The 144,179-nt window shown below is 49.3% G+C and overlaps 3 protein-coding genes, 3 non-coding genes and 2 pseudogenes across 6 annotated transcripts; 2 read left to right on the plus strand and 6 right to left on the minus strand.

Moving 5' to 3' along the window:
* Positions 1-10,828: 10,828 nt before the first annotated feature.
* On the minus strand, positions 10,829-10,944 carry LOC143928581 (U5 spliceosomal RNA). Its single transcript, XR_013262426.1, has one exon. It is a non-coding gene; the product is annotated as a U5 spliceosomal RNA (small nuclear RNA).
* A 13,625-nt stretch (positions 10,945-24,569) lies between these two features.
* LOC143928582 (U5 spliceosomal RNA) lies at positions 24,570-24,685 on the minus strand. Its single transcript, XR_013262427.1, has one exon. It is a non-coding gene; the product is annotated as a U5 spliceosomal RNA (small nuclear RNA).
* A 9,043-nt stretch (positions 24,686-33,728) lies between these two features.
* Positions 33,729-62,003, minus strand: ARMH1 (armadillo like helical domain containing 1). Its single transcript, XM_077450742.1, has 12 exons — positions 61,869-62,003; positions 57,566-57,790; positions 56,460-56,528; positions 52,059-52,225; positions 51,322-51,518; positions 47,625-47,709; positions 43,332-43,454; positions 41,395-41,467; positions 37,649-37,778; positions 37,043-37,120; positions 35,189-35,270; positions 33,729-33,926 (listed from the first exon to the last, which is right to left on the minus strand). The coding sequence occupies exons 2-12, from the start codon at positions 57,769-57,771 to the stop codon at positions 33,904-33,906; spliced, it is 1,233 nt and encodes a 410-aa protein (XP_077306868.1). The 5' UTR covers positions 57,772-57,790; positions 61,869-62,003; the 3' UTR covers positions 33,729-33,903.
* On the minus strand, positions 45,336-45,451 carry LOC143928583 (U5 spliceosomal RNA). The gene has a single exon (XR_013262428.1). It is a non-coding gene; the product is annotated as a U5 spliceosomal RNA (small nuclear RNA).
* A 69-nt stretch (positions 62,004-62,072) lies between the features above and the next one.
* TMEM53 (transmembrane protein 53) lies at positions 62,073-75,370 on the plus strand. Its single transcript, XM_077450746.1, has 3 exons — positions 62,073-62,216; positions 68,455-68,558; positions 70,569-75,370. Exons 1-3 carry the CDS (start codon positions 62,162-62,164, stop codon positions 71,262-71,264), a joined length of 855 nt encoding a protein of 284 aa, XP_077306872.1. The 5' UTR covers positions 62,073-62,161; the 3' UTR covers positions 71,265-75,370.
* A 10,640-nt stretch (positions 75,371-86,010) lies between these two features.
* Positions 86,011-87,823, minus strand: LOC143927154 (uncharacterized). Its single transcript, XM_077451104.1, has 2 exons — positions 86,511-87,823; positions 86,011-86,321 (listed from the first exon to the last, which is right to left on the minus strand). The coding sequence occupies exons 1-2, from the start codon at positions 87,454-87,456 to the stop codon at positions 86,011-86,013; spliced, it is 1,257 nt and encodes a 418-aa protein (XP_077307230.1). The 5' UTR covers positions 87,457-87,823.
* Positions 87,678-87,829, minus strand: LOC143928572 (U2 spliceosomal RNA; annotated as a pseudogene).
* Positions 87,830-89,533: 1,704 nt separating this feature from the next.
* On the plus strand, positions 89,534-89,641 carry LOC143928528 (U2 spliceosomal RNA; annotated as a pseudogene).
* The last annotated feature ends 54,538 nt before the right edge of the window (positions 89,642-144,179 follow it).

Here is a 144,179-nt window from a genome sequence, read left to right on the forward strand (position 1 = left end):
AGGCAATGTCCTTGCCTCGATGGACAGGGCGGTCTCATGGACAGGGACGTTACCAGCAGGCATGGACAGGGACGTTACCTGTCTTTCACGGCCCATTGGTTCACTCTTCTGGCAGCTGGGAAGGATGCAGGACAAGGTGCAGTAGTGTTGGAGGTTGTTCCGCCACCACGTCTCCAAAATGCTACTATTGGTTGTGACACACCTCTCTCCTCCACCCCCTCCTCTTCTTCTTCCTCCATGGCCTCTTCCAGTGCTCTGTCCTCAGAACCAGCGGTGTTAAAGGGGCTACTCAAGTATGCAGGCAAAACGATGCCATGCCGTGCTTGCTCTGGTGTGCTTGGGGGACAGGAGCCACACTGGGGCAGATATTTTGTCAGCTCTGCAGGGGCAGGCCGAGAGGTGGTTGATGCTAAGCCAGCTTAAGCCAGGAATGGTGGTTTGCGACAATGGCACTAACCTCCTCTCCGCCCTCCGACAGGGACAACTGACCCATGTGCCCTGTCTGGCTCACGTCCTTAACTTGGTGCTGCAGCGGTTCTTGGGCAGGTACCCGGGCTTACAGGATGTCCTGAGGCAGGCCAGGAAAGTCTGTGTGCATTTCCGCCGGTCATATAATGCCAGTGCTCGGCTGGCTGAGCTCCAAAAGAAATTGAACCTGCCAAAGAATCTGTGACATGCCCACCAGGTGGAACTCAACGTTGGCCATGCTGCAGCAGCTGCACCCCCAGCAGAGGGCCATCAATGAGTACCTGTGCGACTATGGCACCAGGACAGGGTCAAGGGAGCTTGTTTTTTTCTCACCACGCCAGTGGGGCATGATCAGGGATGCATGCACTGTCCTGTCACCATTTGAGGAGGCCACAAGGATGGTGAGCAGTGACAGTGCATGCATCAGTGACACTGTACCTCTTGTCCACCTGTTGAAGTGGATATAGATGTTAAAGAGCACGGGCGATAGGGGTGATCCTTGAGGGACTCTGCATGTAATTTTTCATGCTTCCGAAGTGAACGTTCCTAGTTTTTCTAGAAGCCCAGGTTCTGAATCTGGGGAAGCAACTGTCAGCAGTGAGAAGTCCCTCCATACTAAAGGAGAGCCGGGAACATACACATCAGGTGCCGGCAGGTGCCTAGGCACTAGGAAAGAGTAGATGGGTGACAGGAAGGGTAGAGGGGGAAGTGCCAGGGAGGCTGATCCAGGGCTGGAGCATCCCAATAAGTACGCTCCATTGAGTGACATTGGTGATCCCAGTCAGAGACCAGCACTGCTGGAGGGACTCTCCTAGCTCCCGGGGGAAGAACTCCTCCAGTGAGAGTGGGGGGAAGTTAAGGGAAAGGAAAGACAGATTCTGGTGGTAGGGGACTCAATTCTTAGAAGGACAGAGCAGGGGTGGATCCGGGGGGCAACAGGGCAATTGCCCCCTCCGAGAATGCGGGTGATAGCGTGGGCGGGCGGTTCTGTGGGTGTTGTTCCGGGCAGACGGCTCCGCGGGTGATATCGTGGATGGGCGGTTCCGCGGTTGTCATTCCGGGTGGGCGGCTCCGCGGATGATAGCGCCTACGGGCGGCTCCGCGGGTGTCGTTCCGGGTGGGTGACAGCGCAGGCGGGCGGTTCCGCGGGTGTCGTTCAGGCGCGGGCGGGTGAGGGGGGGCAGCTGGGCGGCTCAGTGTTTGAGTTGGCTGCTGGGCAATCAGAAAGCCGGCAGGCAGGGAAGCAGGGAGATGACATCATCCGCAATGTGTGGCAGGCTATGTGGCAAGTGACAATCTGCAATGTGTGGCAGGCAACATGGCAAGTGACAATCTGCATTTGGTGACAAGTGATGTGGCAAGTGACACCCTCAGGGGTCCCACTGATTCTGCATTATGGTGAGTTGAACCATTTATTTTCATATTACAACGTAATAATAGAAACAACGTGCTTCAATCATCCTGACACCATAACAACCATGGTGCCGTGATGATTGAAGCGCCAATACCAGCCATTTCCCCAAAAAATTGCCCCCAAAAAACATATTTTCTAGCAGTGCCCCTCCCGAGACTAGACTCTGGACCCACCCCTGGGACAGAGAGGACAATCTGTGACTAAGACCTGAAGTGCTGAACTGTATGTTGTCTGCCGGGCGCTCAGGTTTGGCACATCATGGATCTGGTGAACAGATTACTGGGAGGGGGTGGGGAAGACCCGGCTGTCATGGTGCACGTTGGCACCAATGACAAAGTCAGAGGCAGATGGAGTGTCCTAAAGAACGATTTTAGGGACTTGGGAGCTAAATTGAGGAAAAGGACCTCCAAGGTAGTAATCTCAGGAATAGTACCGATACATCGAGCCACACCAAAAAGGCAGAGGGAGACTAGGGAAGTAAACAAGTGGCTGAAGAGCTGGTGTAGTAAGGAGGGGTTTGGAGGACTGGGCCGACTTCTCAGTCAATCACCAGTACTATAGAAGGGATGGACTGCACCTAAATGAGGAGGGTGCAGATCAGCTGGGAATGAAGATGGCCAAAACGTTAGAGGGGTTTTAAACTAGGCGACGGGGGGAGGGCCCAGAGGTAGAGATAGTCAGCATGGAACATATTCCAGAGGGTAGTATCGGGGGCATTAGTGGTAGGTTGACTAAAGCATATAAACCCAAGGTAAGTAACAAGTCCTAGTTGCAATCTCGGAACAACCATTAAGAGGATAATATGCAACCGGTCTAAACTGCGTGGCATGTTCACCAATGCCAGGAGCCTGGTGGACAAGATTTGTAAACTAGAGATGCTGTTGTATGAGGAGGATTTGCATTTTGTGGGAATTTCAGAGACCTGGTTCAACAGCTCTCATGATTGGCAAACATTCAAGGGTATTCCCTTTATCGCAGGGATAGAGAGGGTAAAACAGGGGGAGGGGTACGCCTATATATCAAGAATAATGTACAAGTGAATGTGAAAGATGACATCACTAAGGGAGCTAGGGGGGAGGTGGAATCCTTATTGCTAGATCTCCAAAGGGATCAAGTTAAAGGGAAAATAATACTGGGAGTATGCTATAGACCAGGGATGTCCAAACTTTTTTCAAAGAGGGCCAGATTTGATGAACTGAACATGCGCGAGGGCCGACCATTTTGCCTGACATTCTTTGAACCATTAAAATTCGGTCTAAGCGTGTCCATCCGAGCGCCAATACACGGCCCAACAAGAATTCTCTTGCCTTTGTGGCTGTGTGTGGTGAATAGGTGAACTCAAGTGTATTATTTGGATACACCATATTTATTGACGTATAACACGCACCTTCACTTTAAGAGGGAAGCTTCAGGAAAAAAAAACTTAAAATTTTAAATAAAGAACTGTGAAGCAAAACAAGGGTCAGTGTCTATCTGTAGACCCACAATTGCCAGGAATGCAGCGCTCACCATTGCTAGGAATGCAGCGCCCACCATTGCCAGGGATGCACCCACCATTGCCAGGGAATTCACCCACCATTGCCAGGGAATTCACCCACCATTGCCAGGGAATTCACCCACCATTGCCAGGGAATTCACCCACCATTGCCGGGAATTCACTCACCATTGCCGGGAATGCAGCCACCATTACCAGGGATTCACTCACCATTGCCGGGAATGCAGCCACCATTGCCAGGAATTTCACCCACCATTGCCAGGAATTCACCCGCCATTGCCAGGAATTCACTCACCATTGCTGGGAATGCTGCCACCATTGCCGGGAATGCTGCCACCATTGCTGGGAATGCAGCCACCATTGCCGGGAATGCAGCCACCATTGCCGGGAATGCAGCCACCATTGCCAGGAATGCAGCCACCATTGCCAGGAATTTCACCCACCATTGCCAGGAATTTCACCCACCATTGCTAGGAATTCACTCACCATTGCTAGGAATGCAGCGCCCACCATTGCCAGGGATGCACCCACTATTGCCAGGGAATTCACCCACCATTGCCAGGGAATTCACCCTCCATTGCCAGGGAATTCACCCACCATTGCCAGGGAATTCACCCACCATTGCCGGGAATGCTGCCACCATTGCCGGGAATGCAGCCACCATTGCCGGGAATGCAACCACCATTGCCGGGAATGCAACCACCATTGCCAGGGAATTCACTCACCATTGCCGGGAATGCAGCCACCATTGCCGGGAATGCAGCCACCATTGCCAGGAATGCAGCCACCATTGCCAGGGATTCACCCACCATTGCCAGGAATGCAGCCACCATTGCTGGGAATGCAGCCACCATTGCCAGGAATGCAGCCACCATTGCCAGGAATGCAGCCACCATTGCCGGGAATGCAGCCACCATTGCCGGGAATGCAGCCACCATTGCCAGGAATGCAGCCACCATTGCCAGGTATTTCACCCACCATTGCCAGGAATTTCACCCACCATTGCCAGGAATTCACTCACCATTGCTGGGAATGGAGCCACCATTGCCAGGAATGCACTCACCATTGCCGGGAATGCTGCCACCATTGCCAGGAATGCAGCCACCATTGCCAGGAATGCAGCCACCATTGCCAGGAATGCAGCCACCATTGCCAGGTATTTCACCCACCATTGCCAGGAATTTTACCCACCATTGCCAGGAATTCACTCACCATTGCTGGGAATGGAGCCACCATTGCCAGGAATGCACTCACCATTGCCGGGAATGCTGCCACCATTGCCAGGAATGCAGCCACCATTGCCAGGAATGCAGCCACCATTGCCAGGAATGCAGCCACCATTGCCAGGTATTTCACCCACCATTGCCAGGAATTTCACCCACCATTGCCAGGAATGCAGCCACCATTGCCAGGAATGCAGCCACCATTGCCGGGAATGCAGCCACCATTGCCGGGAATGCTGCCACCATTGCCGGGAATGCTGCCACCATTGCCAGGAATGCAGCCACCATTGCCAGGAATGCAGCCACCATTGCCAGGTATTTCACCCACCATTGCCGGGAATGCAGCCACCATTGCCAGGGATTCACCCGCCATTGCTAGGAATTCACTCACCATTGCTGGGAATGCAGCCACCATTGCCAGGAATGCAGGCACCATTGCCAGGAATGCACCCACCATTGCCAGGAATGCACCCACCAATGCCAGAAATTCACTCACCATTGCCGGGAATGCTGCCACCATTGCCGAGAATGCTGCCACCATTGCCAGGAATGCAGCCACCATTGCCAGGAATTTCACCCACCATTGCCAGGAATTTCACCCACCATTGCCAGGAATGCAGCCACCATTGCTAGGAATTCACTCACCATTGCCAGGAATGCAGCTACCATTACCATCAGTGCAGCCATGGAGGGCAGGACGAGCGCCAAAGACATCTTACAGGAGAATCTCCTGTTTACACAACGGCCTCTTTAAGAGAAAGTCCCGCCTCCTTTGATGGACAGTACAGTCATCCAATGGCAGAGACGGGACTTCCTATTACAGCTGCCGTGTAAACAGGAAATTCTCCTCCTGTGTGCACAGCACTCGTCCCGTCTCCTCCCTCCGAGGCAGCCGGACTATATATCTTTTGTGGCCCCGGCGCTGGGAGATCGCCGAGGGCCACAAAAGATATATGTGTTTAAACAACCAGGCGGGCCGTTCAAAACCAGACCGCGATTGGCCCGCGGGCCGGACTTTGGACATGCCTGCTATAGACCCTCTAACATGAGGGAGGATGGGGAGACAGATTTCCTATCACAATTTGGATTAGCAGCAAGGATGGGAAGTGTTATCATAATGGGGGATTTTAATTATCCAGACATAGACTGGGCGGAGGGAACCGCACATTCATCTAAGGCTCGCCAGTTCCTAAATTTCTTGCAGGACAATTTTATGGATCAGATGGTAGACGCACCAACTAGAAATAAAGTGTTACTGGATCTACTGATTACCAACAATACAGACCTGATCACGGATATGGAAATACGGGGCAATTTAGGGAACAGCGATCACAGGTCAATTGGCTTCAGTATAAATCACACAAATAGGAAACATAAGGGGAATACAAAGACACTGAATTTCAAATGCGCCAACTTCCCTAAACTACAAACCTTGTTAAAAGGCATAAATTGGAATAAAATCTTAGGAACAAAGAACACGGAGAAGAGATGGGTTTACTTTAAGAGCACATTAAATAAGGTCATTAGCCAATGCATCCCATTGGGTAATAAATTTAAAAGAGTGAACAAAAGTCCTGGGTGGCTTAACTCCAATGTAAAAATGCATATAAAAGCAAAGGAGAAGGCCTTCAAAAATACAATGTTGAGGGATCATCATCAGAATTCAGACTTTATAAAGAATGCAACAAGAAATGTAAGGGTGCAATAAGGATGGCTAATATAGAACACGAAAGACACATTGCGGAGGAGAGCAAATAAAAATCCCAAGAAATTCTCTAAGTATGTAAACAGTAAAAAGGGAGGACAGACCATATTGGCCCCGTAAAGAATGAGGAAGGACATCTGGATACAAAGGATGGGGAGATGGTGAAGGTATTGAATGTATTCTTGTCCTCAGTCTTCACAAGGGAATCGGGGGGCTTCAGTAACCAAAACTGCAGTGTTTATCCTCAGGACACATCACAGGAAGGACCTCCATGGTTAACAGAGGACAGAATTAAAAATTAGACTTGGGAAACTTAACAGTAATAAATCACTGGGACCAGATGGCTTGCACCCGAGGGTACTTGGGGAACTCAGTCAAGTAATTGCCAGACCATTGTTCGTAATTTTTGCTGACAGTCTACTGACTGGAATGGTACCAGCTGATTGGAGAAAAGCCAATGTAGCACCAATATTTAATAAGGTCCCAAAATACATCCCTGGGAATTACAGACCAGTTAGCCTAATATCAATAGTATGTAAACTCTTGGAGGGGATGATAAGGGACTATATACAAGATTTTAGTATTGAGAACGATATCATTAGCAGTAATCAGCATGGATTCATGAAGAATCGTTCTTGCTAAACCAATCTACTAACCTTCTATGAGGAGGTGAGTTGCCATCTATAGGAAGACCCGTAGACATGTTGTATCTAGATAAAGGATGGCCCGTAGACGTGGTGTATCTAGATAAAGGAAGGCCCGTAGACGTGGTGTATCTAGATAAAGGAAGGCCCGTAGACGTGGTGTATCTAGATAAAGGAAGGTCTGTAGACGTGGTGTATCTAGATAAAGGAAGGCCCGTAGACGTGGTGTATCTAGATAAAGGATGGCCCGTAGACGTGGTGTATCTGGATTTTACAAAAGCATCTGACACAGTTCCCCATAGACGTTTACTGTACAAAATATGAGGTGAGGGTGAGTACATGGATTGAAAACTGGCTACAAGGGCAAGTTCAGAGGGTGGTGATAAATGGGGAGTACTCGGATTGGTCGGGGTGGGTAGTGGGGTCCCCCAGGGTTCTGTGCTGGGACCAATCCTGTTTAATTTTTCATAAACAACCTGGAGGATGGGGGTGGGGTAAACTGTTCAATCTCTGTATTTGCGGACAATACTAAGCTAAGCAGGGCAATAACTTCTCCGCAGGATGTGGAAACCTTGCAAGAAGATCGGAACAAATGAATGGGGGGAGGGGCAACTACATGATAAATGAGGTTCAATGTAGAAAAATGTGCATTTGGGTGGTAAAAATATGAATGCAATCTATAGACTGGGGGGAGAACCTCTGGGGGGATGTAGGATGGAGGAGGACCTGGGGGGAGGAGAACCTCTGGGGGGGTCTAGGATGGAAAAGGACTTGGGGGTCCTAGTAGATGATGGGCTCAGCAATGCCAAGCTGCTGCTAACAAAGCAAAAAATATCGGCATTAAAAAGGGATCAACTCCAGAGATAAAACAATAATTCTCCCCTCTACAAGACTCTGGTCCGGCCGCACCTGGAGTATACTGTCCAGTTCTGGGCACCAGTCCTCAGGAAGGATGTACTGGAAATGGAGCGACTACAAAGAAGGGCAACAAAGCTAATAAAGGGTCTGGAGGATATTAGTTATGAGGAAAGGTTGTGAGCTCTGAACTTATTCTCTCTGGAGAAGAGACGCCTGAGAGGGGATATGATTTCATTATATAAATACCGGACTGGTGACCCCACAATATATAAATACCGGACTGGTGACCCCACAATATAAATACCGGACTGGTGACCCCACAATAGGGAGAAAACTTTTTTGTGGAAGGGAGTTTAACAAGACTCGTGGCCACTCTTTAAAATTAGAAGAAAAGAGGTTTAACCTTAAACTATGTAGAGGGTTCTTTACTGTAAGAGCGACAAGGATGTGGAATTCCCTTCCGCAGGCGGTGGTCTCAGTGGGGGGCATTGATAGTTTCAATAAACTATTAGATAAGCACCTGAACGACCACAACATATAGGGATATACAATGTAATACTGACATATAATCACACACATGAGTTGGGCTTGATGGACTTGTGTCTTTTTTTAGACCTCACCTACTATGTAACTATAATGTTTATTCAAAGGAAATACATTTATACTGAACCCTTTCACCAAAAGTAACACCAAGGAACTCCAAAACACTCCAAACCCCACTCCACTATTTCCCCGAGATCGGGACCCCAAAACACACCAAACCCCACCCCATGTCCCCCTCTCTGGGATCAGGACTCCAAAACACTCTAAACCTCACCCTTTTTTCTCCTATCCACCATCTTCCTAGGATCAGAACCCCAAAACATATTAAACTCCACCTCGTGTGCCTCTCTACACCATCACTCTGAGATCGGGACCCCTAAATCACCAAAGCTGACCCTATGACCCCTTTCTGTGGGATCAGGACACCAAGCCCACCAAAAGTCCCCCTCTTTGGGATCAGGACCCCGAACTGCACCCCATACCATGTCCGCTTCCCTGGGATCAGGACTCCAAGCCCACCAAACTGCATCCCATGTGCCCTTTCTCCAGGATTAGGACCCCAAAACACTCCAAACCTCATCCTCTGCCCTCCTCTCCAGGATCAGGACCTCAAAACCACCAAACCCTACTCCATGTCCCCCTCTTTAGGATCCCAAACTGCACCCTATGTCCCCTTTCTCTGGGATCAGGACCCCAAACCACACCCAATGCGCCCCCCACACACACAGGATCATAAGGCCACCAAACCTCACCTCACCTCTTTGTGAGATCAAGACCCCCAAACACACCTCATGTCCCCCTTCACTGGGATCAAGACCCCAAACCCCACCCTATTTTGCCCTGTTCACCATCTCCTCATGATCAGCACCCCAAAAACACTTTCAACTGCACCTCATGTACCCCTATCTCTCTGGGATCAGGACCCCAAACACCAAATCTCACTGCATGTCCCCCTTCTCTGGGATCAGAACCCCAAACCCACCCAACCTCACACAATGCCCCCCTTCTGTGGGATCAGAACCCCAAACCTCATGTCCGCCTTCTCTGCGATCAGAACTCCAAACCCACCAATGTCCCCCTTCTATGAGATCAGAACCCCAAACCCACCAATGTCCCCCTTCTATGAGATCAGAACCCCAAACCCACCAATGTCCCCCTTCTATGAGATCAGAACCCCAAACCCACCAATGTCCCCCTTCTATGAGATCAGAACCCCAAACCCACCAATGTCCCCCTTCTATGAGATCAGAACTCCAAACCCACCCCATGTCCCCCTTCTATGAGATCAGAACCCCAAACCCACCAATGTCCCCCTTCTATAAGATCAGAACCCCAAACCCACCCATGTCCCCCTTCTATGAGATCAGAACTCCAAACGCACCCCATGTCCCCCTTCTATGAGATCAGAACTCCAAACCCACCCATGTCCCCCTTCTATGAGATCAGAACCCCAAACCCACCCCATGTCCCCCTTCTATGAGATCAGAACCCCAAACCCACCAATGTCCCCTTTCTATGAGATCAGAACTCCAAACCCACCAATGTCCCCCTTCTATGTGATCAGAACCCCAAATCCATCCATGTCCCCCTTCTATGAGATCAGAACCCCAAACCCACCCCATGTCCCCCTTCTATGGGATCAGAACCCCAAACCCACCCAACCCCATGTCCCCCTTCTCTGGGATCAGAACCCATCATCCCATGTCCCCCTTATCTGGGATCAGAACCCCAAAACTGCCCAACCCCATGTCCTCCTTCTCTGGGGTCAGAACCCCAAACCCATCCCATGTCCCCTTCTCTTGTATTAGAACCCTCGAACCCACCCACCCTCACCCCATGTCCCCCTTCTCTGGGATCAGAACCCCAAACCCTATGCCCCCTTCTCTGGGATCAGAACCCCAAACCCCATGTTCTCCTTTTCTGGGATCAGAACCCTAAACCCACCCAACTTCACCCAATGTCCCCCTTCTCTGGTATTAGAACCCCCAAACCCACCCACCCTCACCCCATGTCCCCCTTCTCTGGGATCATAACCCCAAACTCCATGTTCTCCTTCTCTGGGATCAGAACCCTAAACCCACTCAACCTCACCCCATGTCTCCCTTCTCTGGTATTAGAACCCCCGAACCCACCCACCCTCACCCCATGTCCCCCTTCTCTGGGTTCAGAACCCCAAACCTCATTTCCCCTTTCTCTGGGATCAGAACCCCAAACCACACGCCCCCCTTCTCTGGTATTAGAAACCCCAACCGACCCAAGTCCCCCTTCTCTGATGTCAGAACCCCCAACCCACCCCATGTCCCCCTTCTATGGGATCAGAACCCCAATTCATATCCCTTCATTCCCTAGAAAGGTGTTTTTTTACTAGCCACAAATAACACATCAGTTCATAACATTGTAGCAACTCACTTTAGCAACCAGAGTTTCTTTATCACAATGTATGTTAAATAATCTTCATCTATTTTTCACCATATAATTAGCCGGGTCAGAGACCAGGCCTCAAAAAATTGTTGAAAACTCATAATTGTTCCTCTCCACGGAAATCTTTAGTAAAAGGCGAAAGATTTATTCGATCTGAAGAGAAACCAGAGTATACCGACATGAGAGGAGAGAGAACCGCCCACTGAAGGACGGCCCCCGCCCACCTGATGGAGAGCCCACCCCTCATTATATTTCATATCATTTATAATCCTCCATATCACTTCCATCACACACACCGAGCTACAGAATATGAGGAGAGACAAGAATATCGATTATTATATTCATCAGGCCGATAAATCTCTATAGAAGATGAGCGATCTGTATGCAAATCACCTGGAACAGCGAGAGAGAGGGCTCATGGGAGTGGGCGGAGCCTCATCTCTACCACGCCTCCCCCAGTCTATCAATAGGAGTCCTGATCACCGACACAAATGTAGCGGATCGGAAGGAATGTTTCCATCTACAGGAAGTGTGAGAAACTCCTGAGGACTCATCTCCTCTACAATATAAAAGAGACGTGTATTTGTCACATGGGATTTTAAATAAAGTTTTAAAAAAAACTCAGAGCAATGTCAATGGGTGTCATTTTCCTGCATTTGAAACTTATATTAACGACTTCAGCTCCAGAAGGTGCGTTTTTTGGGCTGTTTTTTTTTTTTGCAATACGGCGCTGCGTTACTGACAATTGCGCGGTTGTGCAGCACAAATAAAATTGATGTCATTTTTTCCCAATAAGCGCATATTGATTGGTCTGTGCAAAACTTATAACACTTATAAACTATGGGATAGTTTTATGGAATTTTATTTATTTTTTGCTAGTAATGGCGGCGATTAGCGACTTTTTGGGAACCAGCGACACTAATACAGTGGTAAGTGCTGAATAATATACACTGTCACTGTACTAAGGTCCCTATCACACTGGGGCGGTGGGTGCGTCAGCGGTAAAGCGCCGCTATTTTTTTTTCATCAGCGCCTTTGTTGTCAATTTAGCGGCGCTATTCAGCTTCTAGCGGGGAGCTTTTACTCCCCCCCGCTAGCGACTGAGAAAGGGTTAAAATTACCCGCAAAGCGCTGCTGCTGGCGATATAGCCGCGCTGCCCATTGATTTCAATGGGCAGGAGCGGTAAAGGAGCGATATACACACCGCTCCTTCACCGCTCCAAAGATGTGGCTAGCAGGACATTTTTTTTAGCATCCTGCCAGTGCACCGCTCCAGTGTGAGAGCCCTCGGGGCGTTCACACTGGGGACAAAGCAGCGGCTCTTTCAGGGCGCTTTGCAGGCGCTATTTTTAGCGATGTAGCGCCTGCAAATCGCCCCAGTGTGAAAGGGGTCTGATAACACTGGCTGGGAAGGGGTTAACCTCCTGGGGGCTCTAATTGGCTTCAAAAAAAGGGTGGGCTCAGGGCGCAGTGCACCCAGCTGTGCGACAACTCTCCTCCTGACACGTCAACTGATTGGCCGAGAGAAGTGATTCTATTGGGCGCCGGGGAGGAAGAGGGAGGAGACACAAGGGGAAGCCGCCAAAGCTGAGGAGACGCAGGGGAAACCGCCGCCCAGAGGAAGCGCTGCCCGCTACCTAGATGGGGTAAGTGCGGGGTTGGTGACCGATTGACCAACTGGGGGGATGTGCCTATGACCCGACCGACTGGGGGTTTGCTGCCCCCCCGCCAAAAATAAATAAATAAATATGAATATATATATATATATCACAAAAGTAAATACACCCTTCACATTTTTGTAATTATTGTATTATATCTTTTCATGTGACAACACTGAAGAAATGACACTTGTCTACAATGTAAAGTAGTGAGTGTACAGCTTGTATAACAGTGTAAATTTCCTGTCCCCTCAAAATAACTCAACACACAGCCATTAATGTCTAAACCGCTGCCAACAAAAGTCAGTACACCCCTAAGGAAAAATCTCCAAATTGGGCCCAAAGTGTCAATATTTTGTGTGGCCGCCATTATTTTCCAGCACTGCCTTCACCTTCTCGGGCATGGAAGTCACCAGAGCTTCCCAGGTCACCACTGGAGTCCTCTTCCCCTCCCCCATGATGACATCACGGAGCTGGTGGATGTTGGAGACCTTCCCCTCCTCCACCTTCCCTCTGAGGATGCCCCACAGATGATCAATAGGGTTTAGGTCTGGAGACATGCTTGGCCAGTCCATTACCTTGTGCATCATCTTTAGAAGAGGCTTCCTTTTGGGATGACAGCCATACAGACCAATTTGATGCAGTGTGCGGCGTATGGTCTGATCACTGACAGACTGACCCCCCCCCCCACCCCTACAACCTCTGCAGCAGTGCTGGCAGCACTCATACGCCTATTTCCCAAAGACAACCTCTGGATATGACGCTGAGCACGTGACCTCAACTTCTTTGGTGAACCATGGTGAGGCCTGTTCTGAGTGAAACCTGTCCTGTTATACCGCTGTATGGACTTGGCCACCGTGCTGCAGCTCAATTTCAGGGTCTTGGCAATCTTATTATAGCCTAGGCCAGAGATATGCAACAATCTTTTCTTTCAGATCCTCAGAGAGTTCTTTGCCATGAGCTGCCATGTTGAACTTCCAGTGACCAGTATGAGAGAGTGAGAGTGATAACACCAAATTTAACACACCTGCTCCCCATTAAGGATGAGCTTCGTGTTCGAGTCAAACCCATGTTCAACTCGAACATCGGCTGTTCGCCCGTTCAGTGAATTCCAAATATATGGGCTGTTCGTGCCAAATTTGAGTAGAACGTCACGGCCTATAATTCACTGCGGCATCACAGTGCATTGCTGACTGATGATTAGCCAAACATGCACTATGACCCGCGTGCTTGGCCAATCACAGCGCTGTCTGTACAGTGAGCTGTAATTGGCCAAAGCCAGGGTGGCTTTGGCCAATTATGGCTCAGGGGGTTTAGTACACGCTCCACACTATATAAAACCGCCTGCACGGCGGCCTTGCGTAGTGTGTTGCGTCGGCGGAGAGAGAGATAGAAGGAGAGACAGTGTCTTTGAATTTCATTTGAAGCTGTTGCAATTACAGTCGGTGTATTGTGCCACCTACACAGTGTACACCTAAAGCTACCCCAATTGCTGGTGTTCTGCTGGTCCTATACTACAGGCAGCTGCAGTAATTACAGTCGGTGTACTGTGTCATCTGCACAGTGTGCACTTAAAGCTACCCCAATTGCTGGTGTTGTTCAGATCCTATACCAGAGGCAGGCAGCTGCAGTAATTACAGTCGCTGTATTGTGTCATCTGCACAGTGTGCACCTAAAGCTACGCCAATTGCTGGTGTTCTGCTGATCCTACACCATAGGCAGGCAGCTGCAGTAATTACAGTTGGCGTATTGTGTCATCTTGTCATCTGCACATTGTACGCCTAAAGCTACCCCAATTGCTGGTGTTCTGCTGACCCTATCCGCAGGCAGCTGTAGCAATTACAGTTGGTGTACTGTGTCATCTGCACAGTGTGCACCTAAAGCTACCCCAATTGCTGGTCTTCTGCTAATCCCATACCACAGGCAGGCAGCTGCAGTAATTACAGTCGGTGTATTGTGTCATCTGCACAGTGTGCACCTAAAGCTACCCCAATTGCTGGTGTTCTTCAGATCCTATACCACAGGCAGGCAGCTGCAGTAATTACAGTCGGTGTATTGTGTCATCTGCACAGTGTACGCCTAAAGCTACCCCAATTGCTGGTGTTCTGCTGATCCTATCCGCAGGCAGCTGTAGCAATTACAGTCGGTGTACTGTGTCATCTGCATAGTGTGCACCTAAAGCTACCCCAATTGCTGGTGTTCTGCTAATCCTATCCGCAGGCAGCTGTAGCAATTACAGTCGGTGTACTGTGTCATCTGCACAGTGTGCACCTAAAGCTACCCCAATTGCTTGTGTTCTGCTGATCCTATCCGCAGGCAGCTGTAGCAATTACAGTCGGTGTATTGTGTCATCTGCACAGTGTACGCCTAAAGCTACCCCCAATTGCTGGCGTTCTTCAGATCCTATACCACAGGCAGGCAGCTGCAGTAATTACAGTCGGTGTATTGTGTCATCTGCACAGTGTACGCCTAAAGCTACCCCAATTTCTGGTGTTCTGCTGATCCTATACATAGGCAGCTGTAGCAATTACAGTCGGTGTACTGTGTCATCTGCACAGTTTGCACCTAAAGCTACCCCAATTGCTGGTGCTCTGCTGATCCTATCCGCAGGTAGCTGTAGCAATTACAGTCGGTGTACTGTGTCATCTGCACAGTGTGCACCTAAAGCTACCCCAATTGCTGGTGTTCTGCTGATCCTATACCACAGGCAGGCAGCTGCGGTAATTACAGTCGGTTTATTGTGTCATCTGCACAGTGTGCACCTAAAGCTACCCCAATTGCTGGTGTTCTTCAGATCCTATACCACAGGCAGGCAGCTGCAGTAATTACAGTCGGTGTATTGTGTCATCTGCACAGTGTACGCCTAAAGCTACCCCAATTGCTGGTGTTCTGCTGATCCTATCCGCAGGCAGCTGTAGCAATTACAGTCGGTGTACTGTGTCATCTGCACAGTGTGCACCTAAAGCTACCCCAATTGCTGGTGTTCTGCTGATCCTATCCGCAGGCAGCTGTAGCAATTACAGTCGGTGTACTGTGTCATCTGCACAGTGTGCACCTAAAGCTACCCCAATTGCTTGTGTTCTGCTGATCCTATCCGCAGGCAGCTGTAGCAATTACAGTCGGTGTATTGTGTCATCTGCACAGTGTACGCCTAAAGCTACCCCCAATTGCTGGCGTTCTTCAGATCCTATACCACAGGCAGGCAGCTGCAGTAATTACAGTCGGTGTATTGTGTCATCTGCACAGTGTACGCCTAAAGCTACCCCAATTTCTGGTGTTCTGCTGATCCTATACGTAGGCAGCTGTAGCAATTACAGTCGGTGTACTGTGTCATCTGCACAGTTTGCACCTAAAGCTACCCCAATTGCTGGTGCTCTGCTGATCCTATCCGCAGGCAGCTGTAGCAATTACAGTCGGTGTACTGTGTCATCTGCACAGTGTGCACCTAAAGCTACCCCAATTGCTGGTGTTCTGCTGATCCTATACCACAGGCAGGCAGCTGCAGTAATTACAGTTGGTGTATTGTGTCATCTTGTCATCTGCACAGTTTGCACCTAAAGCTACCCCAATTGCTGGTGTTCTGCTGATCCTATCCGCAGGCAGCTGTAGCAATTACAGTCGGTGTACTGTGTCAGCTGCACAGTTTGCACCTAAAGCTACCCCAATTGTTGGTGTTCTGCTGATCCTATCCACAGGCACAGGCAGGCAGCTGCAGTAATTACAGTCGGTGTATTATGTCATCTGCACAGTGTGCACTTAAAGCTACCCCAATTGCTGGTGTTCGGCTGATCCTATACCGCAGGCAGTTGCAGTAATTACAGTTGGTGTACTGTGTCATCTGCACAGTGTGCACTTAAAGCTACCCCAATTGCTGGTGTTCTCATAGTAATAATACTACAGGCAGGCAGTTGATTCTGCTAGCTGCAGTATAATCAGTATATACATCCCAGCTTTGTGCAGCTACATCTCCCTGCAGGCCATTAATATGTCTGGAAGGCCAGCAAGGAGAGGCAGACAGTCACAAGCCAATAAAAGAGGGCAAGCAGGCTCTGTGTCTAGAGGCAAAAGTGCTGGCCATGGGACACGCTTGTCCTTATTTTCGGCAGCTGGACGTGTTGAGCTGCAACATGCCGAAGACTTGGTAGAGTGGATGACCAAGCCAGCCTCATCCTTCTCATCCTCTCTCACCCAGGCTCAGGGTACTGGCAAAGCAGCTGCCAATGCGCCCTCTTCCATCGGCTCAATGGCATCAGTCACTCCTTCCCTAGCCCCACCATGTCCTCCTGAGGAGTCCCCCAAACTGTTTGAGCACAGTGTTGGGTACATGCTCCACAAGGATGCCCAGCATTTTGAAGGCTCTAAAGATGATGATAACCAGCTAGAGGAAGGCAGTAACGTGAGCCCAGAGAGAGGGGATGCTCAAGAAGGACAGCAATCTGGCAGTCATGTTCCCCCAGCTGCAGCATACTGCCAGGTTTGCTCCAGTGATGAGGAGCGAGGGGATGTTGAGGTCACTGACTCCACGTGGATGCCGGGTAGGAGAGAGGAGGAGGAGGCACATCTCCAACGAGGCAGGATGCCCTCCAGGGGCCAGCTTAAGGGCAGCACACCAACTACATTACACCGCAGAGCTCCACATGTGCATCAGATCGCACCGCTGCTATCTGCAACATATGTCTCAAGCGTATCTCGCGTGGCCAAAACATCAGCCACTTGGGCACCACATGCTTGACCAGACATATGTCGACCTGCCATGCAGTTAGTTGGCAAGCGTACCTCAAAGACCCACACCAAAGAACAAAACGGACCTCTTCTTGCTCCTCATCAGCTGTGATCTCCAACCCCACTAGACCTTTAGTCCTCTCTGAAACCTGCACTGAGAGGAATGAAGGTGTAGAATTAGGTGTGTCACAGCCAAGTACTTGCGGGAACTCTGCTATCCGTACATCGACGTCCGATTGTACCAGGCAAATTTCCCTGCCCCAGTTGCTGCACTGTTGAAAGAAGGTCACTCCCAGCCATCCACATGCCCAGCGGTTGAATGCTAGCTTGGCTAAATTGCTAGCACTTCAACTGCTGCCTTTTCAGTTGGTAGACTCGGCCCCCTTCCGTGAGTTTATGCAATGTGCGGTTCCTCAGTGGCAGGTTCCCAAACGCCACTTTTTCTGACGGAAGGCGATTCCAGCTCTCTACCGGCATGTGGAAGCCAATGTCCTTGCCTCGCTGGACAGGGCGGTCAGCGGTAAGGTGCATATTACCGCTGACTCATGGTCCAGCAGGCATGGACAGGGACGTTACCTATCTTTGACTGCGCATTGGGTGACTCTTCTGGCAGCTGGGAAGGATGCAGGACAAGGTGCAGTAGTGTTTGAGGTTGTTCCGCCACCACGCCTCCAAAATGCTACTACTGGTGATTGTGACACACCTCTCTCCTCCACCCCCTCCTCTTCTTCTTCCTCCATGGCCTCTTCCTGTGCTTTGTCCTCGGAACCAGTGGTGCTCCGTAGGCATTTCATGCTTCCAAAGTGAATGTTCCTGTTTTTCTAGAAGCCCAGGTTCTGAATCTGGGGAAGCAAATGTCAGCAGTGAGAAATCCCTCCATACTAAAGGAGAGCCAGAAACGTACACGTCAGGTGCCGGCAGGTGCCTAGGCACTAGGAAAGAGTAGATGGGTGACAGGAAGGGTAGAGGGGAAGTGCCAGGGATGCTGATCCAGGGCTGGAGCATCCCAATAAGTACGCTCCATTGAGTGACATTCGTGAAACCAGTCAGGGACCAGCACTGCTGGAGCTGAGGGACTCTCCTAGTTCCTGATGGAAGAACTCCAGTGAGAGTGGGGGGGGGGGGGGAAGCGAAGGGAAAGGAAAGACAGATTCTGGTGGTAGGGGACTCAATTCTTAGAAGGACAGAGAGGACAATCTGTAACAAAGACCTGAAAGGCTGAACTGTATGTTGTCTGCCGGGCGCTCGGGTTTGGCACATCAAGGATCTGGTGGACAGATTACTGGGAGGGGGTGGGGAAGACCCGGCTGTCATGGTGCACGTTGGCACCAATAACAAAGTCAGAGGCAGATGGAGTGTCCTAAAGAACGATTTTAGGGACTTGGGAGCTAAATTGAGGAAAAGGACCTCCAAGATAGTATTCTCAGGAATACTACCAGTACATCGAGCCACACCAGAAAGGGCAGAGGGAGACTAGGGAAGTAAAGAAGTGGCTGACGAGCTGGTGTAGTAAGGAGGGGTTTGGGTTCCTGGAGGACTGGGCCAACTTCTCAGTCAATCACCAGTACTATAGAAGAGGCACCTAAATGAGGAGGGTGCAGATTAGCTGGGAGTAAAGATGGCCAAAAAGTTAGAGGGGTTTTTAAACTTGGCGACAGGGGGGTCCAAAAGTAGAGATAGTCAGCGTGGAACATATTACAGAGGGTAGTATTGGGGGCATTAGTGGTAGGTTGACCAAAGCACATAAACCCAAGGTAAGTACAGTAACAAGTCCTAGTTGCAATCTCGGAACACCCAATAAGAGGATAATATGCAACCGGTCTAAACTGCGTGGCATGTTCACCAATGCCAGGAGCCTGGCGGACAAGATTTGTAAACTAGAGATACTGTTGTAGGAGGAGGATTTGGATTTTGTGGGAATTTCAGAGACCTGATTCAACAGCTCTCATGATTGGCTGGCAAACATTCAAGGGTATTCCCTTTATCACAGGGATAGAGAGGGCAAAAAAAGGGGGATGGGGATGCCTATATATCAAGAATAATGTACAAGTGAATGTGAGAGGTGACATCACTAAGGGAGCTAGGGAGGAGGTGGAATCCTTATGGGTAGAGCTCCAAAGGGATCAAGTTAAGGGTAAAATAATACTGAGAGTATGCTATAGGCCCCCTAACCTGAGGGAGGAGGGGGAGGTGGACCTCCTATCACAATTTGGATTAGCAGCAAGGATGAGAAGTGTTATCATAATGGGGGATTTTAATTTTCCAGACATGGAGTGGGTGGAGGGAACCGCGCATTCATCTAAGGCTCGCCAGTTCCTAAATGTCTTGCAGGACAATTTTATGGGTCAGATGGTAGACGCACCAACTAGAAATGAAGTGTTACTGGATCTACTGATTACCAACAATACAGACCTGATCACGGATGTGGAAATACGGGGCAATTTAGGGAACAGCGATCACAGGTCAATTGGCTTCAGTATAAATCACACAAATAGGAAACATAAGGGGAATACAAGGACACTGAAGATGGTGAAGGTATTGAATATATTCTTCTCCTCAGTCTTCATGAGGGAATCGGGGGGCTTCAGTAATCAAAACTGCAGTGTTTATCCTCATGACACATCACAGGAAGCACCTCCATGGTTAACAGAGGACAGAATTAAAATTAGACTTGGGAAACTTAACATTAATCAATCACTGGGGACAGGTAGCTTGTACCCAAAGGTAAAGGTAAAACTCAGTCAAGTAATTGCCAGACCATTGTTCCTAATTTTTACTGAGAATCTACTGACTGTAATGGTACAAGCTGATTGGAGAAAAGCCAATGTAGCACCAATATTTAAAAACGTCCCAAAATACATCCCTGGGAATTACAGACTAGTTAGCCTAACATCAATAGTATGTAAACTCTTGGAAGGGATGATAAGGGACCATATACAAGATTTTAGTAATGAGAATAGTATCATTAGCAGTAATCAGCATGGGTTCATGAAGAATCGTTCTTGCCAAACCAATCTACTAACCTTTTATGAGGATGAGTTGCCAGCTAGATAAAGGAAGGCCCGTAGACGTGGTGTATCTAGATAAAGGAAGGCCCGTAGATGTGGTGTATCTAGATAAAGGAAGGCCCGTAGACGTGGTGTATCTAAATAAAGGAAGGCCAGTAGACATGGTGTATCTAGATAAAGGAAGGCCCGTAGACGTGGTATATCTGGATAAAGGAAGGCCCGTAGACGTGGTGTATCTATATAAAGGAAGGACCCTAGACGTGGTGTATCTATATAAAGGAAGGCCCGTAGACGTGGTGTATCTGGATAAAGGAAGGCCCGTAGATGTGGTGTATCTGGATAAAGGAAGGCCCGTAGACGTGGTGTATCTAAATAAAGGAAGGCCCGTAGACGTGGTGTATCTAAATAAAGGAAGGCCAGTAGACATGGTGTATCTAGATGAAGGAAGGCCCGTAGACGTGGTGTATCTGGATAAAGGAAGGCCAGTAAGTAGACGTGGTGTATCTAGATAAAGGAAGGCCAGTAAGTAGACGTGGTGTATCTAGATAAAGGAAGGCCCGTAGACGTGGTGTATCTAGATAAAGGAAGGCCCGTAGACGTGGTGTATCTGGATAAAGGAAGGCCCGTAGAGGTGGTGTATCTGGATAAAGGAAGGTCCGTAGACATGGTGTATCTATATAAAGGAAGGCCCGTAGACGTGGTGTATCTAGATAAAGGAAGGCCCGTAGACGTGGTGTATCTGGATAAAGGAAGGCCCGTAGACGTGGTGTATCTGGATAAAGGAAGGTCCGTAGACATGGTGTATCTAAATAAAGGAAGGCCCATAGACGTGGTGTATCTAAATAAAGGAAGGCCAGTAGACATGGTGTATCTAGATGAAGGAAGGCCCGTAGACGTGGTGTATCTGGATAAAGGAAGGCCAGTAAGTAGACGTGGTGTATCTAGATAAAGGAAGGCCCGTAGACGTGGTGTATCTAGATAAAGGAAGGCCAGTAAGTAGACGTGGTGTATCTAGATAAAGGAAGGCCCATAGACGTGGTGTATCTAAATAAAGGAAGGCCCGTAGACGTGGTGTATCTAAATAAAGGAAGGCCAGTAGACATGGTGTATCTAGATGAAGGAAGGCCCGTAGACGTGGTGTATCTGGATAAAGGAAGGCCCGTAGACGTGGTGTATCTAGATAAAGGAAGGCCCATAGACGTGGTGTATCTAAATAAAGGAAGGCCCGTAGACGTGGTGTATCTGGATAAAGGAAGGCCCGTAGACGTGGTGTATCTGGATAAAGGAAGGCCTGTAGATGTGGTGTATCTGGATAAAGGAAGGCCCGTAGATGTGGTGTATCTGGATAAAGGAAGGCCCATAGACGTGGTGTATCTGGATAAAGGAAGGCCCGTAGACGTGGTGTATCTAGATAAAGGAAGGCCCGTAGATGTGGTGTATCTGGATAAAGGAAGGCCCATAGAAGTGGTGTATCTAGATAAAGGAAGGTCCGTAGACGTGGTGTATCTGGATAAAGGAAGGCCCGTAGACGTGGTGTATCTGGATAAAGGAAGGCCAGTAAGTAGACGTGGTGTATCTAGATAAAGGAAGGCCCGTAGACGTGGTGTATCTGGATAAAGGAAGGCCAGTAAGTAGACGTGGTGTATCTAGATAAAGGAAGGCCCGTAGACGTGGTGTATCTAGATAAAGGAAGGCCTGTAGATGGGGTGTATCTGGATAAAGGAAGGTCCGTAGACGTGGTGTATCTAGATAAAGGAAGGCCCGTAGATGTGGTGTATCTAAATAAAGGAAGGCCCATAGACGTGGTGTATCTAAATAAAGGAAGGCCAGTAGACATGGTGTATCTAGATGAAGGAAGGCCCGTAGACGTGGTGTATCTAGATAAAGGAAGGCCTGTAGATGTGGTGTATCTGGATAAAGGAAGGCCCATAGAAGTGGTGTATCTAGATAAAGGAAGGTCCGTAGACGTGGTGTATCTGGATAAAGGAAGGCCCGTAGACGTGGTGTATCTAGATAAAGGAAGGCCAGTAAGTAGACGTGGTGTATCTAGATAAAGGAAGGCCCGTAGACGTGGTGTATCTAGATAAAGGAAGGCCTGTAGATGGGGTGTATCTGGATAAAGGAAGGTCCGTAGACGTGGTGTATCTAGATAAAGGAAGGCCCGTAGATGTGGTGTATCTAAATAAAGGAAGGCCCATAGACGTGGTGTATCTAAATAAAGGAAGGCCAGTAGACATGGTGTATCTAGATAAAGGAAGGCCCGTAAGTAGACGTGGTGTATCTAGATAAAGGAAGGCCAGTAAGTAGACGTGGTGTATCTAGATAAAGGAAGGCCCGTAGACGTGGTGTATCTAAATAAAGGAAGGCCCATAGACGTGGTGTATCTAAATAAAGGAAGGCCAGTAGACATGGTGTATCTAGATGAAGGAAGGCCCGTAGACGTGGTGTATCTGGATAAAGGAAGGCCCGTAGACGTGGTGTATCTAGATAAAGGAAGGCCCGTAGACGTGGTGTATCTGGATAAAGGAAGGCCCGTAGACGTGGTGTATCTAGATAAAGGAATGCCCGTAGATGTGGTGTATCTGGATAAAGGAAGGCCCATAGACGTGGTGTATCTGGATAAAGGAAGGCCCATAGACGTGGTGTATCTGGATAAAGGAAGGCCCGTAGACGTGGTGTATCTGGATAAAGGAAGGCCCATAGACGTGGTGTATCTGGATAAAGGAAGACCCGTAGACGTGGTGTATCTAGATAAAGGAAGGCCAGTAAGTAGACGTGGTGTATCTAGATAAAGGAAGGCCAGTAAGTAGACGTGGTGTATCTAGATAAAGGAAGGCCCGTAGACGTGGTGTATCTAGATAAAGGAAGGCCCGTAGACGTGGTGTATCTGGATAAAGGAAGGCCCGTAGACGTGGTGTATCTGGATAAAGGAAGGCCCGTAGACATGGTGTATCTGGATAAAGGATGGCCCATAGACGTGGTGTATCTGGATAAAGGAAGACCCGTAGACGTGGTGTATCTGGATAAAGGAAGGCCCATAGACGTGGTGTATCTGGATAAAGGAAGGCCCGTAGACGTGGTGTATCTGGATAAAGGAAGGCCCGTAGACGTGGTGTATCTGGATAAAGGAAGACCCGTAGACGTGGTGTATCTAGATAAAGGAAGGCCAGTAAGTAGACGTGGTGTATCTAGATAAAGGAAGACCAGTAAGTAGACGTGGTGTATCTAGATAAAGGAAGACCAGTAAGTAGACGTGGTGTATCTGGATAAAGGAAGGCCCGTAGACGTGGTGTATCTGGATAAAGGAAGGCCCGTAGACGTGGTGTATCTGGATAAAGGAAGGCCCATAGACGTGGTGTATCTAGATAAAGGAAGGCCAGTAGACGTGGTGTATCTGGATAAAGGAAGGCCCGTAGACGTGGTGTATCTGGATAAAGGAAGGCCCGTAGACGTGGTGTATCTGGATAAAGGAAGGCCCGTAGACGTGGTGTATCTAGATAAAGGAAGGCCAGTAGATGTGGTGTATCTAGATAAAGGAAGGCCAGTAAGTAGACGTGGTGTATCTGGATAAAGTATGGCCCAGAGACATTGTGTATCTGGATTTTGCAAAAGCATTTGACACTGTTCCCTATAAACGTTTACTGTACAAAATAAGGTTGGTTGGCATGGACCATAGGGTGAGTACATGGATAGAAAACTGGCTACAAAGGTGAGTTCAGAGGGTGGTGATAAGTGGGGAGTACTCGGAATGGTCAGGGGTGGAATGTATCAGAACCCCCAACCCACCCACGTCCCCCCTTCTTTGGGATCAGAACCACTAAACCCCATGTCCTCTCTCTCTGGTATCAGAACTCCAAACCCACCCAACCCCACCCTATGTCCCCCTTCTATGGGATCAAAACCCCAATTCATATCCCCGGATTTGAGGGTATTTTTAACTATCCAGTGTTACACTCTCATCTTATAACATTGTAGCAATCTATATTTATGTTCAGAATTTATTCCTTACAAACCACATCATGTGATCTTTATCTATTTTTCACCATTGGGATCAGAACCCCAAAACCCACCCCATGCCCCCTTCTCTGGGATCAGAACCCCAAATCCACCCATATCCCCCTTCTCTGGAATCAGAACCCCAAACCCACCCAACCTCACCCTGTGTCCCCCTTCTGTGGGATAAGAACCCCAAATTCACCCATATCCCCCTTCTCTGGGATCAGAACCCCAAATCCACCCAACCTCACCCCATACCCCCCTTCTCTGGGATAAGAACACCAAACCCACCCCACTTCATGTCCCTCCTATCACCAAGATGAAGAGAGTTTTGCAGCAATTGACGTTCATAATCAGAGTTTCTTCTCACTCTCAGAAATAATAAAATCTTCATCTATTTGTCACCATATAATTAGCCGGGTCAGAGACCAGGCCTCAAAAAATTGTTGAAAACTCATAATTGTTCCTCTCCACGGAAATCTTTAGTAAAAGGCGAAAGATTTATTCGATCTGAAGAGAAACCAGAGTATACCGACATGAGAGGAGAGAGAACCGCCCACTGAAGGACGGCCCCCGCCCACCTGATGGAGAGCCCACCCCTCATTATATTTCATATCATTTATAATCCTCCATATCACTTCCATCACACACACCGAGCTAGAGAATATGAGGAGAGACAAGAATATCGATTATTATATTCATCAGGCCGATAAATCTCTATAGAAGATGAGCGATCTGTATGCAAATCACCTGGAACACTGAGAGAGAGGGATCATGGGAGTGGGCGAAGCCTCATCTCCACCACGCCTCCCCCCAGTCCACCAATAGGAGTCCTGATCACCGACACAAATGTAGAGGATCGGAAGGAATGTTTCCATCTACAGGAAGTGTGAGAAACCATTAACCCCATAAATGCCAGACAACACATCGCCACTGGAGTCTCCGCCCCCTGCAGGTTTCCAGCCTATCTCCTGCAGGCTGCTGCTTGAGTGGGCGGGATGGGGGTGTGGCCTGGAAGAGGGAGGAGTTCCCGGAGGTGCATTACTTTCCAGGCTCCTCTATGCTGACTAATGGGGTGCCATCTCCTTCTCATGTATCCTGTGTGTCATGTATGTAATCTCTGACCGTTCCCGTGTGTCATGTATGTAATCTCTGACCGTCCGGTGTGACATGTATGTAATCTCTGACCGTCTCGTGTGTCACGTATATAATCTCTGACCGTAGCATGTGTCATGTATGTAATATCTGACCGCAGGTGTGTTATGTATGTAATCTGACCATTTTGTGTGTCCTGTATATAATCTCTGACCGTTCCGTGTGTCATGTATGTAATCTCTGACCATCCCATGTGTCATGAATGTAATCTCTGACCGCCCAGTGCGTCATGTATGTAATTTCTGACCATCCTGTGTGTCATGTATATAATCTCTGATCGTCCCCTGTGTCATGTATGTAATCTGACCATCTCATGTATCATGTATGTAATCTCTGACTGTCCCGTGTGTCATGTATGTAATCTCTGACCATCCCATGTGCCATGTATGTAATCTCTAAATGTCCTGTGCACTGTATATGTAATCTCTGACTGTCCTTTGTGTCATGTATGCAATTGGTGACTGTCCCGTGTGTCATGTATGTAATCTCTGACCGTCCCGTGTTTGTAATCTGTGACTGCCCCATGTATCATGTATGTAATCTCTGACTGTCCCATATGTCATCTATGTCTATGTAATATGTGACCAGCCCGTGTATCATGTATGTAATCTCTGACTGTCCTTTGTGTCATGTATGCAATTGGTGACTGTCCCGTGTGTCATGTATGTAATCTCTGACCGTCCCGTGTTTGTAATCTGTGACTGCCCCATGTATCATGTATGTAATCTCTGACTGTCCCATATGTCATCTATGTCTATGTAATATGTGACCAGCCCGTGTATCATGTATGTAATCTCTGACTGTCCCGTGTGTCATGTATGCAATCTGTGACTCTTGTGTGTCATGTATGTAATCTCAGGCTCTGACTGTCCCATGGGTATCTCCTGGGGGGTATTCCTCTCCTCTGATCATACAGAATGGAATCAGGGGGGCCCCAGCAGAACCCCCCCTAAAATGTCTGATAGATCCCCCATCAGGGGGCGCCCTGGGTTCCTCCGGGGTCCCCCCTTTGGTGTCATAATGAGTGGCGGCAGAATCGCCTCCTGAAGCGCACACATGTGACTTTCCCTGACAATGGCGCGGTCATGTGACGCCGTACACAAATCTAATTTCTATCGTTTTATCTCACAAATAAAGCTTTCTATTGGTGGGATTTCATCACTTCTGCTTTTTTAAAAAAAATTTTGCACCATAAACAAGAAAAGAACGACAATTAAAAAAAAATATATATTTTTTTACTTCTGCTATAAAACATTTCCAATAAAAAAATGTAAAAAATCTAATTTCTTCATCAATTTAAGCGACTTGTTTTTGGTTAAAAATACCCCAATAAGTGTAAATTGATTGGTTTACAGAAACGTTATCACGTCTACAAACTATGCGATATATATTGGAAATGATATTTATACTAGTAGTGGCGGCGATCAGCGACTTATAGCGGGACCGCAGCGCATTGGTGACAAAGCAGCCTTAGGCCTCATTCATACGATCGGTCCAATCGGGTCCGCCTGTCTGTTTTTCAGACCCAATCGGACCCTCCATGGACCACCTCTAAAGAGCAGCAGATGTACAGATTTGTGGCCTTTTACACCCGCCTACCTCCAATCCGATTCGTTTAAAGAAACAGGAATGGATCCTCCCCCCTCCGTCTGATCTGATCAAATTGGAGGGCCCATAGAGTACATCGGGCTGTGTCCGTGTCTGCTCTGCATGTACAGAATGGACACAGACCCGTCATCTGCCCGCACCGCTCATTGTGGCCCCCGCCACCAAGCCGCTAAAGTAGCCCTCGCTCTTCAAAAGTTTGGGCACCCCTGCCATGCACTGTCACTGTACTAATGACACCGGCTGGGAAGGGGTTAACCACATCCATACAGGGGCTAATTCTGGCATTCCTCTCCTACATCTAAAAATCATATTTTTTTTTTGCTAGAAAATTACTCAGAACTCCCAAACATTATATACCTTTTTATTTTTTTTTTAGCAGAGACCCTAGGGAATAAAATGGAGATTGTTGCAATTGTTTTTGTCACATGGTTTTTGTGCAGCAATTTTTCAAACGCAATTTTTTTTCGGAAAAGAAAACACTTTCCACATTTTATTGTATATTGTGAATGATGATGTTACGCCAAGTAAATAGATACCCAACACGTCGTGCTTTAAAATTGCGCCCGCTCGTGGAATTGCACCAAACTTCGGTAGTTAAAAATCTCCGTAGGCAACAATTTTTAATTTTTTTTTACAGGTTACCAGTTTACATTTCCCGCGCATGTGCGGTTTGAACGCCGTTTACATATGCAGGAGGGACCCAGGTATGCGTTTTCACTTCTGTGTGCGACCATGGTTGGGGGGCGCTATAAAAATGTTTTTTATTGTTTATTTTATTTTTAAAGAGAGATAAAATGTAATTGTGGCGCTCCTCCAATTTTAGTTAAATAAATGGTAAACGACGACACTGTGTTATACCCTCTACAAAGTACAATATTTGGGGATAGAACACAGAACAGGATGGTGTTGGCTGGTAGTCTAAAATAACAGAGTGTAACAACCCTATTAGTAAACCATGTATATAGCTCCAGTATACTATATTCCTACACAATGTGTTACACCCTCTGCCTGGTGTCTACACTCCTCCAAACGGAATAGAAAAAAAAATGTTACAGATATATATAAAACTCAATGTTAAGCTAAGATTATAGAGGCTTCAGTATGTTAGTAAAAACTCTCAGAGGAACCATGGAAATGAACGCTAGTGTGTTAGACCCTCAGTGTAGTGGTAATTAGACCCACAGTTCTCTAATAAATGTGTGCAATTAATGTTTTTTTATACCTTATAAAATGTGATTTTCCAAGATATAAATATTCCTTAACAGTAAGTTATCCGCTATTTCCAAATAATAATTGTGTTACGCACTCTTAAAAAAGTGAAAAAATACAAGTAAGATGTGTATACCGTATTTATCGGCGTATAACACGCACTTTTTTCCCCTTAAAATCAGGGGTGCGTGTTATACACCGATCCCCCGCTGATTGTGAGCCTCTTGTCGGCTTTCGGCCGTTCTTGGCTGCTTTTGGTCGCTCTCTGTGGCTTTTGGCTTCCTGAACAGCCGAGTGCGGCCGAAAGCCACCCAAAATTGCCGAAAGCCGCAGAGAACGGCGGAGAGCTACCGAGCGCTGCCGTGATACACAGGACATCTTCTCTGTATCTCGGCTGCGCCCTTTTTAAAAGGCAAGCCTGCAACGACACTGACAAGGCTGCAAATGAGACTGACAAGGCTGCATTGATGGGCTTTTAAATCTAAGTTTTTTTTCCCTAAACTTCCCTCCTAAAAGTTTTTTTCCTTAAAATTCCCTCCTAAACTTAGGGTGCGTGTTATACGCCGGCACGTGATACGCTGATAAATACGGTAAGTAAAAATATAATAATGCCAATAAAGTATGAGTGAATTTGTGTGTATACTTAGTGAAACACTCATAAAAGTGTTAAGAAAACCCCAAAATGTGTTATTCCCTCTGGCGGGTGTAATCACAAAATTAGATATTCAAGTGCAATAGCCTGCAAAACCTTAAAGCGGGAGTCGGCCGTTTTTTTTTTTTTAAAAGCCAGCAGCTACAAATACTGCAGCTGCTGACTTTTAAAATAATGACACCCGCCCAGCGCGTCCGCGATGTCGGCACCCGAAGCCGATCTCTCGGGTGCTGCCGCCGCCATCTTGGTTATGGGAATCAGGAAGTGGAGCCTTGTGGCTTCATTTCCCGGTTCCCTACTGCGCATGCGCGAGTCGCGCTGCGCAATAAGGACGGTCCCCGCTGCCTCTGGGATCTGTGTGTTTCCCAGCAGGCAGCGGGGCACTTGCGGAAAGGGGCGGGCACTTGCGGAAAGGGGCGTAATCTACGCCCCTTTCTGCAGAGAGCTATCCCGGAAGTGGGTGCAGATACCTGTACTGTACAGGTATCTGCACCCCCCTCCCCCCTGAAAGGTGCCAATTGTGGCGCCGGAGGGGGGGAGGGTTCCGATGAGCGGAAGGTCCACTTTAGGGTGGACCTCCGCTTTAAGTGCAGCAGAAATGTTTCTGTAACCTTGGCCAGATCTGTGCCTTGCCACAATTCTGTCTCGGAGCTCTTCAGGCAGTTCCTTTGACCTCATGATTCTCATTTGCTCTGACATGCACTGTGAGCTGTACGGTTTTATATATAGATAGGTGTGCGGCTTTCCTAATCAAGTCCAATCAGTATAATCAACACACAGCTGGACTCACATGAAGGTGTAGAACCATCTCAAGGATGATCAGAAGAAATGGACAGCGCCTGAGTTATATATATATATATATATATATATATATATATATATATATATATATATGTGTCACAGCCAGGGTCTGAATACTTAGGACCATGTGATATTTCAGTTTTTCTTTTTTAACCAGTTCCCGAACGACGATGTGCGTCGGCAGAATGGCACGGGCACAGGTACATCCAGTTGAATTTGCTGCCCTGCCATCGCGTGTGCTGGTCGGGACCCCCGTGAGTCCAGTCGCAGCTCTCGCGGACTCGATCGTCGCGGGGATACCCGCGATCGTCTCACGGGGAGGTGCCGTTGTAAACAGCATCTCCCCGTTCTGCCTAGCAACAAGTGACACTTATCTCTGCTTCCTGTGATTGGAGCAGAGACCAGTGTTCACTATCACACAGCCCAGCCTCCCCACAGTTAGTAACACGCCCCTAGGACACACTTAACCCCCTACACTGCCACCCCCTGGTTAACCCCTTCACTGCCAGTGTCATTTACACAGGAATCACTGCATTTTTATAGCACTGATTGCTGTATAAATGACAATGGTGTCAAAAATGTCCGATGTGTCCGCCATAATGTTGCAGTCACAATAAAAAAAAAATCGCTGATTGCCGCCATTACTAGTAAAAAAAAAAAAATATTAATAAAAATGCCATAAAACTATCCCCTATTTTGTAAACGCTATACATTTTGCGCAAACCAATCAATAATCGCTTATTGCGATTTTTTTATTTATTTTTTACCAAAAATATGTAGAAGAATACGTATCGGCCTAAACTGAGGGAAAAAGGTGTTTTTTTTATATATTTTTGGGGGATATTTATTATAGCAAAAAGTAAAAAATAATGCGTTTTTTTCAAACTTGACGCTCTATTTTTGTTTATAGCGCAAAAAATAAAAACCGCAGAGGTGATCAAATACCACCAAAAGAAATCTCTATTTGTGGGTAAAAAAGGACGTCAATTTTGTTTGGGAGCCATGTCGCACGACCGCGCAATTGTCAGTTAAAACGACGTAGTGCCGAATCGCAAAAAGGGGCCTGGTCCTTTGGCTGCAAATTGGTCCGGGGCTATATGTGGTTAATAAATCTGCAACAATTCAACAATTCTGTGTTTTTCTGTCACTATGGGGTGCTGTGTGTACAAGGGGGTCTGAATACTTTCGGTCGCCACTGTATATACCACCAGCCACCACTGGTTAAATGTGTTCCCGGCGATCTGCCTTGTTTACATAGGCAGACCGCCATTCTGTCTGCCTCGGGATCAATCGGTGGACATTGGGTCCACCGGACCCGCTGATTGGCTCCCGCTGTGTCCAATCACATAGGGAGCTGATTGTTGGCAGTGCGCCCAATACCCAGGAAACAAAATCACGCACAGGTATGCGATTTCACGCTGAACGGCCGCCCTGCCGCAGTATCTGTGCGCGGGGCGGTCTGGAAGCAGATAAACACAGGAAAGCAAAGTCATACTGGCAGAGCCCCACCCCCCATCAAAAAATGAAAAGTCAGTATTTGTAGCTGCTGACTTTTATTATTAGGACACTTACCTGGCCAGGGATCCCGTGATGTCGGCACCCCGGCCAATTTTTCAATCGGCTCTCAGGTGCTGCCGTTGCCACCATTCCTTGTAAGGGAAACCGGCAGTGAAGCCTTGCAGCTCCACAGGCGGCTCCCTACTGAGCATGCGCGACGTGCGCTGTGCTTTGTGAATGGCCCAGCAGAAGAGGGGAAGGAGGAGCGGGGCCACGGAAGAAGTCCCTCAATATTCGCTGAGGTAACACTGATTCTCCTCCCGGCCAATCAGGAAGTGGGTTTTGACACCAGTCACATGAATGCCTGAAAGTACATGCAATACTATTGGACACCTAGGAGGAGGAGCTGGAAGCCGCCATAGAGGAGAGGACTTGGAGCTGAGTCGCTGCACCACCCGCCACAATTAAGTAAGTGCCAGACCAACCAACAAACTGGGGGGGGGGGGTGGGAGATGGGTGGTTGTTTGCCGCCCCCTCCCCCCCAAAAAAACGCCACTGAGATACTCATGTACTATTTTGACTGACAAGCTTTGAGTGAAAGTACGCTCAAGGTGTGAATGGGCACCAGGAAAACAGAATCATGCTCACTTTCGGTCCAGCGATTCGGCATCCCAAAGCTCCCTGCTGGCCAACTGTCACTGACTTCAAACAGTCTGCCTGTATGGACCTTCACGGCACACCTCAACGCCCCATGTAGGTGAAGACGGCCCTTTCGCACGGGGATACGGAGCAGTAGTTACTTGTATTTCACATCAAGTCACATTTAGAATGGACCAACCATCAAAGGTCTATGGGGCATCCGGATCTCATCGGTCACACCTATAGAGCGGCCTCCCTGTGGGTGTGACTGAGAAATAAGTGCACCACGACCTATAAAGTGGGAGAACCGGAGCCGCCTGGAGCCCGGTTACCGCCGGTCACCCCTGGTCGGTTTCTGGAGGGTCTTGGGTGCGGTGGTCCAGGGGCGGCCGCCGCGAGCCTGTCGGACTTCCCCCGGGAAATTATCTTGTACATAAAACATACCAGGCATAAACTTGAGCCCATGTGGTTTCTTGTTGGGTTGGTCTGGTTGGTACTGCTGTAGAACATCTGCACAGGTGAGGGGGCTAAGGCGACAGGATACAACTCTTTGGTGTTCTTTGTTTTGGGGCAGAAAATGCCAAACAAGATCTCCTCAGCAATGAGAGTCTTCTGGCGATTTTGCTCCTCCACCTCAACCCGGATGACGTTCTTCCACTTTTGCCTCTCCAGACAGGAAGTAAGCAAAGGGCATTCTGAGAATTAATGTCATTCAGGTAACGCTCGCTCGGCCATTCGGCTTTTATCTAATAATAGTTCCTAAATTTCTTTTTGACATTGGACCACCGAGTAGTAGTAAGACCTGCAGATGGCTTAATAGCACTGGTGTCAACTTAGACGTCTCTAATTAGGATATCTTAGCCGGAGGACCTAACTCCATCAGAAATCGGATTTTTCAAGCCTGTGGTGAGGTGCACAAAAAAAAAAGTGGGTCACTGGTCCCCTCCCAAAGTGGTAGGACGTTCATCAACACCCCAGGGTGTGAGGCTGACAAAGGCAAGGCACTCTGGTCCACCTAGCCAAAAGGTCCATGCCCCAGAAGACGTTAGTTGTGACGAAACACGTAGGCTGGAGCCTGTTGTGACATCATCACTGTTTTACTGGAAGTAAGCCAGAAATTGTAATGTCTGCTGGAGTTTGGTATTTTTAACAGTTCTGATTCCATTTAATTCACTGTGAGTATAATTTTAACCACTTTTATTAAAAAATCTTGTGGGTTTCACACTATGTGGAGCATGTGGTTCTCTATTTCTGGGTACTTACCTGCATGCACTGACCCTTGAGCTGGTGGGAGTTGGGGTGGTATTTCTCAGTGGAGATCATTTTCTACAGAGAGGATTGCTTGCAGACCGATGAAGTTGCCCAATATGGAGTTTTTATAAAGCACGGTGTGGTTCTTCACGATATGAGAGTCCTATCCAATCGGTAAGCAGATTTAAGTCTTTCTTGGGTGAAGAGCGATTCATCCTTTTTTCACCATTTTATTAGTTTTGCACCTTTGGGAGATTTCATATTTTTATAGGTTTATTTTTGGAACATTTTGTACTAATAAACCGCCTAGCAACATACGTGCTCAACCTGTGGCCCTCCATCAGCAGAAATACAATTCCCATCATGTCTCTGCCATTGAGATTCATGCTTGTTACTGTCAGCCTTGCAATGCCTCGTGGGACTTGTAGTTCTGCCACAGGTTGACCACCCATGCAAGTAGCCAAAAGGCCTGCTGGACCCCTCACCTAGTGGCTAGCTGAAGCCAATTGCAGAGTACTAGGCTAGGAGTTCTCCACCCTGACCCATGTCCTTGTACCCCAGCTAATGTCCTCAAACCCTGACCCATGTCCTTGTACCCCAGCTAATGTCCTCAAACCCTGACCCATGTCCTTGTACCCCAGCTAATGTCCTCAAACCTTGACACAAGTTCTCATAAACCACCCCATGTCCTCCAACCCTAGCAGATCCCTCACCGGCCTTCAGAAATTGTCCGCATGTGAAATGATCAGCACTGGACAAAGCAGTTTGGAAGCTTTTTTATTTAAAAAAACAAAACAAAAACAAACAAAAATGCACCGATAACAAGGCAGAAAACGTTCGTTGATTCTCTGGCACAAGCACGGTCCGGCCTTTCCTTCGATGGGCCGAGTTTGTGTTGTCCAGGTGTCAATCATCTGTCCCAGTGATGGCTCACGTTCAGTGCCGGGACTCTTCCTTTACTACAGAAGGAAACAGAATTGAATTGTGGGTATAGGATTGGGTATAGGGGATTGTATGATATATATTTATTTATTTTTTATTTTTATGGTTGAACTAGATGGACTTAACTATATAACATGAACACAACATGTACCACCAGCAGGGCCGGGACAAGGGGTGGGCAGGAGGGGCGGCTGCCCTGGGAACTGTGGTATCATGTGAAGTCGGGGGATAGGTCTTGGGAAGGGGCAGCAAGGGGTAAGAATTGTTCTAGGACAGGGCATTTGGGGGCGGGGGTGGGCATGTTAGCCCTTGCACACACAGTTGGAGATTCCGACGGAATGTGTCCTATCGGAACGTTTTGTCGGATAATCCGACTGTGTGTGGTCTCCATCGGACTGTTTCCGTCGGAGTATCCGACGGACCAAGTTTTCCAACTTGTCCGTAAAACTTTCCGACAAAATTCTCCGATCGGACATACTCCGATCATGTGTAGCCTTCTCCGACGGACAAAGTGCCACGCATGCTCAGATCAAATTCCTAGACCAAAGCTATTGGCTACTAGCCTGAATGTAGTCCCGTCCTAACGAAATAACGTCATCACGTTCTGAAAAATCGGATTTTCCCACAACTTTGTCCGACCGTGTATATGCAACAGTTTCGGACTAAATCCGTCGGACAAAATCCAACGGATTTGGTTGTCAGAATGTCCGACCCGTGTGTACAAGGGCTTAGGAGTGATGATTTAGGGGGATTTGCATTGGCAAGGCGTATTTTGGGGGTCTGTGCTAGAAGAGGTGATATGGTAGAAGGGGGAGGGGAATTGTGCTAGGAGGGGTAATTTTTTTGGAGAGAGATTTGTGCTGGGAGAGGAGTTTTAAAGTGAGGGGGGGGGGATATTGAGGGTAGAGAATTTTTGCTAGAGATGGTTATTTTTTTGTTTTTGTTGGGGGGGGATATTGAGGGCTTTGAAGGTCAAAGAATTTGTGCTAGAGGTGATTTGTTTTTTTGGTTTTGGGGGGTGTGAACATTTGTTCTGGGGGGGGGGGGGGATTTCAGCGGGGGAAGCAGATTTGCAGTTCTGGGAGAATTTATGCAGATTAGTGCTCAATTTAAAAAAAAAATCTTTTTTGGGGGGGTTGGAAGTTTTTTTTCTGGCACACAGTGCTCATATATCTTGGGGGGGGGGGGGGGGTGCAGTTTGGCATGTTTGCCCGGGGCTCTAGAAGACCTTGTCCCAGTGCTGACCACCGGAGCTGGAATATGGGGGGCCGGGACTTACCTCTGGGGACGTTTGCTTGGTTGGAGATTAGGATGTCAATGTGAACTCTGTCCAGCTTCATGTACAATAGCTCAGCATTCTCCTGTGAAGAACAGGCGTGGTCAGATAATATGATGTAAAAACGGGGGGTGGGGGGGTGAGAGCGACATCAGACCCCCCGACTCTCCTAATCACAGCTTAGTGATCCCAAAACCAAGAGCGCATAGCTAACCCAGAGGAGAGCCCAAGACTTAATAATCAATTAATTGGAAATAATTCAAATGTCCATGAAAATCTGATATTTGGGTTACAGGTAGAAGCTGATTGGTTGAGGGACCCGCAGATGTCACCTGAGGTTCTTGATAGGTTCACCATAAAATCTGACTGAGGCGACAACAGGGGGTGTTCCGGGTCCTCTCCTTGCTGCTCTTCATAAACAAAATCCAGCAGAGACGGTGAGGGGACATTTGAAGGATAAATGCTGCCATCTATATTGGGGACAGCTATATCCTCCATCTGTACCCCCCCCCTCCCGAGTCACAGCTCCTCCCCACCCCCACCCCTACTCCTTCCATGCTCTACGGACGGCAGCCATACTGTCCCAGCATCCAATCACTACCCTTCCCAACATGGCCCATGGAGTCTGTAGAAAGTGGTTTGTACTGTCACTATGGTGGTCTATATTCCTTCACAGTGGTGTCTGCAGGTTACTACAGGGAGGGGGCTGAAAACTTCCACTTCAGTTACAGTGTCGCTAAACCCCCATCATAGAAAACGATGAATAATGGCGTATTCCTGGTTGATCCTGCTGCTCTCTATCGCCCCCTTCTGTCCATTCAGCTATAGATTTTACAGCTGTGGTGGCAGCTCTGCACATGCTCAGTTTTCAGTGAGTTTCTATGCGGAGCATTTCCTCCCTATCACATCTGAGCAGCCCATGCGACTACAGAGTCACACATGTGGGCAAATACACAGTGCTAAATGACAGCCCACTCCCTCCCTCCCTTCTGCTCCACACCCACCAACCAGCTAAACACAATGGGAGCAGGATATTTAACATGTAGATTGATGGAGGCTTCACCTCCCTCTTATTTGAATACACAGGCTGGAGGGGGGCGTGACACAGCCTGTGACTGGCAGAAATCTGCCCACACCGTGTTATTGCCAAAAAATTATAAAGATTTGATTTCAAATATATGTGACCAGTAGCAGAGGACTAGACAGGCTGGGAGAGAGCTGGGTCATGTGACAGGTGGATATCCATTCAGAAAAAGGGAATTTAATTTTTCTTTTATTAAAATAATTACAGAGCCGTCATCCCGTCAGAAATAGAAGGTAGAATGTACATTACACAGCGTGTGTTTAGTATCACGTTAACCAAAGTTTATCACTAGTTTACCAGCCGCTGTCATTATACTGCAGCAGGTCGGCTCGTTCCCGCTAATCTCTGTAAATACAGGTCGGCTCCTTTAAGAGCCATAGCAGGCATGCGAGCGCCGGTCACACGGTGGAGAACCCGATGCGCATGGCCGGCGGCCACCCGCGATCGTGGGCACGAGAGCCCCATTCTGGCAGGAGAGGAAAGACAGATCATCTGTTCCTAGTAATAAGGAACAGGGATCGGTCTCCTCCTCCACTCAGTCTCATCCCCACCCACAGTTAGAAACACACATGAGGGGAAAACATTTAACCCCTTGATTGCCCCCCTTTCCTACCAGTGACATTTACACAGTAATCAGTGCATTTTTATAGCATTGATCACTGTATAATTGTCAATGGTCCCAGAAATGTGTCAAAAGTGTCCGATCTATCCGCAATGTCGCAGTTCCACTAAAAAAAACTTCACAGGGAAATCCCCATGACAGATAATCCTACCATCAGCATGCGGAATAACTTCTCTCCAATTGCTGTCCGCACGTCTTCCTCCACCGCAGGAAATGATGACACGAAATACTGCAACAAGAATTGGAGATATCTGTCAGCTCACATACACACCATCCAATCAGCGCACAGGTGGAATCCCACAATAACCAATAGGAGTCGCCTTAAAGTCTATCTAAAGCCATCTATAACCAATATACATATATGACCAATATCCATTTATAACTGATACACATAGAGTATATGACTAATAATCTGCTGGAGTCCTCACTCACAGACCAGCTTTCTATGCAGGCACTATAAGACTGGTCTCTAGACCGTCCCCTCATGCAGGTACCGCCCCCCTGCACCACCCCACATTTTACCCTCCCAGTGACAATGGTCACCAGAACAGACAGAGAAGGTGACAAGCATAGGATGAGTCTCCCCAGCAGGGTCAGACAAGAATAAAAACATGACTGGGGTTGCAACCCTTCCACACTCAATTGAAAACAGAAGAAACCATTATTGCGAAAAGATCTGTAACAGCTGTTCCTGTAAGTCCTGACCCCCCCCCCCCCCACGTGCCCCTACCCAGCAATACACTTAGTGACCCCTCACCTCCAAGGTCAGGCTGGCCTGTCTCTGGCTGTCCGTGTGCTCCGTGTTCCCCATGGCGTACAGCAGGTGATGGATGACACTCAGATTGATCAGATCCTCACACAGTTGGGGGGACTCCCGAGCCAACATCCTGGAAACATTCAATATAATTATTCCTCACCTGTGTCAGCTGGGGAGGGACAGCAGGTGTTGCACAGCAGGGGGTGGGGCAAAAGGTTTAGCACAGCAGGGGAGGAACAGCAGGTATAGCACAGTAGGTATAGCTTAGAAGGGGAGGGACAGCGGGTATAGCAAAGCAGGGGAGGGACAGCAGGAATAGCACAGGAGGGGAGGGACAACAGGTGAGCGACAGCAGGTATGGCACAGTGGGAGAGGGACAGCAGGTGTAGCACAGCAGGGGAGGGAAAGCAGGTGTAGCACAGCAGGGGAGGGACAGCAGGTATAGCACAGCAGGGGAGGGACAGCGGGTGTAGCACAGCAGGGGAGGGACAGCGGGTGTAGCACAGCAGGGGAGGGACAGCGGGTGTAGCACAGCAGGGGAGGGACAGCGGGTGTAGCACAGCAGGGGAGGGACAGCAGGTGTAGCACAGCAGGGGAGGGACAGCGGGTGTAGCACAGCAGGGGAGGGACAGCGGGTGTAGCACAGGAGGTATAGCACAGCAGGGGAGGGACAACAGGTATAGCACACCAGGTATAGCCCAGCAGGGGAGGGACAGCAGGTATAGCACAGCAGGGGAAGGACAGCAGGGGAAGGACAGCAGGGGATGGACAGCAGGTATAGCCCAGGAGGGTAGGGACAGCGGGTATAGCACAGCAGGTGTAGCACAGCAGGGGAGGGACAGCAGGGGAGGCACAACAGTATAGCACAGCAGGGATGGGACAGCAGGTATAGCACAGCAGGGGAGGCACAACAGTATAGCACAGCAGGGATGGGACAGCAGGTATAGCACAGCAGGGGAGGGACAGCAGGTATAGCACAGCAGGGGAGGGAAAGCAGGTATAGCACAGCAGGGGAGGGACAGCAGCTGTAGCACAGCAGGGGAGGGACAGCAGCTGTAGCACAGCAGGGGAGGGACAGCAGCTGTAGCACAGCAGAGGAGGGACAGCAGGGGAGGGACAACAGTATAGCACAGCAGGGGAGGGACAACAGTATAGCACAGCAGGTATAGCCCGGCAGGGGAGGAACACCGGGTATAGCACAGCAGGGGATGGAAAGCAGTTATAGCACAGCAGGTATAGCACAGCAGGGGAGGGACAGCAGGTATGGCACAGTGGGAGAGGGAAAGCAGGTGTAGCACAGCAGGGGAGGGACAGCAGCTGTAACACAGCAGGGGAGGGACAGCAGGTGTAGCACAGCAGGTATAGCCCAGCAGGGGAGGGACAGCAGGTGTAGCACAGCAGGTATAGCACAGCAGGGATGGGACAGCAGGTATAGCACAGCAGGGGAGGGACAGCGGGTGTAGCACAGCAGGGGAGGGACAGCGGGTGTAGCACAGCAGGGGAGGGACAGCGGGTGTAGCACAGCAGGGGAGGGACAGCGGGTGTAGCACAGCAGGGGAGGGACAGCGGGTGTAGCACAGCAGGGGAGGGACAGCAGGTGTAGCACAGCAGAGGAGGGACAGCAGGGGAGGGACAACAGTATAGCACAGCAGGGGAGGGACAACAGTATAGCACAGCAGGTATAGCCCGGCAGGGGAGAAACACCGGGTATAGCACAGCAGGGGATGGAAAGCAGTTATAGCACAGCAGGTATAGCACAGCAGGGGAGGGACAGCAGGTATGGCACAGTGGGAGAGGGAAAGCAGGTGTAGCACAGCAGGGGAGGGACAGCAGCTGTAGCACAGCAGGGGAGGGACAGCAGGTGTAGCACAGCAGGTATAGCCCAGCAGGGGAGGGACAGCAGGTGTAGCACAGCAGGTATAGCACAGCAGGGATGGGACAGCGGGTGTAGCACAGCAGGGGAGGGACAGCGGGTGTAGCACAGCAGGGGAGGGACAGCGGGTGTAGCACAGCAGGGGAGGGACAGCGGGTGTAGCACAGCAGGGGAGGGACAGCGGGTGTAGCACAGCAGGGGGAGGGACAACAGGTGTAGCACACCAGGTATAGCCCAGCAGGGGAGGGACAGCAGGGGATGGACAACAGGTATAGCCCGGCAGGGGAGGGACAGCAGGTATAGCACACCAGGTAGAGCCCAGCAGGGAAGGGACAGCAGGTATAGCCCAGAAGGGAAGGGACAGCGGGTATAGCACAGCAGGTGTAGCACAGCAGGGGAGGGACAGCAGGTGTAGCACAGCAGGGGAGGGACAGCAGGTGTAGCCCAGCAGGGGAGGGACAGCGGGCATAGCACAGCAGGGGAGGGAAAGCAGGTATAGCACAGCAGGGGAGGGAAAGCGGGTATAGCACAGCAGGGGAGGGAAAGCGGGTGTAGCACAGCAGGGGAGGGAAAGCGGGTGTAGCACAGCAGGGGAGGGAAAGCGGGTGTAGCACAGCAGGGGAGGGACAGCGGGTGTAGCACAGCAGGGGAGGGACAGCGGGTGTAGCACAGCAGGGGAGGGACAGCGGGTGTAGCACAGCAGGGGAGGGACAGCGGGTGTAGCACAGCAGGGGAGGGACAGCGGGTGTAGCACAGCAGGGGAGGGACAGCGGGTGTAGCACAGCAGGGGAGGGACAGCGGGTGTAGCAGAGCAGGGGAGGGACAGCGGGTGTAGCAGAGCAGGGGAGGGACAGCGGGTATAGCACAGCAGGGGAGGGATAGCAGGTATAGCACAGCAGGGGAGGGATAGCAGGTATAGCACAGCAGGGGAGGGATAGCAGGTATAGCACAGCAGGGGAGGGATAGCAGGTATAGCACAGCAGGGGAGGGACAACAGGTATAGCACAGCAGGTGTGCCACAGATGGGACAGCGGGTGTAGCAGAGCAGGGGAGGGACAGCGGGTGTAGCAGAGCAGGGGAGGGACAGCGGGTGTAGCAGAGCAGGGGAGGGACAGCGGGTATAGCACAGCAGGGGAGGGATAGCAGGTATAGCACAGCAGGGGAGGGATAGCAGGTATAACACAGCAGGGGAGGGACAACAGGTTTAGCACAGCAGGGGAGGGACAACAGTATAGCGCAGCAGGGGAGGGACAGCAGGTATAACTCAGCAGGGGAGGGACAGCAGGTATAACTCAGCAGGGGAGGGACAGCAGGTGTATCACAGCAGGTATAGCACAGCAGGGGAGGGGCAACAGGTATAGCACAGCAGGGGAGGGACAACAGGTGGGGGGCATCAGGTATGGCACAGTGGGAGAGGGACAGCAGGTGTAGCACAGCAGGGGAGGGACAACAGGTATAGCACACCAGGTATAGCCCAGCAGGGGAGGGACAGCAGGTATAGCACAGCAGGGGAAGGACAGCAGGTATAGCCCGGCAGGGGAGGGACAGCAGGTATAGCCCGGCAGGGGAGGGACAGCAGGTATAGCCCGGCAGGGGAGGGACAGCAGGTATAGCCCGGCAGGGGAGGGACAGCAGGTATAGCCCGGCAGGGGAGGGACAGCAGGTATAGCCCGGCAGGGGAGGGACAGCAGGTATAGCACGGCAGGTACAGCACAGCGGGGGAGGGACAGCAGATATAGCACAGCAGGGGAAGGACAACAGTATAGCGCAGCAGGTATAGCACAGCAAGGGAGGGACAGCCCTTTCCTCATTGGACTCTGTTAATGAATGAGCTTATTGGTTTGACCCATTCCGGCCCGTCTCTCATACATACCCGATGGCTTTAGCGGAAGCGGCTTGTTGAATAAACGTCGGCAAAGGTTCAGAAATTTGGGGCGCTGTCGGGTCTAAACAAAAAGCAGACAAATAAAGCTTTGCGTTAGAACATGGGCGGAGCAACCTGCTGCATTGTGGGAGAAGGAGACAGATCAATGCCGGAGTTGGGCGCACTTTCTGCTAACATTGTATTCTGTATTTTCTGACTTCCTGTCCCAGGAACACAACAGGAAGTGAGAGGAAATCTCTCTATGGTGAGGAGAAATCACTCCCTGCTAACATTGGATTTCATTATGTGCCCCTCGGCCTTCCTGGCAGCCCAACAGCAGCGCTATCGGTTTGGTTCACATCTCTGCGATCATTTTTAGGCATTTTATTGCATTTTAGATTGTGTCTGTACGCAACATATACAGGAGAGAAACTAGAGAGGGGTTGTTCCTGCAAATCTTAACACGGAAAACAGTCATTTTTGCATTTTTCAATCTATTAAATCTTCTGCTCTTTTTGTTATTTTATCTTTGGATAGTAAAACATTTTTTTCTGTCAGTAAATCCCTAATACAGCCCACTTCCTGTTTCTTGTCTGGTCATTAGCCTAGGCTTATGACATCATGCACAACCCTCTCTCTCACTCTCGTGAGAGTTTGCCAGGAAGGGGAGTCATGAGAGGGCCAATGAGAGCTGCAGAGCTGGAGGTGTGCCTCTGTGTAAATCCAGGAAGTAAGTGGGTATCTGCTTCAGCTGCCCACAGTTAAAATGGCTGCAGCCAGACTCAGTGGAGGGAGATTTCTGCAGCATATTTGGCAAGTACAGAATCACAGTATATATAAAATAATATGCAAAGTGGTTACAAATTATGTGAGCAGACTGCAGTTCCTCTTTAACACTGCCCTTCAGTCTTGCACAGTTGTACCGGTGTAAAGACATATTCTGCACCTCATTGCAGTTTGCTACGGAAGTGACATTCCGTCGTCGCCATCTTGCTACACCTCACACTTGTCCACAGTAAGGAGGGGGAAAGCGGACATCTTGCTACACCCACCGGAGTTTTGCATTTTACACGTATTTATAACAGTAAAGTGAGTTTCTATAGTGAAATACAAGACTTACAACTCCGTCTGACTGGTTGGATGTTGAATTTTAAAAGCAGCGACATCCCTGATCATCTCACAGGTTTGCTAATATGACAGAAGTTTGCTGCTTTTAAAATTCAACATTGAAGCAGTCACACGGAGTTGTAAGTCCTGTATTTCACTATAGAAACTGACTTTACTGTTATAAATACGTGTAAAATGCAAAACTCCGGTGGGTGTAGCAAGATGTCCACTTTCCCCCTTCTTAGTGTATCCTTACTGTGGACAAGTGTCGGGTGTAGCAAGATGGTGGCGACGGAACGTCACTTCCGTAGCAAACTGCGATGGGTCGCCGAATATGTCGATACACCAGCTCCTCCCCTAGACTGAAACGGCTTCCTCTGATTTCACCGCACACTGTGAGCTTCTAACCATGTGCATTAGAAGCTGCAGCAAGTCACATAAAGCCCCGTCTCATTTCCTGACATCATCAGCACTTTCCTCCCCAGCCTAAATGCCCCTTTCATTCATTGGTTTTCCGTTCTTTCAATGATTAAAGCATCACATGTCCCATATATTGACACTTGTGTCCCTGCTGGGAAACTTCAGGTCACTTCCTGTATGGGTGACCACACAGGAAGAGAGAAGAAATCTCTCCAACAGAGATAATGACAGCATTAAAAACCCAACACAAATTCCATCCCTTTCCCACCCCGTATAAATAAAATAGGATGTCTGGATTTTCTGTTTGGGTTCAGATTCTATATGAGAACCTGAGAGTACACGGGTGTGATTGGCTCCCTGTAGTCACATGACTCGGCTTCCTACAGGTCAGGTGTACATTGCTGTCCTGCCATACATACCATCCAGGATCTGCGGGCGGCTCTTTGTCTTCTCTCTCTGTGATGGCTTCAGGAGGGATACAAGTCCTTTTAGCAGCGCCGGACGCACATCAGTGTTCATAAGCTCCCAAATCAGCTGCAGAGCTGCAACCAATCAAAAGCAACAGTGAGCAAAACCTTCTAGCACTTGTGAAGCTGCACTACAAGTCCCAGCAGGGTGTGCTGGGCCTTGTGACAAGCAACTCCAGACAACAGGTAAATCAGTGCAGTGCTAACACTATGCAGCAGACACCGCAGTCATGGTAAAGTTGGAACATTTGTTTCATGTACATTAATGTCCTCAGGCCGTACTACACTTCTAGTGGGGCAGCTGCAGCCATGAGCTTATTTTTTCATGTTGGCGATTGGCTGTTCAGTAAGATTGATCTGGGCAGCCTGATCACTTGTACAGTAGTGAGAAGAGACAAATTCCAGCCCGCCGGCCAGTGACGTCACCTGGCGGCACCACCCCTCTGTGACATCAGCGGCCCAGCATGCACCGGTCGATGGCAACACAGAGGGGGCGGAGGCCCCACGAGCCAGAGCAACCCCCCATGTTAAGGGCATGTGGCCTGGTATGGTTCGGGAGGGGGGGAGCGCTCGCTATCCCCCCCCTTCCTGGCTTGCATACTTGGATAAGGGTCTGGTATGGATTTTGGGGGGACCACACACCTTTTTTTGTTAAATTTTGGTGTGGGGTCCCCCTAAAAACCCCATACCAGACCCGAAGGGCCCACGCTGCTTTTTTTCAGAATTTTTAATTGCCGGAATTTTTTTGTTTACATTTCAGCTGTCAGTGGGGAACGCCGTTGACAGCTGGGTCATGGGTTGTTAAGGATGCGGCGGCCGGCTTCCCACCCACTCCTTAGCAACCAGCTATATACAGGGTTTTTTTTAAAGGGAAAAAAGAAATGCAAAGCGCAAAATACATGAAAACTGCATGAAAAAACGCATAAAAAACACCAGTATAAAAACGCAAAACGTGCCTGAAAAATGCATCAACCGCATAGAAGTGAACCTAGACTAAAGGATTTTAAAGTATCACCGATGAAAAATATTATTAGGCACTATCATTTTTCGCCATTTCTCGGGGGCACGCAATTTTGAGCTTTGACATGTTTGGTATCTATTTACTTAACACAAACCCATCTCTTGAGTTTTACCAAAACATTGGGTAGAATATTTTGCTTGTGTGCACTTTAGTGTTATTTTTTTTCCTAAAAATACTGTATGCGTTTTGCAAATATCGGCACAAACATGACATGAGAAAAATTGCAAACGTTTATAAGGCGCTTCGGAAGCGCTGCCCATTCATTTCAATAGGCAGGGTGTTTTGGGAGCGATTTTAAGGCGCTGCAAACCCGCCCCAAAGATGCTGCGTGCAGGACTTTTTCTAACGTTCTGCAAGCGCACCGCCGCAGTGTGAAAGCGCTCATTGCAAATGAACGGTGGGCAGTTTTCAGGCGTTATTTCTAGCACTAAAACGCCTGAAAACTGCCTCAGTGTGAAAGGGGTCTTAATGGCACTCCAATCGCGCTTCAATTTTTCAGCAGTCGTAGCGTGATAAATGACGCAATAATCGCAATGTGCGATGCTGTCACCCAAAAGAAACTTCTCCTTTTTTGAGCTGCGCATGTTGCGATTTATTGCTCTACAATTGCGCTGTCAGTTTCACACTTACCCCCCCCCCCCCCCCCAGAACAGGGTAACTCTCAAATGTATGTATTCTTCCAGCCCCTCCCCCAGGAAACTAGTGATGTCCGGAACTGATTGAATCGATTCATCCGAATGAACTGATCACTATACACTCAATACTAGCAGACTGGTATTATGACCCTAGAGAGAGAGAGCTCCGCCCCTTCCTACAAGCGATACATTTCATTGCTCTGATCTTCCAGCTCACACACTGATCTGTTACATTGTATCATTGGAGACTAAATTCATCCACCATATTAAGAAACTTTTTCTATTTTTCACCATATAATTAGCCGGGTCAGAGACCAGGCCTCAAAAAATTGTTGAAAACTCATAATTGTTCCTCTCCACGGAAATCTTTAGTAAAAGGCGAAAGATTTATTCGATCTGAAGAGAAACCAGAGTATACCGATCACCGCCACCGGCTCCTCCCCGCCTCTGCCCGATCTCTACTCATCTCATGGCGATCTTCCTCTGTCATCAAATCTCACTGCAGCTTCTGTCCTCCCAGCGGCGCTCTGTCCTCCCCTCCCCTCCTAATACTTCTATTACCTCCATCAATAGATAATATACAAAATTATTATACTAAGAGAACACAATACACGGGATATGCTGCAGTGCATGATGGGTATGCAAATGAGAACAGCCAGCGCTCCGCCCCTTCTTCTCTGCTGTCTATAAACGTGAGGTTGAATTCATAAAAAAGCTGAAGACACACCCACCATGTACTACACAGGCCAATCAGATCCTGAGATCCCAGCAGACTACAGGCTGTGGAACTAGAAGTGTCAGCATTCCCAGAGCAGAACTCGACATCTCACTTCAATCCACAGAATACTGAGCAACATTGTATAATACAGAAAGTACTTACCTCTGTACCGTACCTACCTCCATACTACACCTCCCTCTATACCGCACCCCCTTCTAAACTGCACCCCTCTCTATACTACCCCTCCCTCCATACTACACCCCCCTCCATACTACACCTCCCTCTATACCGCACCCCCTTCTATACTGCACCACCCCCATACTGCACCCCTCTCTATACGACCCCTCCCTCCATACTACACCTCCCTCTTTACTGCACCACCCCCATACTGCCCCATCTCTATACTACACCTCCCTCTATACCACACCCCCTTCTATACTGCACCACCCCCATTCTGCACCCCTCTCTATACTACACCTCCCTCTATACCGCACCCCCTCATACTGCACCCTATCTATACTACACCCCCCTCCATACCGCACCCCCTCCATACTACACCTCCCTCTTTACTGCACCACCCCCATACTGCCCCATCTCTATACTACACCTCCCTCTATACCACACCCCCTTCTATACTGCACCACCCCCATTCTGCACCCCTCTCTATACTACACCTCCCTCTATACCGCACCCCCTCATACTGCACCCTATCTATACTACACCCCCCTCCATACCGCACCCCCTCCATACTACACCCCCCTCCATACCGCACCCCCTCCATACTACACCCCCCCCATACTGCACCCCCTCCATACTACACCCCCCATACTACACCCCTCTCTATACTACATTCCCCTCCATACTGCACCCCTCTCTATACTACACCTCCCTCTATACCGCACCCCATCTATACTACACCCCCCTCCATACCGCACCCCCTCCATACTACACCCCCCCATACTGCACCCCCTCCATACTGCATCCCTCTCTATACTACACCCCCTCCATACCGCACCCCCTCCATACTACACCTCCCCCATACTGCACCCCCTCCATACTACACCCCTCTCTATACTACATCCCCCTCCATACCGGAACCCCCGCCATACTGCACAACTCTCTATACTACACCCCCCTCCATACTACACCCCCCCATACTGCACCCCTCTCTATACTACACCCCCCCCATACTGTACCCCTCTCTATACTAGACCCCCCTCCATACTACACCGCCCCCATACTGCACCCCCTCCATACTACACCCCTCTCTATACTACATCCCCCTCCATACTGCACCCCTCTCTATACTACACCCCCCCCCATACTGCATCCCTCTCTATACTACATCCCCCTCCATACCGCACCCCTCTCTATACTACACCCCCCTCCATACTACACCCCCCATACTGTACCCCTCTCTATACTACACCCCCCTCCATACCGCACCCCCTCCATACTACACCCTCCATACTGCACCCCCTCCATACTACACCCCTCTCTATATTACATCCCCCTCCATACTGCACCCCTCTCTATACTACACCCCCCACACTACACCCCCCCATACTGCACCCCTCTCTATACTACACCCCCCTCCATACCGCACCCCTCTCTATACTACACCCCCCTCCATACCGTACCCCCTTCTATACTGTACCCCTCTCCATATCACACCCCCTCCACACCCTACCTCCCTCTATATTGTACCTCCCTCCATACTGCACTCCCTTCTAAATTGCACCCCTTCTCCATACCGCACCCCCTTCCATACCACAACCCCCCCTTTATACTAAACCTCCTTCTCCACACCTCACCTCCCTCCATACCACACCCCTTTTCATACTTCACACCTACCTCCATACTGCACCTACCTTCATTCTGCACCTCCAGGTGCATGGACTGCAGCACTGCCAGCAGCGGCTCTGTAATAGACGGGTGAGCTGTCTGTACAATTCCCTGCAGGAGAACACAGACATCCCAATCACATCGATTCCTCCCTTCAGCAGGACATCTGGATTTCACTGCCTAAGCACACAGTCACTTACCTGCTCCACTTTAAACAGACAATAATTAAAAATAAATTCTCCCGTTTCTCCCCGCCTACCATGTTTGAAATAGTAATCTCATCAGGTACGGCACAGAAGGGGATGATATCGGATATTTATAAAATAATTAACGCCTTTCCTATGGGTCCTAACGGCAAACATGCATATATGCTTAAATGGGAGGAGGCTCTGGGTGAAGTGTTCACGGAGGAGCAATGGCGGGTGATTTGGTCGCAGGCATCCAAGAGCTCCATGTGTACGCTCTACCGGGAGAACGCATACAAAATATTGTTCTTCTGGTACATGACCCCGGATGTCCTGCACGCTATTTACCCTTCTACAACAGACCGGTGCTGGCGCTGTGTGGGGCATAAGGGCACCCTCTTGCATATATACTGGCAATGCCCTCGTATAGTCCCTTTCTGGACGGAAGTCCGTACGCTCTTGGCCAGTATCCTGGACCAACCCCTGGACTTACACCCAAAGCACTTTTTACTGGGAGTCCCTTTCCCCAAATTGTCCAAATCCCTACAGAAATTATCCCGCCATATCCTGACCGCAGCGAGGTGTCTGGTTGCTCTCCACTGGAAAAAAACACACCCCCCTACCCCGGACGCATTATACGCCCGCATCAGAGATGTGGAGCTTATGGAGAAGATGACCGCCAGGATACGGGACCGGCTGGAAGCGCATGACGTAGTCTGGAACCCCTGGAATCTTAAGGACGATCGACCCTGACAGGCAAGCGGAAGTTTTCGGATGACTACCCACCCCTACCCCCTCCCTTTCCTCTCTACCTTTCTTTCTATCCTTAGGTATCCCTTTCCTCTCTCTTTTTATCTATCTTCTTTCTTTTTCCCTTCTTCCTTTCTCTTATGCCTATCATTCTTCCAGACCCCCCCCCCCCCCTGAGGGGGGGTGTTTGTTTGGGTTAAAGTGTATTATAAGTGTCTTACATTATTCGTTGCCACACGTATCCTCGGATTGCAACTCTGGTTTGGCGGTTAAGTCTTGAGGATAGGTCTATTACTGGTTGGACTGTATCCCTGTTTTACATGTGTTGCAGAACATGCTGTCTGTGAATAGCTCTATCTGGCCTGGCTTGTACCTGCTCCAGGTGGCTGTATTACGTAGGCCAATATGCTTTTATGGTATGTTCTCCCCTGTAATTTTTCTGATCCCTTTCTTCCGCTCCCCCAATGCTGAACTGAAGTGTTTGACGTGTAATGTTTCACTTTAAAATAATAAAAAGTTATTTGACAAAAAAAAAAAAAAAAAAAATTCTCAATTCATCACAGTGTTCATTAGAAACTCTGTGTGTACATATACTGTATATTTCTCCTTTATATTCTCTGTACATCATTGATCATCTGCAGAGACAGCATGGCGATTAGATTGGTGGGCGTGGCTTTTAGAATGGGGAGGGGACATTTATATCAGTTAGTGGGGGGGGGGGGGGGGGAAGAGACACAAACTACTGCAGGAAATCTCACCATTGTGGGAGGGGCAGAGACACAAATTACTGCAGGAAACCTCATCATTGTGGGAGGGGCAGAGACACAAACTACTGCAGGAAAACGCATCATTGTGGGAGGGGCAGAGACACAAACTACTGCAGGAAATCTCCCCATTGTGGGAGGGGCAGAGACACAAACTACTGCAGGAAATCTCACCATTGTGGGAGGGGCAGAGACACAAACTACTGCAGGAAATCTCACCATTGTGGGAGGGGCAGAGACACAAACTAATGGGGGAAACCTCACCATTGTGGGAGGGGCAGAGACACAAACTACTGCAGGAAATCTCACCATTGTGGGAGGGGCAGAGTCACAAACTACTGCAGGAAATCTTCCCATTGTGGGAGGGGCAGAGACACAAACTAATGGGGGAAACCTCACCATTGTGGGAGGGGCAGAGACACAAACTACTGCAGGAAACCTCATCATTGTGGGAGGGGCAGAGACACAAACTACTGCAGGAAAACGCATCATTGTGGGAGGGGCAGAGACACAAACTACTGCAGGAAACCTCATCATTGTGGGAGGGGCAGAGACACAAACTACTGCAGGAAAACGCATCATTGTGGGAGGGGCAGAGACACAAACTACTGCAGGAAATCTCACCATTGTGGGAGGGGCAGAGTCACAAACTACTGCAGGAAATCTTCCCATTGTGGGAGGGGCAGAGACACAAACTAATGGGGGAAACCTCACCATTGTGGGAGGGGCAGAGACACAAACTACTGCAGGAAACCTCATCATTGTGGGAGGGGCAGAGACACAAACTACTGCAGGAAAACGCATCATTTTGGGAGGGGCAGAGACACAAACTACTGCAGGAAATCTCACCATTGTGGGAGGGGCAGAGTCACAAACTACTGCAGGAAATCTCACCATTGTGGGTGGGGCAGAGACACAAACTACTGCAGGAAACCTCACCATTGTGGGAGGGGCAGAGACACAAACTACTGCAGGAAATCTTCCCATTGTGGGAGGGGCAGAGTCACAAACTACTGCAGGAAATCTTCCCATTGTGGGAGGGGCAGAGACACAAACTAATGGTGGAAACCTCACCATTGTGGGAGGGGCAGAGACACAAACTACTACAGGAAACCTCATCATTGTGGGAGGGGCAGAGACACAAACTACTACAGGAAAACGCATCATTGTGGGAGGGGCAGAGACACAAACTACTGCAGGAAATCTCACCATTGTGGGTGGGGCAGAGACACAAACTACTGCAGGAAACCTCACCATTGTGGGAGGGGCAGAGACACAAACTACTGCAGGAAATCTCACCATTGTGGGAGGGGCAGAGTCACAAACTACTGCAGGAAATCTCACCATTGTGGGAGGGGCAGAGACACAAACTACTGCAGGAAAACGCATCATTGTGGGAGGGGCAGAGTCACAAACTACTGCAGGAAATCTTCCCATTGTGGGAGGGGCAGAGACACAAACTAATGGGGGAAACCTCACCATTGTGGGAGGGGCAGAGACACAAACTACTGCAGGAAACCTCATCATTGTGGGAGGGGCAGAGACACAAACTACTACAGGAAACCTCATCATTGTGGGAGGGGCAGAGACACAAACTACTGCAGGAAAACGCATCATTGTGGGAGGGGCAGAGACACAAACTACTGCAGGAAATCTCACCATTGTGGGAGGGGAAGAGTCACAAACTACTGCAGGAAATCTCACCATTGTGGGTGGGGCAGAGACACAAACTACTGCAGGAAACCTCACCATTGTGGGAGGGGCAGAGACACAAACTACTGCAGGAAATCTCACCATTGTGGGAGGGGCAGAGTCACAAACTACTGCAGGAAATCTCACCATTGTGGGAGGGGCAGAGACACAAACTACTGCAGGAAAACGCATCATTGTGGGAGGGGCAGAGTCACAAACTACAGCAGGAAATCTTCCCATTGTGGGAGGGGCAGAGACACAAACTAATGGGGGAAATCTCACCAATGTAGGAGGGGCAGAGACACAAACTACTGTGGCTAAATGTCACTTACCTGCACAGTGCGCAGTGTTTGCAGGGTCAGGTGTTGGGCTTTGGGGGAGTCGCAGGCCAGGAGGGCGATCAGCCCCTTATACACTTGTGTTTGGTATTTGGGGTTCCCATGAGCCAAGAGCTCCAGCAGCACCCGGGCCTGTTCCTGAGTCTCTTCTAACTTAGACTTGGCCAGACATTCAGCGACCGAACGTACTCCTGTATGGGGAAGCATGCTGTGAGTGCAAACATTACACAGAGCTCAATGACCGCCGCTCTCAATTGGCTGGATTTTCATCATCCAATTTCAACAAAACAATTTCTCATTTCGGTGGTTCTGCCTTGTATTGGTGATTTGTGCTACTCTTGTATTTGTGATGCCTTTAGAAAATCTCCTTTACATTTACCAAAACTAAGTAACCCGAGGTCCTGCCTTTGGTCCATCCCATTCATCCAAAACCACCATCAGAAATCATGGGGTCCGGTCAGCCTACCTACCTACCTTCACAGCACGTACCTCCCTCTCCTCCATCAAGGGATGGAGGAGGAAAGAGAAGAATACTCTGAGCTCGGCCCCAGCCACCCTGTAGCCCCATGGGGCTCTGGTACAGGAGAACTGCCTGTACCCCGCTATTGGCAGTTGTTGCATAAAAGGTAAATCTGAAGGAGATTGTACAATCAGGGTGTAATATGTGTGGCCAGCATTATGCACATGGATCTCAGATCTTCATATACACAGTGATGCTCCTCGGTACTCACCGTAGCTCTCACAGATCAGCTCTTTATATGTCCGTCCCGATCGGCCCAGGATCTGCAGAATTTTTAGAGCCTCCGTCTTGTTTTGATCAGATATCTGATTCAAGCCCAGAATCTCCAGCAATGTCAGGATGCCTCCAACCTCCACAAACTCCACCTTATAACGACTGCTGCTCAGCACAGAAAATAAGAGACAAATGAGATACAGGTAAGTTGGTCAAGATACGTCCCTCAGAGGAAATGAGATACAAACTGGATGGCCAGGATACGTTACTCAGAGGAAAAGAGATACAAACTGGATGGCCAGGATACGTTACTCAGAGGAAAAGAGATACAAACTGGATGGCCAGGATACGTTACTCAGAGGAAAAGAGATACAAACTGGATGGCCAGGATACGTCCCTCAGAGGAAAAGAGATACAAACTGGATGGCCAGGATACGTTACTCTGTGGAAAAGAGATACAAACTGGATGGCCAGGATACGTTACTCAGAGGAAAAGAGATACAAACTGGATGGCCAGGATACGTCCCTCAGAGGAAAAGAGATACAAACTGGATGGCCAGGATACGTCCCTCAGAGGAAAAGAGATACAAACTGGATGGCCAGGATACGTTACTCAGAGGAAAAGAGATACAAACTGGATGGCCAGGATACGTTACTCAGAGGAAAAGAGATACAAACTGGATGGCCAGGATACGTTACTCAGAGGAAAAGAGATACAAACTGGATGGCCAGGATACGTTACTCAGAGGAAAAGAGATACAAACTGGATGGCCAGGATACGTTACTCTGTGGAAAAGAGATACAAACTGGATGGCCAGGATACGTCCCTCAGAGGAAAAGAGATACAAACTGGATGGCCAGGATACGTTCCCCAGAGGAAATGGGATACAAGCTGACAGCCAAGATACGTCCCTCAGAGAAAATGGGATACAAGCAGGACAGCCAAGATACGTCCCTCAGAGGAAATGAGATACAAGCAGGACAGCCAAGATACGTCCCTCAGAGGAAATGAGGTACAAGCAGGACAGCCAAGATACGTCCCTCAGAGGAAATGAGGTACAAGCAGGACAGCCAAGATACGTCCCTCAGAGGAAATGAGGTACAAGCAGGACAGCCAAGATACGTCCCTCAGAGGAAATGAGATACAAGCAGGACAGCCAGGATACGTCCCTCAGAGGAAATGAGATACAAGCAGGACAGCCAGGATACGTCCCTCAGAGGAAATGAGGTACAAGCAGGACAGCCAAGATACGTCCCTCAGAGGAAATGAGATACAGGCAGGACAGCCAGGATACGTCCCTCAGAGGAAATGAGATACAAGCAAGACAGCCAGGATACGTCCCTCAGAGGAAATGGGATACAAGCAGGACAGACAAGATACGTCCCTCAGAGGAAATGAGGTACAAGCAGGACAGCCAGGATATGTCCCTCAGAGGAAATGAGGTACAAGCAGGACAGCCAGGATACGTCCCTCAGAGGAAATGAGGTACAAGCAGGACAGCCAAGATACGTCCCTCAGAGGAAATGAGATACAAGCAGGACAGCCAGGATACGTCCCTCAGAGGAAATGAGGTACAAGCAGGACAGCCAAGATACGTCCCTCAGAGGAAATGAGGTACAAGCAGGACAGCCAAGATACGTCCCTCAGAGGAAATGAGGTACAAGCAGGACAGCCAGGATACGTCCCTCAGAGGAAATGAGGTACAAGCAGGACAGCCAAGATACGTCCCTCAGAGGAAATGAGGTACAAGCAGGACAGCCAAGATACGTCCCTCAGAGGAAATGAGGTACAAGCAGGACAGCCAAGATACGTCCCTCAGAGGAAATGAGATACAAGCAGGACAGCCAGGATACGTCCCTCAGAGGAAATGAGATACAAGCAGGACAGCCAGGATACGTCCCTCAGAGGAAATGAGGTACAAGCAGGACAGCCAAGATACGTCCCTCAGAGGAAATGAGATACAAGCAGGACAGCCAGGATACGTCCCTCAGAGGAAATGAGATACAAGCAAGACAGCCAGGATACGTCCCTCAGAGGAAATGAGATACAAGCAAGACAGCCAGGATACGTCCCTCAGAGGAAATGAGGTACAAGCAGGACAGCCAGGATATGTCCCTCAGAGGAAATGAGGTACAAGCAAGACAGCCAGGATACGTCCCTCAGAGGAAATGAGATACAAGCAAGACAGCCAGGATACGTCCCTCAGAGGAAATGAGATACAAGCAGGACAGCCAGGATATGTCCCTCAGAGGAAATGAGATACAAGCAAGAAAGCCAGGATACGTCCCTCAGAGGAAATTAGATACAAGCAGGACAGCCAAGATACGTCCCTCAGAGGAAATGGGATACAAGCAGGACAGCCATGATACGTCCCTCAGAGGAAATGAAGTACAAGCAGGAATGGCCAGAATAAGTCCCTCAGAGGAAATGAATGGAGGCCAGTGGAGGGATTGGTAGAGAGGGGTGGGGGAAACTGAATGAAGGTTAGTGGACGGGGTGGTAGCAGGGTGAAGGACCTTGAATGGAAGCCAGTGGAGGGATTGGCAGAGAGGGGTGGAGGACACTGAATGGAGACCAGTGGAGGGATTGGCAGAGAGGGGTGGATTTCACTAAATGGAAGCCAGTGGAGGGATTGGCAGAGAGGGGTTGCGATCACTGAATGGAGACCAGTGGAGGGATTGGTAGAGAGGGGTGGAGGACACTGAATTGAGGTCAGTGGAGGGATTGGCAGAGCAAGATGGAGGACACTGAATGGAGACCAGTGGGGGGATTGGCAGAGAGGTTTGGAGGACACAGAATGGAGGCCAGTGGAGGCATTGGCAGAAAGGGGTGGAGGACACTGAATGGAGCTCAGTGGGGAAATTGGCAGAGAGGGATCGCAGACACTGAGCAGTTGGTAAGGTGGATGACCCCGGCAGCAGCATTCATGATGGACTGAAGAGGGGATAGCCTATGTAAAGGTAAGCCAATGAGGAGGAAGTTGCAGTAGTCAAGGCGAGAGATGACCGTGGAGTGAATTAGGAGCTTTGTGGTGTCATTGGTTAGGAAGGGGCATATTCTGGAGATGTTTTTGAGGTTGAGGCGGTAAGCTTTGGACAATGATTGGATGTCGGGCTGAAAGGAGAGTTCAGAGTCCAGGATTACACCTACCACCTTGGCATGTGGGGACAGGCTAAAAGTAGTGCTATCGATATTGACAGACAACTTAGGGGAAGAGGCACATAGGGGAGGAAATATTATGAGCTCTGTTTTGGATAGATTGAGTTTGAGGAAGTGGTGTGACATCCAGGCTGATATGTCTGTTAGTAAATTAGTGATGTGCGATGAAACTGAAGGAGTGAGCTAAGGAGAAGAGAGAAATATTTGGGTGTCGTCAGCATAGAGATGGTATTGGAAGCCATGGGAGGCCATCAGCTGACCCATGGAGGAGGCATAGGTGGAGATTAGGAGAGGTCCAAGAGCAGAACCCTGAGGGACCCCGACAGAGAAGGGTAGAGGAGAGGACCCCAGAGGAAATGAAGACTAAGCAGAATGCCCAATATAAAGTCCTCAGAGAAAATAAAATACATATAGGGCGCCAAAGCTAAAGCCCTGTGAGGAAATAAGATAGAAAATATAGGTAAGGAAGCCAAGATATGTCCCTCAGAGGAAACGAGATAAGGCAGGATGGCCAATATACAGTATGGTCCTCAGAGGAAACAAAATACAGGCAGGAGGGCAAAGCTATGTCCCTCAGAGAAAATGAAAACTGGGCAGGATGGTCAATAAATGGTTCTCAGTGGAAACAAGATACAGGCAGGAGGGCTTGTATATGGCCCTCAGAAGAACTGAGATATAAGCAGGATGGACCAAGATATGTCATTCATAGGAAATGAGATACAGGCAGGATGACCAAAATGCAGCCCTAAGAGGAAATACCATATAAGTAGGGTGGCCAAGATACGTCCCTCAGAGAAAATGAACGACCAGGCAGGACGGACAATAAATGGACCTTATATTAAATTAGATACAGGCAGGATGACCAAGATACATCCCTAGGAGAAAGGAAGATATAAGCAGGGCAGCCAAGATATGTCCCTCATAGTAAAGGAGAACCAGGCAGGATAGCAAAGATAAAGTGACCTAGTGGTGAGAACCTGAGATTCCAGGACAATTGTGTGAAGTCGATACAATGACAATTTATACTTTGTGTCAGTTTCACATAACTGTCCCAACTGAAGGATGAAGGGGTCCTTAATGGCCCTGAAATGTCCTGCTTTAGACCGTACCCAGAATACGAGAGACGCGAGTAGTGCTCCGCCCTCTGCGCTACATTGTGACACTCCAGGTATATGTGATACAATTACCAAATTCAGCACATTGGATACAATATAACATTCACAGCACAGGAACACTTACCTGCCGGTGGATGAGAGGAAAATGGAGATAGACTGCAAAATTTCCTTAAGACACGTCCCGAACATATATCTGAGTATAGGCTGAGGAGAATCACCAGATACCGATAACAGATACCGAGAATTACACCCAGCATACAGGACAAGAGAAGTGGTACTGTGCAGAGTCCATACATACAGAATAAGAAGAGATACCGAGAATTACACCCGACATACAGGACAAGAGAAGTGGTACTGTGCAGAGTCCATACATACAGAATAAGGACAGATACCGAGAATTACACCCGACATACAGGACAAGAGAAGTGGTACTGTGCAGAGTCCATACATACAGAATAAGGACAGATACCGAGAATTACACCCGACATACAGGACAAGAGAAGTAGTACTGTGCAGAGTCCATACATACAGAATAAGAACAGATACCGAGAATTACACCCGACATACAGGACAAGAGAAGTAGTACTGTGCACAGTCCATACATACAGAATAAGAACAGATACCGAGAATTACACCCGACATACAGGACAAGAGAAGTGGTACTGTGCAGAGTCCATACATACAGAATAAGAACAGATACCGAGAATTACACCCGGCATACAGGACAAGAGAAGTAGTACTGTGCAGAGTCCATACATACAGAATAAGAACAGATACCGAGAATTACACCCGACATACAGGACAAGAGAAGTGGTACTGTGCAGAGTCCATACATACAGAATAAGAACAGATACCGAGAATTACACCCGACATACAGGACAAGAGAAGTAGTACTGTGCAGAGTCCATACATACAGAATAAGAACAGATACCGAGAATTACACCCGACATACAGAACAAGAGAAGTGGTACTGTGCAGAGTCCATACATACAGAATAAGAACAGATACCGAGAATTACACCCGACATACAGGACAAGAGAAGTGGTACTGTGCAGAGTCCATACAGACAGAATAAGAACAGATACCGAGAATTACACCCGACATACAGGACAAGAGAAGTGGTACTGTGCAGAGTCCATAAAGACAGAATAAGAACAGATAAAGGGAATTACACCCGACATACAGGACAAGGGAAGTAGTACGGTGCAGAGTCTGGGAATGTCAGGATACGAGAGTCTCAGCCATGTGGTGATCCGGGCCAGGAACAAGCTGCCCCCCTGGGAGAACTCCTCCTCCAGTTCCAGTGCGGTCCTCCCCTGATTGGAGGTGATGAAGTTGTTGAGAATTCGGCAGCGGGTGACTTTGCCACTGTTGTCCCAATCCTTGAAGAACTCCATGAGCTGGCTGATGGCCTCCTGCTCCTTCACAGAGATCATGATGGCAGCTCAGAGTGATCTGGAGGAGACACACATGAACTGATGACATCATCACATGACACACAAGAACTGATGACATCATCATACGACACACAAACTAAACCCTACAATTCCCACATACACTATGGGACAGATTGGATCTGTGAAGCGCAGGTTCATTGAGAAAGTTCTTTTTCCTCATTGTGTGTACACAGCACCGGCCATGACTGCTGGAGGTTGGGACAGACCCAGACATCAACAGGGATCTGTCCACTCCGCCATTACTAGAGGGGCGGGGTGAGGGTCCAGTAATGGTGGAGATTACATGAGCTTAATAATTTTTACAATAATAATATGGGAGGTCAGAGGTCACCTGGAACTTGTGTGTGTGTGTGTGTGTGTGTGTGGGGGGGGTGTCAGCTGTCTGTCTTCTAGGAGGTCAGAGGTCACCGGGAGTCTGGAGGTCAGGGGTCACCCGGAATTAGTGTTAATTTTGTCGATGAAAACTATGATTATGATTATGATTGGAAAAAAACACTTTGCCCTCCCTCCCCCTCCTTTTTTTGTTCACGAGGGAGTAATGAAATGTTGGTAGAGAGCTGCAGCTCTTTCCTCTTCAAATTAAACAATATGATTGGGAAGAATATCAGTATGGGATAAAGGATAAAAATGACTGGGAATATGTAATAGGGGGGGGGGGGGGGGTCACTAAAGTTAAGGGGACAGGGTATAGGGACACAAATATATTATAAAGTATGGAACTTTTTTTTTTTTCTCTTACATGGGGGAGGGAAGAAGGGGAGATTATAGAATATCCTAAAATTTTTCTATGTTAGGACGGTATTATGTGATTGGTCCATGGACTATGTTGGTTGTGTGATTATGTGTTGTGTTTTATATATATATATATATATCTATGTTAAGCATGTTTACCTATAAGGTTTTGTAATGAAATTATGTGGAATGTTTTTATTTGAAAAATATCTTAATAAAAGTAATTGAAACACAGAGGTCATCTAGAATCTGGGGGTCAGAGGTCACCTAGAACCTGAGAGGTCAGAGGTCACCTAGAATCTGGGGATCAGAGATCATCTGGAATTTGGGGATCAAACGTCACATGGAATCTGAGGTCAGAGGTCACCTAGAATATTAGAGATCACCTAGAACCTGAGAGGTCAGAGGTCACCTAGAATCCGAGGGGTCAGAGGTCACCTGGAATCCGGGAGGTCAGAGGTCACCTGGAATCCGGGGGGTCAGAGGTCACCTGGAGTTGCTCCCCTGTCAGCTCCTCTCTGACTCTTCTCACTGGAGTCAAGCCATCAGACAGTTGCAAATCAGTGGTCTTGCAATCAGACAAATTTTTTTGGTTGCATATAAAACACAGAAAAACTAAATATAACATAATGTATGTGTGACAGCTCTGTGTAATCATTATTTTATATATTACATCACCCTCTTTAACATTTACTATATGGTATGATTTTACTGTGGAAATGTAAAGATATAGAGCCCAAAATATCAACCCATTGGCTAAAAACTGACATTTCCGCAATACCTCAAAATGAGTCAGAAACAAAATCTCCCATTGGACCAATACGTTTACAATGCAGATGTGTCATACACACCCCCCTCTATGATATCTTACAATACGGTATGATTTTACAGTGGAGATTTAAAGATATAGAGCCCCAAATATCAACCCTTTGGCTACAAAGTGACGTTTTGGCACTACTTCTAAATGGGTTCAAAAACAAAATCTCCCATTGGACCAAAACTTTTACAATGCAGATGTGTCAGACACACCCCCCTCTATGATATCTTACAATACGGCATGATTTTTACTGTGGAAATTTTAAGATATAGAGCCCCAAATACCAACTGACAAACTGACATTTTAGCAATACTTCAAAATGAGTCAGAAACCAAATCTCCCATTGGACCAATACGTTTACAATGTAGATGTGTCATACACACCCCCCTCTATGATATCTTACAATACGGTATGATTTTTACTGTGGAAATTTAAAGATATAGAGCCCCAAATACCAACCCATTGGTTACAAACTGAAATCTTCCCATTCGACCAATAAATTCTCCCATTCGACCAATACGTTTACAATGCAGATGTGTCATACACACCCCCTCTATGTTATCTTACATTACGATATGATTTTACTGTGGAAATTTAAAGATACAAGGCTCCAAATATCAAGCCATTGGCTACAAAGTGACATTATGGCACTACTTCTAAATGGGTTCAAAAACAAATCTCCCATTGGACCAATACGTTTACAATGTAGATGTGTCATACACACCCCCCTCTATGATATCTTACAATACGGTTTTTAAGTTCTCGTAGTTTGTAGAATGTTGTGAATCCAAAGCTATAAAAGTATTAAAACAGCAATTTGGAGTTATCTCACAGCAATCAAAATCTCCATTAAGTAATTTCTGTAAAAATAAAGATAAGCATTTTGAATCCAGAAAATTTACTGAATTTACTGTATTTATTTATCTTTTTCTTTGTTTTGCCATGGATTTTTTAAAATATGAAAGCAAACCTTAAAAATGTATTTGTATTAATTTTGTGTTTTGAGTCTTAAATGATCAAAGAGATACATTTATTAATCATTCACAATGAGAATTAAATGGATTTAAGATGAAACAAGGAGGGATCAGATTTATGCATCAACAGTGGCCATGCTGGTGTTGTATACGAATAGGTTTTATTGTTACAATATTTCCAATGTAAGTACCAACCAGAAACTAGTTCAAGACACATTGCCCGAAAAAGGAAAATATGTATGGTAAACCTATGTTTTTAAAAAGATATATCTCTGTAAATTCTTAGATTTAATCTAACATATTTTTTGCATACAGGGCTGGACTGGGACAAAAATTTGGCCCTGGACTTCATCCAGACCGGCCCACTTTAATTTTGAAAACACGCAAAAAACAGCATATAAACTGTACGCAATTGGGCAAAAAAAGCCCCTAGGTAGCCCCCCTCACATCAGGGTCCCCAGAGAGCCCCTCACTTACATCAGGATCCCCAGAGAGCCTCCCCTTACATCAGGGTCCCCATATAGCCTTCCCCTTACATCAGGGTCCCCAGAGAGCCCCTCTTACATTAGAGTCCCCAGAGATCATCTGCCTTACATCAGGGTCCCTAGAGAGCCAACCTCTTACATCCGGGTCCCCACAGAGCCCCCCCTTACATCCGGGTCCCCACAGAGCCTCTCTCTTACATCAGGTTCCCCAGAGAGCCTCCGGCTTACATCAGGGTCCCCAGAGAGCCCCTCCTTACATCAGGGTCACCAGAAAGAGGGCAGGTAGTGGGCCAGGACCCTGTGGTTGGGGACTCCTGGACAGACTCAGGGCTATGGGCCCCAGATTCAGGGCTATAGCCCCAAAAGTCCCCCCCAGCAATGCCACTGGCTGTCACTGAAACCAGCCCACTGAGCCATCGGCCCACCGGGAAACTCCCTATAGTCCCTATGGCCAGTACATGCCTGTTTGCATATATATATATATATAATTATGAAAACATCAATTTTGATGAATGGGCTAATATTTGGGGCATATATTTATTGTAACTAGCCAATGTACTGATATTTGGGTGTTTATATCTTTAAATTTCAACAGTAAAATCATACCGTATTGTAAGATATCATAGAGGGGGGTGTGTGTGACACATCTACATTGTAAACATATTGGTCCAATGGGAGATTTTGTTTCTGATCCACTTTGAAGTATTGGAAAAAATGTCAGTTTGTAGCCAAAGGGTTGATATTTGGGGCTCTGTTTTCACAGTAAAATCATACCGTATTGTAAATGTTAGAGAGGGTGATGTAATATATAAAATAATGATGACACAGAGCTGTCACACATACATTATGTTATATTTAGTTTTTCTGTGTTGAATATCCAACCAAAAAAAAAACTTGTCTGATAGCAAGACCACTGATTTGCAACTGTCTGATGACTTGACTCCAGTACGCTTCTCTATGTAATCATCAACCGAATGATTCAGACGGGTCACTCCGCCTAACCCCAGAAGAGACGGATATGGCAGCACAGGTCTCTCACACTCCCCTCATCACCCCAAAAACACTCACCTGCACCCCAGGACACCGTCAGACATCGAGAAACACGGCCAGCCAATGAGAGCTCCGGGCTACAGGCTGTCAGCCAATGAAATCCCCGATGTAAGATCATCCATCCAATGAGGTGCGCCATTGGGGGGCGGGACATGGTGCTTCTATGGGTGAAGCGCCGGTCACGTTGCTAGGAGACGGTATCCAGGGACTCAAAGGGCTGTGCGGATCAGGTGATCAGATCCCGGGCCGCTGATTGGCGGGGAGGCGGAGGGGAAGTCGGCGGTCGGTCCCGGGTCAGAGTCGAGGGTGCAATGGGGGACACCGACCTGGAATACAGTATCCTCTTCCCGGAGCCCGGCCTGGCAGGTGAGAACCCCCCCCCCCCCCCCGGGTGCGTGTGTGACGTCACTTCTCCCCGGTACACCGACATTGGGGGAGATCAGATTACAAGGACTGTGCAGAGCTGAGTACACTGAGAGTGTCCCCGGGGGAAGACTTCACCTCACTTCCTGTCCGGGAGAGACATACCAGGAAGTCAGGAGAAGTTCCTGGAACTGGTGACCCCATAGGAGGCTTACTACTCACTTCCTGTCCGGGAGACACAACAGGAAGTGAGAGGAATCCCTATCAGCCGTACAGGGAGTCCCCGTGGTAGGAATTCACCTCACTTCCTGCCCAGGGCTCACAACAGGAGGTGAGAGGAGATCCCTCCATAGTGAGGAGAAGTCCCTGGAACTTGTGTCCCCACAGGAGGTTCACTACTCACTTCCTGTCCAGGAGACACAACAGGAAGTGAGAGGAGATCCCTCCATAGTGAGGAGAAGTCCTTGGAACTTGTGTCCCCATAGGAGGTTCACTACTCACTTCCTGTGCAGGAAACACAACAGGAAGTGAGAGGAGATCCCTCCATAGTGAGGAGAAGTCCCTGGAACCAGTGTCCCCATAGGAGGGTTACTACCCACTTCCTGTCTGGGAGACACAACAGGAAATCAGAGGAGATCTAGAGTGATGGGGAAGTCACCAGAACAGAAGAATTCCCCTCACTTCCCGTCTTGGTTACACAACAGGAAGTGAGATTTGATCCCTCCACAGGGACGTTGCCAGAACCGGTGTCCCCATGGGAACAATTGCCCTCACTTCCTGTGTTCCGGTGACAGCTCGAACCCTTCGTATTTTCACCACTTTCTGTCTCAGTGACACTGGGGGACAAATATTGGGGGTTCCGTCTGACCAAAACACTGTACACGGGGGGGCCCACAAAGACCTGAACGGGGGTCCCTCTCTGTGATGAAGTAATTTCTGGCGGCGAGGGTTGCTATGGAAACGCTCTATCCCGCCTTGTTGTGCTGCCAGACTGTCCACCATTTGCTGGCTGGCACTTGTAGTCCTCCTATTGGGGTGTCGTAGGGATCTGATCTGCTGTACAGTACGTGTTTGACGGTCTGCATTATGGGGGGGGGCTCTGTTTGTGAAACATTGGTTGGATGAGGGTGCGAATGTCCCCCGAGTTCTCTATCATTTAGTTCCCAGGATCCTCAGCTCCATCTAGTGGCCACAATGGGGTGTTGTTTTCTGAAATCCCTCCATTAGCCACTTTCCGACCAATCGCCTAACTGGGAATGACTGCCATGATTGTTTGGCGTTTATATAATTCTGGGGTGACGGCTGCAGCTAGACGCCATAACCTCCTTTTCTGGGGTGCTCCTTGTTCCTCTTCAGCAACTGCCCCCCCCCCCCCCCCCCGAAGAGCCACTTTCCATGGGGGCACCCATGTGGGCTCACTCCCGAGTCCCCCTGCAGCGTCCATTGACACAGACAGCAGGACTTGGCCCCGCCCCCCCAGGCACTGGATTTGATTGGACGCGGTTTTGCACCATGTGATGAGTGGGGTTGCAGGTCCTGAAAGTCTGGGGAGGGGGATGGATATGGCCTTTTGGCTTGGTTCTCCCCCTCTCTCTCTCTTCTGGGGTCTCCCTTTGGGGGAGCCCCACTGAGTACTGGGGTGGGTCTGTTTCGGCAGATCCTCCAGAGGAAGGGGTCTGTCTGCTCTCAGCCAGATGGACCGAGTGTAAGAACCCCAGTCCCCGTCAGGAGCCCCTTTGTGCACATTTTTTTGGCACCGGGGGGGGGGGGGGAGTTTTTGAGGGCTTTCAAAAAAGAAAAAAAATGGATTTGATTGACAGCAGCGGGAGCCAATGGCTCGTGCTGCTATCAGTCTATCCAATGAGGACCCGAGACAGCAGCTGGGCTCGTGCTCGTCGCTGGAACGATCGGGTTCAGGTAAGAAAAAGGGGGTGCTGAGGGGGGCAGCTGCATCGCAGGAGGTTTTCACCTTAATGCATTGAATGTAGGATGGCACCGATACCACTTTTTTTTAAGACTGAGAACAGATACCTTTTTTCAAGTATTCGCCGATAACGATATATATATTTTAATGTCATGTGACGGTGGCATTGATGAGGCATGGACTGTGTCAGCAGTTTTTTTTTATTACATTTTTTTTTTTTTTAAATAATTCAATTTTTTACAAATTACTTTTTTTTTTTTTTTTTTTTTTTTTTACAACTGTTCTATTGTTTTTACAATTTAACATTGAAATATTTATTAATATTTATATATTTTATCAGCCCTGTTGGGGGGGCTTTGATAGGATGTCAGGGGGAAAAACAGACCCCTGACATCTCCTCCCTTTTGAGAGGGACTGAGGACACAGATTCCCCAGGCCGTTTCTCTGTGGCCTCAGCTGCACTGAAGATGAATAGACAGAAGAGAGAGGCTCCTCTTCATTCATAAACTGAAGCAACGTAAATGCAGTTTACTATGTAAAGTTACGAACAGACAGTCAGTGATCACTGATTGTGCATTCGGAAAAGGAAGGAGCCAGTAAATTACATATTTTCCTGCTCCTTCTTCCACTCTCCATCCTGAAACATCTGGAGAGCCGGGGAGGACACTGAGAGCCGGGGAGGACACTGAGAGCCGGGGAGGACACTGGGACTGGAGGAGGACATAGAGACCTGGGAAGGACACAGGGGGACCGGAGGAGGACTGAGAGCCGGGGAGGACACAGGGGGACTGGCGGAGGACATAGAGAACTGGGGAGGACACAGGGGGACCGGGGGAGGACACAGGGGGACCGGAGGAGGACACAGGGGGACCAGAGGAGGACACAGGGGGACCGGAGGAGGACACAGGGGGACCGGAGGAGGACACAGAGAGCCGGGGAGGACACAGGGGGACTGGGGGAGGACACAGAGAGCCGGGGAGGACACAGGGGGACTGGGGGAGGACACAGAGAGCCGGGGAGGACACAGGGGGACTGAGGGAGGACACAGAGAGCCGGGGAGGACACAGGGGGACTGGGGGAGGACATAGGGGGACTGGGGGAGGACATAGAGAGTCGAGGAGGACACAGGGGGACCGGAGGAGGACACAGAGAGCCGGGGTGGACACAGGGGGACTGGAGGAGGACATAGAGAGCCGGGGAGGACACAGGGGGACTGGAGGAGGACATAGAGAGCCGAGGAGGACACTGAGAGACTGGAGGAGGACACAGCAGAGAGCCAGGGAGGACACAGAGAGCCGGGGAGGACACGGGGACTGGGGGAGGACACAGGGGGACTGGGGGAGGACACAGGGGGACTGGGGGAGGACACAGGGGGACTGGGGGAGGACACAGAGAGCCGGGGAGGACACAGGGGGACCGGAGGAGGACACAGAGAGCCGGGGAGGACACAGGGGGACCGGAGGAGGACACAGGGGGACTGGAGGAGGACACAGGGGGACCGGAGGAGGACACAGAGAGCCGGGGAGGACACAGGGGGACTGGGGGAGGACACAGAGAGCCGGGGAGGACACAGGGGGACTGGGGGAGGACACAGGGGGACTGGGGGAGGACATAGGGGGACTGGGGGAGGACATAGAGAGTCGAGGAGGACACAGGGGGACTGGAGGAGGACACAGGGGGACTGGAGGAGGACACAGGGGGACTGGGGGAGGACATAGGGGGACTGGAGGAGGACATAGAGAGCCGGGGAGGACACAGGGGGACTGGGGGAGGACACAGGGGGACTGGAGGAGGACATAGAGAGCCGAGGAGGACACAGGGGGACCGGAGGAGGACACAGAGAGCCGGGGTGGACACAGGGGGACTGGGGAAGGACACAGGGGGACTGGAGGAGGACATAGAGAGCCGGGGAGGACATAGAGAGCCGGGGAGGACACTGAGAGACCGGAGGAGGACACAGAGAGCCGGGGAGGACACAGGGGGACTGGGGGAGGACACAGAGAGCCGGGGAGGACACAGGGGGACTGGGGGAGGACATAGGGGGACTGGAGGAGGACATAGAGAGCCGAGGAGGACACAGGGGGACTGGAGGAGGACATAGAGAGTCGAGGAGGACACAGGGGGACCGGAGGAGGACACAGAGAGCCGGGGGAGGACACAGGGGGACTGGAGGAGGACACAGGGGGACTGGGGGAGGACATAGAGAGCCGGGGAGGACACAGGGGGACTGGAGGAGGACATAGAGAGCCGGGGAGGACACAGGGGGACTGGGGGAGGACACAGAGAGCCGGGGAGGACACAGGGGGACTGGAGGAGGACATAGAGAGCCGGGGAGGACACAGGGGGACTGGGGGAGGACATAGAGAGCCGAGGAGGACACAGGGGGACTGGAGGAGGACACAGAGAGCCGGGGAGGACACAGGGGGACTGGAGGAGGACATAGAGAGCCGGGGAGGACACAGGGGGACTGGAGGAGGACACAGGGGACTGGAGGAGGACACAGGGGAAAAAAAATTATTGCTCTCGCTCTAACCATTATGGTGCTACCTCACGTGTGTTTTGAACGGCGTTTTCATATGCAGGCGCTGCTCACGTATGCGTTTGCTTCTGCACGCGTGCTCGGTGGGACGGGTGCGTTTAAAATTTTTCCTTTATATTACTTTTTATTTTTACACTGTTCTTTAAAAAAAAAAAAAAAAAATGGGTCACTTTTATTCCTATTATAAGGAATGTAAACATCCCTTGTAATAGAAAAAAAGCATGACAGGACCTCGTAAATATGAGATCTGGGGGGTCAAAAAGACCTCAAATTTCATATTTACACTAAAACGCAATTGAAAAAAATAAATAAAAATGAACGTCATTTAGAAAAAAATAAACATAAATGTCCCTTTGATGTCACTTCCGCCCTGCAATGATATGGAGACGGGTGGGGGCCATCTTCCCCTCACTCATCTCCATGTCAGGCTAGGCAGCAGTGTTTCTCAAATCCAGTCCTCAGGCCCCCCCAACAGGTCATGTTTTCAGGATTTCCCTCAGATGAAACGGCTGTGGTAATTGCTAAGGCAGTGAAACTGATCAAATCACCTGTGAAAAATAATGGAAAACCTGAAAACATGACCTGTTGGGGGGGGCTGAGGACTGGATTTGAGAAACACTGGGCTAGGGAGAGGGTCCGATCCCCTCCGCCACTATTGACGGCTTCTGTAAGCGGCGGAGGGCACCGGAGAGCGACGGGAGGGGTGAGGGCCCTCTCCCGCTGCCGATAAAAGTGATATTGCGGCGAATCTGCTGCAAGACCACATTTAGCTTGAAGCGGACCGCCTGCTGAAGAAGAGGATACCAGGGTTATGATAGCTAGCTGCTACCATAACAACGGTATTCCTCTTCAAAGTAGCGACGTAAAACAATGGCGGGTGGTCCGTAAGTGGTTAATGCATGTTATATGACACAGTGCTTGTCCGGTGTCATTTGGCCCCCTGTAACACCTAAAAAACCTGTCTGATCCTGCCAGTTTCTACCCTCCCCTCTGAAAACTGACAACGGTGTATCATGGCTGCTGAGCCTGTCAGTTTACGTGCCTCCGTCATCTGCAACCTGCTATCTTCTGCTCTCCTTTTTGCTCCTGTGTCCTCCTTCCCCCTCCCCTCTCTGTCTATCTGCTTGCGACAGTGCTGCCCCTCCCCCCCTGCTCTGATAACACTAACCTGTATACACCATCAGCACTGCCTCCCTTCGCAGTGTCCCCCTCTGTGAATGATTTATAAATGCTGTAAATACCTCATTTTAAGAGCTGAGATTGCGATCACATGACCAGCCAGCTCTCTCCTCCTCCCCTCCAGGCTGACATCAGCAGGGGAATCTCAGCCCCGCCCGCTGCACCTCTCAGAGGAGGAAAGGAGAAAGCTGGCCGGTCATGTGATCGCAATCTCGGCTGTGAAATCAGGTATTCGCAGCATTTATTTATATAAATCGCACACAGAGGGGGGCACTACAATAGGAAGCAGTGCTGATGGTGCATACAGGTTGGAGTGGCTTAACAGTCACTTTAATTCATTACAGAGAATGGATGCAGGTGAAATAGACCCCTAAATGTGGGGACCGGCGTATTTCTACACACAACACAGATTACCGCTATGTGACCCGTTCACAATGCAGCAGTGATGTGCTTGTGCAGTGCTGAGTTTTTTCGGCAGAGCATCTCACCGCACCGCTTGTCCCCGCACTGTTGCGCCACCATAGTGCAGAAACTTTAATGAGAAAATGGGGCTTTTCATTTTTTTTTTTATCTATAGCCCCCTTCCTGTGTCTCTGCAGGTTCTCAGTGGGACCACCAGAGGGAGCCAGTGGTGATTCTTCTTGGCTGGGCAGGCTGCAAGGAACAGCACCTGGCTAAATACAGCTCCTTCTACCATAAGCAGGTGAGTGCCTACTGGACCAGCCACGGCGGGGGGATTAGCTGCTTTAAGCTCATTTGGCAAAAGTGCAGGACCTGTGATATAAACTCTGTTGAAGTAATTCATAAGGCAATGGGAGGACGGGGGAGGGGGGGTTGGGCTTTGAATGCTAATAAACCTTATCCTGGCACTGCCAGTCAGACAACCTATAAACAAACCCCACCAGGGAAGGCACACACAATGCATTGTGGGAAGGAGAGGAGCATGCACATTTATTCTATACTCAGAATTTTAATAGAATGGAGGGAGGAGTGATAAAGATACACTATGGTAGGGTCCCTGCTGGGCATCTGGGAGGGGATACCCTGCTCTGTGGGACTCTACAATACATGTACTTTAAAGTTACACTGACTCATTACTCGGCTTTCTGCACTTCACATATATATCTAATGACAGGTCCACTTTACGGTGTCCTTGATGAACACAGGCCATATACACCAGTCCGCCATCCCCCAGCCAGGCAGACATTGCAGCCAGCAGATGGCGCTGTTATGAGTGGAGTGCGTATACACCAGCCTTTCTCAACCTTTTCAACACAGAGGAACCCTTCAAATTGTTCTCCAGTCTCGGGGAACCCTCTGCTAAAAATGAGAAATCTACAACTCATGATACATTAGTGTGATGGTCGGTGAGAAGAACAGTCCTTACACTTGTGGTCATTGGGAAGAATTACCCCCTTACAGATAGCTAAAAAGATCAATGGTGTGAGTGGGAACTTATCTCTGGAGGCAGAAATGGCCCAATGCTGAAGGAACCCCTACAACCTCTGGAGGAACCCTAGGGTTCCACAGAACCCTGGTTGAGAATCACTGGTATACACTGTCCACAGATGGCGCTGTTATGAATGGGGTGTGTATACACTCTCAGCCTGTAGATGGCACTGTTATGGAGTGTGTATACACTGTCTGTCCATAAATGGCGCTGTTACGAATGGGGTTTGTATACACTGTCAGCCTACAGATGGCGCTGTTATGAATGGGGTGTGTATACACTGTCTTTCCACAGATGGCGCTGTTATGAATGGAGTGTGTATACACTGTCTGTCCACAGATGGCGCTGTTATGAATGGCGTGTGTATACACTGTCAGCCTGTAGATGGCGCTGTTATGAATGGAGTGTGTATACACGGTCTGTCCACAGATGGCGCTGTTATGAATGGCGTGTGTATACACTGTCAGCCTGTAGATGGCGCTGTTATGAATGGAGTGTGTATACACGGTCTGTCCACAGATGGCGCTGTTATGAATGGCGTGTGTATACACTGTCAGCCTGTAGATGGCGCTGTTATGAATGGCGTGTGTATACACTGTCAGCCTGTAGATGGCGCTGTTATGAATGGCGTGTATATACACTGTCCACAGATGGCGCTGTTACGAATGGGGTGTGTATACACTGTCTTTCCACAGATGGCGCTGTTATGAATGGAGTGTGTATACACTGTCTGTCCACAGATGGCGCTGTTATGAATGGCGTGTGTATACACTGTCAGCCTGTAGATGGCGCTGTTATGAATGGAGTGTGTATACACGGTCTGTCCACAGATGGCGCTGTTATGAATGGCGTGTGTATACACTGTCAGCCTGTAGATGGCGCTGTTATGAATGGCGTGTATATACACTGTCCACAGATGGCGCTGTTACGAATGGGGTGTGTATACACTGTCTGTCCACAGATGGCGCTGTTACGAATGGGGTGTGTATACACTGTCCACAGATGGCGCTGTTATGAATGGGGTGTGTATACACTGTCAGCCTGTAGATGGCGCTGTTACGAATGGGGTGTGTATACACTGTCAGCCTGTAGATGGCGCTGTTACGAATGGGGTGTGTATACACTGTCTGTCCACAGATGGAGCTGTTATGAATGGGGTGTTTATACACTGTCTGTCCACAGATGGCGCTGTTAAGAATGGGGTGTGTATACATGGTCAGCCTGTAGATGGCGCTCTTGTGACTCCGCCTTCTCTCTTTGCAGGGCTGCATTGTCATCAGTCACACAGCGGCATGGAGGACGGTCTTCTTCGCGGAGTCGTTCGGCTTGCGCCACCTGCAGGAGGAAGCGCAGAAGCTCCTCAATCTCCTCTATGATTACGAGGTGGAGGTGAACCCCATCTTGTTTCACGTCTTCAGCAATGGCGGCTTCATGCTGTACCGCTACGTCACCGAGCTGCTGCACTCCGACCCGCGGATGATGGAGCTCCGCGTGGTGGGAACGACCTTCGACAGCGCGCCGGGAAACCGCAACATCTACGGCTCAATACAGGCGCTCAACACCATCCTCCGACCCGGCATCGGCTGGCCCCTGCGGTACCTGCTCCTGGCGGCCTTCGCCGTCACCATCTTCATCCTCCGCATCGTCCTCTACCCGATGACGCGCTTCCTGCACGAGAATCACTACGACGCCATGAAGAGAGACCCCTCCCTCTGGCCACAGCTCTACCTCTACTCCCGCGCCGACCGCATCATTTCCTACCGAGACGTGGAGGGCGCGGTGAGCGCGCGCCGCCGGCGCCATCTGCCCACCGAGAGCGTGGACTTCAAGCAGTCCGAACACGTCAGCCATTTCCGCCGTTACCCGGAGAAGTATTCCGGCGCCTGCGTCAACTTCCTGAGGGACTGCGTCAACCGCGCGGCCAAGTCCGCCTTCATGAGTGAGCACCCCACGTTTTAGGAACGGGCTCACCTCATTGGCTGGAGGCAGATCCTGCGGAAGCACACATCACTTCCTGTCTCCGCCTCCTCTGTTCTATGCACTAGACTGGTTCCTTTTATCAGTTGCCCCCCCCCCCCCAGTTCCTTCATTCAATTCCGCTCCATGTTTTGCAGTTTATTTCTATACCAAAGAACTCCGCCCCCCTCCGCCTCACACATTATGATGAAATATGAAAAGTAACTTTATCGACCAATAACCAGAATAGCATGTAAAAGTCCTAGTGATGTCATCTGCTGGTCTTTGGTGGGAGGGGCCAGCAGACTCCTGTAAACATCACAGCACCTTTGCCTCAAGTGTTAGTTGAAAGAACACATCCCCGACATCCCTTTAGACAGGCATCCATTCCCTTCTGCTGGGTGCTGGAGACTTTAGCTGTGCAATCTGAGGATCAATTGCTTGATTACGCTGCAACAGAGTGATCAGCAGATTGCACGGCTAAAGCCTGTAGTAGCCAGCAGAGGGGGGATCATGCACATGTAAAGGGATGCCAGGGATGTGTTCTTTTCATATAATTCTCAAGAAATGAAATGAATGTTGGTGGAGAATGCCAGTAGCAGGCTGAATTGTCGGTAATTATCGGATCTGGTGTCTGCCATCTTGTATATATTGTACATATAGGGGGCACAATGCGCTATATGCAATATATGTTATACGCGGCGGGGGACACAACATTGCCGACAGCCTGCGGGGAGCTCTCCTTTCCTGCCGTCCCCGTGTGCCTCTGTAATAAATAGCCACGAGGCAGGCACAGACCAGTGTCATCGATCTCTGACTGTCTCGTCACCCGTGTGTGGAGGCGGAGTCTCTGGATCGGGGGACTGCGGGGATTATTATGTTCTGCGGTCATTCATATTATATCTCGTTGTATGTACCGGGAAGAGCCCGGGGGAGTTTTTGGGGTCTATGTATATAAATTTGGCATGTGGACATCTCTAGCATTCACAAATGATCGCTGTATTCTCCTATGACTGTCAGCTCCATCTACTGGCCAGAAAGCTGTATAACAATAATAATAAAAAAAAAAACACATTATGGCCACTAGATGGCGCTGAAGATGATTATCATATTGCAGGGAATACAGCAATCAGTCAATGACGTGCAGGGTGAATGTTTTATACGAGGACCCCAAAATATCCCCCAGGGGCCCCGGCACATACACCGAGAGATAAGACGCAGTGAATGTTTTATACCCCTCCCCCTCCCCGTGTTATTTAGGTTATGGATCGGATTTGATAAGATTATCCATTACAGATTTGGGTCTGATTGACGATATGAAGTGCCTTATTGTACCTTCACCCCGCGGGGGCGGGGCTTACCAAATATCAGCTAAAGATTCCTCCCCCGACCTGCAGATAAATATCCGAAATGTGAGCCGGAGGTCCCAAATCCCCTCCAATGTCTCCTTTTATTGAGACATTGCTGAATAAAACCCATTTTTTTTCTATAGGTCGGATCCTGGGGGGGGCGATCTCCACCCACATTCCACGGGGGTCACCCCCTCCCCACAGCAAATAAATAAACACCCCCACCAGGTTTCCAGGGAGGGGATTGTGTGTGTGTGTGTGTGTGTGTGTGTGTGTGTGTGTGTGTGTGTGTGTGTGGCGTGCAGGGGGTCTCCCTCCCTGTCAGGCACACACAGGATGCAGCCAAGGGAGTGAGACTGCAGGGTAGCTGGAGGGGGTCTGCAGAGCAAGAAGCTCATTGGTTATAATTTATGATCTGTAATAGAAACTGATAACAATTAGGTGCGTTCAGGGTTACTGCCTGTGTATTTGATGCATGGAGTGTGTATTGGATGCATGGGGTGTGTATTGGATGCATGGGGTGTGTATTTGATGCATGGAGTGTGTATTGGATGCATGGGGTGTGTATTGGATGCATGGGGTGTGTATTGGATGCATGGGGTGTGTATTGGATGCATGGGGTGTGTATTGATGCATGGGGTGTGTATTTTATGCATGGAGTGTGTATTGGATGCATGGGGTGTGTATTGGATGCATGGGGTGTGTATTGGATGCATGGGGTGTGTATTGGAGGCATGGGGTGTGTATTGGATGCATGGGGTGTGTATTGGAGGCATGAGGTGTGTATTGGAGGCATGGGGTGTGTATTGGAGGCATGGGGTGTGTATTGGAGGCATGGGGTGTGTATTGGAGGCATGGGGTGTGTATTGGAGGCATGGGGTGTGTATTGGATGCATGGGGTGTGTATTGGATGCATGGGGTGTGTATGGATGCATGGGGTGTGTATGGATGCATGGGGTGTGTATTGGATGCATGGGGTGTGTATTGGGTGCATGGGGTGTGTATTGGGTACATTGAGTGTGTATTGGCTGCATGGAGCATGTATTGGCTGCATGGAGCGTATTGGGTGCATGAAAAGTGTATTGGATGTATGGAGTCTGTATTGGGTACATGGAGCGTGTATTGGGTGCACGGTGGCTGCATGTGGTGCATGGTGGCTGCATGGGGTGTGTATTGGGTGCATGGAGTCTGTATTGGGTGTATGGAATCTGTATTAGCTGCATGGAGTGTGTATTGTGTACATGGGGCGTGTATTGGGTGCATGGTGGCTGCATGGGGTGTGTATTGGGTGCATGGAGTCTGTATTGGGTGTATGGAGTCTTTATTAGCTGCATGGAGTGTGTATTATGTACATGGGGCGTGTATTGGGTGCATGGAGTCTGTATTGGGTGCATGGGGTGTGTATGGAGTCTCTCCTGGCTGAGAACCTTTCCTGGTATGAGTAGCAGGAAGCTGGCGCTTTGACATGTTATCTGTAACTAAGAGAGGATGCTGAGACTTGTAGTCCCTCTGCAGGAGTTCTGACATTGTTTACCGCCTGCAGCAGCTTTTCCATTCATTTCAAAGTAGAGCTGTGTACACAGCGCCACCTGTTGGCTGTAGTTGGCGAAGTTAGTAACTAATAGGCGCCCTCTGTTGGCGGTAGCCAAATCAGACAGTGATGTACGAGCGCCATCTATTGGTTATATGTGCACAGGTCAACATTTACCTGGCGTGTCTTTAGTGTCACGTAAGCGCCATCTATTGGTTGTAAATCTCTATTGAAGCTTCTTTCCATTTTGTCAGTGCTACACGGGTGCCATCTATTGGTTGTAAATTGGTATTAAAGGTCCTTGCAGTATTTCTAGCGCTACACAAACGTCCTCTATCGGTTGCAAATTGGTATTACAGGTCCCTGCAGTATTTATAGTACTACAGGAGAGCCCTCTATTGGTTTTAAGTTTGTATTACAGATCTCTAGTATTTTCAGTGCTACACGAACGCCCTCTGGTTGTAAGTTGGTTATACAGGTCCCTGCAGTATTTCCAGTACTACATGAGCGCCCTCTATCGGTTGTAAGTCGGTAATTTTTCTGTTCTGATGGTTTCCTATGTGTAATAAACCTCTACAATCTACATGTAGCTGATGAATAAAATCTAGAATTGTATCCAGTAGGATGGTTGTGTATACACCGCTGTTTGTAATGTTATATAAATAAATATATATTTTTTTCTCTTGAACAAACAAAGGTGGAATTCGGAACCACTTTCTGGTTTTGAAGCCTGGGGCCTCATTCTCAGGAGCAGCCATTGGCTGTAGCCGGAGGCGGTCCCTGTGCCAGATTTTATTCTGATTGGACCCTGTCCTGCTTCTTCAGGGTCAAGTGACAGATTCTCTTGCTGACAGTCCACTTTATACTCCCCGCTCCATTCCTCTGTCAATGTTGGGAGTCAAACCCCATTAGATGGTTGTTCCTAATCACGTGACAACGTTTGGAGCTGCTGATTGGGCACTCAGGCCCGAGTACGGCATCCAGGGGAAAGGATATTCTCTCCCTGTTTGTTGGGTATCTGTAAAGCCTTTGTCAAAGGGGGCGGGGCAGTGTGGGTATAAGCTGATTGGGGGGATCCTGAATAGTCAGTGACAGGGTCTCTTTACTGTATACAGGAAGTGTACATGGAGATGTCAGAGGGGGGGCGCTGTACGCCCATTTTGGATCGGGAGGTTTGCACTGTTCAATGTCAGATGTTTTATTTTAATAAAAACAGTTTGTGAGTGAAACTTTGTATTTGTTTGTTTGTTTTTTCTTTCTGTAATTACTATTTGGCAATGAAGGGGGGAGGGGGGGTTAGCGCCCCCGTCTGGTCTGTGCCCCCCAAGGGGGAAATTCCCACGCTCTTTGTCCTGGTGTCACAGAGACAGGAAGTGACTGCCTAGGAGGAGGTTTGCCTCACTTTGGGGACACGGCAAATGAAAGGAAACTTCCCCAGGGGGGGACACAGCAAGAAGACCCGCCAGGGGCCTCTCACCATTTCATTCTCTATGGATTTAGATTAAACTTCAAACCGATTGTAAAACCTCAGGGGGCTCCTGGGGCTGTGGGCAGAAGCCGTTATAATCTTGATTAAGACCCCCAGCCTGGAAAGGGGGGATGGTCTGGCTTCAATTATTTTTTTTTATATTAAGCGGTATTAAACCCAGAAGCAAACATTTATTACAGCTTCTCAATTCCTAGATGTGACGGCTGCATTCCTTTCCTGCCAGCAAGTCAGTTGTTTTTCACAGCACAAGCTCTCCAGCAGAATGCATCAGTTACAGGGATGAGACAAACCATTTACCCCTGACAGGGATGCTTATAATGATCAGCTTTGATTTATTTATGTAAAACTTTTTATCCCAAATTGAACATAATTGTTACTGATTATAAAGTGAGAGCTACTACTGTTAAACTCCAGCTCACACTGTATTATTATTTTTATCTGTGCTCCTAGACAGGAAGGCTGCCTACTAGGGATGAGCTGGGGGTTCGACTCGAACACCGGCTGTTCGCCCATTTGGCAAAGCCAGAACATTGTGGGCCGTTCGCGCCATATTCGTGTGGCGCTCATGGCCCACAATGCACTGCGCCATCGCAGTGCATTTCTGGCTCATGATTGGCCAAGCATGCGGGGGCACAGTGCCGGCAGCGAGAAGAGCCGTAATTATAGCTCAGGGGGTTTAGTACACGCCCCACACTATATAAGGCCGCCTGCGCGACGGCCTTGTGTAGTGTGTTGCAGCGTTCAGAGAGATAGGATAGGCAGGGACAGTGTCTTGTTTTCTTGTGATTGAACCTAGTGCAGTTAGAGTTGGTGTATTGTGCCCCCTGCACAGTGTACATCTGAAGCTACCCCCAATTGCTGGTGTTCTCATCTCCCTGCAGGCCATTACTATGCTTGGAAGGCCAACAAGGAGAGGCAGACAGTCACCAGCCAATAAAAGAGGGCAAGCAGGCTCTGTGTCTAGAGGCAACAGTGCTGGTCGTGGACGCGGTGCATCGTCATCAGCACGTGGCCATGGGACACGCTTGTCCTTATTTTCGACAGCTGGACGGGTTGAGCTGCATCATGCCGAAGACTTGGTAGAGTGGATGACCAAGCCCTCTTCATCCTCCTCATCCTCTCTCACCCAGGCTCAGGGTACTAGCAAAGCAGCTGCCAACGCATCGTCTTCCCTCCTCTCAATGTCATCATCAGTGACTCCTTCTCTAGGCCCACCACGTCCTCCTGAGGAGTCCCCTGAACTTTTTGAGCACAGTGTTGGGTACATGCTCCAGGAGGATGCCCAGTGTTTTGTAGGCTCTGATGATGATATTCAGCTAGAGGAAGGCAGTAGCGTGCGCGCAGAGAGAGGGGATGCTCAAGAAGGACAGCAATCTGGCAGTCATGTTCCACAAGCTTCAGCATACTGCCAGGTTTGCTCCAGCGATGAAGAGGGAGGGGATGATGAGGGCACTGACTCCATGTGGGTGCCTGGTAGGAGAGAGGAGGAGGAGGAGGAGGCACATCTCCAACGAGGCAGGATGCCCTCCGGGGGCTAGCTTAAGGGTAGCACACCGACTGAATCGCACCGCAGAGCTCCGCCTGTGCAGGGCTCTGCCTCTGTGCGTTATTCTAAAAGTTCTTTGGTGTGGGCCTTTTTTGAGACGAGTGCATCAGATCGCACCGCTGCTATTTGCAACATATGTCTCAAGCGTATCTCGGGGGTAAAAACATCAGCCGCTTGGGCACCACATGCTTGACCAGACATATGTTGACCTGCCATGCACCTCGTTGGCAAGCGTACCTCAAAGACCCACACCAAAGAACAAAGCGGACCTCTCCTTGCTCCTCATCAGCTGGGATCTCCAACCCCACTAGACCTTCAGTCCTCTCTGAAACCTGCTCTGAGAGGAATGAAGGTGTAGAATTAGGTGTGTCACAGCCAAGTGCTTGTGGGCAATCTGCTAGCAGTACACCCACGTCTAATTATAGCAGGCAAATTTCCCTGCCCCAGCTGCTGGACCGTCGAAAGAAGTTCACTCCCAGCCATCCACATGCCCAGCGGTTGAATGCTAGCTCGGCTAAATTGCTAGCACTTCAACTGCTGCCTTTTCAGTTGGTAGACTCGGCCCCCTTCCGTGAGTTTGTACAATGTGTGGTTCCTCAGTGGCAGGTCCCCAAACGCCACTTTTTCTCACGGAAGGTGATTCCGGCTCTCTACCGGCATGTGGAAGGCAATGTCCTTGCCTCGCTGGACAGGGCGGTCAGCGGTAAGGTGCATATTACTGCTGACTCATGGTCCAGCAGGCATGGACAGGGACGTTACCTGTCTTTCACGGCACATTGGGTCACTCTTCTGGCAGCTGGGAAGGATGCAGGACAAGGTGCAGTAGTGTTGGAGGTTGTTCCGCCACCACGCCTCCAAATGCTACTACTGGTTGTGATACACCTCTCTCCTCCACCCCCTCCTCTTCTTCTTCCTCCATGACCTCTTCCTGTGCTTTGTCCTTAGAACCAGCGGTGCTCCGTAGGCGTTCAAGGGGCTACGCAAATACGCAGGCAAAACAATGCCATGCCGTGCTTGCGCTGGTGTGTTTGGGGGACAGGAGCCACACTGGGGCAGATATTTTGTTAGCTCTGCAGGGGCAGGCCGAGAGGTGGTTGACGCCACGCCTGCTTAAGCCAGAAATGGTGGTTTGTGACAATGGCACCAACCTCCTCTCCGCCTCCGACAGGGACAACTGACCCATGTGCCCTGTGTGGCTCACATCCTTAACCTGATTCTTAGGTAGGTACCCGGGCTTACAGGATCTCCTGAAGCAGGCCAGGAAAGTCTGTGTGCATTTCCGCCGATCATTTAATGCCTGTGCTCGGCTGACAGAGCTCCAAAAGGAGTTGAACCTGCCCAAGAACCGCCTTATATGTGATATGCCCACCAGGTGGAACTCAACATTGGCCATGCTGCAGCGGCTTCACATGCAGCAGTGGGCCATCAATGAGTACCTGTGCGACTACGGCACCAGGACAGGGTCAGGGGAGCTCGTTTTTTTTCCCACGCCAGTGGAGCATGATCAGGGATGCATGCACTGTCCTGTCACCATTTGAGGATGCCACGAGGATGGTGAGCAGTGACAGTGCATGCATCAGTGACACTGTACCTCTCGTCCACCTCTTGGAGCACACGCTGTGTGGAATAATGGACAGGGCACTTGAGGCAGAACAGAGGCAGGAAGACTAGGACTTCCTTGCCTCTCAAGGCCCCCTTTATCCAGACAGTGTTCCTGCTGGCCTGCCGATCACACAGGAAGAGGACGAGGCAGAGGAGGAGGATTGTGTCAGCATAGAGGTGGAGGCTGGCACTCAGCAGCAGCAGTCTTTTAGGGATGATTTACAGTCCCAAGAAACCCGTGGACTTGTACGTGGCTGGGAGGAGGTGGCTGCGGTTCATGTCGTCCTTAGTGACCCAAAGGACTCCGGACCAAATGCCTCAGCTAACCTACGCTGTGTGGCCACCCTGATCCTGCAAAGCCTCCGGAAGGATCCTCGTATTCTTCAGATCAAGGAGAGGGACCATTACTGGCTGGTAACTCTCCTTGATCCACGGTACAAGGGTAAGGTTGCGGACCTTATCTTGCCATCGTAGAGGATGAGACATCTCCGGGAGGCCTTGTAAAAAGGTCTGGGCAACGTGTTGCCAGAGACTGGGAGGTTACAATTTCCTGGTCCTGGACAACGTGTTGCTGAGGCTTCTGACTGATGCGTTCAGATAATTTTTTAGTCCACAGCCCCAAGGTATGATCGGTTCCAGCAACCATCGGCGGCGTCTGATTTACATGGTGCAGTAATGCCTAGGGGCAAGGTCAGACTTGGACACCTTTCCCACCGAAAATCCTCTGGGTTACTGGGTCTTGAGGATGGATCACTGGCCAGAGCTTGCACAGTATGCAATTGAGCTACTGGCCTGTCCTGCATCCAGCGTTCTTTCGGAACGCACATTCATTGCTGCTGGAGGCTTTGTAACCGATCACAGGGTGCGCCTGTCCACCGATTCAGTTGATCGACTGACCTTCACAAAGATTAATCAGTCTTGGATCACCACCAGCTACCAAGCACCTGAAGCTGATGTAACCGAATAATTTTTTTTTTTTAAATGTCACATCCCTTCAAGACTACCTATGCTGATGCTGAGTGACTGTCCTGTTATGTTGACTGACTATCCTCTTCCTCCTCAATGATCCTGCTGATAGCTTGGAAGAACATTTTTGGTTTTGGGCACCACCACCAGTGCCTAAGGTCCAATTTTTCAGCCCCTGTGTAACAGGGGCTTGTAATTACAATTTTTGATGCAATGCTTTGCAGCAGGGCTCATTCCTGCACTCCAACTAGAGTTTCTGTGAGGTGTTGCAGTGTTGTGGCACCAGTGCCTAAGGCTCAATTTTTCAGCCCCCGTTTAACAGGGACATGTAATTACAATTCTTGATATAATGTTTCACAGCAGGGCCCGTTGCTGCACCCACTGAGAGAAACTGTGAGGACTTCTAGTGTTGTGGCACCAGCACCACAACCACCAAAGGCCCAATTTTTCTACCACTGTTCAACAATGGCATGTAATTACAATTCTTGATATAATCGTTCACAGCAGGGCGCTCCAGCGCCCACCAAGAGTCACTTTGAGGGCTTACAATGTTGTGGCAAAACCAACACCTTGTTCCGCCATTTCTGCAGAGCATATAGGGCAGGCCCCTACTTTCAAACATCCAACTTGCAAACATCTCCTACTTGCAAACGGAAGGAGACAGCAGCGAGTGAGATGAAAAAAGATGGACAGCAAAACAAATTATACAGGGGTGATAACCCTTCCCCATGTTTTCCAAAAAGCTTAAAAATAAATTTTTTGACTGGAGCTACACTTTAAAAATGTACCAGTTGAAAATTACAAACAGATTCCACTTAACACAACAAACCTACACAGTCCCTGTCTTGTTTGCACCGCCTGTATACTGCTGTTCTGAGTATATAGGGCCTGGGGGCCACACGCATTTCCTTTTTTTAATATGGGTACGGGGTTCCCCTTAATATCCATACAAGACCCAAAGGGGCTGGTAATGGGGGGGGGGGGGTACCCATGCCATTTTTCTCACTGATTTTCATCCGTATTGCTGGAACCAGACTTTACATTAAAACAGCAAGCAGCTTTAACCACTTCCCGACCAGCGCACGACGATGTACGTCGACAGCATGGCACGGGCAGGCATATTGGCGTACAGGTACGTCCAATATTCGTTGCCGCCGTGCCATCGGGAGCGCGCCACCGGCGGCGCGCTCCCGCGCTGGTCGGGACCCCCGTGAGTCCGGTCGCGGGACCCGCGGACTCGATCGCCGCGGGCATCCCCGCGATCGTCTCACGGAGCGGCCGAATGGAGGAAATGCTGTATAAACAACATTTCTCCATTCTGCCTAGCAACTAGTGACGCTGATCTCTGCTCCATGTGATTGGAGCAGAGGTCAGTGTACACTAAATGAAAGCCCAACCCCCCCACAGTTAGTAACACACCCCTAGGAACACTTAACCCCTACACTGCCACCCACTGGTTAACCCTTTCACTGCCAGTGTCATTTACACAGGAATCACTGCATTTATATAGCAGTGATTACTGTATAAATGACAATGGTCCCAAAAATGTGTCAAAAATGTCCGATGGGTCCCCCACAATGTTGCAGTCACAATAAAAATCGCTGATCGCCGCCATTACTAGTAAAAAAAAAAAATAATTAAAAATTATTAATAAAAATGCTATAAAACTATCCCTATTTTGTAAACGCTATAACTTTTGCGCAAACCAATCAATAACCGCTTATTGCGATTTTTTTTACCAAAAATATGTAGAAGAATACGTATCGGCATAAATTGAGGGAAAAAAATGTTTTTTTATATATTTTTGGGGGATATTTATTATAACAAAAAGTAAAAAATAATGCGTTTTTTTCAAAATTGTCGCTCTATTTTTGTTTATAGCGCAAAAAATAAAAACCGCAGAGGTGATCAAATCCCATCAAAAGAAAGCTCTATTTGTGGGAAAAAAAGGACGTCAATTTTGTTTGGGAGCCACGTCGCACGACCGCGCAATTGTTAGTTAAAGCGACGCAGTGCCGAATCGCAAAAAGTGGTCTGGTCTTTGACCAGCAAATTGGTCCGGTCTGAAAGTGGTTAAATGACTTTTTTTCTGTTAAATATCATTTTGTGCAGGGACTGTTCTAAACACGGGAAACACGTGGCACTTCACAGGCATACTACAGACACCCCCCAGGCACCATATTTAAAGGAATATTTCACTTTTTTTTTCACTTTAAGTGTCAATAAAATCAGTGCTCCCGGAAAAAACTGCGTTTTAAAAAAAAAATTTGCATTGATCCATGTCCCCTGGGGCAGGAGCCGAGTCCCCAAACCCTTTTTATTTTTATTGTCCATATGTTGCATATTAGCCTTTAAAATTGGAACTTTTGATTTTGAACGTTCAAGTCCCATAGACTTTAATTTTGATTGAAAATGTATACTTTATTTTGCAAGAAAATATACAAAAAACAAAATACTTTTAACAGGGTACATTCCACACTGTACTGCGACGCAGCGCATAAAATACACTACATAACAATACAGTTCCAAACATACAAATAAATTACATTCATCCTGCGGTATGATGCCTGATGTGTTGTGCAGAGTAATGATACCCCGAAACATCACATCATGCATGACGCCGCATTACCCTGAAAGCATTACCAAAAACCATTACTAAATACATATCACGTCATACTGTCAAAGTCAAAATCTAAATGGTATTTCAAAGAGCAACAGGTGTGATGGGGGGGGTTGGAGAAGGTGGGGAGGGGGGGAGAAAGAGTTCACAGGCCCGAAGCTTTATTGAACTGCCAAAAAGGGTACATAGTGGTGGGGGGAGGGGGGGGGGGAAGGGGAAATCTTCAGACCTCCTCTTCCTCCATGTTGTCCATCAGGTGATAGTCTCTGAGCAGACTGTGAATCAGTCTGCGGCAGTCCTGGATGGACATCCTCTCCCTCTGGTGGATGAGGCGCTTTCTGGCGCACCAAACGGCGTCCTTAAAACAACACAGCACCCGCCAGGCACTATCAATGTCCTCTTGTGAGTGAGTCCCACAAAAGAGTCCGTTTAACACCCCAAAGTGTGTTATAGCAGTCTGTGGAACAAAGTCTTTGAGATCAGGTTCCAGAGCCCTCAACAGGCCCTGTGCAAAGGGACACTCCCAGAAAACATGCAGAGCAGTTTCCTCCTGGATGATGCAGAAGGGGCAGTGTCTGTATCTGCACAGGTTTCTGGCATGCATGAATGTCCTGAGTGGCAACCCCCCTTGGATTGCCATCCATGCCAGATCTTTGTGCCTGTTGGTAAGTCTCTTTGAAGAAACATTCCTCCAGACCACTTTGCAAGTGGCTGAAGGGAGGCCTGGAACAGTCTCAACAATGTCTGATGCTCTGATCAACTTGTGGATAGTTTTTGGTTTCCACAAGTCGGGCTTCACTCCATGTAGCCCCTGCTCCTTAATAAACTTGAAAGTGTCCAAGTAATACCAAGGAGTGTCCCAGTTGTAGGGGATGGAGCTGTCCCATTTGTCCCATCCAAGAGACCTCCAGAGAGGCAGGAGGAAAAAACGGGACATGGAGTTACCGCCAGAGTCTATAGTTCTGTCCACCAAAGTTCTGCGGATGCAGTTACAGGCAAAGAAGACCCTCAGTAGGATGGCGATGTCGGGCACGCCCTTACCGCCCTTGAGGGGTTCCTTGAACATAACCGCCCGCTTTACTCTGTCCATTTTGGAGCTCCAGATGAAGTGAAACGCTGCCCTGGTGATGGCCTTGCAGGTGTTAACCCGGGGGGGCCAGGCCTGGGCGAGGTACTGCAACACAGGGAGAATCTCGCTGCGGAGTACCAGTGTTTTACCTTCGATGGTGAGTTCTCGGAGGCTCCAAAGTCCAAACTTCTGTCGCATCTTTGCCAGTCGTTCTTCCCAGGACTTCAGGGCTGCGCCCTCTGCTCCAAACCAGACCCCAAGGATTTTGATGAAGTCTGCTTTGACGCTGAAGGGCATAGGTGCAGAAGAAGGCAGGAACCACTTTCCGAAGAGCATGACTTCCGACTTCCCGCAGTTGACTTTTGCCCCTGAAGCTTGGCCGAAGTCCTCACACGTCTGGGCGAGTGTGTCGATGGAGTGCCGGTCGGCACAGAACACCGTCACATCATCCATGTAGAGCGAGCACTTGACCTCCCGTCTGTCTGGTCCTGGTGCGGTGATCCCTCTGATCTCTGGGTTCCGTCTGATGCTTCGGGCGAAGAGCTCTATACAACAGACAAAAAGCAGAGGTGAGAGAGGGCAGCCTTGTCTGACCCCAGACAACACTGGAAAGGGGTCAGTTTTCCAACCGTTCACCAACACCACACTACAAATTTCATTGTACATTACATTTACATATGAACAGAACATTTCCCCAAGACCAAACCTGCGCAGAGCGCTGCACATAAACTCATGGGAGACACGGTCAAAGGCCTTCTCCTGGTCAAGGCTGACCAGGGCCGCGTGCACACGGCGGCCATGAATGTACTGGACCGTGTCCCGGACAAGCGCGAGGCTGTCCGCAATCCTGCGACCAGGAATGCCACAAGTCTGATCCGGGTGGATGATCTGTCCGATGACAGATTTCAGCCTGTTGGCCAAAACCTTGGCGAGGATTTTGTAGTCCACGTTCAGAAGAGAGATCGGACGCCAGTTTTTCAGGTCCGATCTCTCCCCCTTGCGCTTATACAAAATCGTGATCATCCCCTCCCTTAGGGTCGGAGGCATTCTGCCCTCCACCACCATCTCCTCGTACAGCTCGAGCAGGTCCGGGCCTACGAGATCCCACAGCGTTACATAAAGTTCAACTGGGAGACCATCGCAGCCCGGGGTCCTGCCTTGCCTAAAGGATTTAGCGGCAGAGTGCAGCTCCTCCAACACCAAGGGGGCGTTGACGTCCGACGAACCTGCAGGATCAATTTGGTTAGAGATACCTGACAGGAACCTGTCGGCTGCCTGTGAATCTGTTGTTTTCGGGGAGTAGAGGTTGGTGTAGTAGTCGCTGACCACTTGCATCACAGCCTCCTTTCCCTTCTGGAGTGTTCCGGTCTCGTCACGCAGCTCAGACAAGGGTGTGTGTCCTGAGTGGAGTTTCCTGAAAAAGAAAGAATTACACTTCTCACCTTTCTCAAGGTTCTCCACCTTGGCACGGAAGACAATGTGCCTGGATTCTTCCTCAAAGTGCCCTTTCAGGCTCTTCTTGGTGTCCTCCAGGTCCTGCCTAACGTCCCAGCCACAGTGGTGAAGGTCCTGCAGGGACTGCAACTGACGTTGCAGTCTCCTGAGTTCCTTCTTCCTGGCACACACTTGCTGTCGTCCCCTTGCCTGAAAGAAGCTGCGTAGCTTGACTTTCACAAACTCCCACCAGTCACTTACCCTTCCGAAGAATCGCTTTTCCTCCTTCCAGGTGGCATAGGCCTCCCGGAGTTCCCCCATCAATTCCTCATTTTCCAGCAGGGTACTATTCAGCTTCCAGGAGCCTGGTCCGCGGGCAAAGCCCTCGCCCAGGTCACCCCGAAAGTGAATAGCCCTGTGGTCAGAGAAAAAGCAGGGGATCATGGAGAAATCGCGATTCTTGACTGCTCTTGAAGTGAGCACGAAGTCGATCCTGGAACGCACTGATCCATCGGGACGGCACCATGAGTAGTTCACGGTACCTCTCCCTATGGATCCCACGGCGTCCTGCAGGGAAGCCTCCGAGATCATCTCCTTGAGCAGCCTGGATGTAGCATCGAGTTTTGCGTACATGCTGGAGCTGCGCCCATCCTCCTCTATCGGGCAGTTAAAATCACCGCCGATTACTACTGCCCTGGTGGTGACGAGTTGGGTCCGCAGGGTCTGGAAAAGTTCCAGCCGCTCATTCTTATCTGGGGGGGCGTACACGTTGATGAGCCTAATTGGCTCTCCCACCCATGAGCCGTCTATGACCAGAAGACGGCCACAGACCAGCTCATGGATGGAGTCAACCGCGAAGCGCCCACCCCTGACAAGAATGGCTACACCTGCAGACTTACAATCGCCACCCCCGGACCAGTAGGAGGGACCGAGGGTCCACTGGGAGTTCAGATGTGTGTACCTCCTCAGAGGAGGGAGTGCGCACTCCTGGAGCATGTAGACATCACTCTGCTGAGTGGCTAAAAATGTCAGTGCCGCTTGCCTTCTAGATGTATCCTTGATACTCCTCACATTAATGGAAAAGATTGAGATCTCTGCCATAATGAAAAAGGGGTATGAGGTCTAGTCGGCAAGGGACCGAACTTACCTCCCCGGAGGGGGGTCTTCCGCTGCCTCTTCTGCTTGTCCTGTGTTCTCGGACAGGCCGAGCTCCTGCAGGACAGCATCCATCATTTTCTGGGTGATGGGGACGTGGATGTCGGAGGGGAGGTCAGGCTCAGGGATGGCCATGACCTCCTCCTCCCCCTCCACGTCCTCATCCTCCTCCCCCGCTGACTCGAGGTCCTCCACTATTGGCTCTGGTCCCTCGCTTTCGCGCTGGTCGCCAGTGGGCCTTTTAGTGGAGGAAGCGGGTTCCTCTGCTGTTGGACTCCTAGGCTTCCGTTTCCGGCTTCCTGAGAGTCCACTGGTGGGGGTGGAAGGGAGGGTGGGGAAGTCCTCCAGGGAGGACAGGTCTGGGGTGGGTGGGGGGAGGGTGGGGGGGGTCACCTCCAGCACGGAGGGGGTGGGTGGGGGTGTGCTGGAGGCAGGGGCTGGGGCAGGGGTCTGGGCTGGGGGCTGGACAGGGGTGGGGGTGGACTTACCAGTCTTCGTCCGTGGTTCTTTTTCTGGCTGCTTCTTCTTCCCGGTGCTGGGGGATGGTTTGCCCTGGATCAGGACGCCAGCATAGGACCGGGACCGCTGGGGGCAGTGTTTAAACACGTGCTCAGCCGCTCCGCAGAGGTTGCAGGTTTTGGACCTCGGACAATCCTTGGTCTCGTGGCCTGCAACCCTACAGAACCTGCAAGCAGGCTCTTTGCAGTCCTTCCCCATGTGTCCGGTACTGCTGCACCTGTTGCAGGTGAAGGGTATACCGGGGTAGAAAAGGATGCCTGCGGAGTTGCCCAGGGAGAAGCATGGCTGCAGGTGCAGGATGTCCCCCGAAGGGTCCTTCCTTAACTTGCAGAGTACTGACCACTTACCTATCCAGAAGCCGTTGGCATCGAGGATTCGGACGGGGTCCTTCACGACGGTGCAGAACCTCTGTAGGTAAGTGGCTATATCCTTACCTGAGGTATGGGGGTTCCTCATAGCCACCGTTACCCACTTCTCGTCCCGTGTTATGGGGCAGTTCGCAGTGAACTTACGGAAGGGGGATTCAGGGCCACTCGCCTTGACCATATCCCAGTATCTTCTGCAGGCCTGGAAAGACACAAAAGTTATAAAAAATATACCTCTTGTGAAGGCCTGCACCGAAAGCGTTTCCGCTTTGCTGAACCCCTGTTCCAGGATCATCTTCTTGCCGAAGATCTCCGGGGTCATGTCGGGGACTCTTCCGTCCACCTCCTTCAGTTGCAGCACGACCGTCTGCTTCATCCAGGACTCCAAGGTAGGGAGCCCGTCTGCAGGGGGGGAAGGCTTGGCTGGTCCCGGCTGGCTGGTGCTGGCCGGGGTAGAGGTGGGGGTTGAGGCAGCAACATCCCCGGGGACCTCGGTGGAAGTGGCTGGAGCGGGGTTCTTCTTGCTGGTCTTTCTCTCGCTCTTCCCCATCGTCTTGGAGAGAGAGAAGTCGCTTCAGGTGTTCTTTCGGCGGCTTCCTTCTGGATTCCTCGACGTCTTCGCTCTGAAGCCTTTATAAAGGCTCTTGCATCTACTGCCCGAAGGTAGTAATGCGGAGGGGGGGGAGGAGGGAAGACCGCAATCTCGTTCCTTGTGGGGGCTAAGCCTCTGGCCCAATAGCAGCAAGTAGGTGAAGCTGAATTTAATCAACGATCCTACAAGGCCGAGCAGAGGGTACCCCACAAGGACCTAATGGCTTGGATAGATACAAGTGGTTCTCAACGTCCTAGCTGTGAAGCAGAGACACCCCTAAGGGCTATAGTCGATACTACACTTGATCTTAGCCAAAAGGCCGAGAAGCGATCCCATAGACTTTAATGGGGGTCTAAAGTTTGTACGAATTTTCGGTCCGTTCGAAGGTTCTGGTGCAAACCGAACCGGGGGGGGGGGTGTTCGGCTCATCGCTACTACCTACTGTGAAGCCAAGAGGACCAAGCTCCATAGGGACCTACCAAAGCCAGTGCCATGGAAAAAAATTAGTCTTCCCCACCCCTGCAATCTACCATGTCCATACCCCTAAGAGGTCCATATATCTAAAGTCCATACCCTTAAGGGGTCCATATCCCTGCCATCCATACCATGTCCATATCCCTAAGGTCCATACCATGTCCAAACCCCTAAGGAGTCCATAGCCCTACGGTCCATAGTATGTCCATACCTTTAAGAGGTCCATATCATCATGTCCATACCCCTGAAGGGTCCATATCCCTAAGAGGTCCATATATCTAAAGTCCATACCCTTAAGGGGTCCATATCCCTGCCGTCCATACCATGTTCATATCCCTAAGGTCCATAGCCCCTGAGGTCTATACGATGTCCAAACCCCTAAAGGGTCCATAGCCCTGAGGTCCATACCATCTCCAAACCCCTAATGCCGCGTACACGCGACTGTACTTTCCGGCAGACTAGGTCCGACGGACTTTCGGGAGAGGTCCGACAGACCTTCCGAACGAACGACTTGGCCACACACGAACGGACTAAGCCGTTCGAAAGTCCGTTCGTCTTGAACGTGATGACGTAAACAGGACTAAACAGGAAGTTCAATAGCCAGTAGCCAATAGCTGTCCTTGCATTGTATTTGGTCCATCAGACAAGCACACAGATGAAGGGTTTTCACGATTTTTAGTCTGTCAGAATTGAGTCAGTCGGATAGATTTGAAACATGTTCTATTTCTAGGTCCATCTGAATTTTTTCCGAAAAACGATCAGACTAGCCCACATGCATTCGGATTGTCCGACGGACTGATCCCGTCGGACCTTGTCTGCTGGAAAGTCCGGTCGTGTGTACATGGCATAAGGGATCCATATCCCTGAGGTCCATCCATACCATGTCCATATCCCTAAGGTCCATACCATGTCCATATCCCTAAGGTCCATATCATGTCCATATCCCTAAGGTCCATATCGTGTCCATACCCCCTAAAGGGTCCATATCCTTAAGGTCTTTACCATGTCCATATACCTGAGGTCCATACCCCTAAGGGGTCCATATCCCTGAGGTCCATACCACCACATACCCCCGAGGTTCATACCATGTCCAAACCTCTAAGGGTTCCATGTCCCTAAGGTTTCAGCAATGTCCACATCCTTGAGATCCATACCATGTTCATATCCCTGAGATCAATCCATACATTGTCCAAACCTCTACCTTGAAGGGGTCCATATCCTTAAGGTCTATACCATGTCCATATCCCTGAAGTCCATACCATGTCCAAACCCCTAAGGGGTCCTTATCCCTAAGGTTCATACCATATCCATACCCCTATGGTGTCCATATCCCTAAGGTTCACCCCACATCCATATCCCTGAGGTCCATACCATGTTCAAACCTCTAAGAGGTCCATATCCCTAAGGTACATACTATGCCCATATACCATGTCTATACCCCTATGGGGTCCTTATCCCTAAGGTCCATACCATGTCCATAGCCCTAAAGTCCATACCTTGTCCAAACCTCTAAGTCAGAGGTGTCAAACTCAATCTCATCATGGGCTGCATCAGCAGTATGGTTGCTTCTCGGCCTTTTGGCTAAGATCAAGTGTAGTATCTGTTCTTATCAGTTGCCAAAGGAGGCGCTGGTCCATCCCTATTTGAGAGGGTTTGGGCGGCGCTCTCCGATGGTGTAATTTGCATCCCGAAGGATGGTTTCGGTAGGGGCCACGTCGTGCCGCCCGACAGTAAACTGGGGGCCGATGCATGGTCGAGTCTGAGCCATCTGGAAGGATGCACCTGGTGAGGGCAGAGAACCACTGGTCGGCGCCAGGGGAGGGGACCCTGGCAGACCGGCTTGGATTGTGGCAGCTTTAGCCCCAGTCAGTTTTTTCGGGATTGGAACGCTTGTTCCCCTTTAGCCTGGAGGGGGGAACGGTCAGTACGTCCTGGATGTAATTAGGTGGGAGTGACGGGAGTGAGGGTGGGACCTGATGGTAAAGGGTCTCACTAAGCTCCTTGATCTCCATGCCTTCCTGATAGGGGTGGGGGCTGTTGTGGTCTGGGCTGGGCTGTCGGGGATGCTTTTGTTGGAAAGCCCATGGTGATGTGCCCCTGGAGTGGCAGTCCAGGGGTGCCTTCTTTCACTGTGCGTCAGCACTTTGATTTAGGCACCTAGGTCACGTCACCATTACACGCTTTTTTTTACACCTGCCTCTAGGGCCCGGCCTTTTGGCTAGGACCAGAGGAATTTTTGATTCCTGGCCGGAGGGCCGGCCATTGTATCTCACAATGGTCACTTTTCACTCTCCTCTTCACTATCCCTTCCCCACTTTTTATTTATTTTATCTTTGTGTGTTTGTCACTGTGTGTCACTTCACGTTTGATTAGTAGGGTGTCGGTCCTCGGACCAATCCTGAACGTCTTGTGGGAGAGCGGACATAGGCCTTCTGGCTTGGTCCAATCTCCATGAGGGGGGGCCTACCTTCGGGGAAGCCCCCACAGTACCAAGTACCTAGGAGGTTCTGTTTCGGCAGTCCTCCCGGGGAAAGGAGGGATTCCGGTTTCGTCCGGGTCCCACTCGTTGAGTCTGGTACCTCAGTCCCCGTCTGGAGCCTAACGCCCCGGGGGATCAGGGTATGGTCCTTCTTTTGGAGGACATCAGGCACCCGTCTGCACTTTTTAGTGTGTCACTCTTTATGTGTGTGCACTTTTTTTATGCACCGGGTGGAAGTTTTTTGGGTGTGTTTGCACGCCATGGGCTTTTTCAAAAAAAAAAAAAAAAAAAAAAAAGCAGTATGGTTGCCCTCAAAGAGTCGGTTGTATCTGGGGAGCTCTACATACAGATGTAGCACTGACCCCCGAAGGAGCTACTGATTTGAATTAGGCCTGTACTCTACTGAGAAACCCCCCTTCTGAATGACTCTGTCCCCTTGGCACAGCTGTGGTGCAATAATAATACAATACAGTGTAAACAATATAATGTACCTGTGTCTATCCCTCAGAATCCTCTGGCTCCACCTGGTGGGGGAAGACAGTAAACCACACACACTTGTACTCTTAAACAGGAATACTTTACTGAAAATATAGCAAATAGGTGGTTACAGAGTTTGTACTGTCGTTCCAACATAGAACGTCAGCACAACATAAGTCAACAGGCAAATACAATAAACAACATGCAAGTATGTTACTATCTAGACCTGGGAGCTCCCCTTATTTAAAGTCTAACGTGAGGCCTCACTTAATGTATTTCCTCCTTTATCTTCTTTCTTCGCTACCTTAAATAGTTTCTCAAATAACTAATCCAAAGGGGTAAGTAGAGAAAGTTAACTTGGAACACTCCAGGTGTAACTCCAGAACTTGTAATCACACTTAGGTATCAAAGTGTAACGGGCCTTGGGCCTACTAAGTGTCAGTTGCTCAGTTGCACTTCCGTGGAACAACAGGTTCCAGCAAAGCCTATTAGTAAGTCTAAGTACGTGTAATAGATTAAACGGTGAGCCGCAACCCGCTCACCAATCGGATCAGAGTTCTGAGTGATGCCTTGAGTCCTGCAGCTGCAGATTGCTTCTGCTGACTAGGCCAGATGCTCCGTGTCACTCCACCGACTAGATCCGGCTCTCCGCTGCTCCAACAAGCGCCTCCGATCCCCATCGGTCTGATCACCAGCTCTTGGCTCCATCAAGTCACCCAGCAAACAGTCCGGTTTGCACTCTGCGGTGACTATCGATGTGTCCGGGAACCTCACACACAGTTCTGCACAGGCAGGCAACGTGGTTCCAAGAGATCAAATATGGCCACTGCAGTCCCTTTTATACCCTACCCAGCATGCACTGCATATCAAAGAGTTCATGGGTAGGTCACACAGACTCCTGGGTAAATTAGGTCAGATGACCAAAGTAAACACAGTCACTTCCTGTTATCTTTCCAACACCATAGAAAGGAAAATAGCTAAAGTCCATTTCCAGTTTTGGTCACTAGATGGCATCCAATACTAGTGAATAACATTGTCCATAGATTTGCATTGTACTTCACATTAATTGCATTAATACACAATTATATCCCCGCTACACGGAGTACAAGGTTAAGGAATGTGCTACGTAGAGAGGGAAGTTTCAGTGGAGCCCTATGCACAGAGTGCAGGGTTCAGGAGTATGTTACATAAAGAGGGAAGTTCCAGGGGAGCCCTAGGCACAGAATGCAGTGTTCTGGGATGTGCGGTGTACAGAGTGCAGAGGGCTGAGATTAGGAGTGCGCTTCAGGGGAGCCCTATGCACAGAGTATAGGGTTCGGAAGTGTGTTAAGTAAAGAGTGCTGTGTACAGAATCCAGAGTTCAGGGGTGTGCTGTGTACAGAGTGCCATATTTATGGCCACACTATGCACAGTGTGCAAACCCAATAGAATTTCGCCACATTCCAGCTTCAAAACTGGGTGCGAGGGCCACATAGAAAGGATTTGGCCCAAGGGCCTTTTGTTTGACATATGTGTTCTAAGTGGTCCATACCCCCTGAGGTCCATACCATGTCCAATACATGTCTATACCCCTAATGGGTCCATATCCCTAAGTTTCCTACCATGTCCATACCCCTAAGTGGTCAATATCCCTAAGGTCCATACCATATCCATACCCCTAAGGGGTCCATACCATGTCTATATCCCTAAGGGGTCCATATCATCTTAGGGCCCATATCCCTAAGGTCCATACCATGTTCAAACCCCTAAGAGGACCTTATCCCTGAGGTCCATACCATGTCTATACCCTTAAGGTGTCCATATCCCTAAGGTCCATACCATGTGCGAACCTCTAAGGGGTCCATATCCCTAAGGTCTATACCATGTCCATATCCCTAAGGGTTTCATATTCCTAAGGTCCATACCATGTCCAAACCCCTAAGGGGTCCATATCCCTGAGGTCTATACCATGTCCATATCCCTGACGTCCATACTATGTCCAACCCCCTAAGGGGTCCATATCCCTGAGATCCATACCATGTCTATACCCCAAGGCGTCCAAATCCCTAAGGTCCATACCATGTGCAAACCTCTAAGGGGTCCATATCCCTAAGGTCTATACCATGTCCATATCCCTGAGGTCCATACTAAGTCCAAACCTCTAAGCGGGCCATATCCCTGAGATCCATACCATGTCTATACCCCTAAGGGGTCCATATCCCTAGGGTCCATACCATGTCCAAACCCCTAAGGGGTCCATATCCCTGAGGTCCATACCACCACATACCCCTGAGGTCCATACCATGTCCAAACCCCTAAGGGTTCCATGTTCCTAAGGTTCATACAATGTCCACATCCCTGAGATCCATACCATGTCCAAACCTCTAAGGGCTTCATATCCCTAAGATCAAGCCATACATTGTCCAAACCCCTAAGGGGTCCATATCATGTCCAAACTATTAAGGGGTTCATATCCCTGAGATCCGTACATTGTTCAAACCCCTAAGGGGTCCATATCCCTGAGGTCCACACCATGTCCAAACCCCTAAGGGGTCCATATCTCTTAGGTCCATACCATGTCCATACCCTAAGGGGTCCATATCCTTAAGATCAATACCAGGTCCATACCCCTAAGCGGTCCATATCCATGAGGTCCATACCATATCCAAACCCCTAAGAGGTCCAAATCCCTGAGGTTCACACCATGTCGAAACCCCTAAGGGCTCCAAATCCCTGAGGTCCACACCATGTCCAAACCCCTAAGGGGTCCATATTCCTGAGGTCAATACCATGTCCATACCCATACCCCCTAAGGGTCTATAACAGGGGTCTCAAACTGGTGGCCCTCCAGCTGTTACAGAACTACAATTCCCATGAGGCATTGCAAGCCTGAGGGTTACAAGCATGACTCCCCATAGACAGAGGCATGAAGGGACTTATAGTTCTGCAACAGCTGGAGGGCCGCCAGTTTGAAACCCCTGGTCTATAACATGTCCATACCCCTAAGAGGCAATACCATGTCCGGTATAAATAAAAACAACGACCCCACCTGGAGTCCAAGGAGGAACCAAATGGAGAGGTAAAAGAGGTAAAAACAGAAGCGTGGGCTGCCGGTCCTGGAATCTGGGTGTAAAGTCAGGATCTTTCCCGAACCTGGAGCGGCTCTGTGACGTCATCGTACAGCGGGCTAACGCCGGGTCACAGGGGTGCAGAACTGACTGAAGGAGAAGTCCGGCCAGAACAGCTCTGGCTATACTTCTCCTTTAACCACTTACCCAGCGGAATGTTTTACCCCCCTTCATGAGCAGACCATATTTTTCTATTCTGCACTGCGCTATATTAACTGGCAATTGCCCACTTGTGGAACACTGTACACAAATGACATTTATAGAATTGTTTTCCACACAAATAGAGCTTTCTTTTGGTGGTATTTGATTGCCACTGTTTTTTTTTTTTTTTTTTTTTTATATAAACAAAAAAAAAAAATGAAAAAAAAAAATCCCAGTATTTACTTTCTGCTATAAAACATATCCAAGAAAAAATGTAAAAAATTTAATTTCTTCATAAATTTAGGCCAATATGTATTTCCTACATCTCTTTGATAAAACAAAATTCCAATATATTGGTATAGCGTATATTGATTGGTTTGTGTGACATTTATGGCGTCTACAAACTATGGGCTATATACTGGAATTTGTACTTATTTATTTTTTCATACCAGTAATGGCGGCGATCAGCGACTTATAATGGGGCTGCGATAGTGCGGCGGACAATCTGACACTAACTGCCACTGTGGATGAACTGCCTAACTGGCTCTGAAATCACCAATACAGTGATCAGTGCTAAAACTATACACTGTCACTGTACTAATGACACTGGCTGGGAAGGGGTTAAAGTGTTTGTTACCTCAACATTTTCCTATTCCTGATATGTGGCTGCTGTCCCATGTACTGGTATGAGAAAGTATTCTGTTCTCTTTCCATTGCTTCCTTTACGTGAAATCCCCGTTGTTCCTGCCGGCTGCCTTGCTTTCCTATTAAAAGCTGACCACGCTAAAAAAGGAGAGCACGGCATGGTCAGTTCTCTAGCTGTGCTGGAAACTCAGCCTGCTCTCCTCCAATGATCAGACTTGTCCTGACACGCCCCCACTGCACAGCCATCCCCTGGGAACCTCAGTGTGCTGCTGCTTCTCCTCCCCCCAGCTCTTATGCAGCTGAGAACAGAGGGAACGGGATCGCTTAAAAAAAAAGGAAAAAAGGGGTATTTATAATGTTTTTTTTATATATCTATACAAAAATGTGTTGCCTTTCATGACATTTGTATTGTCTGACACTTCCACCCCTCCCTTCCTCCAAACCCTTTCCCCCCATTAAACCAGACCAGACTGTGTTTGGAGTAAATGGCCAAAGGCCTTGATTTATTAACCAAAATATATAAATAAAAAATATAAACTTTTATAAATAACTTTTAATAATAATAACTTGTAAACTTTTCCTTTAACACTGGAACATGGGTCATTAGCATATCCAAGACCCTACTGGTCACTGCACCATCTATTTTACCTCTTGACCTCCAGACGGCACCCCCCTGTCTCGGAGGCTAAACCCAAACCAATGCAGTGACCTACCCCTTTTCTCCTCCGGTTACCCCCTTGTAACCAGGAAGTACATCAACAACCATCCCCATCCCCATGGATGGGTACAACCTAATTACCACCTGCACCACTTACCCTTCTAAACTGACCCCCCAAACAACCAGCCACAGCTCGAAAGGTGGTAAAGCCTTACCCTTTCGAGCACCGCCACACGCACAGTCCCCTCTGGATCCCCTCCTGCAGGCCTAACGCCCACAAGTCCGTCCCCACCTCATTTAAATGAACCCCGTCACTTCTCAAGTATCGCCAGGTCTCAAACTCCAATTCCCGATGCCTAATTGCCAATCCCCCATTCCTACCAAAAAACCTGCTAACCTCCTTGTTGACCTTGACCCGGGCCCTGTCCACCTTCTTGTCAGACTGCGCCCACCTCCATGACATCCTGCCCACCATATCCGACCATATCAAGACCATGCCCGGGTAGGCAGCCTTCAACCGAAGGCTGTCGCACTTAATATCACGTATGAGGTCCCTCATGGACCTGACCCCCATGTCATTGCCCCCCACATGTAGGATCAATACATCAGGCGGCCTGTCCAGGCGAGCAAACCTATGGACCTCACCCAGCACCCTATTCCATCGCATGCCAGGGACCCCTATCCATCGAACCTGGGCTTCATGTCTGGGAATCCCAAGCTGTCTCCCGTTTGGACGAACATCAGCTCTCTTCGAACCCCAGAACACATATGAATGGCCCAGAATCCAGACCAAAGCCACTTCCGAACCTGTAAATAAAAACCAGTAAATACATAAAAACCAACAACAGGTGTCCCATACCAATGCATGTCCCCCCCCCCCCCCCCCCCCCACTCAGGCCTAACCCAACAAATGAGGCCGAACGTACAGTTTAAACCTCCCCGATTCCCACCGTCCGATTCTCTTCACCGCCTCCGCACTTAGCCCGGCCCTGGACGCTTCAGTAGCCGCCCCTATACGAAAAGAGTGCGACGAAAAACAGCCCCGGTCAAACCCCGCTGCCGCGACGCACTTCTGAAAAATGGCATTGAACTGAAACTTAGACAAAAAGGAACCATCCTCATGTATAAAAAAGGGGCCCGCCACCCGTGGCCGTACGCCCAGGAAAGCCGCCACCGCCCACACCGGACATATGTCCCTCTCCGCAATGGGGGCCACTTCCACCAATACCCCACTCCCCCCTGATCCGTCTTAGACTTGCGCAACCAAATTCTAACCCCATCCTGACCCCATTCCACATCGCACGCCTCCAACCCCCCGACCCGATACTTGGCCGGGCAGAACAGCTCCCCAATCCGGAAAGCCCCAAAAAACGTCAAAGAAAAAGCCACCCTAAAGAGGCACTGTTCGTAAGAGGACCCGCACACTGCCTCCACCGCCGTGCACAGACCCCGGAGCATCTGAAAGGAAACCGGACGCCGCCCATCCCTCTGTCTATGCGCCCTCCGATACCCTTTCACCGCTTGTCGCAGCCAAAACTCCTTGGTAAAATCCGGACTCCCTTCCCATTTAAACAAGAAGGCCAACCCAGCCAGCTTCCTGTCTATGGAGGCCGCCGAAACCCCCCTGTCCATATCCCTGCAAAGAAAGTAAAATACAGCCTGAGCCATGCCCGCCTCACCCGGGGCCATGCCGATCGCCGCAAGACATTCCGACCACTCCTGCCAGACCTTTGAATATGCCCTCCATGTTGCCTTACACACCGACATCTCAATCAACCGCGCTGCAACTCCACCGCTATGTTCCACATCCAAGCCGGACATGCGACCCCGTGACGCTCTGCCTCCGGTGCCAGCCCCCGAAACCTGTCCCACTGAAAACGAGACAGAGCGTCAGCCAAATTGTTCTCCACCCCCGGCAGATGCACAGCATAGATGAACGCATTAACCTGCAAACAACGCAACACCAAGTGGCGTACTAGCCTGACCACCGGCCCAGAGGCCGCCGTCAGCCGATTAACCACGTGCACCACCCCCAAGTTGTCGCAATTAAAGCGTACCTTCAAATTCCTAAAAGACTCCCCCCAAATCTCCAAGGCCACCACAATGGGAAACAGTTCAAGCAACACCAGGTTCTTCAGGAGCCCGGCATCGGCCCACTCCGCAGGCCACGGTGCTGCGCACCACTGGCCCTTAAAGTAAGCGCCGAAACCCGACGACCCAGCCGCGTCAGTGAACAACTCCAGATCCCAATTGCTAATGGGACCCGACATCCACAGTGCGCGCCCGTTGAAGGAGGCCAAAAAGGCCTGCCACACCACAAGATCGTCCTTGTGCTCCTGTTTTAGAGTCACGAAATGAGTAGGTGACCGGACCCCCGCCGTGGCCGAGGCCAACCGGCGGCTAAAAACACGCCCCATTGGAATAATCCGACACGCGAAGTTGAGCTTGCCCAATAAAGATTGCAACTGCCGCAATTGCAGCTTGCGAACCCCAATTGTCGCCCGCACTTCCTCCTGCAAAGACTCCAATTTGTCCTGGGGCAACCTGCATTCCATCCTTTCGGAGTCGATCACGATCCCTAAAAACGTAATGCAGACTGTGGGCCCTTCCGTCTTCCCCGGCGCTAGCGGGACCCCAAAGCGGCCCGCCAAGTGCTGTAACGTCCCCAAGAGGACTGCGCAAACATTCGAGCCGGCCGGGCCTACACACAAGAAATCATCTAAATAGTGAATGACCGAGTTGATGCCCGACACGTCCCGCACGGCCCACTCTAAGAAAGAACTGAACTGTTCGAACAAGGCGCATGAAATGGAGCAACCCATGGGCAGGCAACGGTCGACGTAGAACCCCCCCTTCCAACAGCACCCGAGAAGCCAAAAGCTATCAGGATGCACTGGCAAGAGCCGGAAAGCCGATTCGACATCCGACTTAGCCATTAAGGCCCCCCGTCCATACCTCCTCACCCAGGACACCGCCGCGTCAAAGGATGTGTACGTCACCGCACAATCCTCCGGCGAGATGGCGTCGTTAACAGAGCCCCCTTTCGGAAAGGACAGGTGATGAATCAAACGAAACTTGTTGGGCTCCTTCTTGGGGACTACCCCCAGCGGCGAAACCACTAAATGGGGGAGGGGCGAATCCGGAAATGGGCCGGCCATGCGGCCCAATGCCACTTCTTTGCTCAACTTGTCCGTCACCACCTCCGGGTGTTGCATCGCGGACTTCAAATTGTTGGCCACGGGAGGAGGGGCAGCCAACGAACTGGGGATCCGAAAACCAACCGTAAAACCCTCCTCCAGCACCCGCGCCCCCTCCCGATCCGGATATCTATTGAGGAAAGGCCGCATCCTTTCCACTCGCACCGGGGTCGTCCCTCTTCGGGACAGCATCTCCCGCGCGCCCCTTTCCTTTTTTAAAACATCTGGTGAGGGGGTGGGACCCGCCGCAACCCGAGCACAAATGCTTGAAGCGGCAGGTGGGTCCGAATTTACAGGTGCCCTCGTTGAACTGCCAGCAATAACCCCAGCGCTTCTCGGTCGGCTGTCCGGGGGTAGCTGAACCTCCGACCCCGTGCTGAAAAAACTGGTTGGGAGCCCTCGCAGCCGTCATCAACTTCATCCACAGGCTGATGTCCTTATGGTCCCAGCGAAGCGAGGGTCTAACCGCCATCCGTTGTCGAAACTGTTCGTCATACCTGAGCCACGCTACCCCGCCGTACGTCCTATGCGCCTCACTGATGGCCTCCAGGTACACGAACAACGCGGAGCAATGTTCCGGTGCCTTCTCCCCTACCACGCTCGCCAGAATGGCAAACGCCTGGAGCCAATTCGAAAAAGTACGCGGAATCAACCTATACCTCCGCTTCTCCTCGTCCTCCTTCTTCCGTTCCTCAGGCTTCAACCGGTCCAGGTTGAACTTTTCCAGCGGAAGCAGGGTAAAGATCTCGATGTACTCACCCTTCCAAATCTTCTCCTTCACCTCCTGCTTCAAGTGCGCCCCCAAGGGTCCCTCGAAGCAAACGTACACCTCACTCTTAGCCGCGTCCGCCAGCCTGACCAGGTCTGCGCTCTGTTCCCCCGACTTCGTCGAACCCCCGTCAGCCGCGGGGGCCGCCAAGCCCGCCGGCGCTGCCCCCCCAGCTGCTGGGACCCCCAGGGCCACCGCCGGAGCGGACTCCACGCCAGACGGGACCGCTCCGGCGGTCGCCGAGGCGGCCGCCGGCGCCCACGCCTGGGCCGGCCCGCCCGCCAAGCCCCCCTCAAATTTCTGAACCAGCTCCTTCAGGCCCGCCAACAACCCCCCTAGGCCCTCCTGCCTCCCACCCGCTGCCGGCTCCGCAGGTTTGGACGCGCCCGCCAATCCCGCAGACCCACCGCCGGCCGCCGGCGCACCCCGTACGCTACCCTGCCCCAACAAGTCAAGCAACAGTGTAGATATGGAAAAAGAAGTGTCACACTCACCGGGCTGCCCAGGACTGGGCCTTGCAGCCGCCGCACAGGGACCCATCGCCGACTCCGCGTCACGGACATCACCGCCATCAGACTCCGACAGCTCACCTTCCGATCGGTCGCTGGCCACGGCCGTCACCGGTCCGGAAGAAGGACGCCCCGACGGGCCCGCTCCGCCATCCGGGGTTCTGCGATGAACCTCTCTGGGGGCCCGGCCCACCCGACCGCCCGCTCCTCCCACATTGCTAGGTGAAGGGCTCCTGCACCTCACAGCTCGCCGGCTCCTCGTCCCCCGCCCCACGGCCAGGCTGCGTCCATTGTCCAGGCTGCCACCGGAAACCCCGCCATCTCCCCTGGGACTAGGGGCCGCCACGCCGGGCCGTGCCCCCACCCGCTTTCCAGCTGACCGCTGCGGACCGACCTCTCCATCCCCCCCGGCCTGGCCCATGCATCTGCGCCGAGCAGGGGGCGCTGAATCCAGGGGCGATCCCCCTTGCCTCCCAGCCACGCTCCCCAGTCCCCTCCTCCTGGCCCTGCTCCTGGCCGAGTACCTGCTACTCCCTTCCCCCGATGGGGTGGAGGTCGGTGGCCCAGTCCTCCGCTGTGGATCCCGCTCGATGTCGCCCTCGCTCGCTGCAGGCGTGGGCGCCCCCCGCGGGGGCCCCACGCGGCCCGCTCCCGGACTTTACCGCTCGGGCGGCCTGGAACGCCGCGCCCGAGGTGTCACCGGCGTCCCCCCGTCCGTCGCCGCCTCCCGTTCTGCCGCCAAGGCCGCCACTTGCCCCTGTAGCCATGCGGCGCCCTCCTGTGCGATAACGGCCCTGAGCTGAGCCAGCAAGTCCGCGGACGCCATCTTGGATAGACGGAGGAGCGGCGAGGGTACGTCCAATCTCTTCCTCCTCCGCTCTCCGAGTGACCTGGCTTCCGCTCGGCTTCCCGCCGAACGTGTTAGTTCCGCCCCCCCTTTTGCCCCGCCTCCCGGCTTCTTAAAGCGGCCCATGCAATACTCGTTAAAACGGCGACAGTGCATGCAAACAATTGTCATGCTGTCCCTCCGCTTAGCAGCCTTCGGCTGCTGCTCCGTGGCCTCTCTTTCTATTTTAAACTAGATATGTTGTTTTAGAAGGTTTACAATCACTTTAATATCTAGGGGAGTGTAAGGGATTAGCTGTGCCTGTGTACAGTTGTGTTATGTGGTGCTTTTATTAACCTCCTCGCGCCCGCCCTATGGCCGAATGACGGCCGTAGAGCAGGCGCCTTCGTCCGGGCGGTCGTCCCTGGACGGCCCGATGTTTACTTCCGCAATGCGCGCCCCCGCGGGCGCGCATCGCGGAAGTTCTGTGTTCGCCGTGTCCCCCGGGGACAGGCAAACACAGATCGCTGTAAACGGCCAATCACAGCGGCCGTTTACAGCGTGATCGGTGTGTCCAATGGGAGATGATCTCATATGTAAACATATGAGATCATCTCTCAGCGCCGCTCTCCTTCCTCGCACAGACAGTGCGAGGAGGGGAGAGGGGAGAGATGAACGGCTGCAGCGGCAGCCGTTCTGCCTGTGGGAAAAAAAAAAAAGTAAAAAAATAAAATTAAAGTGCCATCCTCCCCCAGCAGTGCCATCCGCCCCCAGCAGTGTCATCCGCCCCAATGCCATTCTGCCCCAGTGCCATCTTCCCCAGTGCCATCCACCCCAGTGCCATCCACCCCAGTGCTACCTGCCCCCAGTGCCATCCACCCCAGTGCTACCTGCCCCCAGTGCCATCCACCCCAGTGCTACCTGCCCCCAGTGCTACCTGCCCCCAGTGCCACCTGCCCCCAGTGCCATGTGTCGTCAGTGCCACGTGCCATCAGTGCCACATAGTGCCATCTGTCATCAGTGCCACGTATCAGTGCCATTTGTCATCAGTGCCACCTGTCAGTGTCCCGTGCCATCTGTTGTCAGTGTCACGTGTCATCAATGCCACTTATCAGTGCCATCTGTCATCAGTGTCACGCGTCATCGGTGCCATGTATTAGTGCCATCTGTCATCGGTGGCACATATTAGTGCCATGTATTAGTGCCATCTGTCATCAGTGCCACGTTTCAGTGCCACATGTCTTCAGTGCCACGTATTAGTGCCACGTGTCATCAGTGCCACGTATTAGTGCCACGCGTCATCAGTGCCACATATTAGTGCCATCTGTCATCAGTGCCACATATTAGTGCCATCTGTCATCAGTGCCACGTATAAGTGTCATCATTGCCACGTATCAGTGCCATCTGTCATCAGTGTCACGTGTCATTGTCCTGGTGCTTCAAAAGTGTAATAAATAGTCAACAAGTTAGATGTGTAATTTATGTTCCTAGAACACATGATGGCGCTACCTGCATGTTGGGCCTCTCTATGTGGCCAGGCTGTGAAAAAGTCACACATATGTGGTATTGTAATACTCAGGAGGAGTAGCAGAATTTTTTGGGGGGTGTCATTTGTGGTATACACATGCCACGTGAGAAAAATAACCCATTACAATGACAATTTTGTGGAGAAAAAAAAAAAATGAAAAATCTTAATTTTGCAAAGAATTGTGGGAAAAAAATGACAACATCAAAAAGCTCACCATGCCTCTTACTAAATACCTTGGAATGTCTACTTTCCAAAAAGGGGTGATTTGGGGGGTATTTGCACTTTCCTGACTTGTTCGGGTCACAAGAAGCGAGATAGTCCACCAGTACATCAGATGTGATCAATTTTGTGCGATTCGCACCACAGCTTGTAGACTCTCTAACTTTCACAAAGACCAAATAATATCCACTAATTTGGGTTATTTTTACCAAAGACATGTAGCAGTATAAATTGTGACCAAAATTTATGAAGAAAAATTAATAATTTGCATAATTCTGTCACAGAAACAAAGAAATATGCGTTTTTTTTCAAAATTTTCGGTCTTTTTTCATTTATAGTGCAAAAAATAAAAACCCCAGAGGTGATAAAATACCACCAAAAGAAAGCTCTATTTGTGGGAAAAAAAGGACAAAAAATTCATTTGGGTACAGTGTTGCATGACTGAGTAATTGTCATTCAAATTGTGAGAGCACCGAAAGCTGAAAATTGGTCTGGGCAGAATGGTGTTTAAGTGCCCAGTAAGCAAGTGGTTAAAGCGGTAGTAAACCCGCATTTTTTTTTTTTTTTTTTTTAAACCTGCAAAGCAAAAGGCATAATGAGCTAGTATGCACCGCATACTAGCTCATTATGAAATACTTACCTTAGAACGAGGCCCCGACATCTCGCCCGATCCACGCCGAGGAAGCCGACATGCTCCCTCGGCGTCTCTTCCGGGTATCGCGGCTCCGGCGCTGTGAGTGGCCGGAGCCGCGATATCGTCACTCCCGCGCATGCGCGCGGGAGATTTAAATCCGGCCGGACGAGCGCTGCCGGATTTTCGCGGAGAGAACCCCCTTGTGCGCATGCGCCGCTGCAGTCAGCGGCGCATACCGAGGGGAATATCTCCTAAACCGTACAGGTTTAGGAGATATTTTTTTTACCTACAGGTAAGCCTTATTATAGGCTTTCCTGTAGGTAAAAGTTAAAAAATTGACCATACTACCACTTTAAGCAATCTTGTTGTTGCTTTGCGGGGAATAAAAAACCCAGCAAGATCGCCTGTCAGGGTACAGAGCTGTGTGTTGATTATAACACAGCGCTCTCTTCAGTGAATGACAGAGTCAGCGGGTCCCTGTGATCAATCATTAGCCAGGGCCAATCCTGGGCGGGTGCGCGGGGGGCACTGCACCTAGGTGCCTCAGAGGAGGGGCGCCGAAGTGCCAGGGAAACGTCAGTTCCGTGTGTGCACCTCCACCGCCCACTCAGCGGCCCACAGTGTGCCCCCTGCAGTGTGTACATTCCCCTTCTCGCCTGCTCCACAATTTGCCGGCTGCAGTGAGCACATCCTACGCCCGCTGTATAGCCCGTTCGAGAAGGCAGGAGGAGGTAGGCAAAACGCAACTTTGCCTATGTAGTCAAAAATTCTTGTACCGGCTCAGCATTTGGTGGGCACTGGTAGGCTGCATTTGATGGGCACTGGTAGGCTGCATTTGGTGGGCGTTGATGAGACTGCACTCTGTGGGCACTGATAAGCTGCATTTGGTGGGAACTGATGAGGCTGCATTTGGTGGGCCCTGGTGAGGCTGCATTTGATCAGCACTTATAAGCGGCATTTGGTGGGCATTGGTAGGCTGCATTTGGTGGATACTGGTGGGTATCACTTCCGCAGTTTCTGACCATCTCCTGTACTGTGTCTGCAGTCTCTGATCATCTCCTGTACTATGTCTGCAGTCTCTGATCATCTCCTGTACTATGTCTGCAGTCTCTGATCATCTCCTGTACTATGTCTGCAGTCTCTGACCATCTCCTGTATTATGTCTGCAGTCTCTGATCATCTCCTGTACTATGTCTGCAGTCTCTGATCGTCTCCTGTATTATGTCTGCAGTCTCTGATCGTCTCCTGTACTATGTCTGCAGTCTCTGATCGTCTCCTGTATTATGTCTGCAGTCTCTGATCATCTCCTGTACTATGTCTGCAGTCTCTGACCATCTCCTGTATTATGTCTGCAGTCTCTGATCATCTCCTGTACTATGTCTGCAGTCTCTGATCGTCTCCTGTATTATGTCTGCAGTCTCTGATCATCTCCTGTACTATGTCTGAAGTCTCTGACCATCTCCTGTATTATGTCTGCAGTCTCTGATCATCTCCTGTACTATGTCTGCAGTCTCTGATCGTCTCCTGTATTATGTCTGCAGTCTCTGATCATCTCCTGTACTATGTCTGAAGTCTCTGGCCATCTCCTGTATTATGTCTGCAGTCTCTGACCATCTCCTGTATTATGTCTGCAGTCTCTGATCATCTCCTGTACTATGTCTGCAGTCTCTGATCGTCTCCTGTACTATGTCTGCAGTCTCTGATCGTCTCCTGTATTATGTCTGCAGTCTCTGATCATCTCCTGTATTATGTCTGCAGTCTCTGATCATCTCCTGTACTATGTCTGAAGTCTCTGACCATCTCCTGTACTATGTCTGAAGTCTCTGGCCATCTCCTGTATTATGTCTGCAGTCTCTGACCATCTCCTGTACTATGTCTGCAGTCTCTGATCGTCTCCTGTACTATGTCTGAAGTCTCTGATCATCTCCTGTATTATGTCTGCAGTCTCTGGCCATCTCCTGTATTATGTCTGCAGTCTCTGATCATCTCCTGTACTATGTCTGCAGTCTCTGATCATCTCCTGTATTATGTCTGCAGTCTCTGATCATCTCCTGTACTATGTCTGAAGTCTCTGACCATCTCCTGTATTATGTCTGCAGTCTCTGGCCATCTCCTGTATTATGTCTGCAGTCTCTGACCATCTCCTGTACTATGTCTGCAGTCTCTGATCGTCTCCTGTATTATGTCTGCAGTCTCTGATCATCTCCTGTACTCAGGGGCATAACTAGAAATCACAGGGCCCCATAGCAAAATGTTGTATGCCCCCCCCCCCACCCAGGGGCGGATCCAGATTCTAGTCTCGGGAGGGGCACTGATAGATAATACTTTTATGGGGTTCAATTTATTGGGGCAATGGCTGATGTTGGCACTTCAATTATCATGGCACCATTTGTGTTATGGTGTCAGGATGATTGAAACACATTATTTCTATTATTACATTGTTATAGAAAATTAAATAGTTCAACTCACCATAATGCAGAATCAGTGGGAGCCCCGAGTGTGTCACCTGCCACCAGATGCAGAATGTCACTTGTCACAAGTTGCGGATTGTCCACCTGCCACACATTGCGGATTGTCCACTTGCCACGTCACCTGCCACCCATTGCGGATTGTCCACTTGTCACGTCACCTGTCACCCATTGTGGATTGTCCACTTGCCACGTGACCTGCCACACATTGCAAATCGTCCACTTTCCACGTCACCTGCCACCCATTGCGGATTGTCCACTTGTCACGTGACCTGCCACACATTGCGGATTGTCCACTTGTCACGTGACCTGCCACACATTGCAAATCGTCCACTTTTCACGTCACCTGCCACCCATTGTGGATTTCCACTTGCCACGTCACCTGCCACCCATTGCGGATTGTCCACTTGCCACGTGACCTGCCACACATTGCGGATTGTCCACTTGCCACGTGACCTGCCACCCATTGTGGATTGTCCACTTGCCACATCACCTGCCACTCATTTCAGATTGTCCACTTGCCACAAGTTGTAGATTGTCACTTGCCACACATTGCAAATTGTCCACTTGCCATGTCACCTGCCACCCATTGTGGATTGTCCACTTGCCACGCCACCTGCCACACATTGTGGATTGTCCATTTGCCACGTCACCTGCTACACATTGCGGTTTGTCCATTTGCCACGTCACCTGCCACACATTGCGGATTGTCCACTTGCCACGTGACCTGCCACCCATTGTGGATTGTCCACTTGCCACATCACCTGCCACTCATTTCAGATTGTCCACTTGCCACAAGTTGTAGATTGTCACTTGCCACACATTGCAAATTGTCCACTTGCCATGTCACCTGCCACCCATTGTGGATTGTCCACTTGCCACGCCACCTGCCACACATTGTGGATTGTCCATTTGCCACGTCACCTGCTACACATTGTGGTTTGTCCATTTGCCACATTACCTGCCACCCACTGCAGATTGTCCATTTGCCACATTACCTGCCACCCACTGCGGTTTGTCCACTTGCCACGTGACCTGCCACACATTGCGGATCGTCCACTTGCCACGTGACCTGTCACACATTGCGGATTGTCCACTTGCCACATCACCTGCCATCCATTGCGGATTGTCCATTTGCCACGTCACCTGCTACACATTGCAGATTGTCCACTTGCCACGTCACCTGCTACACATTGCGGATTGTCCACTTGCCACGTCACCTGCCACACATTGCGGATTGTCCACTTGCCACGTCACCTGCCACACATTGCGGATTGTCAACTTGCCACGTCACCTGCCACACATTGCAGATTGTCCACTTGCCACGTCACCTGCTACACATTGCGGATTGTCCAGTTGCCACGTCACCTGCTACACATTGCGGATTGTCCACTTGCCACGTCACCTGACGCACATTGCAGATTGTCCACTTGCGATGTCACCTGCCACAAATTGCGGATTGTCACTTTCCTGCTAAGGTGGGGAATGGGATTGTCACTCTGTTTGCCAGTCTGAGTCAGGCAGCAGAGAGATGATGTAATCTCTCTGCTGCCTGCACAGTGAGTGAGGGCGGAGCTGGCATTTTGCAGGGCGGGGCGCCAGGCGGTGAGAGATGATGTCATCTCTCTGCCCCGCCACCCGCTGATTGGCCACCCACTAAGCCTCCCCGCTGGCAGCTTCCCCGACAACCCCCCGCCGCCGCCGAGTCACCTGACTGTGTCCGCCCGTACAGTCAGTGTGACTGTACGAGCGCCGAGCGGACAGGCAGCTTGGCGGCTCACCCGCCGCCCGCTCACGGGGCCCTCCTCAACTGCGGGCCCCATAGCGACCGCACGGGTCGCTATAGCGGTAGTTCCGCCACTGCCTGTACTATATCTGCAGTCTCTGATCATCTCCTGTACTATGTCTGCAGCCTCTGATCATTTCCTGTATTATGTCTGCAGTCTCTGATCATCTCCTGTACTATATCTGCAGTCTCTGATCATCTTCTGTACTATGTCTGCAGCCTCTGATCATTTCCTGTACTATGTCTGCAGTCTCTGATCATCTCCTGTACTATATCTGCAGTCTCTGATCATCTCCTGTATTATGTCTGCAGTCTCTGATCATCTCCTGTATTATGTCTGCAGTCTCTGACCATCTCCTGTATTATGTCTGCAGTCTCTGATCATCTCCTGTATTATGCCTGCAGTCTCTGACCATCTCCTGTACCATGTCTGCAGTCTCTGATCATCTCCTGTATTATGTCTGCAGTCTCTGATCATCTCCTGTATTATGCCTGCAGTCTCTGATCATCTCCTGTACTATGTCTGCAGCCTCTGATCGTTTCCTGTATTATGCCTGCAGTCTCTGACCATCTCCTGTACTATATCTGCAGTCTCTGATCATCTCCTGTACTATGTCTGCAGTCTCTGATCATCTCCTGTACTATGTCTGCAGCCTCTGATCGTCTCCTGTATTATGTCTGCAGTCTCTGATCATCTCCTGTACTATATCTGCAGTCTCTGATCATCTCCTGTATTATGTCTGCAGTCTCTGATCATCTCCTGTATTATGTCTGCAGTCTCTGACCATCTCCTGTATTATGTCTGCAGTCTCTGATCATCTCCTGTATTATGCCTGCAGTCTCTGACCATCTCCTGTATTATGTCCGCAGGCTCTGATCATCTCCTGTACTATGTCTGCAGTCTCTGATCATCTCCTGTATTATGTCCGCAGGCTCTGATCATCTCCTGTACTATGTCTGCAGTCTCTGATCATCTCCTGTACCATGTCTGCAGTCTCTGATCATCTCCTGTATTATGTCCGCAGGCTCTGATCATCTCCTGTACTATGTCTGCAGTCTCTGATCATCTCCTGTACTATGTCTGTAGTCTCTGATCATCTTCTGTAGTAGGTCTGCAGTCTCTGATCATCTCCTGTAGTATGTCTGCAGTCTCTGATCATCTCCTGTAGTATGTCTGCAGTGTCTCTGATCATCTCTTGTACTATGTCTGCAGTCTCTGATCATCTCCTGTACTTTGTCTGCAGTCTCTGATCATCTCCTGTACTTTATCTGCAGTCTCTGATCATCTCCTGTACTTTGTCTGCAGTCTCTGATCATCTCCTGTACTATGTCTGCAGTCCCTGATCATCTCCTGTACTATGTCCGCAGTCTCTGATCATCTCCTGTAGTATGTCTGCAGTCTCTGATCATCTCCTGTAGTATGTCTGCAGTCTCTGACCATCTCCTGTAGTATGTCTGCAGTCTCTGATCATCTCCTGTACTATGTCCGCAGTCTCTGATCATCTCCTGTAGTATGTCTGCAGTCTCTGATCATCTCCTGTAGTATGTCTGCAGTCTCTGACCATCTCCTGTAGTATGTCTGCAGTCTCTGATCATCTCCTGTAGTGTGTCCGCAGTCTCTGATCATCTCCTGTAGTATGTCTGCAGTCTCTGATCATCTCCTGTAGTGTGTCCGCAGTCTCTGATCATCTCCTGTAGTATGTCTGGGGGCTCTTTCTAACAGACTCTCTAACAGAAGCCCTCTCTGTGTCCATTAGAGAGACCCCCCTCCAGGTCCCATTAGAGTCCTCTGCTTCTCTTCCTGTATTTTGTTTATTGTTAAGAGATCTTAGGAGGATCCCGGGGTAACGAAGACTCCTTAGGGGAGCATCTCTGTGTTTGAGTTGTTGTCATAGAAACATTTGTAAAGGGGAGGTGTTAGCAGGATGACCACGCCCATGTGGGTGTGCCAGAAACATTTCTGCACCCAGGTGTCTGTGACCCCAGGACTGGCCCTGGCCGGGACCCGCTGATCAGCTTCTGCTATAACAAATCACAGCACAGCCAGGGCGGCGTGTCGGCACGCGTGCGCCTTACTCGGAAGCGCCAATCACGTACCAGATATGTGATCCAGCGCACAGCGGCCGCCCTGTTGCAGTAGATGTACATGGGGAGGTCGCTAGGCGCATAAAGAAAACATGTAAAGCTGAGCTCTGGGCACAAAAACGTTCATTTAAATACATTCCTCTGTGCACTAAATGCCAATGCAAACTTAGATATTATCTTGTAAATATCAGAGTGACATTGTGAGAAGCTCACAGTGTGCAGTGAAATCAGAGGAAGCCGTTTCAGTCCAGGAGAGGAGTCGGGACACCTGTGCAAGACTGAAGCAGAGGAGCTGGTACACTTGTGCTATACTGAAGGGGAGGAGCCGCTACACCTGTGCAAGACTGAAGGGGAGGAGCCGATACACCTTTGCAAGACTGAAGGGGAGGAGCCGCTACACCTTTGCAAGACTGAAGGGGAGGAGCCGGTACACCTGTGCAAGACTGAAGGGGAGGAGCTGGTACACCTGTGCAAGACTGAAGGGGAGGAGCCACTACACCTGTGCAAGACTGAAGGGGAGGAGCCACTACATCTGTGCAAGACTGAAGGGGAGGAGCCGCTACAGCTGTACAAGACTAGAGGGGAGGAGCCGGTACACCTGTGCATGACTGAAGGGGAGGAGCCGCTACACCTGTACAAGACTGGAGGGGAGGAGCCGGTACACCTGTGCATGACTGAAGGGGAGGAGCCACTACACCTTTGCAAGACTTAAGGGGAGGAGCCAGTACACCTGTGCAAGACTGAAGGGGAGGAGCCGGTTCACCTGTGCAAGACTGAAGGAGAGGAGCCGGTTCACCTGTGCAAGACTAAAGGGGAGGAGCCGGTACACCTGTGCAAGACTGAAGGGGAGGAGCCGGTACACCTGTGCAAGACTGAAGGGGAGGAGCCGGTACACCTGTGCAAGACTGAAGGGGAGGAGCCGGTACACCTGTGCAAGACTGAAGGGGAGGAGCCGGTACACCTGTAGAGGACTGAAGGGGGGGGTTGGAGGGAGGATACCACAGCGCAGGCTCATCCCAGCACTGAGGGGCGTATTCCACCTCCACATTTGCCCAACGTTGTCATGTGCAGCGCTGCGAATGTGTGCAGAAAGTCTTCTATATGAATCGAAGGATAAACATGGAGGAATTTATCTTCTCGCCATCTGCAGCTGGCAGATGTTTAATATCAGATCGCAGTCTGAGGCTGTACAATTTGCTGTAATTTAGATGTTTTCCAAACTAAACACCGGGAGAGCAAATATAAGAGGAAATGATCGATGTACCGATCCCACAAAGTGTCTGAAAACTGAACATGTCAGAACAATCCTCATCAGTGATGGAGATTCCCTGAGTGTTATTGACTAATCTGACCACCGGAGGGCACCACAGTCTAATGCATACAATCCATGCACAGCACAGACAGAGTGCAGGTTCCAAATACCTGGGGCAGCTTTTATCAACCTTTTCAACACAGAGGAACCCTTCAAATAGTTCTCCGGTCTCGGGGGAACCCCCTGCTAAAAATGAGAGATCTACAACTCATGATACATTAGTGTGATGGTCAGTGGGAAGAAGAACCTACTTACAGATAGCTAAAAAGATCAATGGTGTCGGTGGGAACTTATCTGAGAGGCAGAAATTGCCCAATGCTGAAGGAAACCCCTACAACCTCTGGAGGTACCCTGGTTGAGAATCACTGACCTGGACTCTGCACAGTACCACTTCTCTTGTCCTGTATGTCGGGTGTAATTCTCGGTATCTGTTCTTATTCTGTATGTATGGGCTCTGCACAGTACCACTTCTCTTGTCCTGTATGTCGGGTGTAATTCTCGGTATATGTTCTTATTCTGTATGTATGGACTCTGCACAGTACTACTTCTCAGGTGTAATTCTCGGTATCGGCTCCCTGTAATGGACACATTGGGGGTTGATCATGTGATGTATATTCTGATGCCGGCTCTCATGTTATCTCTCACATACGGACGGAGGGCGCTCGGTGATTTATTGGTGATATAACCATCAATCATTATAATGGGACTTTTATCTCATGTTGGTGGATCTGAGATGCCGCCGGCAATAAAGAGCAGCAATCAGCACACAAGTCACTGGGTGCGTCACCTCATTATTCCACCATTACTCTGCAGGGGGCAGCGAGGGGACGACTTCATGGCTGCAGGACACATGAGGTCACAGCGATTATCCGGCCGGCTCCCTCCATAGAAGAACTCTGAGTAACCAGAAAAATTTACTAAAGCCCTGGTGTCCAACCTGCAGCCCAAGGGCCACATGCGGCCCTTAGGTACTTGTTGTGTGGCCCAATCTTTTACAGTCCTCAGCAACATGTCCACAGTCTCCAACCATTCAGCATGTCCACATTCATCAACCAACCATAAGGCATGTCCACAGTCTCCAACCAAACATGCAGCATACTGGCAGTCTCAATCAACTATTCAGCAAGTTCACAGTCTCCAACCAACCATACAGCATTTTTTTCATCTCCAAGCAGCATGTCTACAATCTCCAACCAACCATTTAGCATGCCCACAGTCTCCAACCAACCATTCAGCATGTGCACAGTCTCCAACCAACCATTCAGCATGCCCACAGTCTCCAACCAACCATTCAGCATGCCCACAGTCTCCAACCAACCATTCAGCATGCCCACAGTCTCCAACCAACCATTCAGCATGCCCACAGTCTCCAACCAACCATTCAGCATGCCCACAGTCTCCAACCAACCATTCAGCATGCCCACAGTCTCCAACCAACCATTCAGCATGCCCACAGTCTCCAACCAACCCTGCAGTATGCCCACAGTCTCCAACCAACCATTCAGCATGTCCACAGTCTCCAACCAACCATTCAGCATGCCCACAGTCTCCAACCAACCATTCAGCATGCCCACAGTCTCCAACCAACCCTGCAGTATGCCCACAGTCTCCAACCAACCATTCAGCATGCCCACAGTCTCCAACCAACCATTCAGAATGTCCCCAGTCTTCAACCAACCATTCAGCATGTGCACAGTCTCCAACCAACCATTCAGCATGCCCACAGTCTCCAACCAACCATTCAGCATGCCCACAGTCTCCAACCAACCATTCAGCATGCCCACAGTCTCCAACCAACCATTCAGCATGCCCACAGTCTCCAACCAACCCTGCAGTATGCCCACAGTCTCCAACCAACCATTCAGCATGTGCACAGTCTCCAACCAACCATTCAGCATGTCCACAGTCTCCAACCAACCATTCAGCATGCCCACAGTCTCCAACCAACCATTCAGCATGCCCACAGTCTCCAACCAACCATTCAGCATGCCCACAGTCTCCAACCAACCATTCAGAATGTCCCCAGTCTCCAACCAACCATTCAGCATGTGCACAGTCTCCAACCAACCATTCAGCATGCCCACAGTCTCCAACCAACCATTCAGCATGCCCACAGTCTCCAACCATTCAGCATGCCCACAGTCTCCAACCAACCATTCAGCATGCCCACAGTCTCCAACCAACCATTCAGCATGCCCACAGTCTCCAACCAACCATGCAGCATGCCCACAGTCTCCAACCAACCCTGCAGTATGCCCACAGTCTCCAACCAACCATTCAGCATGCCCACAGTCTCCAACCAACCATTCAGCATGCCCACAGTCTCCAACCAACCATTCAGCATGCCCACAGTCTCCAACCAACCATTCAGCATGCCCACAGTCTCCAACCAACCATTCAGCATGCCCAAAGTCTCCAACCAACCATGCAGCATGCCCACAGTCTCCAACCAACCCTGCAGTATGCCCACAGTCTCCAACCAACCATTCAGGATGCCCACAGTCTCCAACCAACCATTCAGCATGCCCACAGTCTCCAACCAACCATTCAGCATGCCCACAGTCTCCAACCAACCATTCAGCATGCCCAAAGTCTCCAACCAACCATGCAGCATGCCAGCAGTCTCCAACCAACCATGCAGCATTTCAACAGTCTTCAACCAACCATGTAGTACGTCTGCAGTCCTTATCCAACCATGCAGCATATCTCCTCTCTCCAACCAACCATGCAGCATTTCCACAGTCACCAAGCAACCATGCAGCATGTCTGCAGTGCTTAAATGATCATGCAGCATATCTGATGTCTCCATGCAGCATGTCCCCAGTCTCTGACCATCATTTCCTCTGATATCTCCCCAGTCTCTGACAGTTGTCTCTAGCATTACAGACATTGAACCTTATGAGTGGCCCTTTGGTGATGGCAGGGCCATATTTGAGGCTCCCTACCTCATAGGAAGACTGTGAGCTCATAGGAGGACAAAAACCTTTTTTTATAACTGTAGTTTGAGAGATGGATTAAGGAATGGTTAGAACCCCTGTCAGGTATTTGTTCTTGTTGTCTGTGTTCTGTTGGAGAGATTTCCTCTCACTTCCTGCCCTGTAGGCACAACAGTAAGTGAGAGGAAATCGCTCCAAATGAAAGGTAAGTTCCTTTTAGACAGTTGTCTCCATTGAACGACTTCCTCTCATTTCCTATTCTGGGGAAGACGCAAACGTTTTGGATTTGAGGTCACTTCCTGTAGCAGATACTTCGGGACAGATAGAGAAGGTGACTCAAACAGCAATAAAAAACCTGACAGAGGTTCCAAAACTTTCCACACTACATCCTAAACGTAAAAAAAAAAAGTTAACCCCCCCCTGTGCCCCCTCCATGGTGCCATGTTCAACGATCCTATGAGAGGGCGCAGTGGTCATGTGATCACCGCAAATGTTTTTCCCTCTTTTTACTGACCCAAAGCAGCTCCGTGCGCCATTCTGCGCCATGATTGGACGCGGGGATTGAGCAGGGACGTGACGCGGAGCCATCCACGGGCGATAAGCGCCCGGCCCGCCGATTAAGCGCCTCGCATTCTCTGCGACTTTCCTCCACTTTGTAATCCGAGTGATGAGGAGGAAGAAAAAATAATCTTAATCAAAACTCATAATAACAATCAGCTCATTTCGGTCGCGTTTCTCCGTAGTGCCGCGCCGCGCGGCGGTTTAATTAAGTGCCTCGCCTGCTGGGATCGTCTTATTTCCATAACAAACTGGAGAGTCTGTCTTAATGCGACGCACCTCATTCATTACTGGTAATTAGATATAGATCCCCAACAACATCGTCCTTTTTGATAAATTGCCCCCCAGGCGCTCGCTGTCACGCGATTAGCATGTTTCCAATGTATCAGATAAATCACGCCCGCGATCCTCTTCTTTTTTTTTTGTGAGAGATGGGGGGGGGGGGGATGGGGGGCGGGGGAGAAGAAGATATTTTAATTTGAATATTTCTTGCCCATTGCGGTGATTTAGACGCTTTCAATAGCCCCGGGACGCCCCCGCTGCACCGCGCAATTGTCGAATTATTTACAGTCTGGGCGGGTTATAAGTGCTTATTTGCAGGGGAAGAGAGCGAGCGCTAATGAGGCGCAGCATTGAGCGCAATCCAGTGCCAGTATGAGAACCGCAGTGGCAGCTGATGGGAAACAAAGTTCATCCAACTGAACGGGACACTTCAGGTTACTTCCTCTCCTTCCTAAGGGGGTCCCATTCACCCAACTGGCTCCTCGGGGGGCGGGGCTAGGCTGGGCCGGCCCCAGAGGAGAGGATCCTACAGACTAAGAACTATCATCATTGTTCTAGTCCTTCAGATACTTCAAAGAAATAATTGTTACTGCCTTCAGGGGTCCAAAATATAATGGTCCTTAGTGGGTCAGTCAGCCCATAAATTATGGTGGGAACCCCTCATAATGGGCACAGCGGGTGTACAGACCCGGGAACTCAGCACAGGGGGTGGTAGGAACCCCTCATAATGGGCACAGCGGGGGTACAGACTTGGGAACTCAGCACAGGGATGGTGGGAACCCCTCATAATGGGCACAGCGGATGTACAGACCCCGGAACTCAGCACAGAGATGGTGGGGACCCCTCATAATGGGCACAGCGGGTGTACAGACCCGGGAACTCAGCACAGGGATGGTGGGAACCCCTCATAATGGGCACAGCGGGTGTACAGACCCCGGAACTCAGCACAGAGATGGTGGGGACCCCTCATAATGGGCACAGTGGGTGAACAGACCCGGGAACTCAGCACAGAGATGGTGGGAACCTCTCATAATGGGCACAGCGGGTGTACAGACCCGGGAACTCAGCACAGGGATGGAGGGAACCCCTCATAATGGGCACAGCGGGTGTACAGACCCGGGAACTCAGCACAGGGATGGTGGGAACCTCTCATAATGGGCACAGCGGGTGTACAGACCCGGGAACTCAGCACAGGGATGGAGGGAACCCCTCATAATGGGCACAGCGGGTGTACAGACCCGGGAACTCAGCACAGGGATGGTGGGAACCCCTCATAATGGGCACAGCGGGAGTACAGATCCTGGAACTCAGCACAGGGATGGTGGGAACCTCTCATAATGGGCACAGCGGGTGTACAGACCCGGGAACTCAGCACAGGGATGGTGAGAACCCCTCATAATGGGCACAGCGGGAGTACAGACCTGGGAGCTCAGGCGTAGAGATGATTTAAAAAATAATGGGGCCCTAGGGAAGGTAGCAGCTTTGGACCCCACTTTCTCTTTGACTGATTTCTGGTTTACTACATAAAAATGAAGGTTGGGAGTCAGAGGGCCGCAACCTGGGAGTTGCCTGCAGCAAAATCCATCCCCACCTCCAGGAGTTCTGGTGAAGCCAGGGCACCAGCATTGCTGGGCTCACCCTCTGTGCCAATAAGTATCCTGCTTCTCCCAAACTCTGCCCGGTTCTCTGTGCCCCTCCCCCCCCCCATGCCCTTGCTCCAGCTGCCACATTAAACTACTGAATAGCCAGTCTGCCCTCTAGTGGGAGCAGGAAGATTTACCTGCAGTGATTATGTGGTGAATGTCACATTCACTGCTGTAGTGTGATTGGGGTCTGATGTGTCGTCTGTATTTGTGTTTCTTTCCCTGTTTGTGTATTTGATTGCCAATGCCGGATCATTTATTTAATATCGGAAGATAACTTAAGTTGGCTCTACAGCTCAGCCGCCGCGCTTCGCACCTTCTTGTACATTCGCTGTCGCCAACACCGGAACGCGTTGTGCGCTCGTCCTCCGCCATGTAGGAAATGTTTGTAGAGGGATAGACAGGAAGACGCGGCTCAGGTTCCCCCCCCACCCCCCACCCCCGACCACGCAGACTCATCCCCACTAACTGAATCAGCAGTCCTGAGCGCGCCCGGCGAGGTGTGAATTACCCGTGGAACAGACAGAAAATGTAATGAAGGAATCGCGAGGACAAGGGACAAGCGGCCCAACGCCATCGATCCGTCTCCAGAAATGTTTGTAAACTGGTGATAATGGCGCCACATCGCAGCCTCCCCCCGGGCGCGGTATCTGCTGACCTCCAAATGCGATTTCTATAGATCCGCACCTGGGTGCCGCATAACAGGTACCATAACGGCCAGGGCCAAGCCGGCACGAAACCCAACACCGCGCTCTCTGGCCTACTAATGCAAAGTATATGGATCTGTTTGGGCTGCGGATTGTGTTTCCCCCCCCCCCCTCCCCCCCCTTTGCTCTGTTCAGGAGAATTGAGGAGTAATGCAGCTCCAACAGACTTCATTACATCTGCTTGGAACAAAGGGGACACTTCCTCGCCCCCCCCCTCCCCCCCCCTCTGCCCTACAGCTTGACAATAACCTTTCACCCCTCCCGAGCCGTATTGACGAGGTCAAGGGCCAGCGCGCACGTGCCCAAACCGATCAATTCAAATTGGCTTTTCATATCTGCTGTGTGATCGGAGGAGATCTTAATCCTCCCCCAGAGCGTCTGTGTTTGCCTTAAATAACGTTTGCCGGCCGCTGATAACGAGGGCCGAGATGGATGGGGGTTAAATAGCTCTTTGGCCTTCAACAACCCAACCCAACCCCCCCTCTCTTTTTACCCTCCGCAGAGCAATGACGGAGCCCCCCCCCTGGCAAGGTGGACGCATAGAAGGCCGAAGGAATCACCAGGGCGGAGGGTCGGAGAAAAGGAAAAACAAAAAATTAATTTCGCCAAAGTCCGCCGCTTTGTCGCTTTATCTACGGATTTTACGAAGGTTGAATGCAGTTTCTGCCGCTTCGACCGATCGCTTATTACAGTTGGAGAGGTGACTGCGGAAGGCAGCGTTGGGGGGTGTTGCCTTTGATCAGAATGTATCAGGCTCCATTCACACGTATGCAGGCGCCATGGTGCGCATGCGATTTTGCGTGCCGCATTTTAGGGAAGCCCGTTCCTTTCAATGGGCTGCCTTACCCATACCCAGTTTCCCCCGAAAATAAGACCTAGCGTGATTGTCGGTGATGGCTGCAATATAAGCCCTACCCCCCAAATAAGCCCTAGTTAAAGTGGAAGTAAACTCCCCTTAGTGGGGATGAGTCTGCGTGGTCGGGGGTGGGGGGTGGGGGGAACCTGAGCCGCGTCTTCCTGTCTATCCCTCTACAAACATTTCCTACATGGCGGAGGACGAGCGCGCAAATGCGTCCGGTGTTGGCGACAGCGAATGTACAAGAAGGTGCGAAGCGCGGCGGCTGAGCTGTAGAGCCAAGTTAAGTTATCTTCCGATATAATAAATGATCCGGCATTGGCAATCAAATACACAAAGAGACACAAATACAGACGACACATCAGACCCCAATCACACTACAGCAGTGAATGTGAATGTGACATTCACCACATATTCGCTGCAGGTAAATCTTCCTGCTCCCACTAGGGGGCAGACTGGCTATTCAGTAGTTTAATGTGGCAGCTGGAGTGAAGCGCGGCAGCTGAGCTGTAGAGCCAAGTTAAGTTATCTTCCGATATAATAAATGATCCGGCATTGGCAGTTTTCAGCCAAGGAAGCCGCCATCTTTGCCTCTGTTTAATCTTCAACTGCTATGGTGCTGCACATGTGATTCGTTATGACACCAGCCATTGGATGGTTTGATCGTTTGACTGAGAGCACAGCCAATGTGCAGTTAGCATTCCCGGCATGCCTTTTTTTTTTAACTGTTTAAATCGATGGGTTTACTTCCACTTTAAAGAACTTGTAGGTCTTATTGTCAGGGTAGGGCTTATTTTTCGGGGAAACGCGATAGGGCTTATTTGAGGGGGGGGAGGTAGGGCTTATATTGCAGCCATCACCGACAATCACGCTAGGTCTTATTTTCGGGGAAACGGGGTAGCTCCCAACTGTCCCTGATTTCGAGGGACTGTCCCTGATGTGGAGCAAAGTCCCTCTGTCCCCCCTCATTTGTCCCTCATGTTGGTCTGATCCTCATAATTGTATATAAAATGCACTTTTTATCTTTCAAAAAGTGTTTCCCGGCGCTAAACCTTTCATCTGAATTCTAAATTTCTGCATTTGTACATTTTAAAAGCCGATACAAAGGAATAGTAGTGGTAAAAAAAAAAGCCCTTGTGGATTTAATTAACCTTTTGTTTTGGTTAATTCTCCTTTAAGGGGGTGTGGCAGGGGGCGTGTCCTATGCCTACATACCTTTGCTGGTAGGTGTCCCTCATTCCCATCTCAGAACGTTGGCAGGTGTGCGGCTCACCCACAAAAATTACACAAAATAAGCGTGGTATTGTTTTTGTTCCACCGCACCAAACGCACGGTACATTGTCATCGCGTGTTTTAGTGCATGTTTTCACACTCGTGCATTAGCAAGGTGAGAGGGAGCCAATAAGAACGCATCTTGTCATGTTACATCCAAAAACGTAAATGTATTTTATTGAGATTTTATGTGATGGACCAACACAAAGTGTCACATTATTGTGAAGTGGACGTAAAATTATAAATGATACAAATAAATATGTGAAAAGTGTGGGGGGGGGGAGGGGCATTTGTATGGCGCCCCCTTTACTCTGATACCCCTAACTAAAATCTAGTGGAACCAATTGCCTTCAGAACTCACCTAATTACTAAATAGAGTCCCCCTGTGTTTAATGCAATCTCAGTATACAGTTTCTCATAAAAGTCAGTACACCCCTTACGTGAAAATGTCCAAATTGGGCCCCAATTAGCCATTTTCCCTCCCCCGGTGTCATGTGACTCGTTAGTGTTACAAGGTCTCAGGTGTGAATGGGGAGCAGGTGTGTTAAATTTGGTGTTATCGCTCTCACTCTCTCATACTGGTCACTGGAAGTACAACATGGCACCTCATGGCAAAGAACTCTCTGAGGATCTGAAGATAAGAATTATCGCTCTACATAAAGATGGCCTAGGCTATAAGAAGATTGCCGAGACCCTGAAACTGAGCTGCAGCACGGTGGCCAAGACCATACAGCGGTATAACAGGACAGGTTCCCCTCAGAACAGGCCTCGCCATGGTCCACCAATAAAGTTGAGGTCACGTGATCAGCGTCATATCCAGAGGTTGTCTTTGGGAAATAGACGTATGAGTGCTGCCAGCATTGCTGCAGAGGTTGTACGGGTGGGGGGGGTCAGCCTGTCAGTGCTCAGACCATACGCCGCACACTGCATCAAATTGGTCTGCATGGCTGTCATCCCAGAAGGAAGCCTCTTCTAAAGATGATGCACAAGAAAGACCACAAACAGTTTGCTGAAGACAAGCAGACTAAGGAGATGGATTACTGGAACCATGTCCTGTGGTCTGATGAGACCAAGATAAAGGTATTTGGTGTCAGATGGTGTCAGGCGTGTGTGGGGGCAACCAGGTGAGGAGGACAAAGACAAGTGTGTCTTGTCTACAGTCAGGCATGGTGGTGGGGGTGTCATGGTCTGGGGCTGCATGAGTGCTGCCGGCACTGGGGGGCTACAGATCATTGAGGGGACCATGAATGCCAACATGTACTGTGACATACTGAAGCAGAGCATTCCATGGCAATTATGTGACACTTTGTGTTGGTCCATCACATAAAATCCCAATAAAATGGAACCTTTCACCACGTCGTCTAGACGCCTAAATGCATTGAGTTGCTGCCGTGTGATTGGCTGGTCAGCAATTTGTGTTACCGAGCAACTGAACATGTGTACCTAATAAAGCGGTGAGTGGATGTAACACTTGTGGAATTCTTCTCCCCACCATCACCGGGGAAACATTTTGAATATACTGTGAATATATATAGAATATACAATACATTGTAATTAATATAAAATATATACATTGTAATTGTTTGCTGATCTTTGCTGTTAGTCGGTGTCACAAATCTCTTTATAAAGAAGAGATGAGATCACAAGGCGTTGTGTAAAAAATGGCGGTAAAACCGGCGAATGCAGAAAATTGAACAATAAAATAGCGCCGCCTTCAGGAAGGTTTCTGCTTTGACTTCTCCCATCTCATAACTCTGACCAATCTCTGGCCAAGGACGCCATGAAAAGAATAAATGACATTTTTGGAGATGAAAACAAACTACAAATCCTTTTACCTAAACGTTTCGCTGGCTGGAACTCCTTGGGTAATATTTTTGTCATATATGGTTGGAAAAACTGAGAAAACAACACAAAACTGGATCCATCCATCGATGTCACATCACTAAAATCTTGTCTAATCTTTACATTTTTATGCTGTTTGAAAAGTTTTTTGGATACATATAAATGTAGAGCTTTCATGGAGGTCACTTCCTGTTTTGGGGTGACAACGCTCCGCCCCGCCTCTCAGTTGTGTTTCTACGTTGTCACCCTGGATGCTCATGGTGGTTGTTTCGGCACACATTACACAGACGCGGTCCAGTGTTGTCACCATCAGGAAAAAAAAACCCGCCCTGAGAAACGCCGCGCCGCCGTCGCTGGAGTGTGTGACATGAAGTGGCCCGCAAAGAGGCGGCGGGAGATTTGCCACATTTATGAAGCACGTTTGAAGTCCAATGTCATAGATCGGTTTTCCGATAGTAGATTCCGGTTTTGGTAACATTCGCTGTATACTACTATTAGCTTTTGCCATCTTATTTGATCCGTGGCGAAATCGTTGGTTTTATCGGTCTTCTGCGGCTCCAGGTGATCGCACGCCTAGCCTCGATTGATTCCCATCGTTCCATGGATATTCGGCCGCTATCCGGGTTCTGTGATTGAACTCGGAGATCGGGGGTCGCCATACACAGCCTGATAGATACAAGCATTGCATGTGAAGACGACCGTTCCTCAGACACAGAGATTTTCCAGCACGTTGGACACTTTTTTGATGCATTAATGGACAATTATTCTGGTTTATTTTTTAGTATAGAATGGAGATTTGACTCCACCATTATTGTTGTCGTTACAATCAGGAATCGTGGCGGAGAGCTCATGACTTGGATGGGAAGTTAACTCCTCGCCATCCTTTGTTCTCAGAAATCTGCCTGTATGTGTCCAACTGAGGACCCCCGGAATGGAAGGGGTCCATGTCACTCTGAATGGCTTATCGTCAGTTAATGAAGAGATAAGGTGCTAATTACTTTTATTTCCTCCATCTGTTCACAATCAGACTTTTCATGTCATCTTCAGTATGACTTCAACAGAAAGAGGGAGGCTTACAAAGGCTGTAGCACAGTAGTGTATCCGGCTGTTATGCCTAACAATGACCAGTAGGTGGCACTGTTGGCTCAGGTGTTGTTTTGTGCTGAATGTTCATCAGCTCCAAATGTTTCCCAATCATTGATCTGTAGATCTGAGGATTCCATACACAGGTGACGGGGCTTCATGGACATACATGTTGCAGGATGGATCCATCAAATCTAAAGCTGATCGTGATACATAATGTCTACTTATCTCCTGTTGTTACATTGTTTCTGGCTTTGTCTTTTATTTTTTTGTCCCTCGGAATGTTCCTGATTGTGAATTGTAAAAAAAGCCATGTGATACAGGGAGAGTGGCCTACCGGCTCCACAGGAAGAGCATCCTACCAGCTCCGCAGGGAGTTCGGCCTACCGACTCCGCAGGGAGAGTGGTCTACCGGCTCCACAGGGAGAGCGGCCTACCGGCTCCGCAGGGAGAGCGGCCTACCGGCTCCGCAGGTAGAGCGGCCTACCGGCTCCGCAGGGAGATCAGCCTACCGACTCCGCAGGGAGAGTGGTCTACCGGCTCCACAGGGAGAGCGGCCTACCGGCTCCGCAGGGAGAGCGGCCTACCGGCTCCGCAGGTAGAGCGGCCTACCGGCTCCGCAGGGAGATCAGCCTACCGGCTCCGCAGGGAGATCAGCCTACCGGCTCCGCAGGGAGATTGGCCTACCGACTCCGCAGGGAGATCGGCCTACCGGCTCCACAGGGAGAGCGTCCTACCGGCTCCACAGGGAGAGCGGTCTACCGACTCCACAGGGAGAGCGTCCTACCAGCTCCAGAGGGAGAGCGGCCTACCGGCTCCGCAGGGAGAGCGTCCTACCGGCTCCGCAGGGAGAGCGGTCTACCGGCTCCAGAGGGAGAGCGGCCTACCGGCTCCAGAGGGAGAGCATCCTACCGGCTCCGCAGGGAGATCGGTCTACCGACTCCACAGGGAGAGCGTCCTACCGGCTCCACAGGGAGAGCGTCCTACCGGCTCCACAGGGAGAGCGTCCTACCGGCTCCACAGGGAGAGCGGTCTACCGGCTCCGCAGGGAGAGCGGCCTACCGGCTCCGCGGGGAGAGCGGTCTACCGGCTCTGCAGGGAGAGCGTCCTACCGGCTCGTCAGGGAGAGCGTCCTATCGGCTCCGCAGGGAGAGCGGTCTACCGGCTCCGCAGGGAGAGCATCCTACCGGCTCCCCAGGGAGAGCGTCCTACCGGCTTCGCAGGGAGAACGGTCTACTGGCTCCGCAGGGAGAGCGGTCTACCGGCTCCGCAGGGAGAGCGGTCTACCGGCTCCGCAGGGAGAGCGGTCTACCGGCTCCGCCAGGAGAGCGTCCTACCGGCTCCGCAGGGAGAGCGGCCTACGCGGCCTACCGGCTCCACAGGGAGAGCGTCCTACCGGCTCCACAGGGAGAGCGGTCTACCGACTCCACAGGGAGAGCGTCCTACCAGCTCCAGAGGGAGAGCGGCCTACCGGCTCCGCAGGGAGAGCGTCCTACCGGCTCCGCAGGGAGAGCGGTCTACCGGCTCCAGAGGGAGAGCGGCCTACCGGCTCCAGAGGGAGAGCATCCTACCGGCTCCGCAGGGAGATCGGTCTACCGACTCCACAGGGAGAGCGTCCTACCGGCTCCACAGGGAGAGCGTCCTACCGGCTCCACAGGGAGAGCGGTCTACCGACTCCACAGGGAGAGCGTCCTACTGGCTCCGCGGGGAGAGCGGACTACCGGCTACGCGGGGAGAGCGGTCTACCGGCTCTGCAGGGAGAGCGTCCTAACGGCTCCGCAGGGAGAGCGGTCTACCGGCTCCGCAGGGAGAGCATCCTACCGGTTCCCCAGGGAGAGCGTCCTACCGGCTCCGCAGGGAGAACGGTCTACTGGCTCCGCAGGGAGAGCGGTCTACCGGCTCCGCAGGGAGAGCGGTCTACCGGCTCCGCAGGGAGAGCGGTCTACCGGCTCCGCCAGGAGAGCGTCCTACCGGCTCCGCAGGGAGAGCGGCCTACGCGGCCTACCGGCTCCACAGGGAGAGCGGTCTACCGGCTCCGCAGGGAGAGCGGCCTACGCGGCCTACCGGCTCCGCAGGGAGAGCAGTCTACCGGCTCCGCAGGGAGAGCGTCCTACCGGCTCCGCAGGGAGAACGGCCTACGCGGCCTACCGGCTCCGCAGGGAGAGCAGTCTACCGGCTCCGCAGGGAGAGCGTCCTACCGGCTCCGCAGGGAGAGCGGTCTACCGGCTCCGCAGGGAGAGAGTCCTACCGGCTCCGCAGGGAGAGCGGTCTACCGGCTCCGCAGGGAGAGCGGTCTACCGGCTCCGCAGGGAGAGAGTCCTACCGGCTCCGCAGGGAGAGCGGTCTACCGGCTCCACAGGGAGAGCGTCCTACCGGCTCCGCAGGGAGAGCGGTCTACCGGCTCCGCAGGGAGAACATCCTACCAGCTCCACAAGGGGAGTGTCCTACAAGCTCCATATGGAGAGCGTCCTACCGGCTCCACAGGGAGAGCATCCCACCGGATCCACAGGGAGAGTATCTTACCGGTGTTGTGTCGAATACTGTCCCCCTTCAGATAGTGTCCGCCCTGTATTGCGCTTGCGCAGTATGGAGGACAAGGAGAAGCCAAACATCTCCGAAGATAAAAAGCGCCTGCACAGTGAGTCCAGGTTCTAGCCCCACCATCCAAGTGGACATAGAGTTAGAATAAAAATTAGCAAAGCGAAGCAAGGCCGGGCCTGAAGCGCGGCGAGCGAAGCGAGGCCGGGCCTGAAGCGCGGCAAGCAAAGCGAGCCCGTGATGGGCCCTGTTACTATGTGCTACCATATGTCCACTTGGATGGTGGGGCTTCCACCTGGTCTCAGTGCGCAGGCGCCGTTCTTCTTGGAAGACTTTCGGAGTCTCCTTGTCCTCCATACTGCGCAAGCGCTGCGCCTGCGCAGTACAGGGCGGACACTATCCGATGGCCGGACACTTTTTGACAGAACACCGGCTCCACAGGGAGAGGTCATTGGAAGACATTTTAAATAATGGACTTTGTAGGCATAACAAAAAAACTTTTTTTTAAAAGGTTACAGTATTTATTACAAAAATAAAACTAGAGAACACAAACATAGACTTACACATACATAGACCTTTATAGGTACCATCAGGGACAATTTATTATTATTATTCCCTGGACTGTTGGCTTTCTTATAGTGGGAGGTCCAAAATTGATATAGCCTATACCTGGTTGTTCTGGGGGCTATTGTTCGTATCAAGCTATCACTAACTACCCTAGTGTATCTGGTACAAGTTGGCTCTATTAGACCATTTCAATAAGCAACTTGAAGATCTGTTTTTTTCTGAACATCCACTAAGGTTGAGGACATTATTCCCCGCTCAGTCTTTTCTATTTCTTCTTTCTTTTTGGAAAATAATATGCCAAAATCTCCTGAGGAAGCGTTACTGAACGCGAAACATGTAGAGCAAGCTGAGCTGAGTTATATATGATACGCTGTCTCTTCGAAATTTGTTATCATTGGAAAAAGTGAATTGCTTGATTTTCCGAATTTTTCAATACTTAAATTGATTATTCAAAATTTCTTCCAATGACCTCAGTTATTGGGACGCGGCATTAATTATCAGTGTGTTGTATCCACAGCACCACCCTGTGGTGATACAAATTTTTAAAAAGAACTCCACAGGGAAGAGCATCCTACCGGCTCCACAGGGAACGCGGCCTACCAGCTCCAGAGGGGGGAGTGGCCTGCCGACACCGTGTCCAACATTTCATCCTGATATTGCTGCAGGGTTCCAGATCATTCCGGGTTCCTATACCGGACATACACACAGCAATCCAACCATTCAACCTCAAATCGATTTTCCATTAAATCTAAAAATAATCAAACGGAACGTTGACTTTTTTCGATCGTGTCCTGGGCAATCATTGAAAAGACCCCGATCGTATGTGTCGGGCTTTGATCTCGCTCTAGCAGACAGCCTCAGGGGTTTTCTATTTTTTAAGTATTTCTGTTTCAGTGAAATTGTATATTTAATCAATTAAAGATATTTCATCTGTAAAGCTGATTGCCGGCCAGTAAGATTTGTTACTTGTAGGTTTACTACCGGCTAGTTGAAATTGCTTTAAAATTGTCAGGTGTGGCCGGTATTCGGGCTCATTCCCAGCAACCACCATTGTCGCACATTGTGGCACATTGTGGCACATTGTCACACATTGTCACACATTGTCACACATTGTCGCACATTGTCACACATTGTCGCACATTGTCTCAAATTGTCACACATTGTCACACATTGTCACACATTGTCGCACATTGTCGCACATTGTCGCAAATTGTCACACATTGTCGCACATTGTCACACATTGTCGCACATTGTCGCACATTGTCGCAAATTGTCACACATTGTCACACATTGTCACACATTGTCGCACATTGTCGCACATTGTCGCACATTGTCGCAAATTGTCACACATTGTCGCACATTGTGGCACATTGTCGCACATTGTGGCACATTGTCACACATTGTCGCACATTGTCGCACATTGTCACACATTGTTGCATGTTTTCACCAGCATTTAGGAAGGTTTAGCGGCACTGTGGCCTTACCTACCCTGCAAACTGCACAGCAAAAGGATCACGTGACAAGAAGTTGTAGTCCTGCTCAGCAAGCACATGTGAGAAGATGGTGACCCTGGATGATGGCTGAACAAAGATGGTGCTTTACTTCTGAAAGAAAGAATTACCCCCTGATTGGGGCTTTAAAAGACAACAACACTACAAGAGTTGGGTGAAATACTTGTGGGGAGAAAAGCAGATGAAGGCGTTGTTAATGGCGCCCCGCCGATTGACAGGAGGGGCAGATTGTAGCTCTGCTGTCAGATAGGAAAGCGTTTTCTGGATTTTTGAATTGAACACGTTGTCACCTAAAGGGTTAAACTGGGACTTTGACCCTCATCTGGTTTTGTAAAACGTTTTCACTATTCAATGATTTTGTTTCTGTTACAGATTTCCTCTTGGAGTAAATAGATTTCCCCATCAGAGATCGAGCCTGTTATATTGTTACTTCGTTGTATATTGGTGTGTATGAGTGTCCACAAATGGTTACATTGGTTACATAGTTACATAATAGGTGAGGCTGAAAAAAAGACACCAGTCCATCAAGTCCAACCTCTGTGTGTAATTATATGTCAGTATTACATTGTATATCATGTATGTTGTGTGATTATATGTCAGTATTACATTGTATATCATGTATGTTGTGTGATTATATGTCAGTGTTACATTGTATATCCTGTATGTTGTGTGATTATATGTCAGTATTACATTGTATATCATGTATGTTGTGTGATTATATGTCAGTGTTACATTGTATATCCTGTATGTTGTGTGATTATATGTCAGTATTACATTGTATATCATGTATGTTGTGTGATTATATGTCAGTATTACATTGTATATCATGTATGTTGTGTGATTATATGTCAGTATTACATTGTATATCATGTATGTTGTGTGATTATATGTCAGTATTACATTGTATATCATGTATGTTGTGTGATTATATGTCAGTATTACATTGTATATCCTGTATGTTGTGTGATTATATGTCAGTATTACATTGTATATCATGTATGTTGTGTGATTATATGTCAGTGTTACATTGTATATCATGTATGTTGTGTGATTATATGTCAGTGTTACATTGTATATCCTGTATGTTGTGTGATTATATGTCAGTGTTACATTGTATATCATGTATGTTGTGTGATTATATGTCAGTGTTACATTGTATATCGTGTATGTTGTGTGATTATATGTCAGTATTACATTGTATATCCTGTATGTTGTGTGATTATATGTCAGTGTTACATTGTATATCGTGTATGTTGTGTGATTATATGTCAGTATTACATTGTATATCCTGTATGTTGTGTGATTATATGTCAGTGTTACATTGTATATCGTGTATGTTGTGTGATTATATGTCAGTGTTACATTGTATATCATGTATGTTGTGTGATTATATGTCAGTATTACATTGTATATCCTGTATGTTGTGTGATTATATGTCAGTGTTACATTGTATATCGTGTATGTTGTGTGATTATATGTCAGTGTTACATTGTATATCATGTATGTTGTGTGATTATATGTCAGTATTACATTTTATATCATGTATGTTGTGTGATTATATGTCAGTATTACATTGTATATCATGTATGTTGTGTGATTATATGTCAGTGTTACATTGTATATCATGTATGTTGTGTGATTATATTTCAGTATTACATTGTATATCATGTATGTTGTGTGATTATATGTCAGTATTACATTTTATATCATGTATGTTGTGTGATTATATGTCAGTATTACATTTTATATCATGTATGTTGTGTGATTATATGTCAGTATTACATTGTATATCATGTATGTTGTGTGATTATATGTCAGTATTACATTGTATATCATGTATGTTGTGTGATTATATGTCAGTATTACATTGTATATCATGTATGTTGTGTGATTATATGTCAGTGTTACATTGTATATCATGTATGTTGTGGTCGTTCAGATGCTTATCTAATACTTTTTTGAAGCTATCGATGTTACATATCGCATAGCAGGAAGGAACATTCCCGCTCTTTATTTTGTGAGAGTGATTTTCATGCGATTCTGTGTGTCGCCCGTTAAAATGAATGGGCTGCCCTTGTTCTCGTGGACCAAATTTTGGTCCTGAGCCAGGCGCAGTTTTTACACGTGAGTTTCTCCGCAATTCTCACGTGACAATTGCAGCAAAATCTCACCATGTTGCCATTATTACTGGCGCATGTCGCGCATGTCGCGCATTTTGCTGCGACTGGCCCAACTGGTAGACAATTGCAATTGTGCAATTTGTTCCGAATTTCGTTTTTTAACAAATTTCGACAGATTCATTAATTTGGAAATATCCGAATTAACGAAAACCCTTTTAACGAATGTTTCCCGAATATTCTTAAATTCGAATGTTCGAAAGTCTGTAAATACGTAAATTCGTACATTCATAAATTAGTAAATTAGTAAATTCGGAAATCTGAAATAATAATTAACTAATAATAACTTAACTATTACTAACTATTAAATTATAGGGATTGGAATTTCCTTTCAAATTCGGCTGTTAGTGAACGTAACAAATACAAATTTATCCGAAGTTATGAATGCCGCATCTAAGTATGTTTAGCTGTGGCATTCGTTATTTCGGATAATTCGTAACTTCAGATAAATTCGCATTCATTCAGTTCACTAACAGCCACATTTTCTAATTTTTGGGTTTTTGCATTTCCAAATTTCCAAATTTTCTAATTTACAAATGTACGACTTTACAAATTTATGAATATACGAATCTTCTAATTTACAAATTTACTAATTGCGATCATAACGAATGACCTGAAAAAAAACAAAAAAACTAATGAAACGAAAACTGGGCCTTAGGCTTGATTCACACATCTGATTTTAACCACTTGAGCTCTGAAAGGCTCCCCCCCCCCGCCTACTGACCAGGCCATTCTATGCGGTACGGCACTGTGTCGCTTTAACTGACAATTGCGCTCTTCTGGGACGCTGTACCAAAAAAATTAATTTCTTTCCCACAAATAGAGATTTCCTTTGGTGGTATTTGATCACCTCTGTGGTTTTTATTTTTTGCTCTATAATAAAAAAAGAACAGCGATAATTAAAAAAAAAAAACAAAAAAACAATATTTTTTATTTTCTGCTATAATAAATATCCTCCAAAAATATATATAAAAACTATTTTTTTTTTATAAGTTTAGGCCGGTATGTATTCTACATATTTTTGGCAAAAAGAAAACGCAATAGGTATGAAGTGATTGGTCTACAAACTATGGGCTAGATTTAGGGTCTTTTATTTATTTTTTATTGTTTTTACTGGTAATGGCGGCTTTCTGCGATTTTTTGTGGGACTGCGACATTGCTACAGACAAATCTGACCCCAACTGACACTTTTTGGGGACCAGTGACATTATTAGTGATCAGTGCTATAAAACTGCACTGATCAATGTATAAATGACACTGGCAGGGAAGGGATTAACACTAGGGGGGCAATCAAAGGGTCAACTGTGTTCCCTCAGCGTGTTCTAACTGTGGGGGGGGGGGGCTCACTGGGACATGACAGAGATCGCTGTTCCTGATCACTGGGAGCAGCAGATCTCAATGTTGTCCCCTGTCAGAACGGGGATCCGCCTTGTTTAAGCAGGCAGATCTCCGTTCTGCCTCTCTGTACCGCGATCGCGGGTCGCCAGCGGACATCGAATCCGCCAGACCCGCGGGCGCGGTCCCGTTATATAACATGCATCGGACCAACGTACACCTACGGCGATTCACGCTATCCAGCTACCTTGCTGGATAGTATATTGTTGCTGGATAGTATATTGCCAGTATAACTGCAGGGTGTGGTCGGGAAGCGGTTAACTGGTAATTGCGCGGTCACGCAACACTCTACCCAAATGACATTTATATCTTTATATTTTTTTTTCACACAAATTGAGTTTTCTTTTGGTGTTTGATCACCTCCGGGGTTATTATTTTTTTATTCAATAAACAAAAAAAAGGCCCGAAAATTTTGAAAAATTTGAAATTTTGAGAAATTTCTGGTATAAAACATATCCAAAAAAAAAAAATCTAATGTCTTCATACATTTTGGCCAAGATGTATTCTTCTACATGTCTTTGGTAAAAAAAAAATCCCAATAAGTGTATATTGATTGGTTTGTGTGAAAGTTATAGCGTCCAAATCTATGGAATACTGGAATTAATGTTTAGGGCTGATTTACACCATAATAACGCACTCCATGTCCGTTCCAGGTACGTTTCTGCATGCGCGTTTTTGACGCGTTACAGTGTGGTTTTGGTGCATTTTTTAATGCGTTTACAGATGCATTCCAGGTGCTTTTTTTCATTTCCCCCCCCCCACTATACTAGGGTCCAGTGCGTTTTTGATGCGTTCCAGTGCATTCCAGTGCGTTTCAGTGTGTTTTTGATGCATTTTACTGCTTTTCAGTACAGTCCAGTGCAGGAAAAATGCAACATGTTCGGGCCGATTCACACCATAAAAACGCACTCCAGATCCGTTCCGGATACGTTTCTGCATGAGCCTTTTTGACACGATCCAGTGCATTTTTGGTGCATTTTTTTTCCCTGTTTCCGGATGCATTCCAGGTGCTTTTTTTTTCTTTTTTTTCCTGTTTTTTTCACTATACTAGGGTCCAGTGTGTATTTGATGCATTCCAGTGCGTTTCTGTGGTGCCAGGAAAGCAATTTTGCATGCAAACGTGAACAAATGTGAACACAGGCTAAATGTCTCAGTTACATTGATGGTCAGTGTAAATCTTCTCATTACATTGGGGGTTGGTGTAGAATCCTTTCATTCACACTAGTGGCCGGTGTGAAGGTCCCCCTTACATTGGTGGTCAGTGTAAATCTTCTCATTACATTGGAGCTTGGTGTAGAATGCTTTCATTGACACTAGTGGTCAGTGTGAAGGTCCCCCTTACATTGGTGGTCAGTGTAAATCTTCTCATTACATTGGAGCTTGGTGTAAAATCCTTTCATTGACACAAGTGGTCAGTGTGAAGGCCCCCCTTACATTGGTGGTCAGTGTAAATCTTCTCATTACATTGGTGCTTGGTGTAGAATGCTTTCATTGACACTAGTGGCCAGTGTGAAGGTCCCCCTTACATTGGTGGTCAGTGTAAATCTTCTCATTACATTGGGGCTTGGTGTAAAATCATTTCATTCACACTAGTGGACAGTGTGAAGGGCCCCCTTACATTAGTGGTCAGTGTAAATCCCTCCTTACATTGGTGGTTACTGTAAATGCTTCTATTACATTCGTGGTCAGTGTAAATCCCTATTTTATTGATGGCCAGCATTGAAACTCCTCTTTATATTGGTAGTCGGTAAAAAAAAAATCAGCATTGCCATTGATCACACCCTTCCTTCTACCCAGCACTGCTACTGATCCCAGGATTCCTAGGAGTGTTCTGTCTATTGATGGGTCCGCTCACCTCCTCAGTCCATAGTGTGCAGGCAGTGAGGAGATGATGTGCTGTAACCTCCTACAACCAATCATCGAACAGTATTACTGTACAGTAATCTCTATCAACCAATCAACAAGTAGAAGTCATGTGCTTTAACCTCTAGCAACTAATCAGTGAGCCGTAATGTGTGCTGTAACCTCTAGCAACCAGTCAGTAAGTGGTAATTTTACTCTATAACCTCTGGCAACCAATCGCAGTCGCTACCTGATCTGATTCAGTAAACAGATTTTGAGTCTAGCTGATATGTATTGTATGTCTCAGAGCAGGTGGAGAGCGAAATTGAATGCGGGGGGGGGGCAAGAAAGAAAATCCTTGCTCGGGGTCCAATCAATATTAAAGATGGCCCTGCTGAAGCCTGACAGCTGCACTTCCGTCAAGAACTCTGCTTCAACCAAGCCATGTGCCTGCTGAGCTCTGCAGCCTCACAGTGATCCTGTGGAGGTCTATATGGGTTTTTGACAAGCCTTGATCCACTTTTAAAGCGGGATTCCGCTCTTTTTTTATTTTTTTCTTACCTGTCTTACTGGTGGGCGAGTGCTACCTTCGATTGGCATCCACGTCCGGCATTTATTTGACCCCCGGCGCGACGAATCTTTTCCTCAGGATGACTTATAAAAACCTGCTCTGGCGTTTTCCATTTTAACTATGGGCGTCTGAAGCCCACAGGCATTTACTTCCTGGTATATGATGACGTCTGGCTCCCAGCATGCTCCGCTTCATCTTGCACATGCTCAGTGAGAGCAGTGACAAGGAAAGAAAAACTTTCATTGTCCCCCATGGATTCTTGGGAAATTTCCCAGGGACCATTGCGAGGACGATAGCCACGCCTACTCCCACGGGAGGACAACCCGGAAGTCAGCTGAAACATCAGAAATAAAAGGTAAGTAAATAATATTTTTTTTTTTCAGGGTTCGTTTAGGTAAGTATGCTATCTGTTGATTTTAATAACATGAACTTTCATTTTTAGGTACCAAACCACTTTAACTAGTGAGTGCATTTTTATTGTCTTTTTAATAAATCGCTACACCTAGCTGGAGGCGCCCTCTTGTGTTTGTTTGTTTTTTAGATGTGAGTGCCTGCTTCCTGAGGGTCATCTGTGGCCTCACAAGAGATCTGCAAGTCTACAAATATTTTGGTGGCCTTACAGTGGATGTAAACCCTCCCAGGGCTGGTGCTACCACTAGGCAAACTAGGCAGCCGTCTTGGGCACACTGCTGCCTAGGGCGCCTGGCCACTGGTGTTCCTACGCTCTTCTCTCAGCAGCAAGCAACTAAGTCTCAGCATCAGCAGGCAGCAGCCGCTCCGTTCGCACAAAGTGTCATAGGCGCAGGGGCGGCGGAGGAATGTGTCTGTATCCTGACTCCTGAATGAATGGAAGCAAGCAAACATTCATTGATGGGGGCTGGTGGGCTGCATTTGATGGGCTCCTGGTGGGCTGCATTTGATGGGCTCCTGGTGGACTGCATTTGATGGGCTCCTGGTGGGCTGCATTTGATGGGCTCCTGGTGGGCTGCATTTGATGGGCTCCTGGTGGGCTGCATTTGATGGGCTCCTGGTGGGCTGCATTTGATGGGTTCCTGGTGGGCTGCATTTGATGGGCTCCTGGTGGGCTGCATTTGATGGGCTCCTGGTGGGCTGCATTTGATGGGCTCCTGGTGGGCTGCATTTGATGGGCGCTGGTAAGCTGCATTTGATGGGCTCCTGGTGAGCTGCATGTGATGGGCTCCTGGTGGGCTGCATTTGATGGGCTCCTGGTTGGCTGCATTTGATGGGCTCCTGGTGGGCTGCATTTGATGGGCTCCTGGTGAGCTGCATTTGATGGGCTCCTGGTGGGCTGCATTTGATGGGCTCCTGGTGAGCTGCATTTGATGGGCTCCTGGTGGGCTGCATTTGATGGGCTCCTGGTGGGCTGCATTTGATGGGCTCCTGGTGGGCTGCATTTGATGGGCTCCTGGTGGGCTGCATTTGATGGGTTCCTGGTGGGCTGCATTTGATGGGCTCCTGGTGGGCTGCATTTGATGGGCTCCTGGTGGGCTGCATTTGATGGGCGCTGGTGGGCTGCATTTGATGGGCGCTGGTGGGCTGCATTTGATGGGCTCCTGGTGGGCTGCATTTGATGGGCTCCTGGTGGGCTGCATTTGATGGGTTCCTGGTGAGCTGCATTTGATGGGTTCCCGGTGAGCTGCATTTGATGGGCGCTGGTGGGCTGCATTTGATGGGTTCCTGGTGGGCTGCATTTGATGGGTTCCCGGTGAGCTGCATTTGATGGGCGCTGGTGGGCTGCATTTGATGGGTTCCCGGTGAGCTGCATTTGATGGGCGCTGGTGGGCTGCATTTGATGGGTTCCTGGTGGGCTGCATTTGATGGGTTCCTGGTGGGCTGCATTTGATGGGCTCCTGGTGGGCTGCATTTGATGGGCACTGGTGGGCTGCATTTGATGGGCTCCTGGTGGGCTGCATTTGATGGGCTCCTGGTGGGCTGCATTTGATGGGCTCCTGGTGGGCTGCATTTGATGGGCACTGGTGGGCTGCATTTGATGGGCACTGGTGGGCTGCATTTGATGGGCTCCTGGTGGGCTGCATTTGATGGGCTCCTGGTGGGCTGCATTTGATGGGCTCCTGGTGAGCTGCATTTGATGGGTTCCTGGTGGGCTGCATTTGATGGGCTCCTGGTGGGCTGCATTTGATGGGCGCTGGTGGGCTGCATTTGATGGGCTCCTGGTGGGCTGCATTTGATGGGCTCCTGGTGGGCTGCATTTGATGGGCGCTGGTGGGCTGCATTTGATGGGCTCCTGGTGGGCTGCATTTGATGGGCTCCTGGTGGGCTGCAGATATACATCTGTTCAAAGGGCTAAATTTATAAAGCTTGTCTGAGAGTTCAGAAAGAAGGGGACAGGGAGCTGAAATTACACACTACAGAGCTCAGTAAGGAGAGGTAATTGGAGGGAAGAGACAACCCCAACCCCCCCCCCCCCCCCCCCATGTCCATCACAGGCTCAGCCCTGGAGCTCCCTCCCCTGGCACCTTTTATCTCTTGATATCAGGAAACTTGTCAGATAGCAGAGGAAGGAGGTGTTGTGCCATATAGTGTCCGGCCATCATATAGCGACCGCCCCGTACTGCGCATGCGCAGTACGGGGCGGACGAAGCTTCGGAAAATCTCCGAAGTTGAACGGCGCCTGCGCCGTGAGTGGAGGTGGTGGCCCCACCATCCAAGCGGACATAGGGTTGTGAATATTAGAGGGCCCCTCGCTTTGCTCGCCACGCTTCGGGCTCTTTTTTATTCCTACTCTATGTCCACTTGGATGGTGGGGATAGAACCTGGACTCACGGCGCAGGCGCCGTTCATCCTCTGCAATTTTCGGAATCTGTGTAGCTGTGTACTGCGCATGCGCAGTACACAGCGGACACTATCGGATGGGGGACCTTATATGACAAGACAGGGGCAGCAGACAGAAATGACACTTAGTGCTATGGACTGATACAAGCACACACTATAGAGGGATAAGCTTTGTTCAGATTTCATGTCTGAGGCTTACAAAAATGCTTTAAGTGGATCTGTATGACCCTGGGGATATCATCATCATCCTTAACTGATATTACTTGGGGGAGGGGGGGGTGTCACTGGCTTGAAACAAAAACATGTTCATATCAGGAATTCTGAGTGCAGGGAGTGAAGCCAAGGATCGGGATGACGGCTCCAGCACAGTCCCATCCTGACCACTTCAGGGGGTTGGGGATTTGTTATATTTGTAATCACTTAATGACACCAGCGCAGACTGCGGCTTCATTACAACATACGCTGCCATCAGGGCCGTCTTTAATATTGATTGGACAATGGGCAAAAACATTTTTGGGCCCTGATTAGTTGTCAGAGGTTACAACATATTATTACTGCTCACTGACTGGCTGCTAGAGGTTACAGCACATGGCTTCTGCTTGTTGATTGGTTGCTAGAGATTACTGTACATCAATACTGCTCACAGATTGGTTGCTAGATGTTACTAGACATCCTTACCACTCACTAATTGGTTGCTAAAGGTTACTGCACATTATTACTGCTCACTGGTTGCTAAAGGTTACTGCACATTATTACTGCTCACTGGTTGCTAGAGGTTAGTGCACATCATTACTGCTCACTGGTTGCTAGAGGTTTCTGCACATCATTACTGCTCACTGGTTGCTAGAGGTTACTGCACATTATTACTGCTCACTGGTTGCTAGAGTTTAGTGCACATCATTACTGCTCACTGGTTGCTAGAGGTTAGTGCACATCATTACTGCTCACTGGTTGCTAGAGTTTAGTGCACATCATTACTGCTCACTGGTTGCTAGAGGTTAGTGCACATCATTACTGCTCACTGGTTGCTAGAGTTTACTGCACATCATTACTGCTCACTGGTTGCTAGAGGTTAGTGCACATCATTACTGCTCACTGGTTGCTAGAGGTTTCTGCACATCATTACTGCTCACTGGTTGCTAGAGGTTACTGCACATTATTACTGCTCACTGGTTGCTAGAGTTTAGTGCACATCATTACTGCTCACTGGTTGCTAGAGGTTAGTGCCCATCATTACTGCTCACTGGTTGCTAGAGTTTAGTGCACATCATTACTGCTCACTGGTTGCTAGAGGTTAGTGCACATCATTACTGCTCACTGGTTGCTAGAGTTTACTGCACATCATTACTGCTCACTGGTTGCTAGAGTTTAGTGCACATCATTACTGCTCACTGGTTGCTAGAGGTTAGTGCACATCATTACTGCTCACTGGTTGCTAGAGGTTACTGCAATCATTACTGCTCACTGGTTGCTAGAGGTTAGTGCACATCATTACTGCTCACTGGTTGCTAGAGTTTACTGCACATCATTACTGCTCACTGGTTGCTAGAGTTTACTGCACATCATTACTGCTCACTAGTTGCTAGAGTTTAGTGCACATCATTACTGCTCACTGGTTGCTAGAGGTTAGTGCACATCATTACTGCTCACTGGTTGCTAGAGGTTACTGCACATCATTACTGCTCACTGGTTGCTAGAGGTTAGTGCACATCATTACTGCTCACAGACTGGTTACAGCACATCATCTCCTCACTGCCTGCACACCATGGACTGGGGAGGTGAGGGGACCCATCAATAGACAGAAAACACCTAGGGATCCTAGGACTCCTGGGATCAGTGGCGGTGGTGGTGGTGGTGGTGGTGGGGGGGCGTAATTAGGAGGCATTACACTGGTACACAGTGGCAAATTCTGAATCATGCAGAGCAAAGCTGGAAATCTTTGGCAAGTATGTAGTGGGGGGGGACCCCAATAGGGCAGCATTAACAACAGCAATTCACACTGAGATATTGGGACACAGCACAGGACTAAATCTTCAAGGGACAAGTAGATGCGTTCTGCTGGTGACCTGCTCCCGCTGTGATTGGATGCAGTGGGAGGCAATCAGTGGGTTTCCGGAGGACCCCATGTCCACTAGGAAACCCGCCGATCGTTCCCGAGAGAGGCAGAAGGGCGGTCTATGACAAGAAAAGACAGAGATCCTGTGTTTCTGCTAAGCAGGAGCACGGATCTCTTTCTTCCCACAGTTAAAGCACCTCCCCCATACAGTTAGCAATCACTCCCTAGGCCAGTGACAGCGAACCTCGGCACCCCGGATGTTTTGCAACGACATTTCCCATGATGCTCCACTACACTGCAGAGTGCAGGAACATCATGGGAAAATGTAGTTCCAAATCATCTGGGGTCCCAAGGTTCGCCATCACTGCCCTAGGCACACATTTAAACCTTTGATCACCCCCGATGTTAACCCCTTTCCCAGCCAGTGTCATTAGTACAGTGACAGTGCATATTTTTTTTCCTTTAGCACTGATCACCCCTGTATTAGTGTCACTGGTCCCCTAAAATAGTGTCAAAAGTGTCACTTAATTTCCAATTTGTCCGCTGCAATTTCACAGCCCCGCTATAAGTCGCTGATCGCCACCATTTCTAGTAAAAAAAATTAAAAATTCCGTAAACATAGCTCATAGATTGTAGACGCTATAACGTTTACGCAGAGCAATCAATATACGCTTATTGGGATTTTTTATTTTAGCAAAAACGTAGCGGAATACATATTGGCCTAAATTGATAAAGAAATTCGATTTTTTTACATTTTTTCATTGGATAAGTTTTATTAACAGAAAGTAAAAAATATTGTTCTTTTTTCAAAATTGTCAATGTTTTTTTTTTTTTTGTTTATAGCGCAAAAGAGGTGATCAAATACCACCAAAAGAAAGCGCTATTTGTGGGGGAAAAAAAAAAAGGACATCAATTTTACTTGTGTACATCGTCGCACGACCGCGCAATTGTCAGTTAAAGTAACGCAGTGCCACAGACACCAAAAAAATGGCCTGGTCACGAAGGGGGGTAAATCTTCAGGAGCTGAAGTGGTTAGTTCGAAATTCATTCATTTTTTAAAAAAAAAACGATTTCTCACATGCCCGATCACACAAATTCGATGGGCGCAAAAAATAAATAAATCAGTGGTTGCTGCAGCTCCACCAACGGTGCGATATTCTAATGAAAAATTCAGTTTCATTTATGGCACGTGCCGGAAATCTAACACTCCCATTGGCTGTGCTCTCAACCAAACTGTCAAACCATCCAATGGCTGGTGTCACAAGCGATCACATGTGCAGCATCGTGCCAGTTGTAGAATAAACAGAGCCAAAGATGGCTGAAAATTAGAGGGGGAGGGGGGGTTTACTTACACTTTAATTATGACTTTCAAAAGAAAAGTCGTTCCCAAATCGGGGGAGGGGGGTTTACTTACACTTTAATTATGATTTTCAAAAGAAAAGTCGTTCCCAAATCGGGGGGGGGGGGGGGTTTACTTACACTTTAATTATGATTTTCAAGAGAAAAGTCGTTCCCAAATCGGGGGGGGGGGGGTTTACTTACACTTTAATTATGATTTTCAAAAGAAAAGTCGTTCAAAAATCGGGGGGGGGGGGGGATGGGTTACTTACACTTTAATTATGATTTTCAAAAGAAAAGTCGTTCCCAAATCGGGGGGGAGGGGGGGTTTACTTACACTTTAATTATGATTTTCAAGAGAAAAGTCGTTCCCAAATCGGGGGGGGGGGGGTTTACTTACACTTTAATTATGATTTTCAAAAGAAAAGTCGTTCAAAAATCGGGGGGGGGGGGGGGGATGGGTTACTTACACTTTAATTATGATTTTCAAAAGAAAAGTCGTTCCCAAATCGGGGGGGAGGGGGGGTTTACTTACACTTTAATTATGATTTTCAAAAGAAAAGTCGTTCCCAAATCGGGGGGGGGGGGGGTTTACTTACACTTTAATTATGATTTTCAAAAGAAAAGTCGTTCAAAAATCGGGGGGGGGGGGGGGGATGGGTTACTTACACTTTAATTATGATTTTCAAAAGAAAAGTCGTTCCCAAATCGGGGGGGGGGGGGGTTTACTTACACTTTAATTATGATTTTCAAAAGAAAAGTCGTTCCCAAATCGGGGGGGAGGGGGGGTTTACTTACACTTTAATTATGATTTTCAAAAGAAAAGTCGTTCAAAAATCGGGGGGGGGGGGGGGGTTACTTACACTTTAATTATGATTTTCAAAAGAAAAGTCGTTCAAATATGGGGGGGGGGTTTACTTACACTTTAATTATGATTTTCAAAAGAAAAGTCGTTCAAAAATCGGGGGGGGGGGGGATGGGTTACTTACACTTTAATTATGATTTTCAAAAGAAAAGTCGTTCCCAAATCGGGGGGGGGGGGGGTTTACTTACACTTTAATTATGATTTTCAAAAGAAAAGTCGTTCCCAAATCGGGGGGGGGGGGGTTTACTTACACTTTAATTATGACTTTCAAAAGAAAAGTCGTTCAAAAATCGGGGGGGGGGGGGGGGGGTTACTTACACTTTAATTATGATTTTCAAAAGAAAAGTCGTTCAAATATGGGGGGGGGGGTTTACTTACACTTTAATTATGATTTTCAAAAGAAAAGTCGTTCAAAAATCGGGGGGGGGGGGGGGGTTTACTTACACTTTAGTTATGATTTTCAAAAGAAAAGTCGTTCAAAAATCGGGGGGGGGGGGTTTACTTACACTTTAATTATGATTTTCAAAAGAAAAGTCGTTCAAAAATCGGGGGGGGGGGGGGGGGTTTACTTACACTTTAATTATGATTTTCAAAAGAAAAGTCGTTCCCAAATCGGGGGGGGGGGGGGGTTTACTTACACTTTAATTATGATTTTCAAAAGAAAAGTCGTTCCCAAATCGGGGGGGGGGGGGTTTACTTACACTTTAATTATGACTTTCAAAAGAAAAGTCGTTCAAAAATCGGGGGGGGGGGGGGTTACTTACACTTTAATTATGATTTTCAAAAGAAAAGTCGTTCAAATATGGGGGGGGGGTTTACTTACACTTTAATTATGATTTTCAAAAGAAAAGTCGTTCAAAAATCGGGGGGGGGGGGGGGGTTTACTTACACTTTAGTTATGATTTTCAAAAGAAAAGTCGTTCAAAAATCGGGGGGGGGGGGGTTTACTTACACTTTAATTATGATTTTCAAAAGAAAAGTCGTTCAAAAATCGGGGGGGGGGGGGGGGGGGTTTACTTACACTTTAATTATGATTTTCAAAAGAAAAGTCGTTCCCAAATCGGGGGGGAGGGGGGGTTTACTTACACTTTAATTATGATTTTCAAAAGAAAAGTCGTTCCCAAATCGGGGGGGGGGGGGGGTTTACTTACACTTTAATTATGACTTTCAAAAGAAAAGTCGTTCAAAAATCGGGGGGGGGGGGGGGGGGGTTGTTACTTACACTTTAATTATGATTTTCAAAAAAAAGAAAAGTCGTTCAAATATGGGGGGGGGGGTTTACTTACACTTTAATTATGATTTTCAAAAGAAAAGTCGTTCAAAAATCGGGGGGGGGGGGGGGGTTACTTACACTTTAGTTATGATTTTCAAAAGAAAAGTCGTTCAAAAATCGGGGGGGGGGGGGTTTACTTACACTTTAATTATGATTTTCAAAAGAAAAGTCGTTCCCAAATCGGGGGGGAGGGGGGGTTTACTTACACTTTAATTATGATTTTCAAAAGAAAAGTCGTTCCCAAATCGGGGGGGGGGGGGGGTTTACTTACACTTTAATTATGACTTTCAAAAGAAAAGTCGTTCAAAAATCGGGGGGGGGGGGGGGGGGTTGTTACTTACACTTTAATTATGATTTTCAAAAAAAAGAAAAGTCGTTCAAATATGGGGGGGGGGTTTACTTACACTTTAATTATGATTTTCAAAAGAAAAGTCGTTCAAAAATCGGGGGGGGGGGGGGGGGGGGTTACTTACACTTTAGTTATGATTTTCAAAAGAAAAGTCGTTCAAAAATCGGGGGGGGGGGGGGGGGTTTACTTACACTTTAATTATGATTTTCAAAAGAAAAGTCGTTCAAAAATCGGGGGGGGGGGGGTTTACTTACACTTTAATTATGATTTTCAAAAGAAAAGTCGTTCCCAAATCGGGGGGGGGGGGGGGGTTTACTTACACTTTAATTATGACTTTCAAAAGAAAAGTCGTTCAAAAATCGGGGGGGGGGGGGGGTTACTTACACTTTAATTATGATTTTCAAAAAAAAGAAAAGTCGTTCAAATATGGGGGGGGGGTTTACTTACACTTTAATTATGATTTTCAAAAGAAAAGTCGTTCAAAAATCGGGGGGGGGGGGGGGGGTTTACTTACACTTTAGTTATGATTTTCAAAAGAAAAGTCGTTCCCAAATCGGGGGGGGGGGGGGGGGTTTACTTACACTTTAATTATGATTTTCAAAAGAAAAGTCGTTCCCGATTCGACCCGTGTATGGCCCGGCTATAGACTGGATTTCGATTGGATTCAATCAAATGGAGTTGATCAGCCGGGGCAGAAAATGATCGATGGTGTTCCATTGATCGGCAGGACGGAGATACTTTGTTGACGGACATCCTCAGATTTATCAGATGAGATAACATGGTGGAAAGAGAGAGAGAGACGCGATCGACAAGTTTACGATTGTATCTTTAACCGTTGATTAAAATCCGCTCCTTCATGTCACCTATTGATCAAATAGGTTGTTGACTATAGATTGATTATCCCTATTTGAAGGGATCGATCGGACGAAAAAAATAAAATAATAATAATTGATGATCTATCAAAGCGGCAATTGGCCACCATTAGGCTAAGCAGAGAAGATCGAGGAATACAATTGGTAGTTCAGATGTCTCAGTCCAGCAGATATAATAATACATTACCGCCAATTCTAAGCTCCTCCCACCACCAGGCCGCCATATACAATTTTTTTTTTTTTCTTTTTGGTTAATGACTCCGGCCTCACTGTTTGTAAATATTGCAATTTGGGTTGGCGAGGCGCGAAGGTGTCGGAGAGGCGCGAGGTGTCGGAGAGGCGCGAGGTGTCGGAGAGGCGCGAGGTGTCAGCGCGGCAGCGGGGGACCTGCCATAACCTCGGATGACAGCTGCCATGGATCCGGGTCACTAACTCATGTCAAGCTGCAGGTCAACGCGTTAACCCACTAATTCATTTCCCCGCATCTCCAATACATAGCTAATAGAATCAATTTCACATCCTTAACCAGTTCCCCTCCGCGGGGACGGCGGGGGGGGGCTCCGAACTACAGATGGTTCCCTGGTGGGGAAAGGGTCAATGTAAATTGGCTGTCACGCTCCGGCGCCCTGCGGAGTGCCTCCAGCCTGAAGCTCAGCTGTGCTCCAGCATTCAGGATGGGGATGAGTAAAGGGGGGTGGGGGGGGGGGGGGGGGCTCCACACAAAGGTAATCAATACAAGATCTCTTGGAAATGACAAAAGAGCTCAGGAGACGGAGGAGGGTAAATCTGGAAGTGAAGAGTTCCATTGCCTTATATTAATATATCTGCAGAAACACAAAAAATGTTTCTACAGGAACGCCGAGAGATATACGGCTGCGACGGCAACACCGGGATGGGTGAGCCTACCGACGGGGATAGAGGGGAAAACATCCCCCAGGAGTGTCGCTGCTTACAGACCTCTTCTACTTCTATCCCTCAAGTAGAAAAAGCTAAAGCCCAACTCCAACCAAAACTATTATTGTCAGGTTTGCATAGCCCATCAATGCTACACAGGTACCCCCCCCCCCCCCACCTCATTTCTTGTTGACCTGGAAAGGAAGTGAAAGGAATTCTCCCACATGGGCAGATACGGTAATAAGACTCCGCCCCCACTGCTTCCGATTTCCCCTCACTTCCTGTTCTGAACTATGTCCTTCAAAGAAAAAGAGCAGAAAAAAGGGTTAGTTATGGTTACAGGGGTAGAGGGTTAGTGTTCAGTTTAGTTGGCTAAAATTAAGGGTAGGGGGTTGGAGTTATGGTTACAACAGTAGAGGGCTGGGGTTACAGTTACAAGTGCAGAGGGTTGGAATTACGGTTAAGATTAGAGACAAGGGTAGAGGGTTGGAGTTATGGTTAGAGGTAGAGGGTTCGGAGTTATATATGGTTACAGGAGTAGAAGATTCAAGTTCGGTTTAGTGGGTTAGATTTATAGTTACAGGGTTAAAGGTGAAGGCAGTGAATTGGAGTTATGGTTATGAATAGGGGTAGATATGGTTACAGGGTTAGAAGGGTAGCAGGTTTGAGTTATGGTTCCAGGGGTAGAGATGGGGGTAAAGGGTTAGAGTTATGGTTACTGGTTGGAGTAGAGAGGGTCAGAGTTATGGTTACAGGTGAGGTAGAGGATTGGAGTTATGGTTACAAGTAGGGTTATGGTTCCAGGTAGGGGTAGGGAGTTGGAGTTATGGTTCCAGGTATGGGTAGGAGGTTGGAGTTATGGTTACAGGTAGGGGTAGAAGGTCGGAGGTATGGTTACAGGTAGGGGTAGTGGGTCAGAGTTATGGTTACAAGTAGGGTTATGGTTACAGGTAGGGGTAGGGGGTTGGAGTTGTGGTTACAGGTAGGGGTAGAGGTTCAGAGGTATGGCTACAAGTAGGGGGTTGGAGTTATGGTTACAGGTAGGGTTATGATTACAGGTAGGGGATTGGAGTTATGGTTACAGGTAGGGGTAGAGGGTCGGAGGTATAGTTACAGGTAGGGGGTT

This window comes from Lithobates pipiens, unplaced genomic scaffold, assembly GCF_037356315.1.
Source record: "Lithobates pipiens isolate NorthernLeopardFrog02 unplaced genomic scaffold, aLitPip1_a1.2 Scaffold_23, whole genome shotgun sequence".
NCBI classification, from domain to species: Eukaryota; Metazoa; Chordata; class Amphibia; order Anura; family Ranidae; genus Lithobates; species Lithobates pipiens.

Coding starts and splice junctions, on each gene's coding strand:
- LOC143927154 (XM_077451104.1), bottom strand. CDS start 87,456: ATGGGGAAGAGCGAGAGAAAGACCAGCAAGAAGAACCCCGCTCCAGCC. Junction 86,322..86,510: donor AGAACCACGGACGAAGACTG/GTAAGTCCACCC, acceptor GTGGACTCTCAG/GAAGCCGGAAACGGAAGCCT.
- TMEM53 (XM_077450746.1), top strand. CDS start 62,162: ATGGGGGACACCGACCTGGAATACAGTATCCTCTTCCCGGAGCCCGGC. Junction 62,217..68,454: donor CCCGGAGCCCGGCCTGGCAG/GTGAGAACCCCC, acceptor GTGTCTCTGCAG/GTTCTCAGTGGGACCACCAG. Junction 68,559..70,568: donor GCTCCTTCTACCATAAGCAG/GTGAGTGCCTAC, acceptor CTCTCTTTGCAG/GGCTGCATTGTCATCAGTCA.
- ARMH1 (XM_077450742.1), bottom strand. CDS start 57,771: ATGATCTCTGTGAAGGAGCAGGAGGCCATCAGCCAGCTCATGGAGTTC. Junction 52,226..56,459: donor TTCCTCTCATCCACCGGCAG/GTAAGTGTTCCT, acceptor TGTGCTGAGCAG/CAGTCGTTATAAGGTGGAGT. Junction 41,468..43,331: donor CCGCCCGCAGATCCTGGATG/GTATGTATGGCA, acceptor CTTTTTGTTTAG/ACCCGACAGCGCCCCAAATT.